Here is a 144,179-nt window from a genome sequence, read left to right as displayed (position 1 = left end):
ACTACAGACCCTGGTTCGATTCCAGGCTGTATCCAACTGGCTGTGATTTGGAGTCCCATAGGGTGGGACACAATTGGCCCAGCGTCATCTGGGTTAAGGTTTGGTCGGGGTAGGCCATCATTGTAAATAAGAATTTGTTCTTAACGGATTTGCCTAGTTAAAGAAAGATTAAATAAAATACAAAATAAATGTCAATAGATAAGATACTTTTCTGTTATTGTGGCTGCAGAGATTGTGACTGTGTTAGCGCTACCTAAATGGCTCGCTAGCAAGCAAGGGATAAGAACGTTGCCAACGAGCATGGCAACGGAACAAAAATGAACGACTAGGTCGCATCTCTAGCAACCTAAATATGAGAAAGCATGAATTTGCTTATATAAATGAAAATATCAACACAATATGTATATATTTCTACCAGTAAATATGTGCTTAGTATTGTTTACTTTGGCAACCGTGGTAAAAGCGGGATAAACTGCTTAAACTGAATAAATTTTGCTGTTATTCTGGATGTGAGGTAGTGACTTTGTAGCCATAGCTAGTTGGCTAGCTAGCAGCATGCAAGGGACAAGAACCTTGCCAGCGAGCATGGCAACGGAAAATATAGAACGAACAACTAGGTTGTGACTGTGTTAGTGTTACCTAGCTGGCTAGTTAGCAAGCAATGGATAAGAATGTTGCCAACAAGCATGGCAACGGAACATAAAGAACAAACAACTGGGTCAGGTCCATAAATATCATAAATATCTAACTAATTCTCTAGAAACCAAAAGATGAGAAAGTATGAATTCTCTTATATTATTTTTTAATTTTCACTTGTAAATGTGTGCTTTAATATTGTTATCTTTGGCAACTATAAGCAAGATAATCGCCTCCGCTCTGTAAATTACCTTGGAAAAATTAACTCCGCTGCGTCAGTCATTATTTCCAAGGTAAAATAAAGAACATCGTTGTTTATCCCTTACTTTTTTTTCTCTGTCCTGAGTTTTCCCTCTCTAGGGACTGGAAGTGGTGAATCTTTTCATATATGTCCTCCCACAAAATTACCTGCCCTATCCAGTACAGTAGCCTACACTCTCCCTTTACTAATAATAATAAATAATTTATCATTTTAAAATGTATTTATTTACTTGAATAGGTTCTCACACTGCCTCTTTTTTGGGGGGGGGGCCTTACAAAAACAAAATAATGGGCAATCTTCACTATTTTCGGTGGTGGCAAAACGCAGCCAGCAGCCATGTGGACAAATGGAAACAATTTTTAAAAATGTGTTTGTCACTAGAGCGGTTTAGAATGTGTTGTGACATTTGAATTGACCTGCGTAATCCTGTTTCAATTTTATTATTTATTAATTTTATTTTTTACCCGTTTTTCTCCCCAATTTCATGATATCCAATTGGTAGTTAGTCTTCTCTCATCGCTGAAACTCCCGTGTGGACTCGGGAGATGCGAAGGTCGAAAGCCATGTGTCCTCCAAAACACAACCAATCTGCACTGCTTCTTGACACAATGCCCACTTAACCCAGAAGAAATGTGCATCTGGCAACCGTGTCAGCGTGCACTGCACCCGGCCCGCCACAGGAGTCGGTTGTGTGTGATTGGACAAGAACATCCCTGCAGGCCAAGCCCTCCCCTAGCCCAGATGATGCTGGGCCGATTGTGCGCCGCCCCATGGGTCTCCCGGTCGCGGTCGGCTGTGACAGAGCCTGGACTCGAACCCAGAGACTCTAGTGGCACAGCTAGCATTGCGATGCAATGCCTTAGACCACTGCGCCACTCAGGAGGCCCTATCCTGTTTCAACTTCAATAAATATAAAATCGCAGACTGTCTAGCACTTGAAACTTGCAACTACACAACAACTACCCGGACGGGAAACAGTGACGCACATAACATACAGCACCACTTCTACGGGTGTGTGTGTGTGTGAGTGTGGGGGGGTTGTTGGAATATAACAAACAAAATATTACCGTGGACCATTCAGGTCATTTTTGCAATACAAAATCATCCAGATGACCGACGGAGGCATGACAAAGACATAATTTTGGAGATATGGCAACCCCAATCAAATCGCCACACCCAGTCAAAGACTGGTGGGTGAAAAAATATCCATGGATCAAAAAACACTGCATCAGCAAGTTAGAATCCCATAACAGCTTCTCTGTAAATCTCTCAAGGAAGGGCTGTACAAAAACACTGTCCTGACAGCACATAACCCATACTCCCCACCTCTGTCCTCTCAGCGGTGCTGAGTACAGACTGCGCAAGAGAGCTCGAGGACACATTCAAGAGATAACGGATAAAATGGGAAGGCGTCGACCACGATTCTGCCGCACAAATATCCTCCACTCCCACACCTCTAAAGACAGCCACAGAGGCTGCAACTCTGCGTGTGGAATGAGCCCTAACGCCAGAAGGCAAGGGGTGCCCTGCAGTTCCGTGCAATACCATCAAAGCTAGTGAGGTAAACACTGCTTAGAAAGTTGCTTTCCAAGTGCTGCAGCACTGTGGCATACAAACAGCTGAAGGTGATAATCAAATTGGTGCCGTACGCTCCACATAGCATCTGTTCCTCGATCTCCTCAATGTGAGGAGGTGAAGAGAAAGCCCACAACTCCAAAGTCTGATCTGTAGGGGCTCTTGATAATCTTAGGCTAAAAAGCCAGATTAGGACGTACCACTGCTCTGCTCAGGTCGCCATTGATGGTGAGACAGTTGGGTTGCGTTGACAGAGAGCACAAATCATTGTCACGCTTAGCGAAGGTCAGGGCAAGTAACAACGCCGTTTTAATAGACATCTTAAAAGGAATCTGATCCAAGGGCTCGAATGGCAGCTCACAGAGCGCATCGAGTACCAATGTAAAATGCCACTGTGGAACTGTGGTTCGAGTTGCCGGTCTCAGTTGCTGCATTCCCCAAAGGAAATGTTTGACGAGAAGATGGCTGAAAGCAAACACCCTACCGAAACCCTCATGACAAGCTGAAATCGCTGAGGCGTACACATTCATACGGCGAACGTTGTTTGTCAAACAGGAACTGTAAGATTGAGAGAATCGTTTCCACCTGGCAACAAGCCGGTGGACCCCTCAAGACATGAGGTCTGCTACCTCATTGAGGCAGCCTTGGATATGATAGGCTGTCAATGAGCGGAGGTGCCCGTGCGCCCACAACCATAGTCTCTCTGCCAGCAGGTGGAGCTCAGAAGACCTGACCCCTCCTTGTCGATTGATGTATGACACTGTTGTACGGTTGTCTGACCAGACTTAACACATCGCGACCCTGAAGCCTGTGAGAAAAATGTATCAGAACTAACAGCACAGTCTCTAGCTGTAGGAGATGTGGCGTGCCAACGGAGACCACATTATCCACTGCTCGAGTCTGGCATACCCCCCCCCAGTCAGTCAGAGAAGCATCTGTAGAGACTGGAATGTGAGAAGAGACTCTTCCCATCGGTACACCGGGTGTGAGAGTACACACTGGTCTCTTCAAATGGTTCATGTCCGCTCTAAGCACTCTCAATGATGTCCCTGTTATGAATTATGTCATCAGCCCACACTGTAGTCCCGTTGTGGCTGCTACACATGCGCAGGCTACAACGATGGTTTGCCCAGCTGCGCCTAGTTACCATGCACAATGTATGGAACCGCATGAGAGCAGAGAGAAGGGGCCTCTCTTCTGGAGTCCAAAAGTCGTGCCAACATTGCCGAAGTGTCTAGCTGAAGTCCCAAGTAGACAATCCGCTGAGTTGGGAAATGGCATGCTCTTTTCCCAAATCACTGTGAAACCTAGTGAGATGCATCACCAGTCTCATCTTGTGTGTGATTGCCAGGTCTACTGACTGGGCGAGAACCAACAGTTTGTCCAAATATGCCAGGACTCTGACTCCTTAGCAACCCAATAGCTCTATAGCTGCCTCCACACATTTGGCAAAGGTTAGAGGGGCCTGATAGTAACCAAATGGCTATTGCCTGGAAGGCATAGAGGAGAAACGTCCTGTGGCGTGGTGTCACCGGCCCATTAAAATACGCATCCTTCAGGTCTACACTCATGCAAAAGTTGTTTAGGTGGATACATTCCAGCAGACATTTTTTTTCATGAGCATATGAAAGGGTGGTTTGGTCATGCTCTCATTCAGGCTGCCTCAAGCTCCTTGTCTTTTTTGGAACCACGAAGTACTTTTGGTCTTGGGCCGAACGCTGGGGCAGGACAGCCCCCACAACTGAGGCGTCAATCTCCACCACGAACTGCCGGGACGAATCCGGATGGATTAGGATGGTCCCCAGTGAATTGGTGCTTGAGGTCCAAGAAAGAAGAAAGAAAGAAAGTCTGGTTTACAGCTGTAGACCACGTAAACGGGACCTTAGGAGAGGTGAACGCTGATGGGTGGGGAAGCCCGGGTGCTGTAGCCCCAGGTAGAAATTGGCGAACCCCAGGAAGTGTTGCAGCTGTCCTCTTGAGGTGGGTTGCAGCCAATCCACCACCGCTCTCACCTTTTCAATATCCATCTGTATGTTGCCTGCAGCTATGATGTACCCAAGGAGATGATGCAGCGATGGAATTCACATTTTTCCGCTTTGATGAAAAGCTGGTCCTCCAGAAGACGCTGGAGAATATGTTCTTGAGCCGAGTGGAAAAGACAAGGAAGTCATCAAGCTAGACGAATACGAACCGGTTCAACATGTCCTGGAACAGGGCCTGGAACACAGCAGGAGCATTGGTCAGTCCGAATGGCATCACCAGGTATTCGTAGTACTTCGTAGCCATGTTAAAGGCGGTCTTCCACTCATCCCCTCCTGGATCCGTACCAGATGGTGGGCGTTCCAGAGGGCAAACTTAGCCCCCTGGAGAGGCTCGAAATCCGAGGCAATTAGTGGAAGTGGGTAATGTTTTTTAACTGTGATGTCATTCAGGCCCCCTTTAGTCGATACACGGACGCAGGGTTTTTTCCTACTTCTCCACAAAGAAGAACCTTGCACCGGCAGGGGAGGAAGAAGGATGGATACCCCCTGCAGCAAGGGAGTGTTCAATATAGGTCTCCATCGCCTTGGTCTCTGGCCCTGACAGGGAATAAAGCCGCCCCCCAAGGCGGTGTAGTGCCCAGGAGAAGGTCGATGGTGAAGGAAGCGAGGTGGGACTGGCTTTGTTGAAAACCTCCCGTAGGTTTGGTAAGACAAGACGAACTGGCAAAAGACAGAACACAGGTATAAATACACAGGCGATAATGGGGCAGATGGGAGACACCTGGAGGGGGGTGGAGACAAGCACAAAGACAGGTGAAACAGATCAGGGTGTGACAAAAACATGCCAAACAAAAATGGGAGGAAGACCTGGGAGACATTATTGATGATGAATGGGTACAGATATATTTGAATGCCCAGTCATGTTCATATAAATCACAGACATAAATTACTGCACTTTAAGACCATCCATAGAACATACTATATGCCAATGAAAATGAATATCATGCACTCAGAAATGTAATTCCACTGCTGGAGGTGTAAAACAAAAAAAGGGATATATTTGCATATGTTATGATCTTGTGAAGGCTGGTTGAATTATGGCAAAGAATGTTATTTTATCTCAGGGGGTATTTCTCCCTTTTCTGTTTTTGTTTGCTTGTAAATGCTGATACTGGAAACTGTTAACAGATGAAACTGTGTAACAATTACAGCAGCTAAGAAATCCATTGCCATTAATTGGAAGGTTGGTTATCCTCACACAATGTCACACTGGATGGCAGAAATGTCAAGTTATGCATCACTAGATTTGATGTATTACAATTAAGAGTATACTATGCAACTTCCATAAGGTCTGGGTGCCTTATATTAAATATTGTATGACAAAAGGGGTTGGTATTGAACACGTTTTTTTTGTCGAGTAGTCGCAAATATATATATTTTTTCATGGCACACGAGACTCCTGAATGATTTGCGCCTGTTTCAGTGGACTGTAGCTCATAATACACAAGGCATGTCTCTCTCCAGAATGTGCTCTCTCCTGCCATTTCATGGGTATTTATTGTTTCATAACTTCATTGAGTGTAATTGTTTGCTGTGTATCAATTCCCCATTACATACAGTACCTTCAGAAAGTATTCAGACCCCTTGACTTTATCCACATTGTGTTAGGTTACTGCCCTATTCTAAAATGGATACATTAAAAATAAATTTGCAAAAATTCTAAAAAAACTGTTTGTTTTCTAATTATGGGGTACAGTGTGTAGATTGAGGATTAAATTTTTTTTATTTTTAGAATAAGGCTGTAACGTAACAAAATGTGGAAAATGTGAAGGGGTCTGAATACTTTCCCGAATGCACTGTATATCATTGTCCTTAGCTCTGATGCACCTCTTTTGTCTCTGTCTGTCGGACGACAGCCGAGTGAACAGTCCGTGGCTCGGGTGGTTGAGGTCCTTAATGATCTTCTTGGCCTTCCTTTGAACACCGCGTGCTGTATATGCGTTGGGCGGTGATGCGTTGGACTCTCTGCACCACACTCTGGAGAGACATGCGGTTGAGGGCGTAGCAACATGCACTCACAATCTATTGGTTGCTCTTTCTACAACTGTTTTAACCAATCACACCGTGTTTGTATTTGCATATTCTTTGCAATTGGTCCTCCAAGTCCTCCTTTGTCCTTCAAGTGTTGCTGATGTCATGCAGGTGAAAGAGGACCCAAAAGCGACTTAACAGAAACAGAGTTTATTTAAGTCCAAACAGGGAATAACAGAAATCCTCTAGACTTGTAGAGGGGAAATAACTGGAGAAGCGGCCACAGACTGCAGGTCGCTTCGGGTAGGCGCAGGCCGTAGTCGACAGAGACACCTGCTCACACGCGGCATCTGATGAAGGCAAAAAAACACGACAGGACAGGGCGATACACAATCACAGCAAAAACACGACAGGACAGGGCGAAACGCAATCACAGCATGGTGAATACAATACAAGGAACCGACGGGACAGGAACGGATCACAAAGGAATAAATAGGGACTCTAATCAGGGGAAAGGATCGGGAACAGGTGTGGGAAGACTAAATGATGATTAGGGGAATAGGAACAGCTGGGAGCAGGAACGGAACGATAGAGAGAAGAGAGAGCGAGAGAGTGAGAGAGGGAGGGGGAGAGAGAGGGATAGAAGGAGGGAAAGAACCAAATAAGACCAGCAGAGGGAAACGAATAGCATGGGGAGCACAGGGACAAGACATGATAATAAATGACAAACATGACAGTACCCCCCACTCACCGAGCGCCTCCTGGCGCACTCGAGGAGGAATCCTGGCGGCAACGGAGGAAATCATCGATGAGTGAACGGTCCAGCACGTCCCGAGACGGAACCCAACTCCTCTCCTCAGGACCGTAACCCTCCCAATCCACTAGGTATTGGTGACCCCGTCCCCGAGAACGCATGTCCATGATCTTATGTACCTTGTAAATAGGTGCGCTCTCGACAAGGACGGGAGGGGGGAGGGAAGACGAACGGGGGTGCGAAGAAAGGGCTTAACACAGGAGACATGGAAGACAGGATGGACGCGACGAAGATGTCGCGGAAGAAGCAGTCGCACAGCGACAGGATTGACGACCTGGGAGACACGGAACGGACCAATGAACCGCGGAGTCAACTTACGAGAAGCTGTCGTAAGAGGAAGGTTGCGAGTGGAAAGCCACACTCTCTGGCCGCAACAATACCTTGGACTCTTAATCCTGCGTTTATTGGCGGCTCTCACCGTCTGTGCCCTGTAACGGCAAAGTGCAGACCTCACCCTCCTCCAGGTGCGCTCACAACGTTGGACAAACGCTTGAGCGGAGGGAACGCTGGACTCGGCAAGCTGGGATGAGAACAGAGGAGGCTGGTAACCCAGACTACTCTGAAACGGAGATAACCCGGTAGCAGACGAAGGAAGTGAATTGTGAGCGTATTCTGCCCAGGGGAGCTGTTCTGCCCAAGACGCAGGGTTTCTGAAAGAAAGGCTGCGTAGTATGCGACCAATCGTCTGATTGGCCCTCTCTGCTTGACCGTTAGACTGGGGATGAAACCCGGAAGAGAGACTGACGGACGCACCAATCAAACGACAGAACTCCCTCCAAAACTGTGACGTGAATTGCGGGCCTCTGTCTGAAACGGCGTCTAACGGGAGGCCATGAATTCTGAATACATTCTCAATAATGATTTGTGCCGTCTCCTTAGCGGAAGGAAGTTTAGCGAGGGGAATGAAATGTGCCGCCTTAGAGAACCTATCGACAACCGTCAGAATCACAGTCTTCCCCGCAGACAAAGGCAGACCGGTAATGAAGTCTAAGGCAATGTGAGACCATGGTCGAGAAGGAATGGGGAGCGGTCTGAGACGACCGGCAGGAGGAGAGTTACCCGACTTAGTCTGCGCGCAGTCCGAACAAGCAGCCACGAAACGGCGCGTGTCACGCTCCTGAGTCGGCCACCAAAAGCGCTGGCGAATAGACGCAAGAGTGCCTCGAACACCGGGATGACCAGCTAACTTGGCAGAGTGAGCCCACTGAAGAACAGCCAGACGAGTGGAAACAGGAACGAAAAGGAGGTTACTAGGACAAGCGCGCGGCGACGCAGTGTGCGTGAGTGCTTGCTTAACCTGTCTTTCAATTCCCCAGACTGTTAACCCGACAACACGCCCATAAGGAAGAATCCCCTCGGGATCAGTAGAAGCCACAGAAGAACTAAACAGACGGGATAAGGCATCAGGCTTGGTGTTCTTGCTACCCGGACGGTAAGAAATCACAAACTCGAAACGAGCGAAAAACAACGCCCAACGAGCTTGACGGGCATTAAGTCGTTTGGCAGAACGGATGTACTCAAGGTTCTTATGGTCTGTCCAAACGACAAAAGGAACGGTCGCCCCCTCCAACCACTGTCGCCATTCGCCTAGGGCTAAGCGGATGGCGAGCAGTTCACGGTTACCCACATCATAGTTGCGCTCAGATGGCGACAGGCGATGAGAAAAATAAGCGCAAGGATGAACCTTATCGTCAGACTGGAAGCGCTGGGATAGAATGGCTCCCACGCCTACCTCTGAAGCGTCAACCTCGACAATGAATTGTCTAGTGACGTCAGGAGTAACGAGGATAGGAGCGGACGTAAAACGTTCTTTTAGAAGATCAAAAGCTCCCTGGGCGGAACCGGACCACTTAAAACACGTCTTGACAGAAGTAAGAGCTGTGAGAGGGGCAGCAACTTGACCGAAATTACGAATGAAACGCCGATAGAAATTAGCGAAACCTAAAAAGCGCTGCAACTCGACACGTGACCTTGGAACGGGCCAATCACTGACAGCTTGGACCTTAGCGGAATCCATCTGAATGCCTTCAGCGGAAATAACGGAACCGAGAAAAGTAACGGAGGAGACATGAAAAGAGCACTTCTCAGCCTTTACGTAGAGACAATTCTCTAAAAGGCGCTGTAGAACACGTCGAACGTGCTGAACATGAATCTCGAGTGACGGAGAAAAAATCAGGATATCGTCAAGATAGACAAAAACAAAAATGTTCAGCATGTCTCTCAGAACATCATTAACTAATGCCTGAAAAACAGCTGGCGCATTGGCGAGACCGAACGGCAGAACCCGGTACTCAAAATGCCCTAACGGAGTGTTAAACGCCGTTTTCCACTCGTCCCCCTCTCTGATGCGCACGAGATGGTAAGCGTTACGAAGGTCCAACTTAGTAAAGCACCTGGCTCCCTGCAGAATCTCGAAGGCTGATGACATAAGGGGAAGCGGATAACGATTCTTAACCGTTATGTCATTCAGCCCTCGATAATCCACGCAGGGGCGCAGAGTACCGTCCTTCTTCTTAACAAAAAGAACCCCGCCCCGGCCGGAGAAGAAGAAGGCACTATGGTACCGGCGTCAAGAGACACAGACAAATAATCCTCGAGAGCCTTACGTTCGGGAGCCGACAGAGAGTATAGTCTACCTCGAGGAGGAGTGGTCCCCGGAAGGAGATCAATACTACAATCATACGACCGGTGAGGAGGAAGGGAGTTGGCTCGGGACCGACTGAAGACCGTGCGCAGATCATGATATTCCTCCGGCACTCCTGTCAAATCGCCAGGTTCCTCCTGAGAAGTAGGGACAGAAGAAACGGGAGGGATGGCAGACATTAAACACTTCACATGACAAGAAACGTTCCAGGATAGGATAGAATTACTAGACCAATTAATAGAAGGATTATGACATACTAGCCAGGGATGACCCAAAACAACAGGTGTAAACGGTGAACGGAAAATCAAAAAAGAAATAGTCTCACTGTGGTTACCAGATACTGTGAGGGTTAAAGGTAGTGTCTCAAATCTGATACTGGGAAGATGACTACCATCTAAGGCGAACATGGGCGTAGGCTTATCTAACTCTCTGAAAGGAATGTCATGTTTCCGAACCCATGCTTCGTCCATGAAACAACCCTCCGCCCCAGAGTCTATCAAGGCACTACATGTAGCACCCGAACCGGTCCAGCGTAGGTGGACCGACAAAGTAGTACAGGACCTTGATGGAGAGACTTGAGTAGTTGCGCTCACCTGTAGCCCTCCGCTTACAGATGAGCTCTGGCTTTTACTGGACATGAATTAACAAAATGTCCAGCAACTCCGCAATAGAGGCACAGGCGGTTGGTGATCCTCCGTTCCCTCTCCTTATTCGAGATGCGAATCCCTCCCAGCTGCATGGGCTCAGTCTCAAAGCCAGAGGAGGGAGATGGTTGCGATGCGGAGCAGGGAAACACCGTTGATGCGAGCTCTCTTCCACGAGCCCGGTGACGAAGATCTACCCGTCGTTCTATGCGGATGGCGAGAGCAATCAAAGAGTCCACATCTGAAGGAACCTCCCGGGAGAGAATCTCATCCTTAACCACTGCGTGGAGTCCCTCCAGAAAACGAGCGAGCAGCGCCGGCTCGTTCCACTCACTAGAGGCAGCAAGAGTGCGAAACTCAATGGAATAATCCGTTATGGACCGTTCACCTTGGCATAAGGAAGCCAGGGCCCTAGAAGCCTCCCCACCAAAAACTGAACGGTCAAAAACCCGAATCATCTCCTCTTTAAAGTTCTGGAATTTGTTAGAGCAATCAGCCCTTGCCTCCCAGATAGCTGTGCCCCATTCTCGAGCCCGGCCAGCAAGGAGTGAAATGACGTAAGCAACCCGAGCTCTCTCTCTAGAGTATGTGTTGGGTTGGAGAGAGAACACAATCTCACACTGCGTGAGAAAGGAGCGGCACTCAGTGGGCTGCCCTGAGTAGCAAGGTGGGTTATTAACCCTAGGTTCTGGAGGCTCGGCAGGCCAGGAAGTAACAGGTGGCACGAGACGTAGACTCTGGAACTGTCCAGAGAGGTCGGAAACCTGAGCGGCCAGGTTCTCCACGGCATGGCGAGCAGCGGACAATCCCTGCTCGTGTCTGCCGAGCATGGCTCCTTGGATCTCGACGGCAGTGTAACGAGCGTCTGAAGTCGCTGGGTCCATTCCTTGGTCGGTTCCTTCTGTCATGCAGGTGAAAGAGGACCCAAAAGCGACTTAACAGAAACAGAGTTTATTTAAGTCCAAACAGGGAATAACAGAAATCCTCTAGACTTGTAGAGGGGAAATAACTGGAGAAGCGGCCACAGACTGCAGGTCGCCGGGTAGGCGCAGGCCGTAGTCGACAGAGACACCTGCTCACACGCGGCATCTGATGAAGGCAAAAAAACACGACAGGACAGGGCGATACACAATCACAGCAAAAACACGACAGGACAGGGCGAAACGCAATCACAGCATGGTGAATACAATACAAGGAACCGACGGGACAGGAACGGATCACAAAGGAATAAATAGGGACTCTAATCAGGGGAAAGGATCGGGAACAGGTGTGGGAAGACTAAATGATGATTAGGGGAATAGGAACAGCTGGGAGCAGGAACGGAACGATAGAGAGAAGAGAGAGCGAGAGAGTGAGAGAGGGAGGGGGAGAGAGAGGGATAGAAGGAGGGAAAGAACCAAATAAGACCAGCAGAGGGAAACGAATAGCATGGGGAGCACAGGGACAAGACATGATAATAAATGACAAACATGACAGCTGAATCTCCTTTCTACAACAGTTTGCACCTTGGTTGGCAGTTGAGGTAGTGGCAGTGATCCCTTCCCTATGAATGAGGTGCTGGACTGACAGTTGCAGAACAGGTTCAAGTCCTGGTCGGGCTACTCCCTGAATTTTCTACACTGGTTTTAGAAGTGCATCTTGGTGAGACCATTGAGTGTAATTGAAAGTGTGTCCCATCGCCAATTGGTAAGGGCATGAGGGACATGTAAGAGTGAGGTGCAGGGATGCACTTTCTGAAGGAAGGGGTCGCTTAGATATCTCATCAAGAGGGTTTGAACCTCTTGGTGTAATGGCTAATGTATTGGACTGACAGCCATGAGGACCCAGGTTTGAGGCCTGTTCGGGCTACCCACTGACCTGAATTCTCTAGTTTACAATACCTTAAATCAAAATGTATAACATGCTGTAGCAAGTCCCTTGTCCCTTTGGTCATTATTGTCTCTATACCATCAGTTAATTGTGTGCCCTGAAATCTAATGTGATTAACCTAAAATTAAAATCTCAGGGGGCCACAATCCAACAAAATTGGACTGCTGCATTTACTGACCACATTAATGGAAAACTAGAGTATTATGGAGGGTAAAACACAGGACATTCTCTATCAATAGACTTATAAGGGGTCAATAGGATATTCTCCACTGGACTGTGTGATAGGGGGTCACCATCTGTTTTGTAAATAAAAACATTCAATGATGAATTAATGAGGCTACAAGTTGCTAGTCAACTAATTATTTTCCACTATAATGGGAAATGTGGTTGTAGGGGATATGTTGAACAGCAACACAGAGTAAGGTTCATTAGGTTCTGTGCCAAAGAGGTGCTGTTGCTGTATTGATGGGAACTGGGAAGAATAGTGTCAAGATACTGTGTCATATTGATTGGTTTGGATAGGGCAAATAATGACTCACCATTGTTAACTGCCATTATAAACACTCCCAGAAGATTCAAAGAGTAGGTCATGACCTTTGAGTAAAAGCAAACTGTACCTAATTCAGGAAACACATTTCCATTTGTTACAATGCATCAAGGCTCTCCAAAATAATACAGTTGTAATTTAAATGGTGCACTATTAATTAACTCATTATTTGAAACTGTATATAAAGTAAATTTGGTAATGTGCATTTTGTGTTATAAACAATTAAATCGCTTAAAGAGATTCTCCAGTATGTTTGTATAATTTTTAGCCAGTAGTTCTGAAAATAGCGCTCACAAGCCAAAAGTGGTCCCCGAAAATTGGTACTATGTCACATACTGTGCACCTCATCATTGCTCTCTCTCACGCTGCTGTGGGTGCATGATGTGCCTCTTGCTATGTGTCACTCATATGGCTAGGGGCTGAAGCTCATTGGTTTAAATCAAATTGCTAGGGGGCTGTCCCACGTGGGGGAAAATGTCTTACCTCTTAATTGAGGTAAGACAGTAATTCAGCTTATAGATTATTCAGGTATGAACTACACATTGACACATCCAGCCCAAAGCAGGAGGTTTAAAAAATACTTTCATGTAGTAGTCACCACAGTTCCAGAGCATGTCTTTAAATGATAAATTATAATATATGCCATATTAGCATATCCAAAGCAATTTACAGTAGTGCGTGCATACATTTTGGTATGAGTGGCCCCAGCAGAAATGAAAACTATAATCCTGGTATTGTACGCAACATGCTTTACCAACTGAGCTGCAGAAAACCACAACTAGGCTATTTTTATTTTATTTAACTAGGCAAGCCAGTTAAGAACAAATTATTATTTTACAATGATGGCTTACACCAGCCAAAAAACACTGGGCCAATTGCGCACCACTCTACAGGACTCCTAATCACACCCGGTTGTGATACAGCCCAGGATTGAACCAGGGTCTGTAGTGATGCCTCTAGCACTGTGATGAATTGTCTTAGACCGCTGCTCCACTTGGGAGCCCAAGGCTAAATGAACAACTGAAAATATCAGGCTTAATATCATTAATGTCCCAATAAATTTGGTCAAGTATACAGTTTGGTTTAAAACAATTATTGTTCTGAGCTAAACTATACAATAAAAGTAAAAAGAAAACCTTTGAATTCAATATTTGGTAACAAAGCAAGTCAGTTAAGAACAAATGATTGTCGATGACAGCCTAGGAACAGTGGGTTAACTGCCTTGTTCAGGGGCAGAACAGATTTGTACCTTGTCAACTCAGGGAGTTGACCTAGCAACCTTTCAGTTACTGGCCCAAACACTCTAACCGGTAGGCTACCTGCCACCACTTTACATAAAGCAATATGATGCAGTTATAATGGATTACGAGTCTTGTTAAGAGCATTTTACCCCATTATAGGGTCTGTATCCTCATCTAATGATCTGGAGAGACAGAGATATAACATACTATAAGCCTTATTACAAGACATAGATGCTTGTATAGCCGGCATTGTGTATCTGCAGGCTGTTTTAACCTATATTCTTTACATAGTTCTATACTGTATGTGGTTGCAAATCATTGCACTTTAATGCTGCTGTTGATTATATAAAATTGTATTATGGATCTGACAATTGCTTTGAAGAGAACAAGACCAAAAAAAATGCATGATATAAACTTGAAGTGTCCCAGTCACACTGAGCCTTCCATGCTGACAGTTCAGGAGAGGCAAATATGGAATTCTGCATTGTTACATGTTTTTATTATATAATTTTCATACAATTAAACAATAGTAATTTAGTCAATGGATAGTTTAGTTTGTATGTCAAGCCCTTGACAAATCTTTCGAAAATATCCTGTTTCACAGTTTGCAACTGTGACACTCAGACAAACCACAAGAGGTCCCTGTTTGATTGAAAACGTTGTGGACTGCTCACTGCTGTACACTGGTATTACAGTTTTTCAGCCAGACAGCCATTTACAAAGTATAGACTAATGAAAGCTGTCCATGGTGCGAAATTGGGACATGTCTATGCAGCTGGTTATCAAATCAATGATCGGCTTTCTGTGGTGCAAGGGCATGTAGCCTATAGCTTTGCTTTAGCTAATGGATAAATGTTTATTGGTAGGCCTATTTAGTTGCTATCTTTTCATGTTAAACCTAACATTTCATGAAGGGTCTCGTGTGGCTCAGTTGGTAGAGCATGGCACTTGCAATGCTATGGTTACAGGTTCAATTCCCACAGGGGATCACTACAAATGAAAAATATATACACTCACTACTGTATGTTGCTCTGGATAAGCATGTCTGCTAAATGACTTAACATGAAACAACGCTATGCAAGGCTGAAATTTAGACTGCTTGCTGGAGCCAATAATGTAAATACCCGTTCAGTCATTAAAATTCAAACATTGCAGATTGTAAAATACATTTTACAAATACAAATACAACTGCCACACATAGCATGCCTGAACCTGCATGACATGAGCCGTCCTCATGCTGTCTCCCAACGTGGATAGAAAGTTGTTGTGCATAAAATCAGTCTGTTAATGCCAAATAGTGCAGTCAGTCCACCCTCAAAACACTTGCTTACTATGGAGTGTTTTATTATGCAGTGTAGCCTACTATCTATAGCTACTGTATATACAGTATTTATCTGCTATTTATAAAGATTAAATAGCCTAACAATTAAATAGCCTAACAATTAAGAAAAAAGTAGTTGGCTTGAGAATACATTTAACCAATATTTATTGTTTGACTGGCTAATAGCCTACACAAGTGGGCTGCAATCACGGTAAATTAATACAATCCAGATTGGTCCCATGTTTCACGAACAGAAATAAAAAATCCCAGAAATGTTCCATATGCACAAAAAGCGTCTCAAATTTGGTGCACAAATTTGTTTACATCCCTGTTAGTGACCATTTCTCCTTTGCCAAGATAAATCCATCCACCTGACACGTGTGGCATATCAAGAAGCTGATTAAAGAGCATGATCATTACACAGATGCATCTTGTGCTGGGGACAATAAAAGGCCACTAAAACTGTGCAGTTTTGGCAGACAAAATGTTAATTTAGAGTTATTTAGTTGTTCTACAAACGTTGGGCTATATGTTTTGATTTTTAATACATTGTAAGGCTGCATGATGCGACTAATGATTTGAAAAAAAGTAGCTTGAAAGGCATGAGCTCTGCTAAGTTTTTTGCCGCAGGCTGTACAGTTTCTCATTCACAATTTGACAAGCACTTGATAATGCCTCCAATTCCACTGTGACATCCCATTTGAGTGGCCGTAATGCACCCTAAAAAAATCCATTACTTTAAAAAAACAAATAAATCCCCTTTTTCTTCCCAATTTCGTGGTATCCAATTGTTTTTAGTAGCTACTATCTTGTCTCATCGCTACAACTCCCGTACGGGCTCGGGAGAGACGAAGGTTGAAAGTCATGCGTCCTTCGATACACAACCCAACCAAGCCGCAATGCTTCTTAACACAGCGCGCCTCCAACCCGGAAGCCAGCCGCACCAATGTGTCAGAGGTTAGCGTGCACTGCGCCTGGCCCACCACAGGAGTCGCTGGTGCCTTGATGAAACAAGGATATCCCTACCGGGCAAGCCCTCCCTAACCCGGACGACGCAAGGCCAATTGTGCGTCGCCCCACAGACCTCCCGGTCGCGGCCGGTTGCGACAGAGCCTGTGCACGAACCCAGGGTTGCTGGTGGCACAGCAGGCACTATAGTACAGCGCCCTTAACCACTGCGCCACCCGGGAGGCCTAAAAAAAAAATCCATGACTTTTGCAAACAGTGGCCATTGTGCCCTGAATGCTGCGTTGTGCCCTTCTCCCTGAGTGAACGGATGGTGGTGGAGGTTGACGCAATTGAGAGTGTCCTTATCCAATTCCGAGGTGCATATTGAAGATATTGGAAGAACTATCCACATTTACTTTGTCAGTCAACAAGATGAGTAGGCCTAATGAACAGCAAAAGCACTAGCCTATGTTAATCTACTATCCCCCATAGTACAAAAATCCACCAATTCTATTCTGTGCGAGAAAAAAAATATTCCAAACATAGGACAGTTATGGGATGCAATAGGTCCCAAATTAAAACAACCTCTAGTACAAATGTACCTCCATAGCTAGGCTACATGAGGTGGGCAACTATGAATAGAACATTTAGCCAAAAAAGGCACTGTTTCTTATGATGGGCATCATTCACAAGTGATAATGTACAATGGCACCGGAGGGAATGGCTGCCATTTTATGTGCTCCTAACCAACTGTGCTATTGCTATTTTTTTTTTGCTTTGTTTGTAACTTATTTTTTTACTTATTTTATACATAATTTTGCTGTTACTGTCTCTTATGACCAAAAAGAGCTTCTGGACATCAGAACAGCGATTACCCACCTCGAAATGGACAAATCATTTTTCTTTAACGAGTCCGAAGCAAAGGATACACTGCTTTCTGGAGAACAGGCCCAAATCCCTGTTATTTGCGTGAAAAGTCAGAAAAAGGGGGCGGAGGTCAAGCTGCCCTCTGAGAATTTGTGGGAGAGTGAGTCAACCTTCACTACCATCCATTCTATTGTCAAATGTGCAATCATTGGAACATACAATGGATGATCTACGATTTAAGACTATGCTATCAATGGGACATGAACAACTGTGATATATTATGTTTCAACGAGTTGTGGCTGAAAGACGATATACAGATAACCCAGCCAGTTCTATATTTTCTGTGCATCAGCAGAACAGAGAAGCTACGTCTGTTAAGACGAAAGGCGGGGGTGTGTGTCTAGTTGGCAAATATTAAAGAAGTCTCGAGGTATTGCTCGCCTGAGGTAAAGTACCTCATAAGCTGTAGACCACACTATCTACCAAGAGAGTTCTCATCTATATTATTCGTAGTCCTCTATTTAGCACCACGAACCGATGCTGGCAGTAAGACCGCACTCAAAAGGCTGTAAGGCCAGAAGCGAACAAGAAAATGCTCATCCAGAAGCGGCGCTCCTAGTGGCCGGGGACTTTAATGCAGGCAAACTCATTTCTACCAGCATGTCACATGTGCAAGCAGAGGAGGGGGAGAAACAAAATTAAAAATAAATAAATAAATAAACTCTATAACACCTTTACTCCACACACAGAGATGTATACAAAGCTCTCCCTCGCCCTCCATTTGGAGCGGGACACTAATCCGGACGCTTATAAGAAATCCCGCTACGCCCTCAGACGAACCATCAAACAGGCAAAGAATCAATACAGGATTAAGATTGAATCAAACTACACCTGCTCTGACGCTCGGATGTGGAAGGGCTTAAACTATTACAGACTACAAAGAGAAACCCAGACGCTAGCTGCCCAGTGACGCGAGGCAACCAGATGAGCCAAATGCCTTTTATGTTCACTTCGAGGCAAGCAACACTGAATGAGAGCACCAGTTGTTCCGGACGACTAAGTGATCACGCTCTCAGTAGCCGATGTGAGCAAGACCATTGAACAGGTCAACATTCACAAAGCAGCAGGGCCAGACAGATTATCAGGACGTGTACTCAAAGCATGAGCGGACTAACTGACAGGTGTCTTCACTAACATTTTCAACCTCTCCCTGATCAAGTCTGTAATACCTACATGTTTCAAGCAGCAAGCAGACCACCATCCCTCTACCCAAGAAAGTGAAGGTAGCCTACCTAAAAGATTACAGCCACATAGCACTCATATCGGTGGCCATGAAGTGCTTTGAAAGGCTGGTCATGGCGCACATCACCATCATCCCAGAAATCCTGGACCCACTCCAATTTGCATACCACCCCAACAGATCCACAGTCGACTCAATCGCAATAGCACTACACACGGCCGTTTCTCACCTGGGCAAAAGGAACACCTATGTGAAAATACTGTTCATTGAATATAGCCCAACATTCAACACCATAGAGCCCACAAAACTCATCACTAAGCTAAGGACCCTGGTACTAAACACTTCTCTCTGCAACTGGATGCTGGACTTCCTGATGGGCCACCCCCAGGCGGTAAGGGTAGGTAACAACACATATGCCACACTGATCCTCAACACGGGGGCCCCTCCTGTACTCCCTGTTCACCCACAACTGCATGGCCAAACACGACCATTAAGTTTGCAGACGACTCAACAGTGGTAGGCCTGATCACCGACAAAGATGAGACAGCCTATAAGGAAGAGGTCAGAGACCTGGGAGTGTGGTGCCAGGACAACAACCTCTCTCACTCAATGTGAGCAAGATAAAGGAGCTGATCGTGGACTACAGGAAAAGGCGGTCCGAACAGGCCAACATCGACAGAGCTGTAGTGGAGCGGCTTGAGAGTTTCAAGTTCCTTGGTGTCCACATCACCAACAAACTCTCATGGTCCAAACACACCAAGACAGTCGTGAAGACGGCACGACAACACCTTTTCCCCATCAGGAGAATGGAAAGATTTGGCCTGAGTCTCCAGAACCTCAAGAAGTTCTACAGCTGCACCATCGAGAGCATCCTGACCGGTTGCATCACTGTATGGTATGACAACTGCTCGGCATCAGACCGTAAAGCACTACAGAGGGTAGTGTGTACGGCCCAGTACATCACTGGGGCCAAGCTTCCTGCCATCCAGGACCTATTTACTAGGCAGTGTCAGAGGAAGGCCCCAAAAATTGTCAAAGACTCCAGTCACCCAAGTCATAGACTGCTCTTTCTGCTACCACACTGCAAGCGGTACCGGAGTGCCAAGTCTAGGACCAAAAGGCTCCTTAACAGCTTCTACCCCCAGGTTAGTCATAAGACTGCTGAACATTTAATCAAATGGCCATCCAAACTATTTATATTGACCCCCCCCCCCCCCCCATTTGTTTTTACACTGCTGCTATGCGCTGTCTATTATCTATTTATAGTCACTTTACCCATACCTACATGTACAAATTACCTTGACTAACCTGTACCCACATTGACTCGGTACCGGTACCCCTGTATATAGCCTCATTATTGTAATTTTTTTGTGTTACTTGTTATTATTTACTTTATCTAGTAAATATTTTCTTAAATCTTTCTTGAACTGCATTGTTGGTTAAGAGCTTGTAACTAAGCACTTCACGGCAAGGTCTATAGCTGTTGTATTCGGCGCATGTGGCAAATAACATTTGATCATATATAATTCACAAATGATAGGCTAATATTGTCACCCATCAGACTATTCTTGATGTAATCTTGTCTTTATATATACGTGTAAACATGTGTTTTCATTTAGAATGGACCATTATCATGCATCTGTCTTGAAACAGGGAGCAGAAAAAAATACATGTCACCTGTGCACTTGCATTGATGTCAGAGTGATTAGAGGACAATAGAGTGCTGAGTACCAGGCAGGTACCAAGTTACCATGTCTCAGCAGCATCAGAGCTTGGAGAAGCCTAATTACCGTGACTAAACGTTCACATGGAAATTGACTGCGGTCATGACTCGTGACGGCCGGCATGGCGGTAATACTGTCAGAGCAACAGGCCTATGCACAACTGAATCATTTCTGCACAAACTGTCAGAAACTGTCTCAGGGAACTTCATCTGTATGCTCGTCGTCCTCACCAGGGTCTTGACCTGACTACAGTGTGACGTCATAATCGACTTCAATAGGCAAATGTTCAACAGTGTGTTGGCGAGTGGTTTGCTGATGTCAAAGTTGTGAACAGAGTGTCATGGTGGCTATGCTATGGGCAAGCATAAACTTCGGACAACAAATATTTATTTTAAAATGATGGCAATTTGAATGCACAGAGATGCCGTGACGAGATCTTGAGGCCCATTGTCATGCCGTTTATCCGCTGCCAATCATCTCATATTTCAGCATGATAATGGCCCCACATCGCAGGGATCTGTACACAATTCCTAGAAGCTGAAAATGTCACAGTTCTTCCATGGCCTGAATACTCACCAGACATGTCACCCATTGAGCATGTTTGGGATGCTCTGGATCAATGTGTACAACACAGTGTTCCAGTTCTCGCCAATATCCATCAACTTTGCACAGCCATTGAAGAGGAGTGGGACAACATTCAACAGCATGATCGACTCTATGAGAAGGAGATGTGTCGTGCTGCATGAAGCAAATGGATGCATACCCAGTCATGTGAAATCCATAGATTAAGGCCGGATTAATTTATTTCCTTATATGAACTATAACTTAGTAAAATCTTTTAAATTGTTGCATGTATATATTTGTTCAGTGTACATGGGTCTATTACTGAATTAAAAAATATATATATATTTGATCGGGAAAAGACTGTCAATGACAAACATGGTTACCCAATAACATTATCTAGTATCCCCTCTTGAAAAGTATATAAGCTAATTTATGCAACAGAATACAATACATTTTTGGACTCACTGTTGTTGTGCTCTGCTCACTTGAACAGGAAGGTGGCACAGTGATCCTTCTTGTGGGAAAATTGTGTCAAAAGTGCTTTCAAGACAACTGGGAACTCTAAAAAAACAAGGTTGAATCATGACATCAGTGATCTTTAATATGGAGCTCTAGAAATAGTCTCTGTTTTAAACTGCTGAGCTGGATGACCGTTCAAACATATTTTCCTAGTCAAAGTTAGTTTTTTTTCTGAGTTTCGAGTTGTCTTTAACTGAAGTCTGAGAGGACAACTCAACACTAAGTCTCAAAAACAGCATGCACGCAAACATTTCACGCTTCTGCAGGGGATACCAGAAAACACACCTCTTTTAAAAGGGAAATCATAATGAGTAATAGGACACACCTGAGTGTCATAATTGTCTCTAGGATGGTCTCTGACGCATTCTGCTGACAGGTGGAACTGTCACCAAAAAACTGTTGTCTGCTAAACATGACCATCTGTTTGCATCTGCCAATTTATTGGCTGTCCAGTATCCTGTCCAGTATCCAGAGCTCATGATCCATTGTCACAGAGCTTCCTATACAGTTAATCTCTTTCCGTAACTTTTTGAGGCCGACAATTAAGGAGAATGCGTGAGGCTCAATCGAAGATGTTGCAGAACTGCTGTATTTGAAGCACCACTCCCTTTAGCCCAGTTTCCCTGATGTTGCTTCAGCAATCAAGTTGTTTTTAACCATCCCTGTGACTGTTGCTTCATGCGAAGAGATCATTTTCTAAACTAAAACTAAGAAATAACTACCTAAGAAGCTCTCGTCTGATATGTGCTTTTGAACACCTGAGTAAGCTCCACTCATTGCCCTGGCTCCGTCATAGCCTTGACCACGGCATTTGTTCACTGATATCCCCTCACTTTCAATCAGTTCATTTTTTTTTTCAAGGCCTGAGGCACTTTGATCAGTCACATTGTTGAAGCCCAAGAAACAAATACTTAGCTTCCTAGTACAGGTTTAGGAAGGACTTTTTGGAAGTTTACTGTCAAAATTATTTATGAAATAAAAAATGTACATCAAAGACAGGCGTATTGGGCCCCAAGAGCTTGTGGGCCCTGTAGCCTTGCAGGGGCTGAGGGGGTGTCTGGTATGCCAGTGCTGTGGCTGGTATGTCAGGCCATGGTTTCTCTATTGAATAGGTGATTGGTCTCCTCCTAGGAGTTGTTTATGCTTTATGTAAAATATTGGAAGGAATGTCAGGGCATGGAAACAAACCCTATTGGCACCATGCGTAAGGTGTTTGCCTTTCAAGCCAGCGAACCAGGTTCGCTTCCTAGCCCCGCCGTTCACTACAATATGCTGACAACATACACTGAGTGTACAAAACGTTAAGGACACCTTCCTAATATTGAGTTGCACCACCCTTTCGCCCTCATAACAGCCTCAATTTGTCTGGGCATGGACTCTACAATGTGTTGAAAGCTTTCAACAGGGAAGTTGAATCCAATGCTTCCCACAGTTGTGTCAAGTTGTCTGGATGTCCTTTGGGAGGTGGACTATTCTTGATACACATGGGATGCTTTTGAGCGTGAATAACCTGGCAGCGTTGCAGTTCTTGACACAAACCATTGCGCCTGGCACCTACTACCATACCCCATTCAAAGGCACTTAAATCTTATGTATTGCCCATTCACCCTCTGAATGGAACACATACACAATCCATGTCTCAATTGTCTCGAGGCTTAAAAGTCATTTTTTAACGTGTCTCATCCCCTTCATTTACACTGATTGAAGAGGATTTAACAAGTGACATCAATAAGTTATTATAGCATTCACCTGGTCATTCTATGTCATGGAAAGAGCAGGCATCCTTAATGTTTTGTGCACTCAGTGTATATTGACCTTTTTAAAAAGACAGCCAAAAGTTAGTTATATTTCCAATGTGTTAACTCTATACTTTCAACAATCTAAAAGCACAACCAAATTCCAATGGAAAAATTATTTTTGGTTTCGTCACCCAAATGTCTATCACTGTGCTTTCAACCTTTTAAATTCACAGCAAAGTTGAGGAATACAATGTAAAATGATGTTTATTTACAGTATACAACAACAGTATGCGTTACCATTGTGCTTCATCTAGTAGCAGAACCACATGACCTGGATTGCAGATGAGATTACATTAGAAGTACATAGTGCAAGTGATCAATGCCGTTCGAGATTATGCTCAGATTATTAAAGCAATTGTGAAGATCTCCACAGACCTGAGACGACCTACGCATGCTATCTTGAACATGCATGCTTTCTATGATTACAGAAAAATACATTTATAGTTAAGAGTAAGCTCAAAATGTGGCCATGAATGTGTTACTAATTTTAAGGTTGAATGTTACATTTGTTTGTAAAATAGCCTTAACTTTAGGTTTTAAGATGTATTAACCTTTTTATGTCAGATAAAAAAGGAATTGACATCTTGGGTAAGCATGAACTTTATTAGGCTACAGATGAAATAAGTTATGATGAACTTCACAGGGTGGTGAAAGTCCACAGTGATGAGGTTGATGCTCCTTCCAATAAATATGGAGGGTCATATTCTGGTGACATGATGATCGATGCTTGGCTATATAAAAAAGAATCTTGCACATTTATAATCTCGCACATAATAATCTCATAATGTAATAGGCTATACCATGCACTGTGTCTGCAAACTGTTGGCTAGAGCGCACGCGCCAATACCAGAGTGGGCACATTCGCTATACTCGTGCAACTTTTTTGGTGACAGAAAAAATCAGTAGGCCTAGAGTTGAACATATGCAACTGCCTATTCAGATAAGATGCAATTTTGGACCATAAATTTATTCATAATATTTTGTTTTTCTCATTATTATTATTGTATATCATTGCTATTAATATAATCCTATTTATTAATCAAAACCAGTTTTTTATATGCAAAACCTGTTTTGTTTAATTCTGTTTAGACATTTTCATTGGCTAAATTAAATTCGATCTGTCTTTTTAATTGTGTGCTACATATGTAGTTTAAGATTGCTAGGTCTGTTCTAAAATAAATAACGTTAGCCTATTTCTGCCATTTGTTGGGTAGGGTAGGCACCATCCTTTGTTGGTAATTGCTACAATATTGCCTGTTCAACACTTTTGTGAAGGTTTTATACCAGTTTGCAATTGTTTTATTTCTGTCACACCCTGATCTGTTTCACCTGTCTTGTGCTTGTCTCCACCCTCCTCCAGGTGTCGCCCATTTTCTACATTATCCCCTGTACATTTATACCTGTGTTTTTTTTGGTTTGTCTGTTGCCAGTTTGTCTGTTGCCAGTTTGTCTTGTCAAGCCAGTCCCCGGTTTACCATACTCCTGTTGGCTTTAGTCCCTGATTTCTAGGTCTTCTGGTTTTGACCATTCTGACTGGCTTGAGCCTGCCTGCCGTTCTGTACTTTACGGACTCTGCCCTGGATTACCGACCTCTGCCTGCCCTTGACCTGTCGTTTTCCCGCCCCCTGTTTTGTAAATAAACTTCTGTGAGTCGACCTGTCTGCATCTGAGTCTTATCCTAAGTTCTGATCATTTTGGTCTTTGGCCAAATTAAATTCCAACTGTAACGCTGTGTTTGCCACAACATATTAGCCTGCACATGTATTCTCTATAAGCAATACTTTTGATATGAACCTAATCAAGTTCAGAAACTTTTTGTGAAGGTTTGGTGTGAATGTGGCTATTAAGCTTTAGCTACTGCAATCCTATGATAGGAAGGCAGTGCTCACTGATGCTCCAACTGACTCCTACAGTTGAACTTAGTGTTAATAGCATTTCAAGCCTAGCAGAGTTACTCCTATAATCTAACAATATATTGCTTATATTTATACACTATATTGTGATTGAAAATGTATGAATTAACCTCCTGTAAGTCTATGGGCCTGGGTTCGGATGAATAAACACGTTGTGGGTGGGTCAAGGCTTGGCCCTTCATGGTCAATCAGAACAGGCCTATGTTTTATGGACATAATCAGAACCAGGTTACAGATCAGATCGCATTCACACATCTCCAGAAGTTGAATTACATGAGCGAACATGGATGTTGTAACCATAAAACCAGGGAGGTGAATCATTCTAATAAGATTGCTTGTTTTTTGTTACATTTTATTACAAACCATATATAATTTTTGGGAAAACTGCAATAACAAATACATGTAAAATGTAATGATATCATAAAACCACCAGGATAAGAAAGACAGGCATTGCTGTTGAACCAGCCTTCCTTATAGGAGGCCTCAGGGAGGGCATGGGTTTTGAACATATGAAGCACAAAACAAGCAACTGTTACAGATACATTCTAAATGAGGATCACCGGTATTCAAAAAGGTTCCAATCTCTCATCTCATGATGCGTGGACACGTAGCCCACATCATAGATTTTTTAATATATATATTTTTTACGCATCTTCAAAACGGGATCTGCGTGGCTAAAATAATGTGGGCCTGCCTACAATGCATAAATAAAAAAGGGAATATCAGCTCACTGTTTTACTCCACTCTAACTTTATATTTTAATAATGTTTTGGGGATTAATATGTACTTCCAAGCGGTCTCACGAGCCAAACCCTTTATCGACAGTCTTGACTAATTGCACTGGGCAGGACAAAACAACCTTTACCTAGAGGAAGGGAGACTATCCTTGGTTTTTAACCAAATAAAATTAAATGGGGGAAAAACATTAGTTTTTTACGTTTCTAAATTCAAAGTATACAGGCACCAAAAGCACATTCGGCTCCTGTTGTTCCATGCGCATATGGACAGTGTGCGTCAAGGCTGGATAGTCTGCGTTTCCGCTGTCAAAATTCATGCCCTAACCAACTGCGTTACCGCTAAAACCTGCTTTTGGTTAGTCTTAAATATCGCTATAAACGCTGCCTGAAATCAACACTTTGGATCGTGTTTTTAAAGACACATCTCAAATATTTCCACCCCTCCCATCTGGACGCAAGTGAGCTGATTGCCTATAAAACAGCAAATTACCTAACCTGGCGTTTGGCCTGGAAAATGCCATTGCGCCAGTTTTTACATGATGAAATTTCAATCTAACATGGGTTTGACACTAGCGCCGCATTAACTAACGCCAGCCGAAAATAGAGCCCTAAATCTGTACAGCAGATGCAGTAGCCATCTGGCATAAACAATTGCATGTCGGTGTTGTAGCATGCCACCGGCATATCACTATCGCAATCTCTCTGCGGACAGGCCTAAGCATCTCTTCCTTTATATAGGCAATATACACTGCTCAAAAAATAAAGGAGACACTAACATAACACATCCTAGGTCTGAATGAATGAAATATTCTTATTAAATATATTGTTCTTTACATAGTTGAATGTGCTGACAAAATCACACAAAAATGATCAATGGAAATCAAGTTTATCAACCCATGGAGGTCTGGATTTGGAGTCACACTCAAAACTAAAGTGGTAAACCAAACTACAGGCTGATCCAACTTTGATGTAATGTCCTTAAAACAAGCTAAAAATGTCTCAGTAGTGTGTGTGTGTGTGTGTGTGTGTGTGTGTGTGTGTGTGTGTGTGTGTGTGTGTGTGTGTGTGTGTGTGTGTGTGTGTGTGTGTGTGTGTGTGTGTGTGTGTGTGTGTGTGTGTGTGTGTGTGTGTGTGTGTGTGTGTGTGTGGCCTCCACGTGCCTGTATGACCTCCCTACAACACCTGGTCATGCTCCTGATGAGTTATTTATCCTATGAAACAGCGGGCCCAGGTGTTTCCCATGTAGCTGACGATACTCCCAAATCCACCCACCAGCATCCTAATAAGGAAACAAGAACAAAGAGAGAATATGGCAGACAGAGTGGGAGGGTCGTCACACGCATTTAGCCAATATCCCTCCTTTAATGAGGTGCTGGCTGCTCCAAATTTCTGAAATATCTTTAAATGTCCAGTAAATTAACATCTTCCCGGGCATGTTGTCTGCCAAATTTTGCTTAAAGGAAACCCTGAGGCCTCCGGAGTGGTGCATGGTCTAAGGCACTGCAACGCAGTGTTGCAGCATTACTACAGCCTGGGGTTCAATCCCAGGCTGTGTCACAACCCAGTCGTGAATCCCATGGGGGGTGCACAATTGGCCCAGCATCGCCCGGGTTAGGGGAGAATTTGGCCGGGGTGGCTTTACTTGGCTCATCGCACTCTAGTGACCCCTTGTGGGGGGCCAGGCGCCTCTATGCTGACTTCGGTAGTCAGTTGAACAGTGTTTCCTAAGTGAGTGTTAAGAAGCGTAGCTTGGCGGTCATGTTTTGGAGGACGCATGATTCGACCTTCACCTCTCCTGAGCCCGTTGGGGAGTTGCAGCGATGAGACAAGATCGCGTTTGGATATCATGAAATTGTTTTTTTGCAGCTAGCAACAGGAACGAGATCGGAGATCTGCATGGAGGAATGGACCAAAATACCAGCAACAGTGTGTGAAAACATTGTTAAGACTTACAGAAAACGTTTTCACCTCTGTCATTGCCAACAAAGGGTATTGTTATGCTGGTGAATGAGGACCCAAAAGCGATTTAACAGAAACAGAGTCTTTATACCAGTCTTAAACAAAAACGATAATCCTGGATATTATCTGAGGTAAATACAAAACAGGAAAACTGAAATCCTCTCGTCAGTAGAGAGGAACGACTGGAGACGCGACCACAGACTGCAGGTCGCTTCGGGAAGGCACAGGCCGTAGCTGACATAGACACCTGCTCACACGCAGCATCTGAAGAAGGCAAAAACACGACAGGGCGGAACAAGGACACAGAACAGCAAACATCAAACAAGGATCCGACAAGGACAGAAGCGGAAAACAGAGGGAGAAATAGGGACTCTAATCAGAGGGCAAAATAGGGGACAGGTGTGAAAGAGTAAATGAGGTAGTTAGGAGAATGAGGAACAGCTGGGAGCAGGAACGGAACGATAGAGAGAGAGAGCGAGAGAGGGAGAGAGGGAGGGGGAGAGAGAGGGATAGAAAGAGGGAAAGAACCTAATAAGACCAGCAGAGGGAAACGAATAGAAGGGAAGCACAGGGACAAGACATGATAATCAATGACAAAACATGACAGGTATATAACAAAGTATTGAGATAAACTTTTGTTATTGACCAAATACTTATTTTCCACCATAATTTGCAAATCAATTCATTAAAAATCCTACAATGTGATTTTCTGGATTTTTTTTCTCATTTTGTCTGTCATAGTTGAAGTATACCTATGATGAAAATGACAGGCCTCTCTCATCTTTTTAAGTGGGAGAACTTACACAATTGGTGGCTGACTAAATACTTTTTTGCCCCACTGTAAAATGGATGAGAGCTTCCTACTGCCTGAGCTATGTTGTACATTGAGAAGAGCATGAGGCCTAGGATCGAGCCTTGGGGTATAATAACCTGCTTGTTACTAATGCTTATGAGTTAGCTTACTTGTACACTTTAAAATGATATTAAATAGTGTTGACTATTTCAAGTTAAGTGTTTAAACTTGTTTTAATTGTTAACTTAACTATTATTTAAGATGAACCAGTGTCGATGTTGATTAATAGCAGATCATAGTCCTGCAATAAAGAAGGGAATCTCTCTAATTTGTCTGTTTCCTTGTTGTATTCTCAAATTAACATTACTTTTTGTTCAGTCATAAGCTCTCCAATAAGCTCTCCAAAGGTCTACAGCAGTGGTTCCCAACTCCAGTATGATGGCATTAGCCTTATGGGCATTTGAAATGCAGCCCTTGACATTGTGTACCTTTTATTTTATTTCACCTTTATTTAACCAGGTAGGCTAGTTGAGAACAAGTTCTCATTTGCAACTGCGACCTGGCCAAGATAAAGCAAAGCAGTGTGACACAGACAGCAACACAGAGTTACACATGGAGTAAACAATAAACAAGCCAATAACATAATAAACAAATCAATGACACAGTAGAAAAGAAAGTCTATATACAGTGTGTGCAAAAGGCATGAGGAGGTAGGCAATAATAAATAGGCCATAGGAGCAAATAGTTACAATTTAGCAGATTAACACTGGAGTGATAAATGAGAAGATGATGATGTGCAAGTAGAGATACTGGTGTGCAAAAGAGCAGAAAAGTAAATAAAATAAAAACAGTATGGGGATGAAGTAGATAGATTGGGTGGGCTATTTACAGATGGACTGTGTACAGCTGCAGCAATCGGTTAGCTGCTCAGATAGTTAATGTTTAAAGTTGGTGAGGAAAATAAAAGTCTCCAACTTCAGCGATTTTTGCAATTCGTTCCAGTCACTGGCAGCAGAGAACTGGAAGGAAAGGCGGCCAAATTAGGTGTTGGCTTTGGGGATGATCAGTGAGATATAACTGCTGGAACGTGTGCTAAGGGTGGGTGTTGTTATCGTGACCAGTGAACTGAGATAAGGCAGAGCTTTACCTAGCATAGACTTATAGATGACCTGGAGCCAGTGGGTCTGGCGACAAATATGTAGCGAGGGCCAGCCGACTAGAGCATACAGGTTGGAGTGCTGGGTGGTATAAGGTGATTTGGTAACAAAACGGATGGCACTGTGATAGACTGCATCCAGTTTGCAAGCTATTTTGTAGATGACATCGCCGAAGTCGAGGATCGGTAGGTTAGTCAGTTTTACTAGGATAAGTTTGGCGGCGTGAGTGAAGGAGGCTTTGTTGCGAAATAGAAAAAACGATTCTAGATTTGATTTTTGATTGGAGATGTTTAATATGAGTCTGGAAAGAGAGTTTACAGTCTAGCCAGACACCTAGGTATTTATAGTTGTCCACATATTCTTGGTCGGAACCGTCCAGGATGGTGATGCTAGTCGGGCGGGCGGGTTCCCCTTGCTGTATAAGAGCAGTTGGAGACCATGGAAGGAGTGTTGTATGGTTATTGTAGCTCTTTTGGAGGTTAGTTATCACAGTGTCAAAGGAAGGGCCAGAAGTATACAGAATGGTGTTGTCTGCGTAGAGTTGGATCAGGGAATCGCCCGCAGCAAGAGCGACATCATTGTCGGCCCGAGAATTGAACCCTGAGGTACCCCCATAAAGAATGCCAGAGGTCCGGACAACATGCCCTCCGATTTGACACACTGAACTCTGTCTGCAAAGTAGTTGGTGAACCAGGCGAGGCAGTCATTAGAAAAACCAAGGCTATTGAGTCTGCCGATAAGAATACGGTGTTTGACAGAGTCGAAAGCCTTGGCCAGGTCGATGAAGACGGCTGCACAGTAATGTCTTTTATCGATGGAGGTTATGATGTCGTTTAGTACCTTGAGTGTGGCTGAGGTGCACCCGTGAATGGCTCGGAAGCCAGATTGCACAGCGGAGAAGGTACGGTGGGATTCAAAATGGTCTGTGATCTGTTTATTAACTTGGCTTTCGAAGAGTTTAGATAGGCAGGGCAGGATGGATATAGGTCTGTAACAGTTTGGGTCTAGGGTGTCACCTCATTTGAAGAGGGGGATGACCGGGGCAGCTTTCCCATCTTTAGGGATCTCGGACAATACGAAAGAGAGGTTGAACAGGCTGGTAATAGGGGTTGCAACAATGGCGGTGGATAGTTTTAGAAAGAGAGGGTCCAGATTGTCTAGCCCAGCTGATTGGTACGGGTCCAGGTTTTGCAGCTCTTTCAGAACATCTGCTGTCTGGATTTGGGTGAAGGAGAAGCTGGGGAGGCTTGGGCGAGTAGCTGCGGGGGGGGCTAATCATTATTCTGGATTTTGTACATATATCGTGCTGACCTTAAATTAATAAAGCAAACCAACCCTTGAAATCTAGGTGGTGAAATGTGTGGAAGCAGGAGGTGGGATCCAAGTTCAATGCCAGATCATTTCACCTATGCAACAATAGCCTATTATTTAAGTAGATTATGTTTAAAATATCATAAACTATCAAGGCTCAGGAGAAGACCCAGATGCATACAGTTTATTACAGAAACAGGGGGGCAGGCAAAGGACAGGTGAAGGGCAGGCAGAGGTCAGTAGTCCAGAGAAACAAATTATGATGGGTTATTATATGAATATATGATAACCACTGGATTATTGTGGGACAATAATGTCTCCAGGGTATATGGATGTGATATTGTACTATTTGCGTCTTCCTTTTCATGGTCATGGCTAGAAGGGATCCAGCTTTTGTAAAAGTAACGTGATATTTGACATTTCGTAGAAGATTAGGACTATTTATGCAGCTGGTTAGGAAAATTAGGTTATGGTTAGGAAAGGGGTTAGGGTTAGCTAAAATCAAAAATTAAAAACTTGACAAAAGCTGTATCCTTTTAGCCTAGATTACATGGTTGCATTCAAAACAAGGTCATTTTTTATTGATCTGTTGTCAGTGTCAGTAGAGTAGGCCTTTGTGCTTGTGTAACAGTATAACTTTAGACCATGCCCTCACCCATACCCAGGCACGAACCAGGCACCCTCTGCACACATCAACAACAGTCACCCACGAAGCATCATTACCCATCGCTCCACGAAAGCCGCAGCTCTTGCAGAGCAAGGGGAACCACTACTTCAAGGTCTCAGAGCAAGTGACGTCACTGATTGAAACGCTATTTAGCGTGCACCACCGCTGACTAGCTAGCCGTTTCACATCCGTTACACTTGCCTGTTTTCCATGTTATTTTGGAATTAATACGTATCACATATCAGTTTGCAAACAATGTAATAAAAAATATATATAATTGAGTTAATAAAGCTGTGTACAATCATGGTCTCCTTTTTGTTTTCTTGAGTAAGGCAGCTCCAAAATCCAGGTGTTTCAGCCAAGCTCTGTGCTTTCTGAGGTGGTGGGGCAAGCCAGCAGAAAATACGGAGCATTGGGCCGTGATTGGCTCAGTGATCTGTCACTCATGGGGACACTACGTCACCACCAAGTCTATGGATAAAGCTAGAAATTCGAACATTTGTTGCATATATTTTATATAATTATAAATATGACATCAACATTTTGAAAATCTGATTCCCCCAGCTGATCATTGTCTGCAACCATCTCTGATAGTGAAGCAATGAAACAGGCAGGGAGAGTGAGCTTGACTGTGGTGGTCAGTCAACCTTCTGGCCCATATTCCTGTGACACAAAAGCATGTTGAAGTGGCAAAGTCAATATCCACATTTATAAACACAGAGTAGCTACAGTTATTGTCATTTGTGGGCCTAAACATTATTTTGAGTTAATTCTATGAGGAGGAGGGTGTTCAATTTTTTTTTACAGTACAAGGGGAGAGTCAAGTGAAAATATTTTTAACAGTGCATTTTTATCTGTCCCTAATGCAACACTTTTTGTTATCATCGATATCACGCTGAAATCAATAGAACAGGAGGCAAACTTTTGGGGTGTAAGCACTTTTTTAGCAAACACTTTTCAAAGGGCACATGGAAACTTGAATAACCTATACATGATTGGTTAGATGAGCACTTGTAGAAGGCTTATACCTATATTTTGGAATGGCGGATATTGATTTCGGGAGGCTGCCATCATGGAAGACGGAATAAACTTTTTCTGTTAACTTCAGCGAACCATGACTTGCCATAGGGTATCAACAGTGACAAAGGTTGGCTGCTATTTAAAGGTGCTACACCTAGAATTTCTCCAAATTTCTACGCTTTGTGGAAGCTAGGTGAATTGCAACAGCACTAGGCACATTCAAAACAAATCCTCCCCCGCATCACATTTTCCCTTAACAAGGCTGAGAGTCGCGCTTGAGACTTTTAATATTGATCTTTTGTTAATGAAAATATACTCCACAGCGATTTAGATGGTACAATGACTAGCAACCTGGAAATTACAGAGTGATTTCTACATTGGTGACTCGACCCGATTTCCACTAGATAACACGGTCACAAAGTCAAAACAGCTTTCCCATTTTGACAACAAATGCAGCTCTGATGGGAGAAATCAATAGGCGAATATCACAGCCAATCACAACATTTGTGGGTAATATTATGGACATTTTCTGAAATTACAATGCAGAAAAATAAATAATCCTGTGTAGCACCTTTAAGTGATAGTTTGACTGTAAAATCAGTCTATTGGTGTGTGGGCTGCAACCTTTATAGACACCATACCGAATTATCTTTGCCATTTGAGAGATACAAGTATAGCTAAATCCTGCGAACCCCAACACCTATAACAAAATCAACATCACAAAACCAAAGCTAATGATCTGTTTTAAGCTATTTATGTTGTGTCATCGTGTTGATTATTGCTTTCATACCAACATCACCAATCTGAGGCCAATGGATGTGTAATTTCCCCCCAATTCGATTTGGTCAAACGTCAGGTTGTGTAATGTAGTAGGCCTAATACTGTCCATATCAAGAAAAAGCTCCCCCATAGTGACTGTGCAACAGCCCATTCCATCGAATTCCCTACTATGTTCGTTTTTGTATTTGTACAGATTCCCAAATGAATGTCACAACTAATGTTACTATTGGGGTACATTTACACTCTTTTTCAACTAATCATCTTATCACGACGAACGGGTCCTCACATTTCGACGAACTCCCTCTGCGGTGGACTTGTCTACGAGAGTGCGTGTGCGGCTTTGGGAATCGTATTTGCTTTTTTTTCAAAGATGTGTCACTCCAGTCAGCCTCCTCACATTGACCAGAAGGCGACCACGAGGTTAGAAGAGATGATCGAAGAGGAGGATATTTTCCCTGAACAACAAAAGCCAAATTAGTATTTTATATAGGAACTACATAGAGTTTTGTGGAAAAGGCGTCCGGGAAAGTACGGAAGCGAGCTGTCAAAAATGACAACGGAAAACCAGCTGGACGAGTTCATGCACCTCGCGCTAAGAAAACGGCTATCCTACAGGTAAATGGATATCGATAATAACAATTTAAATAGACTACTACCGTTAGCCGTGTCTTTCAGTCAACTTTGGATGAGAGTGCTGTCCTAGGCTATTGCTTTTCCTCGGAGTCAGACTGCCGGAATCATGAATTCAAGTCTGAATTAATTACCATACAGTGGGAAATACTGTATTTAGCCATGTGAATGTTATATCCTGTATAACTATTAAATACGTTTTGAATGAGATTATAGACTAGTTTTATAGACTAGTTTTAGGCTAGGCTACAATATAACAATGCTTGTTGATAATTCCATGAACCATGCTTGTCAATAATGGCTGCTCCTTTGTCCAACCAACATGACCCATAAACAGATGTAGCCCAACTTGGGTAGCTAGTAGACCAGTTGATTATAACAAAATGATTTTTTAAAAATGTTCATCTATGTCAAATACATTTTTTTGAGGACAAAGCATGAAAGATTCATGGTCCTTCACTCTATCCAATTCACTTCCTGAAGAGGAGGGGTTATGAATATTTTCAGTTTCTATTCATTTTTCTCAACAGCTGGATTTTGCACTGACTAAGGCTAAATGTAATTAGAGAGAGAGAGAGAGTTCTGGTATCATCATCACTTTGATCATCCCAAAAACAGACACAAAGCGACCCGTATCATCTCCCCAGTGATATCCTGTTCTTGTTCACACATTAACCCAATTAGGAGGCATCTGTCTGTTTTTTTTCTTCAAAGCTGTCATCTGAGATACAAGCCTATATCCATCATATCCCACTTAGACAACAATACCCTTTGAAAGACCTACACAGGGCTCATTAAAAGATCCTAATGATATTAAAGCCCAATGCCCCTTTTAATAGGACTGTGACTCATATACTTGTTTTTTTGTGTGTGTTTCCAACAGTGTCTTGTGTCTTTTGAAAAAGAGTGACTGCATTTTCAGTGCTGCTGTGGCTTCTTAAATCTGATTATCAGACCTTAAAAGACGTGTGTGTGTGTGTGTGTCATTTCAAGCGCTCTGCGCTGCATTCATGATGCCATCTGTGTGCAACTTCCTGTGTTGGTGGGCTTGTGTGTTTGTGGAAGCAGGATGTCTGGCATACATGGTTCCGATCACACCTAAGCCCTATACTACGAATCAGGTTTGAGGTAACTTTGGTTATTCCGAGTTCAACTCTGGGGCAGGCTAACTCCATTTATTTTGAATTAAGTGTCTGAGCCGCGAGTTGAGGACCGAAATCAAATTCCCTCCGTCTCGCAAAGATTGCGTCATCATCCACTTAATTTGAGTAAGATGACTGATAAACATTTGATTCATCAAATATTGTTTTTGTGTGTAAAAAATATTGTAATGTTAAAATACCTACCACATTGAACATTTAGAAATGACAGAATGCATTTGAAACTTCACGCACAGTAAAACTTTTTTATGACAATACAATTATTTTATCGATACTATTTAACACCATAGCTTGCTGAATTTTAAGAATCCTTTTCTTTCAATTTGATTTTGGCACAAATGAAAATGTGGCACTGACTCGCCCATTGACGGCCGTTTCAGCATTGTCTCGATGAAGAGTTCAAACTAGCCACGTGCATCATGCACAAGCAGTTACAAGCCTGCTAGAGTCAGCGGCAGGCTGACAAGCAATATCCACCGTTGTAATATGGATAAAGCCTGAGCTGGCTAGCTTTAGAAAACCCTGAGCAGATCTTGCTTGCTTCATAGTATACCAATCTGGTGCCAACTACACATGATACTACGTGGGTTGAATGGTCTGTGGTCATGCATTTTAAAAATGTAAATTATAGATCGGCTAACTGGCCAGAAACAGGTTTCCATTTTACATGACCGCTGAAATGCAGCTCAAATGGGATGTTTATGAAAGACATGAACCTGCGTGTTGAGAAGTGTATGGGGAGGCTCAGGTTGTCATGCCAGATCTCTGAGAGGCTCTCTCACTCTGTGTGAGTGAGCGAACAGTGACCAGGAGAGAACCGGGTTCACAGATATCTGTCTCCCGAGGACCCTTCAAATGTAATCTCGTTATCTGAGGATCTAACTGAGTGTCAGGGTTATTTCATTGGTAAGAAACCTGATGTCAACCTGATGTTTGCCCCGAGAAGCACCTGATGAACCTATAACAAATAATGAAACGTTGTTTTGCTCCTGTGCCTTCAAGGCATTTGAAATGACACACAATTCATTTGAGAGTCATTTCAGGTCGTTTGGATAAAAGGTGGAATTATGTTGATCTACATGCATATCCCAAGAATTGTAATGTTACTAGTACACTGTGAGTCAGAAAACTTTCTGTAGACGCACACTAACCATATTAGGTATTCACTGTTCTTCTATGGAGGCCTATCACATATAGCTATTCAAAACTCAAAACACAGGCACACTGAGTACAGTTACATGCACACTATAATTCTATTATTTTGAATAGTCCTAATAAGATAATAGTTCGATTTGAAAGTTTGCATGCTTTGTAGGAAGAACGATTTCCCTAATAATCTTGTTTACACGGATACATCTGAAATCAGGCTACCTGATGGGGCAGAAAATCACCAATCAAAATTAAATTTCTACCACAGCAAGCGACCTTTATATTATTGGGAAGTTCAGACATATAAAGTTTGTACGTGAAAACTATTTCACTTCACTCCCGCAAAATAAGGAACCTTGTGCTGCTCCTGCTAGCAAATACACAGCTGTGACTCTGAATTAAGGGGTTTACATTAGAGGTCGACCGATTAATCGGAATGGATGATTAATTAGGGACGATTTTAAAGTTTTCATAACAATCGGAAATCTGTATTTTTGGGCGCCGATTTGCCGATTTTAAAAAATGTTCTATATATATTTTTTATACCTTTATTTAACTAGGCAAGTCAGTTACAAACACATTCTTATTTTGGCCTAGGAACGGTGGGTTAACTGCCTTGTTCAGGGGCAGAACGACAGATTTTCACCGTGTCAGCTCGGGGGATCCAATCTTGCAACCTTACAGTTAACGAGTCCAACGCAATAACGACCTGCCTCTCTCTCGTTACACTCCACAAGGAGACTGCCTGTTACACAAATGCAGTAAGCCAAGGTAAGTTGCTTGCTAGCATTAAACTTATCTTATAAAAAACAATCAATCATAATCACTAGTTAACTACACATGGTTGATGATATTACTAGATATTATCTAGCGCGTCCTGCGTTGCATATAATCTGACTGAGCATACAAGCATACAAGTATCTAAGTATCTGACTGAGCGGTGGTAGGCAGAAGCAGGCGCATAAAAATTCATTCAAACAGCACTTTCGTGTGTTTTGACAGTAGCTCTTCATTGTGCATCAAGCATTGCGCTGTTTATGACTTCAAGCTTGTCAATTCCCGAGATGAGGCTCGTGTAACCGAAGTGAAAGGCCTAGCTAGTTAGCGCGCGCTAATTGTCGTTGTGTTGCTGGTTCAAGCCCAGGGAGGAGCGAGGAGAGGGACGGAAGCTATACTGTTACACTGGCAATACTAAAGTGCCTATAAGAACATCCAATAGTCAAAGGTTAATGAAATACAAATGGTATAGAGGGAAATAGTCCTATAATTCCTATAATAACTACAACCTAAAACTTCTTATCTGGGAATATTGAAGACTCATGTTAAAAGGAACCACCAAATTGAACATGTTTCATTATTTACTTGAGTCTAAATTGATTTTATTGATGTATTATATTAGGTTAAAATAAGTGTTCATTCAGTATTGTTGTAATTGTCATTTTTACAAATACATTTATTTTAAATCGGCCGAGTAATCGGTATCGGCGGTTTGGGGGTCCTCCAATAATCGGTATCGGCGTTGAAAAATCATAATCGGTTGACCTCTAGTTTACATGTCCTAATGATTTGAAAAGACTTTGCATAAAACCAGTATCGGTGAGTGGGTAAAGTCACTGGTTAAGCCAAGTCATAAAAAAGCCATATTGCAACTTATGTGTTGTGATAATTGCTTTGTTTGCTCTATAACCTGTTAGTTCATATGCCATGTGAACGTGATATTTTTTTTAATGAACCTTTATTTAACTAGGCAAGACTAAATTCAACCACACCTTTGTTTCATCACAAAACTGGAGAGCAACCTCTTTATGGTGAAGTCTACAAAGCATATTGCATGTAACAAACAGTTAATGACCTACAGCATTTTTCGGACTACCAAACAACTATTGATTTAGTTACCACGGAGAGTTACTGCAAGTCGCAAAAAAAACAGGAGCTGCCTCCAATATTCCAGCACCATTTCAACTACAACAGTTCATGCCATCAAATCACCAATGCTTAGTCTAATACAGTGACAACTAAAAGATACCAAAAACAATTTAGTCCAATCAACGTAAGCTAAATAAGATGGGGCTGTCCACGGTTCTGATTTGTGTGTGTTTGCGCAAGTAGAAAAACATGTTGCCTCACCCTACTTGTAGAGAAACGCCAATGCCATTCTGACTCTGTCATACAGTACACGCTTTTATTTTGTTGTTGTACTAGGCTACCTGGCTAAAACGCTCGCTCGCTTGCCTAACTTCCTTTCATGGGCAACGTTAGCTAGTTAACATTAGCCTTCTACATCTGGCTACATATTGAACTTCTTCCTCTCAGTCCAGGAGCATAATGTATTTTATGGTTGGATCAGAATCGCCATTATAATCATTGGCCAGTACGGAGAATTAAGTAAAATCCCTATCTCCATCCATGGCTAATTTAGGAAAGGGACAATTTTTTGCTATCTAGCTAGCTAGGACAACAACAAAACAAGATGCAACAATTCAAGTTGTTTCTATCGATTAAGTATTTATCTGTGATAGGAGTGAAGCCAAATCCAAACTGGCTTCCGTTAACACCTTTTTTATGTTGGGTGTGTTGGGACCATTCACAGTTGAGCTCACTCAGTTTAGCTCAATGCCGATTGGCTATTCTTTTATACTTTTTTTTATCAAGGGAGGCCAAATGCTCGCTGGCTTCCCTTGCATTCAATGCAACGAGCGGTAACAATGTCATACTCTTTATGACAAGACCGCATCAGATAGATGGCCTGCACATACAGAGACAGAGGGGCGCTGATTCGCCTGCTCGGAGGCTACATTCAGCCTCTTGCGAACTGAAGGAAAATTACGAAAACACAGTGGAAAAATTGGGGGAAGCCTGGCTTCCCTTGGCATCCATGAATACACGCCACTGCAGAAAACCAGGTGTTGTAATGGTGTGTGTCTTTTGTAGCTCAGTTAGTAGAGCATGGCTCTTGTAACACTAAGGTAGTGGGTTTGATTCCTGGGAATACACCCATTTGTAAAATGTATGCGCACATGACTAAGTCGCTTTGGATAAAAGTGTCTGCTAAATGGCATGTATTTGTAAACTCAGCAAAAAAAGTAATGTCCCTTTTTCAGGACCCTGTCTTTCAAAGATAATTCGTAAAAATCCCAAAAACTTTACAGATCTTCCTTGTAAAGGGTTTAAACACTGTTTCCCATGCTTGTTCAATGAACCATAAACAATTAATGAACATGGACCAGTGGAACGGTCGTTAAGACACTAACAGCTTACAGACGGTAGGCAATTAAGATCACAGTTATGAAAACTTAAGACACTAAAGAGGTCTTTCTACTGACTCTGAAAAACACCAAAATAAAGATGCCCAGGGTCCCTGCTCACCTGCGTGAATGTGCCTTAGGCATGCTGCAAGGAGGTATGAGGACACCCGATGTAGCCATGGCAATAAATTTCAATGTCCGTACTGTGAGACACCTAAGACGGCGCTACAGGGAGACTGGACGGACAGCTGATCGTCCTCGCAGTGGCAGACCACGTGTAACAACACCTGCACAGGATCGGTACATCCGAACATCACACCTGCGGGACAGGTACAGGATGGCAACAACAACTGCCCAGGTTACAACAGGAATGCACAATCCCTCCATCAGTGCTCAGACTGTCCGCAATAGGCTGAGAGAGGCTGGACTGAGGGCTTGTAGGCCTGTTGTAAGGCAGGTCCTCACCAGACATCACCGGCAACAATGTCACCTATGGGCACAAACCCACCGTTGCTGTACCAGACAGGACTGGCAAAAAGTGCTCTTCACTGACGAGTCGCGGTTTTGTCTCACCAGGGGTGATGGTCAGATTCGCGTTTATCGTTGAAGGAATGAGCGTTACACCGAGGCCTGTACTCTGGAGCAGGATCGATTTGGAGGTGCAGCGGCCGTCATGGTCTGGGGCGGTGTGGCACAGCATTAATGGACTGATCTTGTTGTAATTTCAGGCAATCTCAATGCTGTGTGTTACGGGGAAGACATCCTCCTCCCTCATGTGGTACCCTTCCTGCAGGCTCATCCTGACATGACCCTCCAGCATGACAATGCCACCAGCCATACTGCTCGTTCTGTGCATGATTTCCTGCAAGACAGGAATGTCAGTGTTCTGCCATGGCCAGCGAAGAGCCTAGATCTTAATCCCATTGAGCACATCTGGGACCTGTTGGATGGGAGGGTGAGGGCTTGGGCCATTCCCCCTAGAAATGTCCGGGAACTTGCAGGTGCCTTGGTGGAAGAGTGGGATAGCATCTCACAGCAAGAACTGGGAAATCTGGTGCAGTCCATGAGGAGGAGATGCACTGCAGTACTTTACAGCTGGTGGCCACACCAGATTCTGACTGTTACTTTTGCCCCCCCCCCCCCTTGTTTCAGGGACACATTATTCCATTTATGTTAGTCACATGTCTGTGGAACTTGTTCAGTTTATGTCTGTTGTTGAATCTTGTTATGTTCATACAAATATTTACACATGTTAAGTTTGCTGAAAATAAGCGAGAGAGTTGACAGTGAGAGGACGTTTATTTTTTTGGTACTGTATATAAACTCAGCAGTCAAAAGTTTGGACTCACCTACTCATTCCAGTGTTTTTCTTCATTTTACCGTTTTCTACATTGTAGAATAATAGTGAAGACATCAACACTATGAAATAACATCAACACTATGAAATAACACACATGGAATCGTGGTAACCAAAAAAGTGTTAAACAAATCAAAATATATTTTATATTTGAGATTCTTCAAAGTTGCCTCCTTGATGACAGCTTTGCACACTCTTGGCATTCTTTCAACCAGCTTCATGAGGTAGTCACCTGGATTGCATTTCAATTGTGTCTTGTTAATTTAAAAGTTAATTGTGGAATTTATTTTCTTCTTAATGCGTTTGAGCCAATCAATTGTGTGACAAGGTAGGGGTGGGTGTACAGAAGATAGATGTATTTTGTAAAAGACCAAGTCCATATTATGATTAGAACAGCTCAAATAAGCAAAGAGGAACGACCGTCCATCATTACTTGAAGACATGAAGGTTAATCAATCCGGAAAATGTCAAGAACTTTAAAAGCTTCTTCAAGTGCAGTCGCAAAAACCATCAAGCGCTATGATGAAACTGGAGGAGGTGTGATGGTGTGGGGGTGCTTTGCTGATGACACTGTCTGTGATTTATTTAGAATTCAAGGCACACAGCATCCTGCAGTGATACACCATCCAATCGGGTTTGCTCTTAGTGGGACTATCATTTGTTTTTCAACAGGACAATGACCTAAAACACACATCCAGGCTTTGTAAGGGCTATTTGACAAAGGAGAGTGATGGAGTGCTACATCAGATAACCTGGCTTCCACAATCAAACGACCTCAACCCAATTGAAATGGTTGTGGATGAGTTGGGCTGCGGAGGGAAGGAAATGCAGCCAACTAGTGCTCAGCATACAGTGCCTTAAAACTGAAAACTGCTGTTCACAAATGCTCTCCATCTGAGCTCGAGCTGTTTTGCAAGGAGGAATGGGAAAACATTTCAGTCTCTCGATGTGCAAAACTGATAGAGACATACCCCAAGCGACTTACAGCTGTAATCGCAGCAAAAGGTGGCGCTACAAAGTATTAACTTAAGGGGGCTGAATAATTTTGCACGCCCAATTTTTCAGTTTTTGATTTGTTCAAAAAGTTTGAAATATACAATAAATGTCGTTCCACTTCATGATTGTGTCCCACTTGTTGTTGATTCTTCACAAAAAAATACAGTTTTATATCTTTATGTTTGAAGCCTGAAATGTGGCAAAAGGTCGCAAAGTTCAAGGGGGCCGAATACTTTCGCAAGGCACTGTATGTGGGAACTCCTTTAAGACTTTTCGAAAAGCATTCCTCATAAAGCTGGTTGAGAGAATTTCAAGAGTGTGCAAAGCTGTCATCAAGGCAAAGGGTGGCTACTTTGAAGAATATAAAATATATTTTGATTTGTTTAACACTTTTTTGGTTGCTTCATGATTCCATATGTGTTCTTTCATAGTTTTGATGTCTTCATTATTCTTCTACATTGTAGAAAATAGTAAAAATAAAGAAAAACCCTTGAATGATTAGGTGTGTCCAAACTTTTGACTGTGTAACGGGATTCGTCCTCCTCTGACGAGGAGTATGAGAGATCGGACCAATATGCAGCGTGGTACGTGTTCGTCATGTTTTAATGAACAAAATCACTGAACACGAAAATACAAAATATCAAATAGAAAGACCAAAACAAAAACCGAAAAAGTTCCGTGTGGAACACACAGACACAGAAAACAATCACCCACGAAACACTGGTGGGAAAAGGCTACCTAAGTATGATTCTCAATCAGAGACAACTAACGACACCTGCCTCTGATTGAGAACCATACCAGGCCAAACGCAAAATACAACATAGAAAAACAAACATAGACTGCCCACCCCAACTCACGCCCTGACCATACTAAAACAAAGACAAAACAAAGGAACTTAAGTCAGAACGTGACAGACTGGTGCTGTATATTAGGGCTAGGTGGTATACCATATTTGACTATATACCGGTATTGATGCTTTGACCGGTTTGGGTTTTTACTTTACATTTGATAAGTTTTTGAATGTTTTGGTTTGTTAAATGTGATATGAAGTGTGTGATGTCCATGAATATGTTGGCTACATGAAGAAACATTTAATGTAGCAAAGATTATAGGGTTCCCTAGCAAACACTGAACATCATCCTAGCCTTTTACAATAGCTCCTTCCTGTTTAAATTTTTTTTGTTATCATGGAAACAACATTTAACATTACATTTAAGTCATTTAGCAGACGCTCTTATCCAGAGCGACTTACAAATTGGTGCATTCACCTTAACAAAACAAACAACACTGTATTCAAAGTGCCCACGATTATATTCTAACTATAGAATTAGAATAAACATTATATTTCCATGATTCCAACAATTCACCCAAGTGTTTTAATCTAAATTGCAAGTCAAATCGCAGTTGCAAAATGTGGTTAAAAATAAGGCTTTTTTTTGCCCATATCATGCAGCTCTACATGGCAGGGTTGATTGATCTCAAATGAGTGCATAAATTGATGGAAATGCAGGAAATTATTTTAGGTTGAAGTTGAATTGAACAGTATAAAACAATCAGAATGGAGAAAGACCCATTGAAATCCCTTACAGTGGCAACACATCCATACTATGGTCACAAACTACTCATAAAGCAAATTTAGAATTTGTATTATTCAAATACATAAAATACCATCGTACCGTCAAACATTTGAAAAACACTGTGATAAGATATTTTGGCCATGTCGCTCAGGACTAATATATACAGTTTTATATATATTACAATTGGTGTATACTTACTTTGATTATGACCGTAGGCCAATTTAAGATAAGCAGAGTAAAGTGTTTACATGACTAATGTCATACTCAACTTACTGCCATGATCAGTTTAATATATAATTATTCATGTGCATGTAAACATACTCACTGACTGACAGAATGGAGAACGGCAGTACAGTGGTTGCTTGACTGAACACCAAGCCCCAAAAGTAATTCCTACTGCAGGCAGCTAGCTCAGTAACAACTTATCTGCATCCCAAATAGCACCCTATTCCCTATTGAGTGCACTACTTTGACCAGGGGCATCTTAATTGAATCAGGCAGCCCTGTTGCACGTCACCTGAGCAGTGGTTCGAGTGAATCAGTCAGAGGTGGTGTGTTCGTTTGTGGAGAGAGGGTGGGCACTGGGCAGGACACCTGGGCTGGCACATCAAACCATTGCCTTTAAATTACTTTAATTGATCAGAGGGACAGACAGAGAGTAGCCCGGTGTCCAGCAGAGATAATCCTCAAAGGGGGGGTTCTGATTTAGACATAAAAGGGAATGATGCATAAAAGGAAATGAGCTCATCCATGATGCTCCCTGGGTGGCAGATGCCATGCAGAGTTGTTGCATTCAAGTATCACATTTTGATTACTTACTTACCGTACGTAACCTGATAAATAACATGGTCATTACAATGACGTATTGGCTGTCGTGATTTTACCTGATGGTTGCATTGAGCTTAGATTAGCCTACCGTATATCATATTCTGGTAGATACTAGCTGACTAGCTGTGTCACTAAAATACCTGCGTTCAAATACATGCATATTTGAATTTTAAATACTTATTTTCTGTGTATGTGAGTTTTCAAATATTGTGTCAGAATCAACTTCTTCTATATGAAGTACTTGAAGGTATTTTCTAATAATTTATATAAATATTTAAAACGACTTGTTTCCAAATACATTTGAAGTACCCCTAGAATAGTGATGGGAAATTCGGCTCTTTTTAGTGACTCAGATCTTTTCAAGTCGTTCATGAATCATGATTCTCGAGTCAGTAAAAATAGTAATTAAAAAAGAACGAGTCGTTCACTAACTGCACATCACTACCCTAGAACCAAACAGACCTGGGATCGGTTTCCCAAAATCATTTTAAGACGAAGTACATCGTTATAACCTTCGTGGTTGCATCGTTAAATCTCCAAGCTGTTTCTCAAAACCATCGTTATTAACGTTCCACTTGAAAACGCTCGTAATCTAACGCATGCCTCAGCTGTGGTGTGCTTCGTTAGATACGTTTTTTTTGCCCTCCCACATCACTTTATAGACAGAAGATCTCCACTAAACATAGAGGCACAATGTATTGAAAATGTTGTTTATCCTCCCGCGAACTTTAGAACATGCATATATGCACATGTGGTTGAAGTGATGCATTGCAAAAGTCGCCTAGTAGCCTTGTGCAAATGGAGAATATATGATGACTAACCAGAACAAAAAAACAGGTAGCTAAATATAATGACAAGATGCAATCATTTGCTAGTAGTAAGAAGAGTGAACATCTATTTATTTTAATCTTTGCATTCTAAAATAATTAGAAATCTATTTCCGATCATTTATTTCATTTCCATGAACATTGCAGAATACATTCCTCAACTTTTCTGACTGACGGTTTCATTGTCGCGAAATAGCCTATAGGCCTACAAGTTAGGCTACCATTTGCCCCATCTCTCGATTAATTTGACCCTCTTCACGGTAGTAAACAAACAAACTGCCGGTATTTAAAGTATTTTTCCCTATGCCGAGTTCTGTTTTCTATTTTTTTCATTTTCCTGGTTTTGGATTTCTTTCAGTGTTTTGACTCTCAATATTACAATTATTCTTAGAGAAACAACAAAAATGCATGTTCTGAGTCCATGTCTATGCTTAAATCACATCAGCAGACCATTTGAGGTCTGGAAAAAATACTAACAAATGTAATTGCGCATCTAGCATGAGAGTAATGTGTCTGTCTGGCGATGTGTCCGTTCGGTCTACTGCTGCACCACATGTCATGGTAGAGTTTGTAAAACAATGGCCACCGAAAGAATCATGATATAGTTAGTTCAGGTAAGCCTACTTTGCAGTTAACATTCAATTGAGAACGTTTTTGGGGAAAGTCTTTCTGTTTACCCACACGACTGTTATCATTAGCATCGCTAACTGGCTACATATAAGGCGTGATAAACAGACAGACGGGGGGGGCAATATTCATGGAAAATGAATTGGCAGATATTGTGTTGCGTTTGGCTTTTTAAGCCAATAGTGGCTAACCATGGGTAGGATAATGTCAATGTGGCTTTGATTGAATAGTAGCCAGGAGTTTTTTGTTTATGACAGTTTGCGATGGAACAAATGAGAAAATGTACTTTCAGAATTGCTTGGCGAGCTAATCGTAGGTGGGCAACGAGCTAGTGGTAGCTCGCAATCTACCCCTACTCTATGTGATCCGATTCGAAGAGCATCTTAATGGTAGAATAGATGGTTCACCATTTTCATTGACGTTTGTAGGCTACATCTAGATACTGTAAATGTCACATTTCTCGAGCAGCATAGACAATATTTAATTTATAAGCGCAATACATATCATAACTATTGCACCTTTCTGGCCATGATGAGTTCGTATTCCCGAAGTAGCAATACAGCAAAATACCACGGACATCTAATTTAGTTGGACCTATTAGATAGATAGGCTATTGTAATTTCAAGTTTTTGCTCTATACATCTGAAAGGGAGCTCTGTTTTATAACATACAGTAGAATTCAACAGGTGAACAGACAGTTGATCTTTTACATTGAAGTATGTCGCTACCACTTTTTTAGAGTAGACAATGCTTCAGAATTTACGGACAGTGCAGCATATTTAGGTTTGGGAGAAAGTAACTGCAAAACATTATTGAATTCAAATAATCTGTTTACAGGTCCACAACAATTTGCAATTGTCTTTGTGTTTCAGAAACGGTCAGATACAGCAAATGTCACTGCAAAAAAAAAAAAAAAACATTCTGCTAACGCATCCAAAGACATTTGATCAAGTTCGCCTTTGATATGTCCTTTAGATATACAATCTTGGCCTAATTCCAATACTTCCAAAGTATACAGCAAATAAGGGTGTTATTGTCACCAGAAAAGGTGAATTATGGGTGTTAATCAAGCAGAGTTATAATGCTCCTTCACTTGCACACAGTTTTATGACGGGTTGGATTTATAACGGGAAACATGGTGAGTATGGCGTGTGCAGAGTTTATAAATCTCTATTTTTGTGTGTGCACTGTCTTTTATAAATCTCTATTTTTGTGTGTGCACTGTCTTTTCATAAATGGGGCACACAGATATTTAGTGTTCAATTTATCCAACGGTTATAAATGAGGCCCCTGGTCTCTAAAGAAATGGACAAAGTCTTTCAGTTACACTAGCTAACTAGCTGTGTCTCAAGTTTAGGACAAAGTCTTTAATTTTTCAACTGTCCTGAACTTGACTCAAGAACTTGACATTCCCTGCGTGTCCCGCAGGAGTCCTGTTCCCGTGTCAACCTCTAATGCACACTGCCTGCATGCTACAACCCACACACACACCGGTTGGTGGACACAGCTGTACCGCAGAACGTTCCATCTGCCCGTTCCTGTTTGGTACAGTGCTGAGTGAGGGAAGAGGGGGGCCTTTTTCTCTACTTCATTTGGGATAGCTGATGAAGTGTGCATATGTGGAGTGGTGGTTCTGCTTGCTTATGTGTGTGTGTTTTATGAAAATCTGTATCGGATTGAAAATGATGAAAATCGAAGCTGTGCTTGGTGTCTTTTGTATATTCTTCATGCCTGCACTGGAAACACATGGCACTTCATAACACACCAAGCCATAGACTAGTGTAGCTTCTCTAGTTTGCCAGAATATGTCCAATTCTTATTTTGTCATTTAAAGTGTTCACAGTGTACTTCCCCTTGTAGTTTTATTGTAACTGAGTACACCAGTTGCAATAGAACAGCATCGTTAACAGCATTCAGATGTGAACAGCATCTGACCAGCATTGTATAATACCGCTCCTTGTCAATTCCATGCAGTGTTGAGATGGTGTCCTACTCGTAATATCCGATTCTGTCTGTGTGTTTTGTTGTGTGATAACTAACTCTGCTCGGCCCCATGAGCTGACCTCTGTCAGTGATGTGTCATGACAGTCAGCCAGGCAGAGGAGGTTTGCTGGAAGGGTTCAAATTGATAAGTGACCTTAAATGTCAAACTATAAAAACAATCCCCACCCCGCCCACGCACAGAACGGGGGAAACCGCAACCCTGTTGGGTAAGACCTGTTTTTCTTTCGACTCCCTCATCATCAAAAGAAACCGTCATCAATGTGAGAACACACATCTATCCGCTGCCATGCAATACTGTGGTGTTCTCGATTGTGGGAGCCACGAGTATCGCTCTATCTCTATAGCCCCAGGGCTGGAGCGGGTAGGACTGAAATAGTGCTGCTGTTCTTGTGAAAATAGCAGACTGACTGCACAGGCTGGCAAAATGACCTGTCAGGCAACCACAGCAGCACATAGAGTACATGCCCATGTGATTGCTTGTTATGAACCCATGACTGCATGGCTAATGAGGGCCTGCTGTAACATGGCATGTTCATTAATTGCAGGTCCCTTGTAACAAGTGCACCCCATGACCAAAGCGAATAGCTATTAACCCAGTCACACATATACTATATATAGAAAACCACTGAGACTATACTATAGTATAACTTATCCTTTTTCTCTGCTTACTATATGACATGGTTTGACCATGTGATGTGAAATAAAGAGGCCTTTGGTCATGGTCACTAACAATCAATCCTTTCTCTTCCATTTTTAAGCTGTTTCTTGTTTAGTGATTGCAGTAAGTGGCACTGCAATCACTTTCACAAGACACTTGACCTGTTTTGTAATGATAGTACCGGTTTCCAGTTTCTTGACAAGTAGAAGATGATTAGTAATATTGTCCATAACAATGGGGAAGTTGAATCAGGATACGGAGAACAAATAAAAGGCTTTAAGGGTGGCTCGCTCTTGGTGACTTTGTGTAGTCTCTCGTAACAGACTGTGGACTCTTGAGTTGAGGTTTTTGTGCTCTGCGTCGAGAGACAAGGGACTGAAAGGATATAAACACAAATGAAGAAACATCAGTGCAAAAGGATCTTGCCTTGTCACAGGTAATGTGGGAGGCACCGACCTACTCTGATTAATTGCACAATTTATTTGACCAAACACACCAAAGTAAAATTGTACCCGTTGAATAATGGAATAATGTAGTTCTGTGCTGTACCCTATCGTTAGAACATTGGCTGCTGCCTTGTTGTTTTCTGTTGGCACTGGTGCAGCAGAGAAAGCATATGTCCTCTGTCTGCGTGGGCTCATGTGTGGGTGTTAGTAAAAAAAAAGAATCTAAAAAAAAAAGCAGATGATATGGATTTTTGTTGCCGGTAAAGTAAATCACTTCTCTACTGTATGGTTGCTCACTTATGGCCTTTGTTTTCCTGTATTACAAATGTATGTGTTTGTATGAGGTCCTATGCTAGTCATTTATCCTCTGAACATTTAATTTCTATGTCTGACTGGCTTTATCGCTTTTAGCTGTGTTGACGTGTCAATTCAGTCCTTAGTCGGCTTTCAAGTTTAAATATTGAGGCATGATGCGTGAGTAATTGTCATCGCACACTCAGCATCTTCCTCAATGATTGAATTACACTGTATCTTCACTAGATGGAGCCCAAACCACTCCAAATATGGTTTGCCCCAAATATCTGCTATCATCATCACCCACTTGTACATTTTTTGGCCTCTGCATCCCTCTGAACGTATGTTGTAACATGCATACAACCTCTTTACACATACCTCTGCATTCATTTTCACCTTGTGAAATACAGTAAGTTTAACAGTTTTTTGTTGTTGTATTATCTATTGATTAGGCTTGATATGAACTATAACCTGGGTCATGTTTATTAAGGCATTAAACGGAATAAAACAGAAATGAAACCTCCATACGTTTTCAATGAAATACGCTTTAGTTTTATTTTTCTGTTGCAAAATGTTTTTAAACATTTTGTTACGGTGTGCCCTAATGAAAACCAGCATGGCCTAAAAACTGACTAGACTGTACACCCATGCAAAGTGTTCTTCATTTCCCCATGGCTTATTTTTGGGTGTTTCACTTATCCAAATGAGGAGGGATGAGGGGATTACTGATTTTGGGAAATGTGTCCTTCTAAATGTAGATTTAATGATTTGTCCATGGGGGTGCTCATTTGTATAGACTGCATTTTGTACAGTAGGGGGATGTAGCTATTCCCAAAACTGGTGTCTGTTCCATTGTGATTTCCAACAGAAAATGCCATAGGCATGTTTGACTGCTGTTACTTAGTAGTAGGCCCATTTGTTATTGTTTCCTTGAGGTTTTGATATTTGACTTCTGGATAATAGGAACTTAGATAACACGTCACAGAGTACCAAATCAAAAGCATCTACCATGTTCTCTGCATTATGAAAACGCAATGCACAGAATGCGTAGATGATTTTGATTTGATACTCTGTGATGTGTTATCTAAGGTTACAGGTCACTGAGAGAGGACTGGCATCAATGATCTTGTATTTTCATAGAGCTTTAATAGCTAGGAGAAGGACTGAGTCCCTCCATAACCTGAGCAGTGCAAATCACCGGAAAGTGTTATCTAACAGATCCACTACTGTGGCGTGGTGTGCTCATGTAACATACATTTGAGTGAGCAGTGAGGTATAATTAGCAATACAACCGAGTTACAGTATACACACTAAGTTTGTTTTGATTAATTTGGACCTTTCCCGACGTCATTGATAAAAAATATATTGCCTCGGTTACCTCAGGTACAACCCAGGTGTGTCCGAAATGGCACCCTATTCTCTACATAAGGCTCTGGTCAAAGTAGTCCAATATGTAGGGAATCGGGTGCCATTTCAGACCCACAGTGTCGGGTTTAAAAAAAACATTTTTTCTACTGTGTCCTCCTGTGCCCCCGGAGCTCTGCAACTCTTATCTCCATTTGAAAACATCTGCTTGGGGCATCCCTCCAGTCTGGGCCTGTGTAACTGTCATGGCACAACCTATAATCCTTGATACGCAACACAAACTGAAACTGGGGCACCACATCACCATCATTCCTGGAGGTATCATCATAACCCAATTCTGTTACGCAATCATGACCCGAGTTGTAAATTTTGTGGAGTGAGATGGTCGACCCATCCTGGAAACAGCCCCGGATTATTACAGTATCGCGCTGATCCGCCAGGCGCCCACTGCACCTCTTTTTTTAATTGGCTGTCAAAAAATAACTTTGGCTATCCTTCAGAGCGGTGCACCGAGCTGAACTCCAGCTCATAACGGGAGCCCAGGGGAGGTGGCAGCCACGCGCATGTGGTGAAGATCTCTGCGTGGGACTCACTGCTGCGGCCGTGTGAACTCTCAGCTTCTGCAGCGGCACTCTCTATCGCTAAAAGTGGGGTGTTGTGTGTGGAAAAAAAGCGCTGGATAGATGGATGGATGGCGTGGGCATTTTTTCACCCATCTTTATGTAAAGCGTATGTGGGAGGGAAGCCGGAGCGGAGTACACTGCAAAGAGAGAGAGAGTGGGGAACTGGAAATGTGATCGAAGTGAGAGGCAGGACTTTGGTCAGGCAGTTATACATACCGCCTGGTTTTAAATAGAGGGATGTGTTCAAATAAAAAATGAGGTGCTTTTGTTTAATTTCATGCCCTTGTATAGTGAAGCAATGGGTCCTGCAACGTCCTTATTATCATAATAAGCAGACGTGTGGTTCTGTGGTTAAACATGATGTGTTATAAATTAGGTTGAGCTCATGTATGCTTTCAGCTTTCGACATGTTTTAGGCTATATTTGGATATTTGGACACATTTAGCACATTTTCGTTCCCTTCCACACACTCAATTTAGGCATTTTTCATTAACGACCAATAGGTGGCAACGCACTCACATAATACTCTCGGCCAATGGGAGAGAAAGTAAGAGGGAGGGGAGGGACAGAGAGAGAAAGCAAGGGAGAGCCACAGAGATGAGTGGGAGATAAAAGTATGTGCAAGAGAGTGAAAGGAAGCGAGATGACACTGAAGCAAGAGAGGGAACGTATGCGAACAAGAAGCCACAGGTAGGCCTTGTTCTTGCTTGTTGCTTCATCTGGGTATGACACTTCCTGGATTGTTTGAAATAGTCCCATAGAAGGTGAGCCAGCCAGTGTGTGTTGTGTGGTGGTGAGAGTAGTAGTAGTAGTGCCAGGAGAGAGAGAGGGAGAGAGCGCAGCCTGACCAGGAAACACGAACAGCAGAGCGGGGAGAGAGGCTTCCTCTGACGGTGGCATTGGAGGAAGAGAGTGAGGAAGCCAGTTGGGAGAGAAGACCAGACCAGCCTGTGGAGGAACAGGAGAGACATTTCAGTTCGAATGATACTGCTGCCTGCAGCTCAACAGAGCTGTGTGTGGTGAGCAACTACCACACAAGGAGTGCACACACCAAGTTTGTCTCTAGAGTTTCCCTCTTCTGCGCTCTTGTGTCAAACTTGACACGTGAGAAAGGAAACAGGGATACGGAAGACTAATTGTCGATTTCCTGTTTTGTTTTTTCTCTAATATCCTCCTTTTCTTTTGAATGGAGGAAGGAACGGCCAGAGTGTAGTTGCTGCTTATTGCTGCTGGGGACTTTTTTGTTGTTCTTATGGCCTCTTGCTGCCTGGCCTGGGGCTGTGTGGACTCTGTGACTCCTCTGAAAGGAGAGGAGAAGCTCTGTGTGTGAGAGAGAACTGAGAAACAACCGTTTAAGAACATCGGCCATGGAGCAGCCCGAAGAGGAGCAGGAAGGAGCGGGGGCTTCCCCCGACCCTGACGAGACTCTGCAGGATGGAGACGAACCCTACACCTCTGCCTCGCCGGCCTCTTCGTCCTCCTCCTCTTCCTCCAGCCCGGTCCTGCCCTCCGCCGCCGCCGCCATCCGCTGCCCCCACACCACCAAGAACTTCACACTGCGCATGTTTGGCAGGAAGTGAGTATGCATACTGTAGCCACTGGCATACCACACACCCCCGCAGCCCCCGCAAGTTGGGGGAGGTCCCGCGGGCTCTAGGGCCCCCCCCAAAATACAATAATAAATGTGTAGAATAGCAGGAACTTTGCTTTAAAAATGCAAAAATTCTCTCAACCTCATTGCAAAATGTGTAGAATAGCACAAGATTAGCAAAAAAAAACTGCAACATTTTCTCTCTGCCCCATGACAATATGTGTAGAATAGCATGATATTAGCTATAAAACGTTACACTAGCTGCAGCAGAGTGGTTGTGGAAATGTTGTAGGAGTGTTCCCACAACCACTTAGTGGAGACAGATAAGTTAAAACATAACGTTGCCAAACTGTGGCAGATGGAAACGTTATGGAAATGTCGCTAAAAACGTTCTGCGCTGAAGGCTACAGTCAGTGCCCCCCCCCCCCACGAAAGGTCTGAGCATGGGACATCCAGGGGGCCCCAGAGCCAGTGTGCCTTATTTATTCTCAGGCATATGACACAATGACAGCCTGGTCCCAGATCTGTTTGTGCTGTCTTTTTAACTCCTATGGCCATTTCCAAGACTCCACAAACAGATCTGGGAGCAGGCTAACACAACGATGCTACGGTATTGGAATGACTGTGAGAGTTGAACCACAGAATGAGAGTCATGATGGAAATTTGGGAGCTACAGTTCTCTCTGAACTTGATCAGCACTGCCGAAGCCCATCACTGGGCCAGATAATCACTTCAGGTCTTCAGTTGAACAAAAACAAACTGTTTTAGCGTCAGACGATCAGTGCTGTTCTGCAGTCACAGGTGCTTTCCAAGTGTTTTCCCACTTGTTTCTTTTTCAGCTTCAGATTACTGTTTGGAGAGCTTCCTGTTTATGTTTTACTGGTGACTGTTTCATCCCCTTGAACTATCCAGTCAGGTGCGTCACTGGAGTCTTAACAGGTGCAACGTCGTGTTTTATATCACTCGGCCTTTCGAGTGATGCAGCGGTCTAAGGCACTGTATAGCAGTGCTAGAGGCATCACTACAGAGCCTGGTTCGTTCCCAGCCTGTGTCACACCCGGCCGTGATTGGGAGTCCCGTATGGCAGCGCACAATTGGCCCAGAGTCGTCCGGGTTAGGGGAGGGTTTGGCCGCGGGGGTAGGCCGTCATTGTAAAAAATGATTTGTTCTTAACTGATTTGCCTAGTTAAAAATGTTTTATTGGCATTATAGTACTGTTTTGACGTAGGCTACTTCAACTGCAGCGGTGTAATTGATCTGTGCATGTGCCAGCACCAACAGTGCAAACCTCCCAACTGAGTTTGGAAAAACTGAAAGTATGCATTTTAGAAATAGTTTCACGTACAAACTTTATATGCCCGAATCGACGTTGTATGTCTTATGTCTTGGCATTCTAGGAACAGTTTGTGAGTTCTGTCTATCATTGGTCATTAATTGTATGCGACGAAACCATCTCATGAGCCTTGCTGTAGTCGGGGCAAATTGTCTAAAGTTAAGTATATTAATGGTCAAAATCAAGTTAACAAGAGGTAAGCTCTGTCTTTATTGTTAACAAAAGGGATACCAAACTTGTGGTTTAGTGTTCAGTACAACAGTTCATTTTCCTCTGTCGTGGGAAAGGCTAGTGACCCTGAGTGCCATCTGCTTGGTTCAACAACTATTAATGTATTTCCTCTTCATGATACATGCAGCAGTAATTGCAACATGACTTGACCTTGTGTACTTTAAGCATTCATTATGCTTTCAACGACAGAGCCGAGATATGCTTAAACTGTCGTGAATTAAAAGGTAACAAGTGCACTTTCAAATTGAATCACGCCGTTACATTAATCTCACGACGCGATCTCCCATGGCCCTCTAAATATAGCGGGTTTTAATGGATTGGCAGAGCAATTAATGAAAAACTGTCATTTTTAGGCCCAGCTGGGAGCTTCATCACTACCAAGGGGAACTAAAGCCCCGGACAGACTGTAGGATTTTTGCCGTCTTATACCCTGATTTTGCTGTCCCAGACAAAATGTCCACATCGTGGGCAAATTCTTAGGTCCTAAACGATTGTCGGACGTCTTGGCTCGTTCAACGTGACAGGGTCTGGGTCTACCGATTTAAGTACCACTGTGTGCGGTCGTAGGCTCCGACAAAGTTCTGTCAATGTCAGACAATTTTTGCAGTTCCCGGTGACTGACCAATAGACACAATGGCCTGAACTGATTTTAATATTATAGTTTTATTTCAAGATGTTCATGCTTAGCAAGAAGAACGCTTTCTCTAATCATCTTGTTTACATGACACATCTGAAATCAGGCTACCTGATGGGTTTTTGATAAATGCACAAAATCGTCAATCAATATAAACGTTCTACCACAGGGACCATGTTCTTTTTGGGAAGCCTATTTGATTCAGAGTTTGGACATATACAGTTTGTATGTAAAACAATTTCTAAAAACTCAGTCGGGAGGCTTGCGCCGCTGCTGCTGGCCCTTGTGCAGATGAAATACACCGCTGCAGTTGACGTAGCCTACGTCGGCTGACGTAGCCTCGCAAACCAATCGCAGAATGTGACAACAGAACTGAAACAAATCGTACAATTTCACCAGGTTGACATCAATATTTGTATTTGGTATCATCTCACAGTGTGACATGTAACAATGGTAACATCTCACAGTGTGACATGTAACAATGGTAACATCTCACAGTGTGACATGTAACAATGGTAACATCTCACAGTGTGACATGTAACAATGGTAACATCTCACAGTGTGACATGTAACAATGGTAACATCACACAGTGTGACATGTAACAATGGTAACATCTCACAGTGTGACGTGTGAAAGAGTGAATCCGACATACAGTGTGGGAAGGCCTTAAGGGGAATTCAACGTGCCAATTTCTCGTGTGCTGAGGATTTGGTTAGTCCCAATCAGGAGTAGGGCCACACAGCAGCTCTCTTACCCACTTTAAACTAGTTCAGAAATAAACCCTAAAGGGGACAAAAAAACGTCAAAAGCCCCAGGGCCTTTGCTTTTGTAAACTGAGCACTCAAACTGGCACTACGTCCCCTTCTTTGATCTGTAAGTGTAGTATTAAAAGGGGAAGACCAACAATTATTTTATAATGTACATAATCCATTGACTAAAGGGGATAGAATGAGTGTGTGAAGGAGGAGGATCATTTTCAACTTGATGTTTTAACTTACTGTATGTTTATGTTTCAATGCTTGTGTTTCCCTTTTTGTCTGTCCAGCTAGATTAGATGGCTGGGATGCTGATTTAGAATCAGTTTAGCCTTTTAGAGTATAATAAATAAAGGCTGGGCCTGATCCTTGGGGGAGGCAGGTAGCCTAGTGCTTAGAGTGTTGGACTAGTAACCGAAAGGTTGCAAGATTGAATCCCTGAGCTGTGAAGAACAGTAATCTCAAAGAAGTGATAGTTTACTCAGAAATCGATGTATTTGTATGTGTGTGCACGTGTGTTCTCATAGTATTTTCGGGGACAGATAGATGACCTCTGAACTGGCCCACTTAATCAGACAAATTTGAATCAAATAAGTGGAAATGGTGCACCAGTATGATAGTGTATTATTCTAGTTCACTGGCAAGGTGCCCAAAATTATTGCTGAGGCCACTGTTGTAATGTGGGGCGGGAGGTAGCCTAGTAGTTAGAGCGTTGGACTAGTAACCGAAAGGTTGAAAGATCGCAATCCCGAGCTGACAAAGTACATCTGACATCTGTCGTTCTGCCCCTGAACAAGGCAATTAACCCACTGTTCCTAGGCCGTCATTGAAAAAAAGGAACTTGTTCTTAACGGACTTGCCTAGTTAAATTAAATAAAGGTTAAAAAAAATCGAAAATCATAGATCATCACTCCTACTCTGAGATGGATTGTGAATATGGGACTTGTTGTTAAAAATAAAATGAAATGTTATTGGTCACGTACACAAATTTTATTAGAGAAATGTTTATGTTCCTAGCTCCAACAGTGTAGTAAAACCTAACAATACAAAACAAATCCCCCAAAAGTATTATTATTTGTTTGTCCGCATCCGTGTTGCGGCCATCCTTCTTTTTTAGTATTCATGGGTTATGTCACTCAAACACCTGAGTGCCGCATTTGAAGAGGAATCGTGCTATCGTACACTGAGGAAAACCAATGGGTCAGGAACCATTTCTACTACAGTAGCTTCCTCACCACTAACTCCTCAACTGAAATGCACATAGGCTACAAGCAAAGAGGGATCACAACATGCTCAGTCATGTTCAGGGCAATGCAAACAAGACAGACAAGTCAAGTGTATAAACAGTCATTTCTATTTTAGTGAAATCTTTGCATAGAGGATTTGATGTTCTTTTGAGAAGTCAGTAATTGACCATAAGAGCCAAACATCATTCTACTGTGTTGTTGTGGTCAATGTTACCACTCATATTTCTGCGCTCCGTGGAAGGGTTTTTCCGAGTGGACGTGTTATTGGTGACCAGAGATTTGTATTACAATTGTCCATAACCAAATCCCACTTAACAAACACTCTTATGATGTGGAGGAAAGGGCACTTGTATTAATTCAGACTTGAACATAGTTTGCCTCACTGTTTGGGGTGTAGCCTGTGACAATGAATGTCAGACTTGTGTAGGGTATGTGATGAATGCATATCTGACACTTTTTGAAAATAAAGGATAAATATCGGCATGTACAGTTGCGGCCAAATATATTGGTACCCTTGTACTTTTCTTAAACAATTGCCAATATCATCTAAAATAAGTTGACGTTTCGGACCTTGTTATTGGATTTTCGACATTGCAGAAGTTTAAAATTTTCATTTAGAAAATAAAGACAAATAGCATGGACGAAATGATTGCCACCCCGGAGCTATCCCTTGGTTGCACAGCCTTTGACCAATATATACTATATAAACAAAAGTATGTGAATACCCCTTTAAATTTGTGGATTCAGCTATTTCAGCCACACCAGTTGCTGACAGGTGTATAAAATTGAGCACACAGCCATGCAATCTCCATAGAGAAACGTTGGCAGTAGAATGACCTTACTGAAGAGCTCAGTGACTTTCAACGTAGCACTGTAATAGGCATTACTACAGCCCCGGATTCGATCCCAGGCTGTGTCAAAGCCGGCCGTGACCGGGAAACCCATGTGGCGGAAAACAATTGGCCCAGGGTCGTCTGGGTTACGGGAGGGTTTGGCCGGGATTTCCTTGTCCCATCACGCTCTAGCGACTCCTTGTGGCGGGCTGGGCGCCTGCAAGCTGACCTCAGTCGCCAGCTGGATGGTGTTTCCTCCGACACATTGGTGCAGCTGGCTTCCGGGTTAAGCGAGCAGTGTGTCAAGAAGCAGTGCGGCTTGGCAGGGTCGTGAGGCTCTCGAACTTCGCCTCTCCCAAGTCCGTAGGGGAGTTGCAACGATGGAACAAGACTGTAATTTCCAATTGGCTATCAAAAAAAATATATATATTAAAGAAATGGTTTGTCGTAATCGGTGTGGACTGGCCTACGCAGAGCCCTGACCTCAACCCCATCAAACGCCTTTGGGATGAATTGGAATGCCGACTGCGAGCCAGGCCTAATTGCTCAAAATCGGTGCCGGACCTCACTAATGCTCTTGTGGCTGAATGGAAGCAAGTCCCCACAGCAATGTTCCAACATCTAGTGGAAAGTCTTCCCAGAAGAGTGGAGGCTGTTATAGCAGGAAAGGGGGACCAATTCCATATTAATATATTAATATCCATTATTTTGGAACGAGATGTTCGACGAGCAGGTATTCACATACTTTTGATAATGTAGTGTAACTTCCATCAATGAGCTTGCTGAACCATTCGACTGGAAATCTGGCCCACTCTTCAGCAGCAAACGTCTCTAATCCTTCCATGCCATTTGTCTATATTTTCTAAATAAAAACTCAACTTTTTTTCTGCAATGTTGAAAATTCAATAGCAATGTTTGGTGACTTAATTTAGAAGAAATACGAAATTATTTAAGAGAAGTGGAAGGGTGCCAATATATTTGGCCACAACCTCGAGGTGTTAAAAGCAATATTATACATTTAGGAAACTGTACAGGAACCCTTGTGACTTAGTTTTCAATGTTGTCCTTCCTTTACCTATGCTTTATGTGAATGGCATAGTTTGTTTATCACACTTTGTCAATGAGATCAAGCCATGAACATAGGACATTAATTATCATCTCATATGTTTTGAGGAAATAAAATGATAGCTGAAAACTTCCTGGTAAATATAGTTCATCCATAGTGTTATTCCTTGGTCAGGTCCTTCACCTTCAAAATGCAAAAGGGTTCACCTGGAAAGGGTTTCTTTATATACAGTGCCATCGGAAAGTATTCAGACCCCTTGACTTTTTCCACATTTTGTGAGGTTGCAGCCTTATTCTAAAATTGATTAAATCGTTTTCCCTTATCAATCTACACACAATACCCCATAACAACGAAGCAAAAACACGTTTTTAGACATGTTTGCTAATTTATAAAAACAAAAAACTGAAATAGTACATTTACTTACTACATACAGTACCAGTCAAAAGTATGAAATAACACATATGGAATCATGTAGTAACCAAAAAGTATTCAATATGTATTTTATATTTGAAATTCTTCAAAGTAGCCACCCTTTGCCTTGATGACAGCTTTGCACACTCTTGGCAATCTCTCAACCAACTTCACCTTGAATGCTTTCTCAACAGTGTTGAAGGAGTTCCCACATATGCTGAGCACTTGTTGGCTGATTTTCCGCCACCCGTTACTCAAGGACATTCAGAGACTTGTCCCAAAGCCACTCTTGCATTGTCTTGGCTGTGTGCTTAGGGTCGTTGTCCTTGATGAGGTAACTCCGGGTGTTCCTTTCCTTGTGGCGGTCCTCATGAGAGCCAGTTTCATCATAGCGCTTGATGGGTTTTTGCAACTGCACTTGAAGAAATGTTAAAAGTTCTTGAAATTTTCCAGATTGACTGACCTTCATGTTTTAAAGTAATGATTGACTGTCATTTATCTTTGCTTATTTGAGCTGTTCGTGCCTTAATATGGACTTGGTCTAGAAAATAGTAAAAATAAAGAAAAAGTAAGTGTGTCCAAACTTTTGACTTGTACTGTAAGTATTCAAACCCATTACTCAGTACTTTGTTGAAGCACCGTTGGCAGTAATTACAACCTCAAGTCTTCCTGGGTATGATGCTTCAAGCTTGGCACACCTGTATTTGGTGAATTTCTCCCATTCTTCTCTGCAGATCCTCTCAACTTCTGTCAGGTTGGATCAGGAGCGTTGCTGCAGTGCTATTTTCAGGTCTCTCCAGAGATGTTCGATCGGGTTTAAGTCCATGCTCTGGCTGGGCCGCTCAAGGACATTCAGAGACTTGTCCCGAAGCCACTCCTGCATTGTCTTGGCTGTGTGCTTAGGGTCGTTGTCCTGTGTGGAAGGTGAACCTTCACCCCAGTCTCAGGTCCTGAGTGCTCTGGAGCAGGTTTTCATCAATGATCTCTCTGTACTTTGTTCAGTTCATCTTCTGCCTCAATCCTGACTAGTCCCTGCCGCTGCGAAACATCCCACAGGATGATTGTTCCACCAACATGCTTCCCCGTAGGGATGGTGCCAGGTTTCCTCTAGACATGATGCTTGGTATTCAGGCCAACGAGTTCAATCTTGGTTTCATCAGACCAGAGAATCTTGTTTCCCATGGTCAGAGAGTGTTTAGGTGCCTTTTGGCAAACTCCAAGCGGGCTGTCATGTGCCTTTTACTTAGGAGTGGCTCCTGTCTGGCCACTCTACCATAAAGGCCTGATTGGTGGAGTGCTGCAGAGATGGTTGTCCTTCTGGAATGTTCTCCCATCTCCACACAGGAACTCGGGAGCTCTGTCAGATTGACCATCGTGTTCTTGGTCACCTCCCTGACCAAGGACCTTCTCCGCCGATTGCTCAGTTCTGCCGGGCGGCCAGCTCTAGGATGAGTCTTGGTGGTTCTAAACTTTTTCCATATAAGAATGATGGAGGCCACTGTGTTCACGGGGACCTTCAATGCTGCAGACATTTTTTGGTACCCTTCCCCAGATCTATGTCTCGACACAATCCTGCCTCGGTGCTCTAAGGACAATTCCTTCGACCTCATGGCTTGGTTTTGGCTCTGACATGCTGTCAACTGTGGGACCTTATATAGACACGTGTGTGCCTTTCCAAATCATGTCCAATCAATTGAATTTACCCCAGGTGGACTCCAATCAAGTTGTAGAAACATCTCAAGGATGATCAATGTAAACTGGATGCACTTGAGCTCAATTTCGAGTCTCATAGCAAAGGGTCTGAATACTTATGTAAATACGTATTAATTTTTTATCTTTAAATTTGCAAACTTTTCGAAAAACCTGTTTTTCGCTTTTTCATTATAGGGTTTTGTGTGTAGATTGCTGAGGATTTTTTGATTTGATCTATTTTAGAAGAAAGCTGTAACGTAACAAAATGTGGAAAAAGTAATGGGGTTTCAATAGTTTCCGAAGGCACTGTACTTGTGCAAGCTACTCTTGAATATCTGGTTTCTCAGTGGACTGACATCATAAAGCTGAATACAGACCCGTAAATGGTGTGTGTGTTTGACACAGTGTGTGTGTGTAAAACTTTGTGTGTGAGTGCGTTTACTCGTGTGTTTGCGCGCAGGCATGCATGCGCGTGTGGGATCATGTATATGCATGTGTGTAGTTATTATTTTAAAAAAAATGTAAGTAGCCTTTTGTGAACTCACACTTCACTTTTTTTCTCCCCTACTAGCAGACTTTGCTGATAGCCTCTTTATTGTGGAAAAATGTACTTACCATGACTAAGATACTGTATGTGATTGTCCTACCTACCCATCTTAAGACTAATGCACTAACTGTAAGTCGCTCTGGATAAGATTGTCTGCTAAATTACTAAAATGTCAAATGTCAAGTAAAATGCACCCACGCATGTGTGTTTATGCGTTTTACTGGTATGTTGATGTCTTGTTCAGGATTTACAATCTGTGCACAGATCATTTGCTTTTATTTTAGTGTGATACAAATGCAGTGATAGAAACACAGATGGATGGCTGCCTCTGTAGCAGTTCTCTGCTCATCAACAACTGTCATGTTCAGTCAGTCACACCAAACAACCAAACACATTTTACCAGTCCCCCCTGACTGATGAATCACCATTGCGTGTGTGTGTGTGTGTGTGTTATGAGCCAGTCAGTTTGTCTGTTTGTTCAATGTTGTTATGAGAAACTTATATTTTCCTTCTCTTTGAATTTGGAATTAAACTGAATTGTCCTCAGGTGCTGGTGACCCACAGACAACACATGTCAGGCCATGTATAGTTGTACACTTCCGTCACAACTATTTTACCTTTATTAACTAGGCAAGTCAGTTAAGAACAAATTCTTATTTTCAATGACGGCCGAGGAACAGTGGGTTAACTGCCTTGTTCAGGGGCAGAACAACAGATTTGTACCTTCAGCTCAGGGATTTGAACTTGCAACCTTTCGATTACTAGTCCAACGCTCTAACCACTAGGCTACGCTTCCGCCCCAGCGGCTCTTAGTTCTTGAAAACAGGGGCCCCCCCTGTTAAGTCCAGGTTGTCCCTCCCTGTTTCAGTCCATTTTCTTCTGTTTGGTGCCTAATGAACACCACCCAGAACACCTGACATCCATTGTACCACAGCTCCGCCCCATTGAAACCAAAATACACAAATAACCTTCTCTACCTGTGGGTCGCTGGTTCCCTGTTGAAGGTGAGGTGGCACTTGTAGGGTGGGTTTAATGTCTGCGCGCAGTTAGCCACTGAGTTGGGCGTAATCTGATAATGCCATCCAGACCAGCGCTCTCTTTTTCTCTCCATTTCTGCCACCTGGGCTCCTGTGTAACAGCACGGCCACTAGGTGTGTGTTTGTGTGTGTGTGTGAGAGAAAGTGACAGAGCACGGCCACTAGGTGTGTGTATGTGTGTGATGTGTGTGTACGGCCAGCTGGTCATTTTCTCTCCCATGCTGCTTCAGCACATGCGCTGCCAGCACCTCTGATGATGAGGCACAGGATAGAGTAACTGTGGTGACACGGAGAGATGTGAACTCTTACTGGTTTTCGATAATGAGCTGAGGCTGAAGCAAAATGTTCTCTTTTTAAATTGGTTGTTGCAATTAAAATGCATTTACATTTAGACTCCCAATCCATTTTGATGCATCTGTCTAATGGGGCTTGACTAAAAAGACCGTCCCTATCCCAGCTTAACTGGGATCCCTTGGGCCAGACTAGGGATGAATATTTTCTTGAAAATCGACCAAGTTTCAAGACGGGGGAACACTTCATATTTATCTTGAGAGTCGCGGGAAATACCGCAAAAATCAGAAGTGCCCATTTAAAGCTTTTAAAACCAAGATATGGTCAAGATGCCAGGGTTCTCCCCAAATAACAGCAGTGCTGCTCCACCTTGTCGGCTTGGCTGCACCGCCTTGTAAAGGTTTCAGAGCAAATTAAACTGATATGTACTAATGATAGAGTAACTATCTTTGATGACCAGCGCATCTCGGCAAAGAGGTGAGGACTCACAGAGCGCACTCCGAGTATAGTTGTTGAAACGTTCTTACTTTGTAACGGCAGTCAAACAAAAGTGAAATGACCAAAGTTGCTAAGCATGCTAGATAACCTCCTTCAACGAATGACATAATATCTCCTATATTTGGCAAAATGGAGTTGATGATTATATGGATAGCAGATCAGCCCATGGACAACGGGGAGATGAAGAGTAGAAATAGTTCAAATATCAAGGTATTTTAACGGGGACCAACTCAACTTGAGAAAATATCCATATCTACTCTCATACCATTTGTTGAACACACATTCTCTACCGAAGCTCTCATATTGGCAGTAAGTATGAGGGGGACATGTTAGAACGGTATTTTGACATGCAGGCGAAAGAGGCGTTCTTTGGTAATGCAACCTATGGATTACAGAATCAAAAGTTTGGAATTTTCATGTGAGACAGGAGTCAGGATTTTTAAATTTCAGTGGGATTAGGACTGGATAGGAAAATAGAATATGCTCTAGGACAGTAGAATATTCCATTTTCCCTCATGCCTCTCGGAATTGTTAAGATACTTCAAGTCTGTGACAGAGATGCCTATATCACAATTGTGACTGTCTGAAGATTCACAATTACAGCTTAAAGAGGGAGACATTATTTTATAGGCTAGAGAACTAATGTAGGGGTTTCTTGTAGGGTTTATTAATTGCATTCAAGTCACGTAGCGTATTTACTTCACAGAAGTTCATAAATTCAAAGCGTGCGCAGTCCGTCAGTGTGAATTATGCGCACGCTTTGAATTGATGAACTTTTGTGAAGTAAATACGCTAGGCTAAAGGCTTCCATGTGACAGCCTGTTTGGATAATTTCATTTAATGCGAATCTAATGCTGCACATGTTGCGTAGGGCATTAGTGCCGACATTGGGGGAAAATGTTGTCATTTGATCTTTTGGGGAAATGTGAAGAGTGATCCCAATTACTCCTAAGGCCAGACAAACTGTTATGGATGAGGTCAAATGAAACCTGATTGGAGTGTGATGAGACTCGCTGCTAGCGTGCACACACACACACAGAGCCACACAGACACGTGCATACACTGCGCGCATCACAGTGACGCAGTCAGGACCCAGGGATTACACAGACCCATTTCCTGGGCTATCTTTGTCGCCACTTTGTCCTGTTTCTATTTATACTATGGGGTCATTGTCACAGAGGAAGGCCCAGGAGTGTACTCGTGTGCTTGGGGACCAGGCCAGCACCAGCGCAGGAGGGCAGGAGGGCAGCTCTCCTGTGTCCTGGAGAGGAGATGGGAGAGGAGAGGAGCTACAGTAGGGTTAGGACACACACAAGTTAGAGGGGAAAGGGTCAGCATGGAGAAGAGATGGAAAGAGAGAGCAAGGAGCTAGAGAGAGTGAGGAGCTAGAGAGAGCGGGAGAAGAAGACTTAGGAGGGCAGCTTTGTTGTGACCTGAATGAGGAGGAGATAGGACATTAAGGGCACCTGGGTTAGGACACACACAGTTGGAGGGGAAAGGGGCAGCAAAAGAGCAAATATGGAGAGAGAGAGCAAAGGAGCAGTCGAGAGCATAGCCGAAGAGTGGAATGAGAAGAAGACTGAAAGGAGGAGGGACAGGGAGGGAGGTGTAAAGGAGAGTCATGAATCCATTTGGGTCTAAAAATCGAAAAGAGGAGGTAGAGTATAGCTTTTAAGACATCTTCCCAGAAACATGTTCAGATGTTTGAAACATTAATGTATCATTCTTAAGGTCCCCTAAAGGGAAATGTTTTTAGAATAAAGAAACATACTGAAGTCTAATTTTGTAAGTGTATTTGAACAGGGAGGTACGGGATCTACTGGTACTTCTATGACCCACTAGGTGGTAGCATTGCTGCATCCAAACAATTTAGCTACTGTCTTGGATAGACGGAGTATGATTTTCAGTTTTACGATGAAAACTTGACTGTAGTACAAAGAAAGGTATCTACCGGATATCATAGATATAATCTATGCATTTGGCCAATATTTGATATTTGGGCACATTTGTTGTAATGATTTGGCCTCGTTTTTTGCCTTTGCCTGACAAGAAATGCTGGCGGGCATAACAGAAGCAAAACGTGAGTTGGCTTGGGGTTGTGGTTTGATGTGGGTGTTTCTTGGGTGTGTCCAAGACACACCTATCTGTTAGAAGCTTTCCCACAGCTCTTTCCTGCTACTCAATCACACAAAACAAATCTCCTGCATTACATTGCTGAATTTATGTAAAAAATATCTACATTGTAGAATAATAGTGAAGACATCAAAACTATGAAATAACACATATGGAATCATGTAGTAACCAAAAAAGTGTTAAACAAATCAAAATATATTTTATATTCTTCAAAGTAGCCACCCTTTGCCTTGATGACAGCTTTGCACACTCTTGAAATTCTCTCAACCAGCTTTATGAGGAATGCTTTTCCAACAATCTTGAAGGAGTTCCCACATATGCTGAGCACTAGTTGGCTGCATTTCCTTCACTCAGCAGTCCAACTCATCTCAAACCATCTCAATTGGGTTGAGGTCGGTTGATTGTGGAAGCCAGGTCATCTGATGTAGCACTCCATCACTCTCCTTGGTCAAATAGCCTTTACACAGCCTGGAGGTGTGTTGGGTCATTGTCTTGTTGAAAAACAAATGATAGTCCCACTAAGCGCACACCAGATGGGATGTTATATCGCTGTAGAATGCTGTGGTAGCCATGCTGGTTTGAATTCTAAATAAATCACAGACAGTGTCACCAGCAAAGCACCATCGCACCACCTCTTCCATGCTTCACGGTAGGAACCACACATGCAGCTATCGTCCGTTCACCTACTCTACGTCTCAAAGACACGGCGGTTGGAACCAAAACTCTCAAATTTGGACTCATCAGACCAAAGGACAGATTTCCACCAGTCTAATGTCCATTGCTGGTGTTTCTTTGCCCAAGCAAGTCTCTTCTTCTTCTTGGTGTCCTTTAGTAATGGTTTCTTTGCAGCAATTCGACCATGAAGGCCTGATTCACTCAGTCTCCTCTGAACAGTTGATGTTGATATGTATCTGTTACTTGAACTCTGTGAAGTGTTTATTTGGGCTGCAATCTGAGGTGCAGTTAAATCTAATGAACTTATCCTCTGCAGCAGAGGTAACTCTGGGTCTTCCATTCTTGTGGCGGTCCTCATGAGAGCCAGTTTCATCATAGCGCTTGATGGTTTTTGCGACTGCACTTGAAGAAACTTTGAAAAAGTTATTGAAATGTTCCAGATTGACAGACCTTCATGTCTTAAAGCAGGGGTGGGCAATTCCAGTCCTCGAGGGCCTGATTGGTGACACAGTTTTGCCCCAGCTAACACACCTGACTCCAATAATCACCTTATCCTGATCACCAGTTTAGAACGCAATTTGATTAATCAGCTAGGGATGGAGAAAAAGTTTGACACCAATCAGGTCCTCCACGAGTTGCCCACCCCTGTCTTAATAAAGTAATGATGGACTGGCGTTTCTCTTTGCTTATTTGAGCTGTTCTTGCCATAATTGGGACTTGGTCTTTTACCAAATAGGGCTGTCTTCTGTATACCACCCCTACCTTGTCACAACACAACTGATTGACTCAAACACATTGAGACGGAAAGAAATTCCACAAATTACCTTTTAACAAGGCATACCTGTTAATTGAAACACTTTCCAGGGGACTACCTTATGAAGCTGGTTGAGAGAATGCCAAAAGTGTGCAAAGCTGTCATCAAGGTAAAGGGTGGCAACTTTTGAAGAATCTTAAATATAAAATATATTTTGATTTTGTTTAACACTTTTTTTGGTTACTGCATGATTCCGTATGTGTTTTTTCATAGTTGTTATGTCTTCACTATTACTCTACAATGTAGAAAATAGTAAAAAATTAAGAAAAACCCTGGAATGAGTAGGTGTTTCCAATGGTTTGACTGGTACTGTATATTCTAAACTAAGTTTATAAAATTGTAGTAACCAGTCCATGTAGACAACCCTTTACATAGTTCCATAGAAGCAGTGTTCTGCTAATATAACAATGTGCACCTTTTATCTTTCATTGTCATTCCTAGCTGATACAGATACTGTGCTTATCAGAATTTTGTCTGGTGGTAATGGAGCTATCTTGGGAAACGTCTGTGGTCATACCTTCCTGTGTGGTTTCCCGTATACAACAGGAATTCCCTGATCCTGTTGTAGAATACACAGGGTTTCTCCCTCCCCCATATCGGGTATTACCAGTCAATTCAATAATTAAAAGAGACAATACAAGTAAAAGTTGTCTATTAAAACTGTTATGCCATGTGCTAGGTCACTTTCTCTTCAGAGACATCAGTGTCACTCCTGTCTGTTGGTCAGGACTCCATCACATCATCTCACATGTCTCCAAGGGGCCGATTCCGACCTGAGTTAAGCGTGCGTAAATGGAACGTAATTCCCTTTTCATGCACTTCTCTATGTGTATTCTGACCTTGAACTTAAGCATGAGAATAGCATGCTATTCACCCGCTATTTGTTCGGGGTGGAGATCTAAGAAATGAATTCCCTCATCAATTCACGCAAGGAAACCATGAAAAAGGTCCAGCGAACCTGTCGGTACCAAGTTCAAAAAGCATTATTTAGAAATGAAAGCGTTTTCCATGCACTGTAATTTATTAATTGATAGGAACTAGGTTAATGAGTAACCCGTTTAGAGAAGGGTATTGTAATTACACAGCAATTGTTTTAGATTATTTTTTCTTTATGATCCCTGGAGACAAATGTGAAACCAGTCATATGGAAGCAAACTGAAAATCATATCAACATGACATGTATGGTGGCCCCTTTTCCACAGTGAAGTAGGCTATAAATAGCTGTGCCGTTTTTCCTGAATCTCATAATTTGAATGAAGGTATTTGGAGACCCAAGCTACAGGCTTCTATAGGGCTGAACCAACCGAGTTGATGTATGAGTTTTAGAATGTTTGAATTATATGCCCAGGTTTTTCTCCATGTTATTTTACAATTGGGATCATGTTAAATATTAGCCACTATTGGGAGCCACCATCAGTAATACCCACATACATTTATAACTGTCACTTTAGTTTTAATATTCTTCCATTTCTTCCATTTGCATCATTCCATTCTGTTTACCTTTCTTGCCTCTGTCACGTCCGTGAAGTTGTTTCTGACTAATGTTAGTGGATCATATTAGGCTAACGTTGTGCAATTGAATGAAAACTCCATGAGAAATGATGTTGGCCAGCAAGTGGGAGGGTTTTCAGGAGTTGAATTATAAGAATTCTGTGCGCACAAGGGAACCAGGCCTGCAAAGCCCTTTACACACCTGCATAAGGTAAGTCTGAATACCAACTACTGAAAAGTGCGTAGCAAATCCCTGCGTAGGATGGGCATGGCAGCGTTGATCAACTCCCGGCCCTTCATCTAAGATACTAATTGGTCACAAAGAAAAGCACATACCGAGCACTGATTACATTATCAAAGGTGGTTATGATTAGCATGGCGGAACCAACCGGATCACTGTGTTCACCTTTCTATTTCACTTCAGGTATGTGTGAAGTGAAATAGAATGGTCAACACAGTGATCAGACTGTTACCACCAGGCTAGGTTCTGAAGGGAAATTGGGATAGAACTTGAAACTGTTTTTGACCTTTGGCCAGGTCAGATGTCACCAACCTGATTCAATTGTCTTCCCTGTTCCATTTATTTGAATGCTCACAGCGAGGCCATCTCTGCGTGATGCTGAGGGTCCCCTTGCTTGTCTTCTCTATGTTGCATGTTCAGCTGCAAACTGGACATGTCTCGAACAACTGCAGCAAGCAATCCTCATAAACCAATGTACTTCCTGATCTTATTAGGTGGTGTTGACTCGGAGGGCCTGTGACAGGGTGATACAATAGACAGCCAAGTGGTAAATTGCATTTTGTTATAAAGAAAGGACAAAGCTTTTTGATAATGCACTTCACAACCAAAAGGACAATACACAGTAAACGTGTATGAGTTACGACCTAACTAAGTTGTAATGAGGTAGCTAGCTAGCTAGTTATCTAGCTAGCGAACTACGCTAATGTTAGCAAAAAACGTAAGCTAGCCTGCCTCACTAGCTAACGTTAGCTACCCTGCCTCGCTTTATCAAAAGATAACTACCTCCCAGGACTACCTGTAGGAATTGTCCTTCAGCATAATGGCCCTAAAATAACCTGCAGGATCCCTTTCTTATCCTTCAGAGAGAATTAACTGTAGAACAATCCACATTCTTTCAAATGAATGATCAGAAAGCACAACATTGTACTGGCAATTTTATTAATTCAATGCAGCAACAGCGGACGTGTTTGATTGTCCATGTCACCAGCACTGCGTAAAAGATGATTCCTAGGAGGAAGAAAATATGAGATTTTGAATTAAAATGGTAAAAGCATATTTTGTAACAAGAGTGAGAGTAATGGTGACATCACATGAACAACTTACAGTATGTGTATTGGTGTGAAGGAGGGAAACACATTTCTGCAACGGTAAACTTGGGGATAGTTGGTTTTTAAAATGGATGAAACACCAACAACATCTGTGATTCGCATGTGTGTTAGGCTCCGTTTTAAAGGGAGAAAATAGAGCCTGAAACTGCGGGGTGTTACCTGCACCTGCATGGCTGTCCAGTGCTGCCTTCTGTGGTTGTCGGTCTCACTGTTGTTTATAGGCTCGTTTTAACTGGAGAATAGAGAGATGAGGGGCAGAGTTCACAATATAACTGTATAACATCTGTGTGTGTGCGTGTGTGTGTGTTACATGAAAAACAGCGATCAAGTAGTGCAAATTATGTACTGTAGTAGTAAAGGATGGCCAGATAGTTTTGGATGGCCAGACAGTTACAGTAGCAACAATGACAAGAAGCTGCCATGAGGGGAATCGTAGGTGGTTTGGTTCACCTAGTTTTATCTTGTTCATGATCCCTTGTCTTGTTTTGTCTAATGTCACGTGTATGCTAATATGGCAAACATTTGCTAGCTAGCTAACCAACAACTGTAACGATGTATTTGAGAGACAAGTGTTCATTGTGCAAATGTATTTGTTTTCAATAAAATTGGAAATGAAATATAGTTTACATGTTGTTATAGTTTACATGTTGTTAACAGTCTAAGCCAACACGTTCTATTATGTTTAGTGTCTAGCCATAGGATGGGTTCCAGTCTCTCCTTAATCATAAGCAACCAACATTCAAATATGTCATGAATTTGGGTGAACTATCCCTTTAAAATCAGCCTAGAGACAGTCCTCCAAGATGTTTGGCCGCCCACCACTGATCTGTTTCCCAAATACTGGGGGTTTGAATATGTTCATCTGACGAATTACCCCACATTCAAGATAAATCTAATGAATAACAATCTTCAGGTGGTTGAGGCTGATTTGCAAAACCTTGTCATCGTCTTACTCTACATAGGCAAGGTATTTTGCATGTATGCCTACTGTTTCTGCCTAGCCGCTTGTGCACAATACTAAAATGACAAAACAGGATATTGGCACGGGTAATTTCTATCCGTTCTCTCCCCAATTTTGATTTTGTCTCATTTCTGCAACTACCCAACGGGCTTGGGAGGCAAAAGTCGAGTCATGCGTCCTCCGAAACATGACCCGCCAAACCGCTCTCCTTAACACCCGCCTGATTAACCCGGAAGCCAGCCGCACCAATGTGTCGGAGGAAACACTGTTCAACTGACAACCGAGGTCAGCCTGCAAGCGTCTGGTAGAACGCGATGAGCCAAGTAATGCCCCCCCCGGCCAAACCCTCCACTAACCTGGACGACGCTGGGCCATTGTACGCCGCCCAATGGGACTCCCGATCACGGGCGGTTGTGATACAGCCAGGATCGAATCCGTGTCTGTAGTGAAGCCTCCAGCACTGCCTTAGACCGCTGCGCCACTCGGAAGGCCCGGGCAAGGGTAATTTCAATATAGCCTAATCTCATTTGATGTTTTAGCCTGTATTTAGCCTGTATTCAACACAAATTGCATAGCTCTCATTGAACTTTGTACATATGTTATCAGATACAAGTTGGTGTGTCAGATCTAAAATTCTCTAATTACACCAGAAAAATTGGTAAGTGTGTGTTCTTGCTGAGATAAGCACACTAATTAGTATATAGCTTTGCCCTTTGAGGGGATGGGAATTATTCTAATGATTATCAGCTATTGTGAAAGACCAAATGAATTAATCGGATAATAAAATCTCCTGAAGACCAGATGACCTAAATCTGACCTGCCCTACACCCAGCCCAAATGATCATACAATGTATTGTCCCACCACTAGAATTAGTTACACATTCATTATTTTGAGGCGGGACTTACAGCGTGTCAAGTGTCACAAATAGAACCAAGTTCTATTTTAATGCCTGGCTACACAGACGCTCATTGACGTGCGTGAGCAGTGTGGTTGCAATGATTGAATAACATGTATGTGTACATTTATTTTGCAACGCTTGCACACTCGACATGTAATCGTGAGGAGCATTTATTTTACAAACGCACATCAAATCACCTGGGTCCCGTTCCCTTACTAAACCAATCACAAGCTTCAATCTGCCGTGGTTCACAGTGCAATGGCAGAAATATTATGGATCACCCGGGTGAAGCTGCCGCGGTTACATTGCTTGTGATTTAGAATTGCAGGTGCATATGCTTTGACAATAAAATGATTTGGAGGCACTGTTGAAAAGTTAATGCACTGAATATACACTGAATATATTTATAGGAATGCTCACAGCGAGGGAACTGAGGGTTCCCTTGCTTGTCTTCTCTATGTTGCATGTTCAGCTGCAAACTGGACATGTCTCGAACAACTGTAGCAGGCAATCCTCTTAAACCAATGTACTTCCTCATCTTATTAGGTGGTGTTGACTCGGAGGGCCTGTGACAGGGTGATACAATAGACAGCCAAGTGGTAAATTGCATTTTGTTATAAAGAAAGGACAAAGCCTTCTGATAATGCACTTCAAAATGAAAGTACACAATACATTTGTATTAGCTACAACCTAACTAAGTTGTAATGAGGTAGCTAGCTAGTTATCTGGATTAATTCTTTATAATATAATACATTTATAAATAAGCACAGGATTAATTAGAAATAAAAGCAGTACTTTTTTCAATGCGTGAGAAATATGAGTTTTAGCATGTGAACAGGGACAAATGCGTGTCCCATGCCCAATGCATGAGAGTTGGCAGTACTAAATAGTATTTATTTTTTTGTCAAAACTAGCTTGCTTGCAGCCAGTGGTAGAGAACATGCTAGCTAATTTACTAATGAAAAATATTCTGCAAACAAAAACAAATTGCTAGCTAGATACAAAATGATTTACACTCACTTCCAAACACACTTTATCTTCTGAGGCTTTTTCTTTTCTTTTTTCCCCCCTCCTTCAGTAGCCCAAGAAATCGTGCTGGAATTGTCCTGTTTGTGCAGGATTTTGATTTATTTCTGGAGGATAATTCATACTCTGTCAGTTCTATAGGATTCCTGCAGGACCCCCTGCACAATTCCTTCACAAAGGGTCAAATTCCATACAGGTGTGTTTGTCTTTGTGCCATGGCAGTGTCTGTTTTACATTTACATTTACATTTAAGTCATTTAGCAGACGCTCTTATCCAGAGCGACTTACAAATTGGTGCATTCACCTTATGACATCCAGTGGAACAACCACTTTACAATAGTGCATCTAAATATTTTAAGGGGGGAGGGGGTGAGAAGGATTACTTTATCCTATCCTAGGTATTCCTTAAAGAGGTGGGGTTTCAGGTGTCTCCGGAAGGTGGTGATTGACTCCGCTGTCCTGGCGTCGTGAGGGAGTTTGTTCCACCATTGGGGAGCCAGAGCAGCGAACAGTTTTGACTGAGCTGAGCGGGAACTGTACTTCCTCAGTGGTAGGGAGGCGAGCAGGCCAGAGGTGGATGAACGCAGTGCCCTTATTTGGGTGTAGGGCCTGATCAGAGCCTGGAGGTACTGAGGTGCCGTTCCCCTCACAGCTCCGTAGGCAAGCACCATGGTCTTGTAGCGGATGCGAGCTTCAACTGGAAGCCAGTGGAGAGAGCGGAGGAGCGGGGTGACGTGAGAGAACTTGGGAAGGTTGAACACTAGACGGGCTGCGGCGTTCTGGATGAGTTGTAGGGGTTTAATGGCACAGGCAGGGAGCCCAGCCAACAACGAGTTGCAGTAATCCAGACGGGAGATGACAAGTGCCTGGATTAGGACCTGCGCCGCTTCCTGTGTGAGGCAGGGTCGTACTCTGCGGATGTTGTAGAGCATGAACCTACAGGAATGGGCCACCGCCTTGATGTTAGTTGAGAACGACAGTTTGTTGTCCAGGATCACGCCAAGGTTCTTAGCGCTCTGGGAGGAGGACACAATGGAGTTGTCAACCGTGATGGCGAGATCATGGAACGGGCAGTCCTTCCCCGGGAGGAAGAGCAGCTCCGTCTTGCCGAAGTTCAGCTTGAGGTGGTGATCCGTCATCCACACTGATATGTCTGCCAGACATGCAGAGATGCGATTCGCCACCTGGTCATCAGAAGGGGGAAAGGAGAAGATTAATTGTGTGTCGTCTGCATAGCAATGATAGGAGAGACCATGTGAGGTTATGACAGAGCCAAGTGACTTGGTGTATAGCGAGAATAGGAGAGGGCCTAGAACAGAGCCCTGGGGGACACCAGTGGTGAGAGCGCGTGGTGAGGAGACAGATTCTCGCCACGCCACCTGGTAGGAGCGACCTGTCAGGTAGGACGCAATCCAAGCGTGGGCTGCGCCGGAGATGCCCAACTCGGAGAGGGTGGAGAGGAGGATCTGATGGTTCACAGTATCGAAGGCAGCCGATAGGTCTAGAAGGATGAGAGCAGAGGAGAGAGAGTTAGCTTTAGCGGTGCGGAGCGCCTCCGTGATACAGAGAAGAGCAGTCTCAGTTGAATGACTAGTCTTGAAACCTGACTGATTTGGATCAAGAAGGTCATTCTGAGAGAGATAGCGGGAGAGCTGACCAAGGACGGCACGTTCAAGAGTTTTGGAGAGAAAAGAAAGAAGGGATACTGGTCTGTAGTTGTTGACATCGGAGGGATCGAGTGTAGGTTTTTTCAGAAGGGGTGCAACTCTCGCTCTCTTGAAGACGGAAGGGACGTAGCCAGCGGTCAGGGATAAGTTGATGAGCGAGGTGAGGTAAGGGAGAAGGTCTCCGGAAATGGTCTGGAGAAGAGAGGAGGGGATAGGGTCGAGCGGGCAGGTTGTTGGGCGGCCGGCCGTCACAAGACGCGAGATTTCATCTGGAGAGAGAGGGGAGAAAGAGGTCAGAGCACAGGGTAGGGCAGTGTGAGCAGAACCAGCGGTGTTGTTTGACTTAGCAAACGAGGATCGGATGTCGTCGATCTTCTTTTCAAAATGGTTGACGAAGTCATCTGCAGAGAGGGAGGAGGGGGGGGGGGAGGATTCAGGAGGGAGGAGAATGTGGCAAAGAGCTTCCTAGGGTTAGAGGCAGATGCTTGGAATTTAGAGTGGTAGAAAGTGGCTTTAGCAGCAGAGACAGAGGAGGAAAATGTAGAGAGGAGGGAGTGAAAGGATGCCAGGTCCGCAGGGAGGCGAGTTTTCCTCCATTTCCGCTCGGCCTTCCGGAGCCCTGTTCTGTGAGCTCGCATTGAGTCGTCAAGCCACGGAGCGGGAGGGGAGGACCGAGCCGGCCTGGAAGATAGGGGACATAGAGAGTCAAAGGATGCAGAAAGGGAGGAGAGGAGGGTTGAGGAGGCAGAATCAGGAGATAGGTTGGAGAAGGTTTGAGCAGAGGGAAGAGATGATAGGATGGAAGAGGAGAGAGTAGCGGGGGAGAGAGAGCGAAGGTTGGGACGGCGCGATACCATCCAAGTAGGGGCAGTGTGGGAAGTGTTGGATGAGAGCGAGAGGGAAAAGGATACAAGGTAGTGGTCGGAGACTTGGAGGGGAGTTGCAATGAGGTTAGTGGAAGAACAGCATCTAGTAAAGATGAGGTCGAGCGTATTGCCTGCCTTGTGAGTAGGGGGGAAGGTGAGAGGGTGAGGTCAAAAGAGGAGAGGAGTGGAAAGAAGGAGGCAGAGAGGAATGAGTCAAAGGTAGACGTGGGGAGGTTAAAGTCGCCCAGAACTGTGAGAGGTGAGCCGTCCTCAGGAAAGGAGCTTATCAAGGCATCAAGCTCATTGATGAACTCTCCGAGGGGACCTGGAGGGCGATAAATGATGATGTTAAGCTTGAAAGGGCTGGTAACTGTGACAGCATGAAATTCAAAGGAGGCGATAGACAGATGGGTAAGGGGAGAAAGAGAGAATGACCACATGGGAGAGATAAGGATCCCTATGCCACCACCCCGCTGACCAGAAGCTCTCGGGGTGTGCGAGAACACGTGGGCGGACGAAGAGAGAGCAGTAGGAGTAGCAGTGTTATCTGTGGTGATCCATGTTTCTGTCAGTGCCAAGAAGTCGAGGGACTGGAGGGAGGCATAGGCTGAGATGAACTCTGCCTTGTTGGCTGCAGATCGGCAGTTCCAGAGGCTACCGGAGACCTGGAACTCCACGTGGGTCGTGCGCGCTGGGACCACCAGATTAGGGTGGCAGCGGCCACGCGGTGTGGAGCGTTTGTATGGTCTGTGCAGAGAGGAGAGAACAGGGATAGACAGACACATAGTTGACAGGCTACAGAAGAGGCTACGCTAATGCAAGGAGATTGGAATGACAAGTGGACTACACGTCTCGAATGTTCAGAAAGTTAAGCTTACGTAGCAAGAATCTTATTGACTAAAATTATTAAAAATGATACAGTACTGCTGAAGTAGGCTAGCTGGCAGTGGCTGCGTTGTTGACTTTGTAGGCTAGCTGACAGTGGCTGCGTTGTTGACACTACACTAATCAAGTCGTTCCGTTGAGTGTAGTAGTTTCTACAGTGCTGCTATTCGGGGCTAGCTGGCTAGCTAGCAGTGTTGATTACGTTACGTTGCGTTAAAAGAACGACAATAGCTGGCTAGCTAACCTAGAAAATCGCTCTAGACTACACAATTATCTTTGATACACAGACGGCTATGTAGCCAGCTATGTAGCTAGCTACGATCAAACAAATCAAACCGTTGTGCTGTAATGAAATGAAATGAAAAATGTGATACTACCTGTGGAGCGAAGCGGAATGCGACCGGGTTGTTGAGTGCGGAAGTTCTATTCAGTAGATGTTGGCTAGCTGTTGGCTAGCTAGCAGTGTCTCCTACGTTAAGGACGACAAATAGCTGGCTAGCTAACCTCGGTAAATTAAGATAATCACTCTAAGACTACACGCTCTAAACTACACAATTATCTTGGATACGAAGACAGCAAAGACAACTATGTAGCTAGCTAACACTACACTAATCAAGTCGTTCAGTTGAGTGTAATAGTTTCTACAGTGCTGCTATTCGGTAGACGGTGGACGTTTGCTAGCTGGCTAGCTGCTGGGCAGATAGCAGTGTAGACTACGTTAGGACGACGAAATACGAAGTTGCAATAGAAGTGCTGACTGTTTCACTTTGTTGTCCTCTTTCTTTTCCTTTTTCTTCTGTCCTTCTTTTGTCCTTATTTTGTCTTCCTTTCTTCTGTTAACTAGATATTTTTTGTTGTTATTCTTTGTAAGCTAGCTAGCTTCTTCCAGGAGAGTCCCTAGCAACTGCTTAGCAACAAGTAAACAATTCTGCTAGCAATTCACCTAGCTAAGATAACTGTACAATTTTATGAAAAAAAAAAAAAAGTTAATTTTTCAAAAGCCTGTCTTGTTTAGTTTGTTCCTTGTTTTGTCTTCTATTGAGTCTTGCAGTTTTCTCTTGATTTTTTCGATGTACTTCACTCTAAAAAAACATTTAAATCTCAATAAATACAGGAGCTCATTTTTCAGCAGCTGCTCAATTTAGAACTCCGGAATTTCTATATATGTATTTCTAAATACCAATTTTCAAGAGAGAAACAAAATCCAAGAGATTGCCAGATCAATGTTGTCACGGAGAGTGCTCTTTAGCCAAAAGGGGTCCCCTAAATGGACAGAGATATTGCCCAGAAATGACCTCATTGGACAAAAAGGTGAATTCCACCTCACACCCACTATCAAAAGCATATAGCCTATTGTTAGCCTACAACTATGGATTGTGCGGTATAAGAAATGAATTTGAGTTGTATCATATGTGTGTGTATGAACCATGCAGGAAACACTGCAGGTTTAACAATACAATGGACTTAAAGGAAGTGTGTCATAAATGTAAAAGTCACTCTTTATTTAAAGCACCTTGCTTTGAGGTGGTGGGTCTGCTGGTTACCATGTCTACGTTCCATATTGCACTCTGGTCAAAAGTAGTGCACTATAGGGAATAGGGTACCATTTTGGACGCATAACCTATGACTCCATGGTAACAACCAAGACAACCCATAGCACTCCATTATTCTCCAAACCTAGTAATTAGATACATTTGTAAATTATACCTTTGTACTTGCTAATTGGATACAGTGTAACAATGGTGGCAGAGGATGAACTTAATTAAGTACTGTATTTGGAATTGTCTGAAAATTGTTTGATTTCTGTCAGAATACACACTTTCGTTATATATTTGCCGAATTAAAATTCAAACTCCTTCCTAGTTTTAAGCTAACTGATCCATAATGCAACAGCATGAGGGCCTTGAAGTGGTAATGATATGCATTATGGGAGCGGGTTGGAGTGGTTACTACCAGAGCTTGTTATCTAGAAAGGGGTGGAGTGAAGTGAGCCAACACAAACAAGAGTGTAGAATAAACATCCAGCTGCTGTTCTCAGTGCTGTCACAAACAGACACAGTTTATATAGCGTTATTATAGAATTATACCCACAGCTGCTTTCAGTTCAGTTACAGTCAGAAGGGTATTGGTGGTAAATCCATGTTGATAGCCATGAATGTGTATAAACAGTGTAAGCATACTTGATCTAAAGTCAATATTATTGTATGATGTGGAACTGGAAAGAGGTAAAGTGACTAGATGGCTAGGTGGCTAGAAAACCATTTGCATTAACAGTACTTTACCCTTTACCAGAGAAGTAAAGTGATAGTTCACTCTAAAATCAAAGTATGCAAGGTGTGTGTGTGCGCACACGTTTGCATGTGCATGTCCGTGTTTGTGTGTGTGTGTGTATTTGTGCATGTATCTTCATTCTCGTAGCCTGGTGTGCGTGTGTGAGTTAGAGTTTGTGTAGCTCATAAGCTTACAGAGTTAGTTCATCCTGTTATCTCGGAGTTATTTTAAAACGGCAGCTTACTGTGTCTCTCCCTCTCTCTCTGATTCCCTTTCTCCCTTGCTTCTCCCACACTAACAAGGCTCTAGCAGGGGCCAATAGATCACACCCTTCACTCTTAGATCAGTCCTCCTGCTTAGGTTTTCCTCCTCTCTCTATCCCTCCCCTTCCCCTCTTTTTCCCTCCCATCCCTCATTTTCCTTCTTTCTTCCTGATTTAATGTGTTTTTATTGCTGACAACAGAGAAGCTTGATTGATTGAGCACCTCCATCTCAGGTTGTATACTGCTACTTATTCCTAACCCTTGGAAGTGAAGTCGGTGTAGAGTTGTCAGTGATTTTGTAGTTGTATTTCAAATGTAGGACTGTGATTTTTGGTTTCTTATCAATTGGTTGGATTAAAGGTTTGATTCAAGCTTAGCTCATACAGTATATTGCATTTGCATTTGACTTGAGTTTTAGTTGTCTGTGTAAATACTGTACAATATTTTATTTGAAAAAATATAATTCACAGTCAGTATTGTGAGTGATGCACAGACCCGTGTGCCCGTGTTCTCTCGTTATTATTTTATTTGCTTCTTCAAAGCTCTCAAGATTACGACCTACTACCAAAAAAACACGTTATCGTAATAGATATCGTGGCAGCAAATCTAGTTGTTATTTAGGGAAGGCCAAAGTGGCTTTCTTTGTAAGTGAAGACTTTTCAGTGGACATTTTCAAACATCTAGTGGGAATAATAAATAGGAAGCTAATGGAAATAATATTTTATGAGAATCATTTATTAACAGGGTGTTAATCATAAATGATTAAATGGCTGAGAATCTGGTTCTCTCCCCCTCAGTTGACCTCACTGGTAGTTGACCACAGCATCAGCCAAGGCTGCTTAAAATGGGACTACTGGTGGGGCTGCCCTACAGATGTAATGCACACCCCGATTATAGACCAGCTAGTTATTAATGTAACATGGTGGTGGTTTAACTGTACCTGAAACTGACTGGCTGCCTGACTCATTTTAAACAGGTATCCATTTCAATGTAGTTTTCCCCCCGAAGATAGAAGCAGTGGAACTCTCAACTGCACTCAATTGAAGCCTTGAGTGTGACAATACGTTTTTTGGGTTTGTGTGGGAAACATCTCGCTAAATTGCTGAAGACAAAATGTGATGTCTGACTGAAATTAAAAGGGGTGATTTGAAATGACAGCCAACCCTGTATTCAAGAGCATGATGTGTCTCAAACGATGGCGTGCACAACGCAAATATTATCAGATCATTTAAAATAGGGTCTAATTACAACATATGCGAATAAGAAAAAAAATCTGAGTTTACACGCTGTCGAGTGAAAGCAGCTGCAGGTGTTGCCACTAGGCACCAAATGAGGTCGAAGAGAAAGTGCTAAAATAGTGAAGCGCCTATCAGGCAGAAGCAGTACAGGTCAGAGAAGCCTCATGATAATCTGTTGTGAACATCGTCACGACGCCTCTGTGGTGATAATCAGGACTAGCAGCAGGTTTACCCGGCTTAATTTCCTAGAGTGCTGCTCACCTCACGGCTCACCGCAAAGGCTAGCTGTTGTCATGGTGTTATCATTGATTGAATGTAAATGTGCCAGACAGTGTAGAAGTGGTCTATCCATGTCAATAGCCATGAATGCATGAAGTTGAACACTGGATACATTTTCTGATATTATATTAAATGGTAAAGTAATGAGAGATGGTGTCTTAAATACCATTTGCTGTGAAGAACAGTAATCTCAAAGAAGTAGAATGTAATGACTGTAAGTCGCTTTGGATAAAAGCGTCTGCTAAATGGCATATATTATATTATATATTAAGTGATAGTTTACTCAAAAATCTATGTGTTTGTATGTGTGTTCTCATAGCATTTTTGGGGACAGATAGATGACCTCTGAACTGGCCCACTTACTCAGACAAATTTGAATCAAATGAGTGGAAATGGTGCACCAGCATGATAGTGTATTGTTCTAGTTCACTGGCAAGGTGCCCAAAATTACTGCTGCGGCCACTGTTGTAATGTGGGGCGGCAGGTAGCCTAGTGGTTAGAGCGTTGGACTAGTTGAAAGATTGAATCCCTGAGCTGACAAGGTAAAAGTCTGTCGTTCTGCCCCTGAACAAGGCAGTTAACCCACTGTTCCTAGGCCGGCATTGTAAATAAGAATTTGTACTTTAACTGACTTGCCTAGTTAAATAAAGGTAAATATGTAAATAAAAAATGTTCCCCCTGGAAATGGTTACTCAGTTCATTAAATTGCTTTTGTTGTACAGATTCACCAGATATTGAAGGCCCACTCCTTAATAATAATAATTTTCAACAAGTTCAACACCACACTGCAAAAAGTTAAATCTAAAAGAAAGACAAAATATTTTATATTGTGTGATAATTCTCTTTAAAAAAAAATATATATAATTTTTTACCAAGTTAAATTATCTAACGTCATTAGCAGATAATTTAGCTTATTTTAACCTAAAAAAGGCATAATTACAAATAATCTATTTTATTTCAAGATATTTTTCAAGCTAATTTACCTTAAATTGTCTTATGCTGAATTATCTTGAAAAATATTGTGAAATAAGATCAGTTACTTGTATTAACCATTTTTAGGTTAGAATAAGCTAAATTATCTACAAATGACATTACATAATTTAGCATGGTAAAACGAACACAAAAATGTTAAGAGAATTATCACTCTATATAGATTTTTAAAAATCTTGATGCAAGATATTTAGGCATGTGTCACGCCCTGGCCTTAGTATTCTGTGTTTTCGGTATTATTTTGGTTAGGCAGGGGTGTGACATGGGGATTTATGTGGTTTGTTTTGTCTGGGGTTGTTTGTAGTTATGCGATTGTGGTTAGAGTAGTACTCTAGGTAAGTCTATGGTTGCCTAGAGTGGTTCTCAATCAGAGGCAGGGGTTTATCGTTGTCTCTGATTGGGAACCATATTTAGGCAGCCATATTCTTCAGGTCTTTTGTGGGTGTTTGTTCCTGTCTTTGTGTTTGTTTGCACCAGATAGGCTGGTTAGGTTTTCACGGTTATTGTTTTGTATTGTTCTTGTTCATCTTTATTAAAGATGTATACAAATAACCACGCTGCATCTTGGTCCGATCCCTGCTACACCTCATCTTCAGAGGAAGAGGAGAAAGAGAACCGTAACAGCATGCTTAGATTTCACTTTTTGCAGTGCATTTCTGTTGTGATGGGGTTAGACAGTTAAATTAAGCTCACGAGGCATTAATAAGTAATATTATACTTCTTTATCTTCAAACATTTTATTAGTATGCCTCAGAAAAATGGCTTTTAAAGAGCAACTCAATTGAAAAACCAACTCCTTATGTGGCATTGATATGAGTCAGGGACATTTATTCTAGTGTCAAAATTGACTACGAAGTCTAAGTAAGATAACTGTGGTCATAAAGTCAGTTTTGTTCGAAACAGAGATATGCGAGATGATTAGGGAAAAACAGTATGTCATGGAATTGAGGGTATGCCACAGTTTTCCTTGGGTTTGGATTATTTCAATCCTGTCCACAGCTGGCAGCATCCATATAATGATCAATTCAGAGCGCAGATTCATGTGACCCCATTGTAATGCCGGTGGTAAATTGCCAGTGGTAAATTGACTTTGATATCCCTATGGACCTAGTCAGGTCCAAAATGATTGTGTCCCTTGATAAAAAATGAGCAAAAAATACAGTGTAATACAAATACTGAGCTACAGTATATTGTCTTCAAAAAAGTAGGTAATTGGTGTTGTTTAACCCTTCACACATGTGGGAATTGGCCTACAGTGCATTTGGAAAGTATTCACACCCCATGAATTTATCCACATTTTGATATGTTAGTCTTATTCTAAAATAGATTAAACAATTTTTTCCCCTCGTCAATCTACGTACACTACCCCATAATGACAAAGCAAAAACAGGTTTGTAAAATTCTATATAATTTAAAAAAAATCACATTTACATAAGCATTTAGACCCTTTACTCAGTACTTTGTTGAAGCACCTTTGGCAGTGATTACAGCCTCGAGTCTTCTTGGGTATAATAATATAATAATAATATATGCCATTTAGCAGACGCTTTTATCCAAAGCGACTTACAGTCATGTGTGCATACATTCTACGATAACAACATTAGACCATTAGACCATAACAACATTAGACCATAACAACATTAGACCATTAGACCATAACAGCATTAGACCATTAGATCATAACAACATTAGATCATAACAACATTAGATCATAACAACATTAGATCATAACAACATTAGACCATTAGACCATAACAACATTAGACCATAACAACATTAGACCATTAGACCATAACAACATTAGACCATAACAACATTAGACCATAACAACATTAGACCATAACAACATTAGACCATAACAACATTAGACCATAACAACATTAGACCATAACAACATTAGACCATAACAACATTAGACCATAACAACATTAGACCATTAGACCATAACACCATTAGACCATTAGACCATAACAACATTAGACCATTAGATCATAACAACATTAGACCATAACAACATTAGACCATTAGACCATAACAACATTAGAACATAACAACATTAGACCATAACAACATTAGACCATAACAACATTAGACCATTAGACCATAACAACATTAGACCATTAGACCATAACAACATTAGACCATTAGATCATAACAACATTAGACCATAACAACATTAGACCATTAGACCATAACAACATTACATTTTACATTTAAGTCATTTAGCAGACGCTCTTATCCAGAGCGACTTACAAATTGGTGCATTCACCTTATGACATCCAGTGGAACAGCCACTTTACAATAGTGCATCTACATATTTTAAGGGGGGTGAGAAGGATTACTTTATCCTATCCTAGGTATTCCTTAAAGAGGTGGGGTTTCAGGTGTCTCCGGAAGGTGGTGATTGATTCCGCTGTCCTGGCGTCGTGAGGGAGTTTGTTCCACCATTGGGGAGCCAGAGCAGCGAACAGTTTTGACTGGGCTGAGCGGGAGCTGTACTTCCTCAGTGGTAGGGAGGCGAGCAGGCCAGAGGTGGATGAACGCAGTGCCCTTATTTGGGTGTAGGGCCTGATCAGAGCCTGGAGGTACTGAGGTGCCGTTCCCCTCACAGCTCCGTAGGCAAGCACCATGGTCTTGTAGCGGATGCGAGCTTCAACTGGAAGCCAGTGGAGAGAGTGGAGGAGCGGGGTGACGTGAGAGAACTTGGGAAGGTTGAACACCAGACGGGCTGCGGCGTTCTGGATGAGTTGTAGGGGTTTAATGGCACAGGCAGGGAGCCCAGCCAACAGCGAGTTGCAGTAATCCAGACGGGAGATGACAAGTGCCTGGATTAGGACCTGTGCCGCTTCCTGTGTGAGGCAGGGTCGTACTCTGCGGATGTTGTAGAGCATGAACCTACAGGAACGGGCCACCGCCTTGATGTTAGTTGAGAACGACAGGGTGTTGTCCAGGATCACGCCAAGGTTCTTAGCGCACTGGGAGGAGGACACAATGGAGTTGTCAACCGTGATGGCGAGATCATGGAACGGGCAGTCCTTCCCCGGGAGGAAGAGCAGCTCCGTCTTGCCGAAGTTCAGCTTGAGGTGGTGATCCGTCATCCACACTGATATGTCTGCCATATAAACATTAGACCATTAGACCATAACAACATTAGACCATTAGATCATAACAACATTAGACCATAACAACATTAGACCATAACAACATTAGAACATAACAACATTAGACCATTAGAACATTAGACCATTAGACCATAACAACATTAGACCATTAGACCATAACAACATTAGATCATAACAACATTAGAACATAACAACATTAGACCATAACAACATTAGACCATTAGACCATAACAACATTAGACCATTAGACCATAACAACATTAGACCATTAGATCATAACAACATTAGACCATAACAACATTAGACCATTAGACCATAACAACATTAGACCATTAGACCATAACAACATTAGACCATTAGATCATAACAACATTAGATAAGTATAAAACTATAGGTATAAAACTTGGCACACCTGTATTTGGAGAGTTTCTTTGGTTTCTCTGCAGATCCTCTCAAGCTGTCAAGTTGGATGGGGAGCATTGCTGCACAACAATTTTCAGGTCTCTCCAGAGATGTTCGATCAGGTTCAAGTCCGGGCTCTGGTTGGGCCACTCAAGGACATTTGGAGACATGTCCCGAAGCCACTCCTGCATTGTCTTGGCTGTGTGCTTAGGGTTGTTGTTCTGTTGGAAGGTGAACCTTCGCCCCAGTCTGAGGTCCTGAGTGCTCTGGAGCAGGTTTTCATCAAGGATCTCTCTGTTCTTTGCTCCTTTCATTTTTTCCCTCGATACTGACTAGTCTCCCAGTCCCTGCCGCTAAAAAACATTCCCACAGCATGATGCTGCCACCACCGTGCTTCACCGTAGGGATGCTGCCAGGTTTTCTCCAGACGTGATGCTTGTCATTCAGGCCAAAGAGTTCAATCTTGGTTTCATCAGACCAGAGAATCTTGTTTCTCATGTTCTTGGAGTCTGCCTTTTGGCAAACTCCAAGCGGGCTGTCATGTGCCTTTTACTGAGGAGTGGCTTCCGTCCGGCCACTCTACCATAAAGGACTGATTGGTGGAGTGCTGCATAGATGGTTGTCCTTCTGGAAGGTTCTCCCATCTCCACAGAGGAACTCTATAGCTCTGTTAGCGTGACCAAGGCCCTTCTGGCCCGTTGCTCAGTTTGGCTGGGCGGCCATCTCTAGGAAGACTCTTGGTCGTTCCAAACTTCTTCCATTGAATAATTTTTAAATTATGGAGGATACTGTAAGAGGGTTCGGCGCATACGTCGGGAAGAAATCCACTACCACCCCGCGATACCTAGCAATTGAGATCCAGAACGGGGCCCCAGTCCAAAAGGAGCCAAATATCTTCAACTTATCAAGTAAGACCCTGACATCAGCTCAACTTAGTGTTCTCAATAAGGGGTTGTCATTTTTACCCACTGCATACATTACTGACTTTGACGTCGAGATAGATCTATTCAAGTTTTTCCGTAATCTGAGATTGCGTGAGTTCTTTGATAAGAGTGAAATTTACATGACTCCACTCCAAATGTTATCCTCAGTGAGATGTATACATAGGTATACCGCGTTAATCAATTGACTTACCTGTCCTACCGTGAGTCAAGGTGGAGATGGAGCCATTAACCCAGCTGAGGTACCTGGTAACTCTGAGAGAACCACGTTTAGAGCAAAAGGTTAATGTGTACCTCCCCCCAAAAACGCAATGCGTTCATAGAAACCTTCTGCAGGATTGTTGAAAATGATGTAGGTAACCTACTGAAAGACAAACAGAAACACAAATCTTATGATAACCTGAGTAGAAACGAGATAATGTCTCTAAAGGACCTAAAGTCAGATCCTTTGATTATCATTAAAAAAAATGTGACAGAGGAGGAATTTGTATAAAAAAGAAATGTGACTATGTGAATGAATGTCGCCGACAACTATGTAAATGTGATTTCTATCGCAAATTGAATTATGACCCTAGCCTAGAATTCCAGCATAATATTTCATCCACAGTGGAAAGCTGTTTGGAATCAGGACAAATCTTCAAAAAATAATGCAAATTTCTATGTGTGAAATGTCCTAAGTCACCAACTTTCTACACAGTCACTAAATTACACAAACAAATGTCTCCTCCCTCAGCTAGACCTATTGTAGCAGCAATCGACTCTGTGGCATCCAACATTTCTACATTTGTGGATCACCACATTAAACCGATGGTTGAGAATCTTCCATCTTATGTCAGACACTAGCCACATGACCTCATTGATAGAGGGCTAAGGAAGGATACCAGAGGGCACCCTGCTGGCCACTTTTGATGTGGAGAGCTTGTACACTAACATCCTACACTGGAGGCTTGCAGGCTCTGCAACACTTCCTTCAGCAGAGAGACTCTAACCTTGCTCCATCCAATGATTCCATCTTACAACTTACTGAACTGGTATTATCCATTAGCTACTTGATCTTTGAGTTAGACTTTTTCCTTCAAATTTGGGGTGTAGGCATGGGCTTCCTGGTATGGAAACTATGCAAACCTGTATGTGAAGAAGAAGGTGAATGTTTCAGAGTGGCCGAGTTACAGTTTTGACTTAAATCTACTTGAAAATATATGCTAAGACTTTAAAGTGGTTTTCAAGCAGTGATGAATAACCAATTTGACAGAGCTTGAAAACTTTTATTAAGAATAATGGGCGGCAGCGTAGCCTAGTGGTTAGAGCATTGGACTAGTAACCGGAAGGTTGAGAGTTCAAACCCCCGAGCTGACAAGGTACAAATCTGTCGTTCTGCCCCTGAACAGGCAGTTAACCCACCCCAGGCCGTCATTGAAAATAAGAATGTGTTCTTAACTGACTTGCCTGGTTAAATACATAATAATGGACAAATATTTTACAGTCAAGGTGTGCAAAGCTCTTAGAGACTTACCCAGAAAGATTCACAGCTGTAATCCCTGCCAAAGGTGAATCAAGCATGTATTTACTCAGGGGTGTGAATACTTACAGTACCAGTCAAAAGTTTGGACACACCTACTCATTCCAGGGTTTTTCTTTATTTGTACTATTGTCTACATTGTAGAATAAAAGTGAAGACATCAAAACTATTAAATAACACACATGGAATCATGTAGTAACCAAAAAAGTGTTAAATAGATCAAAATATTTTATATTTCAGATTCTTCAAAGTAGCCTGCCTTGATGACAGCTTTGCACACTCTTGGTATTTTCTCAACCAGCTTCATGAAGTAGTCACCTGGAATGCATTTCAATTAACAGGTGTGCCATGTTAAAACTTAGATTGTGGAATGCAAATAGTCTTATTAGCCATTTGATTAGCTGTTTATGAGTCTTATGGTGTTAAGCTGTTTAAGAAGTCTTTTGGACCTAGACTTGGTGCTCTGGCACCGCTTGCCGTGCGGTAGCAGCGAGAACATTCTATGACTAGGGTGGCTGGAGTCTTTGACAATTTTTAAGGCCTTCCTCTGACACCACCTGGTATAGAGGTCCTGGATGGCAAGAAGCTTGGCCCCAGTGATATACTGGGCCGTGCGCACTACCCTCTGTAGTGCATTGCGGTCAGAGGCCAAGCAGGTACTGTACCAGGCAGTGATGCAACCATGCTCTCGATGGTGCAACTGTAGAACTTTTGCAGGATCTGAGGACCCATGCCAAATGTTTTCAGTCTCCTGATGAGGGATAGGTTGTTGTCCTGGCACCACATGGCCAGGTCTCTGATCTCCTCCCTATAGGCTGTCTCATCGTTGTCGGTGATCAGGCCTACCACTCTTGTGTCGTCGGCAAACTTAATAATGGTGTTGGAGTTGTACCTGGCCATGCAGTCATGAGTGAACAGGGAGTACAGGAGGGAACTGAGCACGCACCCCTGAGGGGCCCCCTTGTTGAGGATCAGCGTGGTAGATGTATTGTTACCTACCCTTACCATCTGGGGGCGGACCGTACTGAAGTCCAGGATCCAGTTGCAGAGGGAGGTGTTTAGTCCCAGGGTCCTTAGCTTAGTGATGAGCTTTGAGGGCACTGTGGTGTTGAGCTGTAGTCAAATAATAGCAGTCTCACATAGGTGTTCCTTGTGTCCAGGTGGGAAAGGGCAGTGTGGAGTGCAATAGAGATTGCATCATCTGTATATCTGTTGGGGCAGAATGCAAATTGGAGTGGGTCTAGCCATGACCAGTCTTTCAAAGCACTTCATGGCTACAGACGTGAGTGCTACGGGTCGGTAGTCATTTAGGCAGGTAACCTTTGTGTCCATGGGTTCAGGGACTACGGTGGTCTGCTTGAAACATGTTGGTATTACAGACTCAGTCAGGGACAGGTTGAAAATGTCAGTGTGATCAGCGCATGCTCGGAGTACACGTCTTGGTAATCCATCTGGCCCTGCGGCCTTGTGAATGTTGACTTGTTTAAAGGTTTTACATCGGCTACGGATAGCGTGATCACACAGTCGTCTGGAACAGCTGGTGCTCTCATGCATGCTTCAGTGTTGCTTGCCTCGAAGCGAGCATAGAAGTAATTTAGCTCATCTGTTCGCTCGTGTCACTGGGCAGCTCGCGGCTGTGCTACCCTTTGTAGTCTGTAATGGTTTGCAAGCTCTGCCACATCCGACGAGCTTCTGAGCCGGTTCAATCTTCGTCGATTCAATCTTCGTCCTGTGTTGACGCTCTGCCTTTTTGATGGTTCGTTGGAGGACATAGTGGGATTTCTAATAAGCATCCAGGTTAGAGTCCCGCTCCTTGAAAGTGGCAGCTCTGCACTTTAGCTCAGTGCCGATGTTACCTATAATCCATGGCTTCTGGTTGGGGTATGTACGTACAGTCACTGTGGGTACGACGTCATCAAAACAGTTATTGATGAAGCCAGTGACTGATGTGGTGTACTCCTCAATGCCATCGGAAGAATCCCGGAACATATTCCAGTCTGTGCTAGCAAAACAGTCCTGTAGCTTAGCATCTGCTTCATCTGAACACTACTTTATTGACCGAGTCACTGGTGCTTCCTGCTTTAGTTTTTACAGGAGGATAGAATTATGGTCAGATTTGCCAAATGGCGGGCGAGCGAGAGCTTTGTACGTGTCTCTGTGTGTGGAGTAAAGGTGATGTAGTTTGATTTCCTCTGATTTGCACATTTAACATGGTAGAAATGGTAGAAATTTGCCAAAACGGATTTAATTTTCCCTGCGTTAATGTCCCCAGCCACTAGGAGCGCCACCTCTGGATGAGCATTTTCCTGTTTGCTTATGGCCTTATACAGGTAATTGACTGCGGTTTTAGTGCCAGCATCAGATTGTGGTTGTAAATTAACAGTTCCGAAAAATATTGATGAAAACTCTCTTGGTAAATAGTGTGGTCTACAGCTTGTCATGAGATACTCTTCCTCTGGCAAGCAAAACCTTGAGACTTCCTTAGATTTCGTGCGCTGGCTGTTTACAAATATACACAGACCGCCACCCCTTGTCTTACCGGAGGCGGCTGTTCTATCTTGCCTATGCAGCTTAAACTCCGCCAGCTGTATGTTGTTCATGTCGTCATTCAGCCACGACTCCGTGAAACATAAGATATTACAGTTTTTAATGTCCTGTTGGTAGGGTATTCGTGATTGTAGCTCGTAGCTCGTCTATTTTGTTATCCAATGATTGTACGTTGGCTAATAAGACTGAGGCAGATTACCCAAGGCACCCTGACCTACGTCCCCGGTATCTCCGTCTCCTTCTCATGCGAATCACATGGATTTTGGCCTTGTCGTATGTTTTAAGTAAATCCTTCGCATCCGACTCGTTAAAGAATAAATCTTCATCCAGTACGAGGTGAGTAATCACTGTCCTGATATCTAGAAGCTTTTTTCGGTCATAATAGACAATGGCAGAAACATTATCTCCAAAATAAGTTACAAATAACACAAAAAAACACACACAATAGCACAAGTGGTTAGGAGACCGTAAGACGGCAGCCATCCACTCCGGCTCCATTATAATTCTTGTGTCAAAATTGACTACAAAGTTTAAATAGAATCATTTTGGTCATAGTCAGTCTCGTCCAAAACTGAGTTTTGTAAGTGAGTTGTACTTGAGGGTCAGGTTTTGATTTCGACAATGCTCACTTTCCCACTAACACGGGATACACAGATTCAGTGATTGCACTCTATCCAATTCTATCGTAGAGCACACAGACAGTGAGACAGACCTGCCCTGCAATGCAATCTATTTTGAGGAAGTGTCTCATGGGGGACAAACATCAGTAACTACCACATCGAATCACACCCCAAATACAATTTATTTTGGTATTTTCTCCCCAATTTCAATCTTGCCTCATTGCTGCAACTCCCCAACAGGCTCGGGAAGAGAAGGATGAGTCACTCGCCAAACGGCGCTTCTTAACACCCGCCCGCTTAACCCGGAAGCCAGCCGCACCAATGTGTTGGAGGAAACACTGTTAACCTGACAACCCGAGGTCAGCCTGCAAGCACCCGGCCCGCCACAAGGAGGCACTAGAGCGCGATGAGCCAAGTAAAGCACCCCCCCAACCCAGACGACGCTGGGCCAATTGTGTGCCGCCTTATGGGATTGAAACCGGGTCTGTAGTGACGTCTATAGCATTGTGATGCAGTGCCTTAGACCGTTGCGCCACTCGGGAGGTCCCGAAATCTTGTTTTTCTTCATGAGCACCCGAGAAACACATGTGTAATCGGTGCATTCAGTTGTTCTTTCATCTTGACAACCTATGTGTGGGACACAGAGATGAGGTAGTCATTGAAAAATCCTATTAAACACTACTATTGCACAGAGTGAGTCCATGCAACTTATTATGTGACTTGTTAAGCACGTTTTTACTATTGAACTTATTAAGACTTGCCATAACAAAGGGGAATACTTAATGACTCAAGACAAAAGCTCTGACGAAGGCCGCGAGGCCGATATGTAAGCTTATTAAATATCAGTGATACTATCAAGAGCAGTGTGCGGTTTCCTTTTTCCTTCATCCTGTTCAATTGTTGCCATGCACCTGCAAATTAGATTGCTCAGATGTGCGAGTGCCTTTTGAATTTTGTATTAATAATAATAAAAAAACACAACGTTGACATTATGGGGTTTTGTGTAGACCAGTGACAATTTTTTATTTTTTCAATTTTAAATTCAAGCTGTATTTCAACAAAATGTGGAAAAAGTCAAGGGGGGTGAATACTTTTCTGAAGGCACTGTATCACTCATATGAGAGCTTTTTGTGTTTCCCCTAGATAACATTTCCTTAGGTGGGGTTCTTATAGTGACGGCCGGTAGACTTTTTTTTATGACAAGTGATTTTTGAATATGCTTAATAGTTTTTTATTGTTTTTTTAAACCATTCCTTCTCTTTCTCCCTGGAGGAGTGTCCTCATGGGCACTAATGCCAAAAACTGACACTAGCTCCAGTATCAACGCGCTAAAGCCATATTCTTCCATCTGGGAGGTAATAGAGCTAAGCATAGCTTAGTGAAAGTAGGGCAAAAATCGCAATTCCACTTCTACTGCACTTGAGTAACACGTCCGTGAAGTTACACAGTAGTCAGTTAGGCAACGCAAACCCAGTAGCCGACCTTTCCGGTAATACAGTAGACCAATACACACGATGCATCAGGGTCTCTATTCTGATTCGACTTCCTCTCCATTTGCAGCTGATTTATTCTTTTCATATCTTTTTTTCTCCCTCTCTCCATCCTCCCACCCCATACCATGTCCTCTTCTCTCCTCTCCTCTATCCTCATTGCCAGTCCATTCACCTTCACTGGGCACAGTGGAAATGGCTTTGACCCCGTCCTCTCCCCCTTTTTTTCACATTATTCACAGCTCTTGTTGATGCCTCATCCTCATTCTACCCCATTCTGCCCTCGTCCTTTGTGCAGGGGAAACATATTTCATTTAATGTGTGTACTTTTTTAATGGGAGCGGCGATGAGGTGGATCAAAGTGAAGGTTTAGCATTTGATTTGGACTGATATGGACATGAGGATGAATGTAGGATGACCCATATTGGTTATCTACCATGCCTTCAGAAGGTATTCATACCTCTTGACTTATTCCACATGTTGTTGTGTTACAGCCCTTTTCCATCTGTTCGACAAAAATATGTAGTACCAGTCAAAAGTTTGAACACAATTCAAGGGTTTTTCTTTATCTTGACTATTTTCTACATTGTAGAATAATAGTGAAGACATCTAAAATATGAAACAACACATATGGAATCACGTAGTAGCCAAAAAAGTGTTAAACAAATCAAAATATATTTGACATTCTTCAAAGTAGCCACACTCTTGGCATTTCCTCAACCAGCTTAATGAAGTAGTCACCTGGAATGCATTTCAATTAACAGGTGCGTCTTGTTAAAAGTTCATTTGTGGAATTTCTTTCCCTCTTAATGTGTTTGAGCCAATCAGTTGGGTTGTAACAAGGTAGGGGTGGTATACAGAAGATAGCCCTATTTTTGGTAAAAGACCAAGTCCATGGCAAGAACAGTAAGCAAAGAGAAACGACAGTTCATCATTACTTTAAGACATGAAGGTCAGTCAATCCGGTACATTTCAAGAACTTTGAAAGTTTCTTCAAGTGCAGTCGCAACAACCATCAAGCACTATGATGAAACTGGACAAGTCTCAATGTCCTTGAGTGGCCCACCCAGAGACCTGACTCTTTCTAAAAATCAATTGCTGTACCTTTTCCTTGTGGAAATAATTAAGCCAACAGTGTAAAATGCTGCTCGATACTGTATAATAGTAAAGATTGATTGTCACCTTTCGTTAAGCTAGCTACTTTGCATAGCTCGGTCACCGTGGAACACACAAGAGTCTAGGCAAGATCGCTGCGCCCTGTGAGATATGAAACGTGGTGCACCTCGCGATACCTAGTTCACTCTCAGGAGAGTACTGCAATCTCCCGATCTTGTGGGGAAGGTGCGGTCCCCGAATCTGAAGGCTAAAACCGGGAGGGTTCCGGTGGACAGACAAGTCACACAGACAACTAAAACAAACCCTCAGTGCCGCAATCCTGGTAGACCAAACCAAGTAATCGCCCAGGTTGGTACACTGTCACAAGTAATAAAAACATGGACGAAACCCAAACGAGATGGCACAAGCCTAACCGAGTGGGAGGACAGCAGAACACACTGATGGGGAGGCTAGCTAGCTGCTCCAAGCTATTGAATACTTGTGGGTATACTTCTGCACTTATACACTCTAACATAGACCTCTTACCAAGCAAATCCTCTCTGGAATGAGCAGAGAAAAGGAAGAGGTGGAAGTAGTGTGGCGGCAGCTATTTAAGGGGGTCAGCTGCAGCACTACCCGGGTACACGGGACTAATCTGAAATTCTTACTTGGAATGTATCCTGCTGCACAGAAGGATCCCATATTGGAGTGATCCAATATAATGCTACATAACAAGCTGTTATGTCACTCCCGTCTAACAGTCCACCTGCCTCCCATTATACATCTAGAGAAAGCCACAGGAGACAAACATAACACTCACTCCATATTCAACACTGAGCAAAGTATCACCAAATCAATAGGCCTACAACCCACCTTCTACGTACGTACCTCACACATCCATATTTCAGTGTGCGTGTGCACATACACTACGATACGAAAATCCACATTTATAGAGTTCTTAATTTAAATGGCATGTGGCTGGCATTTGAGTATATCAGAAAAGGCAGTCAAAAGTCAATGTGATGATATACGCTGATGATCGTTAGCAAGATCCTTACACCTTGACCAAAACGTCTCTGTGCGCTCAATCGCATGCGCCATCACGCGCATGTTGATTTTGTCTGTCCCCACCAGATGCATTCATGACACGCATGTTAAAATACCAAAGACAACTGTGAACCTACTATATTAATTTGGGGACAGGTGGAAACACACATGAAACATTCATGGACGTTTAGTTAGCTTGCTGTTGCTAGCTAATTTGTCCTGGGAGATAAACATTGGGTTGTTATTTTACCTGAAATGCATATGGTCCTTTTTTTAAAAAGATCTTTGTAGAATTTTGTTCCATTTTCCGTCATACAAAGTATTGTGTTCTCTACTCTGAAAATTAATCCACAGATAAAAGAGCAAACTTTAGTTAGTTTTCTTTGATAAATCACTCCTCGTTCATCTTTCAATCACCCACATGCGTTAGTATACTCATGAAAACCAATGAGTATATGGGAGAGGTGGGACTTGCAGCCCGTAAAGCGTCTAAATTAGAACCAAATTAATATTTTAGGGCCTGGCAACACCGACACCCATTTGGATGCAATTAGTGAATTAACGTGAGTACCCAACATGGCCGGTCTAGTCAGCATGTTAGTGTACAGCTAACAAGTGAGCAGCAGGTAGCTACAGTGGGAGAGTCTTTGGCCAGAATTGGCCTGAACATGGAGAGAGAGAGAGGCTGTTGGGTCACATCTACCAGAAAAAGTATGAAAAGGTATTAGAAATACATCAAAACACAATAATGTTGAAGTAAAGACCCCTGCCAACTAATATCAACACATATCTAGTTTGGGATATTTTTTTGGTTTCTGTAAGTTTAGGAAACTTTTGCTGTATGCTTTGAAATTCTGTTCCCAAAACCCCACATATCTTTAAGATATTTTCTAATTTCTCTCCTTCATTTAGAGGGAGGATAGTGAAAGTTCACAGAAGTAACAAGTTAAGTTAGACCTATCATTTATTTATAGTGTTTTTACTAATATCAATATTGTTTATGAATTATTAAGAGATTAAAACTCAAAATTCTGTTAACAAATTGGTAACAGAATTTCTGATGGGAAACCATAGTAGTGACAATCCACAGTTGGGTCACCACCCACTGTCCTCCCTTCCACTCACATACTGTTTTGTTCAGCTGATAACTGTTTTCTTTCTGTCATTTGGTGGTTAAAGCAAGAGTGTGGACAAACTGTCTCTCTCGCTTTTGCTCTCTCTCACTCTCTCTCCAATTAATGGCACCAAAATTTCACATAACTGAAATTTGGACCAGCCTTGATTTCAACTTCCACAGACTTCTGGACCGGCCTTCATTTGGCCCAAACATAGACATCCATGATTGGTATAGATTTGGTCATAGATGTCTATGTTTCACAAGTTTGGACAGCACAGTACAGTACATTACAGTAGAGTACAGTAAAGATAAGTAGAGGATATTTCTGTACAGTACGGTCCTGTACTATACTGTAAAGTAGAATAGAGTGGAGTAGTCTTCAGTACAGTACACAGTAGAGCACACAAGTTGCGTACACTATATAGTACTGTACTGAACTATACTGTGTTGTGCTGTACTGAACTATACTTTACTGTACTGAACTCTGCTCTACTATGCTGTACTTTACTGTACTCATTTCTACTGTACTGGACTTTGATGTTCAAACTTGTGAAACATAGATGTCTCTGATAAGTTCAGATTTGGTCCGGGTCCGGAAAAACCAAATTTGGTCTTTTTTGGTGGTGGAGCTCATTAAAATAATATCCAGTGTGTAGAATAATACCCAAATATACAAAGGAGAATGTTGCATATTAATACCTTTGTGCACGTATTTAGGATACACCACATCTCAAGGTCATCAGACTGTTAAACAGCCATCGCTAACATTGAGTGGCTGCTGCCAACATGCTGACTCATCTCTAGCCACTTTAACAATGAAAAATTGATGTAATAAATGTATCACTAGCCACTTTAAACAATGCCACTTTATATGATGTTTACATACCCTACATTACTCATCTCATATGTATATACTGTACTCTATACCATCTACTGCATCTTGCCTATGCCTTTTGGCCATCGCTCATTCATATGTTTTTATGTACATATTCTTATTCATTCCTTTACACTTGTGTGTATAAGTTAGTTGTTGTGAAATTGTTAGATTACTTGTTAGATATTACCACGTGGTCGGAACTAGAAGCACAAGCATTTCGCTACACTCGCATTAACATCTGCTAACCATGTGTATGTGACAAATAAAATTTGATTAGATTTTTGAAAAGAATGACAATGATCCATGATTATGCATTTCTGTGTAGTACAGATCAGGGACCCATGATGAAATCGTTACTGCAATTATGTTACCGGGTGTAAATTCATTTCAATTACTGGAGTTCAATAACCAAGAGAGATTTTTTCAAACCCTTATCGTGGAATTGCCCAAAATGTGTCAACTTTAAGCACCTCTACCTCTTGTATGTTTTATCATTACAAAAAGTCACCTTGTGACAACTTCCACCATGGACTAACATGTATGAAAGGTTTCATTCAAATCAAAAGGGGTGCAGTCATGGAATGAACCCAGTTAGACCCAGATATATCCAGTTCAGTTGAGACGACCTGTCCATATGTATTTCTTTCTACGATTACTTATAATCCCAACACTTATCAAATAATATAGTATGACTGCGTAATGGACACTGAAAGGTCTTCATATATCTATGATCTATTTCAGAAACAGGCAAGTATAACTTAACTTCCTCCAGTTCATATAACTATGCCCTTCTTATTGCTTTTTTCTCACTGGTATTATATACCCATGCACACAGTATTGCTTTCTTAAGATAGCAGTAGGTGGTGGTGTCTAATTCTGTAACCCAAGCTTATGGACTCATTTCTGCACCAACAGCCACAAAGGAGTATTTAAAAAAGGGCAGTATCTCCCTCAGGCTACCATGGATACCTTTTTCCGCCGCCACTTTAAGAGGAAGGAGACGGGCTCGCGGGACGAGGAAGAGGTGGAGCTGGACTATTGCTGCAGTAACCGCCGCCCCAGTGTTGCCGTGCCGACCAGTAAGGCTCGCCGGCGCTCTAGAGTTGGCCTCCCCTCAGCCGTTCTGGCCCAACGGCGCCGCTCCAGCGTGCAGCTACAGGAGCTCCCGCTGGCGGGGGGTTGCTGCACGGGGGGCGGCCGGCTGGCCAAGGTGGCCGGCTATGCCAAATCATCCTACTCCAAGTCATCCTCCAGCAGCCATGTCCGGAGACGCTCAAGTACCACAACTCTCAGCATGAACCCGCGCTTCGCTGTGCGCCACCGCAAGCTGCGCACCATCGACACGCACCTGCTGGGGCCCTCGATGCTGCTGGCCAGCCTTATCCAGATGACTGAGGAGGAGGAGGGCGGGGGAAGGGGGAACCTATTCCTGCCAGCTGGGGAGCAGCAGGTGGAGATGAGGGGCAGTGGAGGTGGCAGCAGGGACCTGTCCCGCTCCAGCACCCTACACTCAGACGGCGACAGCAACAACGACGACCACAGCCTTTCCGAGGACAGCCAGCTCTTCGACCCCGACGAGGAGCTCCAGCGCCAGGCTGAAGTAGTGGAGGAGGTTGACGTTTCCGACAGGGAAATAGAGGACACTTCCTGGTGGCTTACCCAACATTCCCCGTCGCCGCTGGGGGTGGTGGCCGAGAGAGTCTCCTCATCTCGGCCCCTCATACGCGCCCCCCGCTGCCTGCGGAGAAACTCGTCCCGTCTCTCGCCGGGAGAGGCCACGCCATACGGCCGCTACCGTGGGCGCTCCAGACAGATAAGGCAGCGGCGAATCGCTACCATCTCCAAAGCAGGCAGCCCCTGGCCAGGGAGGGGGCATCCACTGCCCAACCGCCGGAGCTCAACCGTCTACCTCAGCCACCCCGTCTTCTGCAGGAGCCACTCAGCAGGTTCACTCAGCTCTGCTCTGGGGGCCTACTACGACCCCCGGCTGGAGACATGGAGTGGGTTCCTTCTGTATGTAGTCCATTACCTCCATCAGACAGGGTCCCATCTTTGTTAGAGTTCTTCCATCGTAACTCCTGAGTGAATCTGTGGTAGCAAGCTGCTTTGTCTTGTTTTGTGATAGTACTATCTCAATGTCCTTTTAATTTGAGGAGGAACATTGTGTTTTTTTGTGATCGGTTGTTGAGAAATGTGTGTTGGTCGTTGTGAGTGACAATGCTCATAACTCCTGTGGTGATATTTTCTAAGGCAAACATTTGTGACATAGGTTAGGCCTATCCAAAAGCTCCCAGAGACCACCTATTTTGTTTAAATACCAACAAATAGTCTCAAGTTCTTATGCTATAATGAACCTACCCCATATCAGATGTACTCCTCATACAGTGGGGAGAACAAGTATTTGATACACTGCTGATTTTAGCAGCTGATTTTAGCAGGTTTTCCTACTTACAAAGCATGTAGAGGTCTGTCATTTTTATCATAGGTACACTTAACCTGTGAGAGATGGAATCTAAAACAAAAATCCAGAAAATCACATTGTATGATTTTTAAGTAATTGATTAGCATTTTGTTGCATGACATAAGTATTTGATCACCTACAAACCAGTAAGAATTCTGGCTCTCACATACCTGTTAGTTTTTCATTAAGATTCCCTCCTGTTCTCCACTCATTACCTGTATTAACTGCACCTGTTTGAACTCGTTACCTGTATAAAAGACAACTGTCCACACACTCAATCAAACAGACTCCAACCTCTACACAATGGCCAAGACCAGAGAGGGTGTAAGGACATCAGGGATAAAATTGTAGACCTGCACAAGGCCGGGATGGGCTACAGGACAATAGGCAAGCAGCCTGGTGAGAAGGCAACAACTGTTGGCGCAATTATTAGAAAATGGAAGAAGTTCAAGATGACGGTCAATCAGCCTCGGTCTGGGGCTCCATGCAAGATCTCACCTTGTGGGGCATCAATGATCATGAGGAAGGTGAGGGATCAGCCCAGAACTACACGGCAGGACCTGGTCAATGACCTGAAGAGAGCTGGGACCACAGTCTCAAAGAAAACCATTAGTAACACACTACGCCGTCATGGATTAAAATCCTGCAGGGTCCCCCTGCTCAAGCCAGTGCATGTCCAGGCCCATCTGAAGTTTGCCAATGACCATCTGGATGATCCAGAGGAGGAATGGGAGAAGGTCATGTAGTCTGATGAGACAAAAATATAAGTTTTTGGTCTAAACTCCACTCGCGTGTTTGGAGGAAGAAGAAGGATGAGTACAACGCCAAGAACACCATCTTAACTGTGAAGCATGGAGGTGGCCATGTATCGTGAGATCTTGGCCAACAACCTCCTTCCCTCAGTAAGAGCATTGAAGATGGGTCGTGGTTGGGTCTTCCAGCATGACAACGACCCGAAACACACAGCCAGGGCAACTAAGGAGTGGCTCCGTATAAAGCATCTCAAGGTCCTGGAGTGGCCTAGCCAGTCTCCAGCCCTGAACACAATAGAAAATATTTGGAGGGAACTGAAAGTCCATATTGCCCAGCGACAGCCCCAAAACCTGAAGGATCTGGAGAAGGTCTGTATGGAGGAGTTGGCCAAAATCCCTGCTGCAGTGTGTGCAAACCTGGTCAAGAACTACAGGAAACGTATGATCTCTGTAACTGCAAACAAAAGTTTCCATACCAAATATTAAGTTCTGCTTTTCTGATGTATCAAATACTTATGTCATGCAACAAAATGCAAATGAATTACTTAAAAATCATACAATGTGATTTTCTGGATTTTGTTTTAGATTCCGTCTCTCACAGTTGAAGTGTACCTATGATAAAAAATGACAGACCTCTTCATGCTTTGTAAGTAGGAAAACTTGCAAAATCGGCAGTGTATCAAATACTTGTTCTCCCCACTGTATGTCCTGTAATTCTCATTCCCCAGTCCATAATGACAACCTCCATAGAGCTACCTCAATAGTGACACCGCTAACAAAGTAGCGCTAGTTGGTTGGAGCTGAGTAACACTGATACAGCATTGATCTCCTAGTTAGCATTGCTAGTCTCTCTACCAGTCTTATAGGCGGAAGGGCCTGAGACAAAGGTCTCGATAGTGACGAACGGACTGACTATCACTAGTGTCGGTCAAAAATGTTTGTATAATGGCTGAGGAGGAAGATCTAGTGTGTTTTCTGCTCTTGAAAACCTACATGCACACTTGGGCACACATGGGCACACACACACAGAGTATAATGCCTATAAATGTGTTTCAGTGGTTTGATCAAATGTATATGTTGATCAATACTTCATTGGATATCTGAAGGGTCAATTGATGAAGTCCATTCAATGTACAGGATGGTGAAATAGTTTCACCTCGTTAACTGAATGCATTTCTCGGCTGCTTGCAATTTTTTTTAAAATTTGTTTTAAAAGCACAGCCTTGGGTGTTGTACTGTACTGCAGAACCTTTTAAAAGGCCAGATTATTTATTGTTTTGTTTCAGGAAAGCTATCGCTAAGTCAGGCCTCCAACACTTGGCAGCCCAGCCCAGCGCCTCAGCCCCAGGCAAGACTGACCCACTTCGAGAGAACTGCAACACTGTCGACTGGAGTGTGAGTATAGCCTCCGGTGTATAACGGTTTAGAAAGGTCCCATTCAAGGCCGCTACAGCAGAGATTACAGAAATAGCACAATTGGGCCTTTTCTTGTTACGTTGTCCTCATGGAACCTCAACAACCAGATTTTGAACAACAGAAATGCTATGGTGAAGATTTGCTTAGTTGCGTGTGTTCACACAGGTTTTAGACATATCTATTTGAGGAGACAAAAAGAGGTGAAATGAGACATAAGAGGTGAAATGGGGGTCGCTGCCCAACCAAATATACAGTAGCATTTTCATCTGAGATAAAAACTGAAAACTGGTGATATTTGTCCAACCTAAATTACCTCCATACTATATTCTCTGTCCTCCCAGGATAATGCCCAGTTTGGGGACCATATCTGGTTTGAGACCAGTGTCTCAGGAGACGTCTGTTACGTTGGAGAGCAGTACTGCGTTACAAAGACAATGGTGAGCCTTCACTGCAACTGAACTGCACTAGGACGAAATAATGTGTTTGAGCACCCTCTGTTATTCACAGAAAGACTAATCTGCATGGTACCGTTTATAAAAGTGTATTTTAGATGATTGAGACTGTTACAGTAGTACGTTATTGCAGCATTCTTTTGGGTACATTTTCAATAGAATATGTTGTCTCATGATTTATTAGTGTAGTGTGCAAAATCAGCCACACTTTTAAATATTGTAGCACATATTGCTGACTTATAGTTATTCTTTTTTGCAACACTACTCCTCATACAGTTTAAACTAGAAACACCGTTAAAAAATTTAAATGTGCAGACTGGTCTGGAATAGTGTGCTTGTATACAGCTATTTGATACTATTTATAGTTTTTACATTTTTATTAAACTTCATCCGCTTTCATGGGATTTCTTCAACGTTCTAAAGCTTCCATTGTGAGATCACAACTTCCAACATTCCATTCACTGTGAATGCAACAATGCAACTTTTGACACAAAAACAACTCCTTTGACCACTTTCCCGAAACAAGTTAGACAAAAGGTTAGAGAATATTAAATCTTTCTCTACTTCTCTGCTATTCAAATCTTAAATCAGTAAAAAAAATGTAACCACATCAACATTTTCTCAAACTTTTTATAAACAGATATTTTTACCATTTTCCCAACAAGTTAGGCAAAAAGTTAGAGAGGTATGACATCTTGGTCTACTTCTGTTATTCAAATCTGAAACCATAACAAAAGTCTCTTCTACCATTCAATAGTTTAGAGTAGTGGTTCTCAATCCTGGTACTGGGGACCCAAAGGGGTGCACAGTTTTGTTTTTGCCCCAACAGTACACACCTGATTCAAATCAAAGCCTTTTGATGAGTTTATAATTTGAATCAGCTGTGTAGTGCTAGGGCAAAAACAATATTGTGCACCCCTTTGGATCCCCAGGACCAGGATTGAGAACCAGTGGTTTAGTGTGACAATAGCTAGCTAATGTCAGCTAACAGCTCTATTGTCTTGTTATCGAGCAGCACAAATGGAGCCATTGCTATGGATACCTATACATTTCAATGACAAATAAGGGCCATAGACTGGTAAAATATGTCTGATATTACAACTACTTTTTGAACTATAGCCATACAAAAATGTGCATAAATTAATATGGGTTTGAATGAGAACCATAGCAATACAGAGGTAGCTATTCAAAATGGTCCTGCTCCTTGTCCAATTAAACTACACTGGACAAAAATATAAACAACATGTAAATGTTTAATGAGCTGAAAAACATACTTTTAAAGAGCTGAAGCAAGTCACACAATTTTTCTTCATGAGAATTACCATCTGGTTTATCATTAGCATTGGCCAAATAAAGCTAAATATTATCTCTGTGATTCTACCACAGCAAAAGTCAGTGGCGAGGAAGAAATGTGCTGGCTGCAAAATAGCAGTCCACACCATGTGTATCGAGCAGCTAGAAAAGGTGACTATAAACTTAATAAATTATTAGATTATACTTATACAACATAACCAGGAATATTTATGTTTTTGACCAACGATTTTGTATTTTCTCTCCACAGATCAACTTTAGATGTAAGCCATCGTTTAGGGAACCCGGATCTCGAAATGTTCGAGAGGTCAGTATCTTTCTGGTCCCTGCACCACTTATTCTTTGTTTCTCTCCAAGTTATTTGTTCTTTGACTGTATTTCTGTCTCACTAACTGATTCAGTCTACTTTAGTCCATTTCAATTTCAGTGCATCACGATTTGTTATGTGATTCAACAATGTTTCCTAAATTCCAGCCCAACATTGTCCGTCACCATTGGGTCCACAGGAGGCGCCAGACTGGGAAGTGTCGACAGTGTGGGAAGGTCAGTGAGAACCATTCACCAACCATATATTCACAAACAGTGCCTTCAGAAATTATGCACACCCCTTGACTTTTCCCACATTTTGTTATGTTACAGTTTGAATTTAAAATATATTAAAATGAGATTTTCTGTCACTGGCCTACACACAGTACCCCATTTGTTTTTACAAATCAATTAAAAATGAAAAGCTGAAAAGTCTTAATAAGTATTCATCTCCTTTGTTATGGCAAACCTAAATAAGTTCAGAAAAAAAATGTGCTTAACAAGTCACATAATAAGTTGCATGGGCTCTCTCTGGGTGCAATAATACTGTTTACCATTATTATTTTATGACTACCCCATCTCTGTACCCTACACTACAGTCCAACACTCTAACCACTAGGCTACCCTGCTGCTCCTCTCAATGAAGGGCACTTATTGGTAGATGGGTAAAAAAAAGCAGACATTGAATATCCTTTTGAGCATGGTGAAGTTATTAATTACACTTTGGATGGTGTATCAATACATCCAGTCACTACAGAGATACAGGCGTCCTTCCTAACTCAGTTGCCGGAGAGGAAGGAAACCGCTCAGGGATTTCACCAATGGTGACGTTAAAACAGTTACAGAGTGTAATGGATGTTATAGGCAAAAACTGAGGATGTATCTACAACAGTGTATTACTCTACAATACTAACCTAAATGACAGGGTGAAAAGAAGGAAGCCTGTACAGAATAAAACTATTCCAAAACATGCTTCCTGTTTGCAATAAGGAACTAAAGTAAAACTGCAATTTAAAAAAAACTTTAATCCAGAATACAAAGTGTTATGTTTAGGGCAAATCCAACACAACACGTCAATGAGTACCACTCTTCATATTTTCAAGCACGGTGGTGGCTGCATCATGTTATGGGTATGCTTGTCAATGGCAAGGACTAAGGAGTTTTTTTAGGATAAAAATAAATGGAATATTGTGAAACAGAGAAACCTGGATATGTCTGCTTTCCAACAGACACAGGGAGAAAAATGTATCAATAAGCAGGACTATAACATAAAACGCAAGGACAAATATACACTGAAGTTGCTTACCATGGCAACATAGAAAGTTCCAGAGTGGCCTAGTTACAGTTTTGACTTAAACCTGATTGAAAATCTATGGCAATACTGGAAAATGGCTGTCTTGCAATGATCAACAACCAACTTGACGGAGCTTGAAGAATTTAAAGAAACGTGCACATATTATACAATCCAGATGTGCAAGGCTCTTAGATACTTACCCAGAATGGCTCACATCTGTAATCGCTGCCAAAGGTGATTCTAACAAATATTGACTCAGTGGTGTGAATACTTATCTAAATTAGATATTTATATATTTAATGTACAATAAATATGCACAAATTTCGAAAAACATGTTTTTACTTTGTTATTGTGAGGAGATGGGTGAGAGAGAAAAAAAAATATTTAATCTGTTTTGAATTCAGGCTGTAACACAAAATGTGGAGAAGTCAAAATGTATTGGGACAGTGACACATTTTTTGTTTTTTTGGCTCTGTACTCCAGCACTTTAGATTGAAATGATACTATGAGGTTAAAGTGCAGACTGTCAGCTTTAATTTGAGGGTATTTTCATCCATATCGGGTGAACCGAAATTACAGCACTTTTTGTACATAGTCCCTTCATTTTAGGGGACCAAAACATGTTTCAAAACATCTCCTTCCATGTCACTGATGCGTCGTGAAACAGTGTTTGATGAAGGCATTCTGTTGACTCTTTTGGGCATTTTCCCCCAGCATTGTCCCAGCCATATCCGCAGCAGCACGGAGACTTAAGACCTCCACAATAGTACGGGGCTTGCCTGTCCTAGCCACTCGGTAGCTCACCATATAAGACGCTTCTAGCCCCTTCTTATTAATGGTATCTGTTGCTTTTATACATGTCTTACTACTCGAAAGTCGTCTTTATTCTCGCTCCAAAAATTCCTGTGGCTTATTTTTCTAATTATAACGTGTCGTTTCTAAATGTCTGCGCAAGAATAAAGGATTCCTGTGGGAGAGTAACGGTTTATGTGATTGGATGTTAATTATTTGACTAGACTACCTATATTTGACATTGTGTTGTTATTTCGCTGAATACTAGAGGGATAAATTACATTTTTGGCTGTGAAACGAGTAAAAGCGTCTGCTAAATGGCATATATTATTATTATTATTACTCAGGTGAGAAAAAAACCTCACCCAAATGTATAGCCCAGTTGGAAAATAGAAATGTACTGTTTAAAAATGTGAAAGATTTTTATTATTTTTAATAAATATATGTTTTAAATTAATTTTTTAAAATGTGAATCACATTTCTATTTGACGTACCCGCAACGGCATTGGGAGTACCCCTGATTAAGGACTATCCATAATCATGTAGAGTCACAAGCTTGATGTAATCATTGTGTGCTAGGAATGTGGTACCAAATACTAAACCTTTTAAGTACTTTAATACACATATAAGTGCATTTGTTCCAATACCTTTGGTCCCCTATAAATTTGGGGACTATGTACAAAAAGTACTGTAACTTCTAAATGGTTCACCTCATATGGATGAAAATACCCTAAAATTAAAGCTGACAGTCTACACTTTAACCTCATAGTCATAATAATTTCAAATCCACATTTCTGGAGCCAAAACAACAAAACATTTGTCACTGTCCCAATACTTTTGGAGCCCACAATTCAGCACAGGTGTCAAATTCAACCGAGTGGCTGCGGGTTTTTGCTCCACCCTTGTACTTGATTAAAGGAATTAAGGTCACTAATTAGTAAGGAACTCCGCACACCCGGTAGTCTCGGGTTTAATTGAATGTAAAAAACAAAAGCCTGCAGACACTTGGCCCTCCGTGGAAGGAGTTTGACACCCCTGCTCTACATAGACTCAAGTACTGCAAACCATTAAGAGCTGTCAATGCAAATTTGTAAAATGTTACTTATTCCTCTACAGGGTTTTCAACAGAAGTTCTCATTCCATAGTAAAGAGATTGTTGCAATCAGCTGTTCTTGGTGCAAACAGGCAGTAAGTACCCGTAGTCCATAGGCTGTATCAACTGTTAAATGGTCCCTATTCACACCCAACCCTTTTCCCTTGGCACTAACTCTCCGATGTTTGCACATCTGAAGGGTCTGGATAGGTATACGCAGTTTAGTGGTCGAGCTTCCACTTGGTTTCTTCCACCACCTTACAGTTCTGCAAACATAGAAAGGTTAAGGCCAAGGGGAAAGTTTGAGATGGATATTTCAGTTTGGAGCAGAGAGTGGAGTTGTGTATCCTGACTTTGGTAACTTTGGTACGGTTATTGATTGTTGTACTCTCCTCTGTCCAGTATCACAACAAGGTGACTTGCTTCATGCTGCAGCAGATCGAGGAGCCTTGCTCGCTGGGAGCTCACGCCTCCGTCATAGTGCCGCCCACCTGGATCATCCGGGTCCGCAAACCACAGGTACTGCAATGATACACACACACACACACACACACACACACACACACACACACACACACACACACACACACACACACACACACACACACACACACACACACACACACACACACACACACACACACACACACACACACACACACACACACACACACACACACACACACACACACACACACACACAGTTATGTTGATTCAATGGATGTATTTGTTTTTGTCTCCTCAGACATCGTTAAAATCAAGTAAAAAGAAGAAACGCACATCTCTGAAAGGAAAGCCGAGTAAGAAGGTAGTAGAGGTAAGGAAAATCGTATTAACATATAAATATTGTGATTATGATAATGTCCTCTTAAGTTATCTAATTTGATGATGAGAACATTGAGATAACAGAGGCAGCGATCTTTGTGTCTCGACTGTTTTCTCTGCTCCAGGATGGTCGATGGAAGCCCTTCATAGTAAAGCCTGTTCCCTCGCAACTCATGAAACCTCTGCTGGTGTTCGTCAACCCCAAAAGTGGAGGCAACCAGGTGAGTTTGTTCAATGTCCACAGCTCCCTTGAAATCACTGTGTATGGGGATTTGTCCACACAACTCAAACATACAGTGCATTCATAAAGTATTCAGACCCCTTGGCTTTTTCCACATTTTGTTAAGTTACAGCCTTATTCTAAAATTGATTAAATAAAACATTCCTCATCAATCTACACACAATCACCATAATGAAAATGTGAAGGTTTTTATACATTTTTGCAAATCTATAAAAAAAATATATATAATTCACACAAGTTTTCAGACGCTTTTGCTATGAGACTCGAAATTGAGCTCAGGTGCATCCTGTCTACATTGATCATCCTTGAGATGTTTCTACAACTTGATTGGAGTCCACCTGTGATAAATGCAATTGGACATGATTTGGAAAGGCACACACCTGTCTATATAAGGTCCCACAGTTGACAGTGCGTGTCAGACCAAGCCATGAGGTCGAAGGAATTGTTCGTAGAGCTCCGAGACAGGATTGTGTCGGCACAAATCTGAAGAAGGGTACCAAAAGAACACAGTGGCCTCCATCATTCTTAAATGGAAGAAGTTTGGAACCACCAAGATTCTTCCTAGAGCTGGGCAAACTGAGCAATTGGGGGAGAAGGGCCTTGGTCAGGGATTAACTTCCGGCGCCGACTGAGATGGCCGCCTCGCTTCGCGTTCCTAGGAAACTATGCAGTTTTTTGTTTTTTTACGTGTTATTTCTTACATTAGTACCCCAGGTCATCTTAGGTTTCATTACATACAGTCGAGAAGAACTACTGAATATAAGATCAGCGTCAACTCACCATCAGTACGACCAAGAATATGTTTTCCGCGACGCGGATCCTGTGTTCTGCCTTACAAACAGGACAACGGAATGGATCGCATGCAGCGACCCAAGGAAACGACTCCGAAAAAGAGGGAAACGCGGCGGTGTTCTGGTCAGACTCTGAAAAAGGGCACATCGCGCACCACTTCCCAGTATTCTTCTTGCCAATGTCCAGTCTCTCGACAACAAGGTTGATGAAATCCGAGCAAGGGTGGCATTCCAGAGGGATATCAGAGACTGCAACGTTCTCTGCTTTACGGAGACATGGCTTACTGGGAAAACGCTATCCAGGGCGGTACAGCCAACGGGTTTCTCCACGCATCGCGCCGACAGAAACAAACATCTCTCTGGTAAGAAGAGTGGAGGGGGCGTATGCCTCATGACTAACGGGACATGGTGTGATGAAGGAAACATACAGGAACTCAAATCCTTCTGTTCACCTGATTTAGAATTCCTCACAATCAAATGTAGACCGCATTATCTTCCAAGAGAATTCTCTTCGATTATAATCACAGCCGTATATATCCCCCCCCAAGCAGACACATCGATGGCTCTGAACGAACTTTATTTAACTCTTTGCAAACTGGAAAACATTTATCCGGAGGCTGCATTCATTGTAGCTGGGGATTTTAACAAAGCCAATCTGAAAACAAGACTCCCTAAATTTTATCAGCATATCGATTGCGCAACCAGGGGTGGTAAAACCTTGGATCACTGTTACTCTAACTTCCGCGACGCATATAAGGCCCTGCCCCGCCCCCCCTTTCGGAAAAGCTGACCACGACTCCATTTTGCAGAAATTAAAACAAGAGGCTCCCACGCTGAGGTCTGTCCAACGCTGGTCAGACCAAGCTGACTCTACACTCCAAGACTGCTTCCATCACGTGGACTGGGACATGTTTCGTATTGCGTCAGATGGGAATATTGACGAATACGCTGATTCGGTGTGCGAGTTCATTAGAACGTGCGTCGAAGATGTCGTTCCCATAGCAACGATAAAAACATTCCCTAACCAGAAACCGTGGATTGATGGCAGCATTCGCGTGAAACTGAAAGCGCGAACCACTGCTTTTAATCAGGGCAAGGTGTCTGGCAACATGACTGAATACAAACAGTGCAGCTATTCCCTCCGTAAGGCTATCAAACAAGCTAAGCGTCAGTACAGAGACAAAGTGGAATCTCAATTCAATGGCTCAGACACAAGAGGCATGTGGCAGGGTCTACAGTCAATCACGGACTACAAGATGAAATCCAGCCCAGTCACGGACCAGGATGTCTTGCTCCCAGGCAGACTAAATAACTTTTTTTTGCCTGCTTTGAGGACAATACAGTGCCACTGACACGGCCTGCAAAGGAAACATGCAGTCTCTCCTTCACTGCAGCCGAGGTGATTAAGACATTTAAACGTGTTAACCCTCGCAAGGCTGCAGGCCCAGACGGCATCCCCAGCCGCGCCCTCCGAGCATGCGCAGACCAGCTGGCCGGTGTGTTTACGGACATATTCAATCAATCCCTATACCAGTCTGCTGTTCCCACATGCTTCAAGAGGGCCACCATTGTTCCTGTTCCCAAGAAAGCTAAGGTAACTGAGCTAAACGACTACCGCCCCGTAGCACTCACTTCCGTCATCATGAAGTGCTTTGAGAGACTAGTCAAGGACCATATCACCTCCACCCTACCTGACACCCTAGACCCACTCCAATTTGCTTACCGCCCAAATAGGTCCACAGACGATGCAATCTCAACCACACTGCACACTGCCCTAACCCACCTGGACAAGAGGAATACCTATGTGAGAATGCTGTTCATCGACTACAGCTCGGCATTCAACACCATAGTACCCTCCAAGCTCGTCATCAAGCTCGAGACCCTGGGTCTCGACCCCGCCCTGTGCAACTGGGTACTGGACTTCCTGACGGGCCGCCCCCAGGTGGTGAGGGTAGGCAACAACATCTCCTCCCCGCTGATCCTCAACACGGGGCCCCACAAGGGTGCGTTCTGAGCCCTCTCCTGTACTCCCTGTTCACCCACGACTGCGTGGCCACGCACGCCTCCAACTCAATCATCAAGTTTGCGGACGACACAACAGTGGTAGGCTTGATTACCAACAACGACGAGACGGCCTACAGGGAGGAGGTGAGGGCCCTTGGAGTGTGGTGTCAGGAAAATAACCTCACACTCAACGTCAACAAAACTAAGGAGATGATTGTGGACTTCAGGAAACAGCAGAGGGAACACCCCCTATCCACATCGATGGAACAGTAGTGGAGAGGGTAGCTAGTTTTAAGTTCCTCGGCATACACATCACAGACAAACTGAATTGGTCCACTCACACTGACAGCGTCGTGAAGAAGGCGCAGCAGCGCCTATTCAACCTCAGGAGGCTGAAGAAATTCGGCTTGTCACCAAAAGCACTCACAAACTTCTACAGATGCACAATCGAGAGCATCCTGGCGGGCTGTATCACCGCCTGGTACGGCAACTGCTCCGCCCTCAACCGTAAGGCTCTCCAGAGGGTAGTGAGGACTGCACAACGCATCACCGGGGGCAAACTACCTGCCCTCCAGGACACCTACACCACCCGTTGTTACAGGAAGGCCATAAAGATCATCAAGGACATCAACCACCCGAACCACTGCCTGTTCACCCCGCTATCATCCAGAAGGCGAGGTCAGTACAGGTGCATCAAAGCTGGGACCGAGAGACTGAAAAACAGCTTCTATCTCAAGGCCATCAGACTGTTAAATAGCCACCACTAACATTGAGTGGCTGCTGCCAACACACTGTCATTGACACTGACCCAACTCCAGCCATTTTAATAATGGGAATTGATGGGAAATGATGTAAATATATCACTAGCCACTTTAAACAATGCTACCTTATATAATGTTACTTACCCTACATTATTCATCTCATATACATATGTATATACTGTACTCTACAACATCGACTGCATCCTTATGTAACACATGTATCACTAGCCACTTTAACTATGCCACTTTGTTTACTTTGTCTACACACTCATCTCATATGTATATACTGTACTCGATACCATCTACTGTATGCTGCTCTGTACCATCACTCATTCATATATCCTTATGTACATATTCCTTATCCCCTTACACTGTGTATAAGACTGTAGTTTTGGAATTGTTAGTTAGATTACTTGTTGGTTATCACTGCATTGTCGGAACTAGAAGCACAAGCATTTCGCTACACTCGCATTAACATCTGCTAACCATGTGTATGTGACAAATAAAATTTGATTTGATTTGAGGTGACCAAGAACCCGATGGTCAATCTAGCAGAGCTCCAGAGTTCCTCTGAGGAGATGGGAGAACCTTTCAAAAGGACAACAGTCTCTGCAGCATTCCACCATTCAGGCCTTTATGGTAGAGTGGCCGGACGGAAGCCACACTCCTCAGTAAAAGGCACATGACAGCCCGCATGGAGTTTGCCAAAATGCACCTGAAGGACTCAGACCATGAGAAACAAGATGCTCTGGTCTGATGAAACCAAAATTGAACTCTTTGGCCTGAATGCCAAGCGTCACATCTGGAGGAAACCTGACACCATCCCTACGGTGAAGCATGGTGGTGGCAGCATCATACAGTGGGGAGGTTTTTCAGCAGCAGGGACTGGGAGACCATTCAGGATTAAGGGAAAGATGAACGGTGCAAAGTACAGAGAGATCATTGATGAAAACCTGCTCCACAGCTCTCTGGACCTCAGACTGTGGTGAAGGCTCACCTTCCATCAGGACAACGACCCTAAGCACACAGCCAAGACAACTCAGGAGTGGCTTCGGGACAAGTCTCTGACTGTCCTTGAGTCGCCTAGCCAAAGCCCAGACTCGAACCCGATCTAACATTTCTGGAGAGATCTGAAAATAGCTGTGCAGCGACTCTGTCCAACCTGACAGAGCTTGAGAGGATCTGCAGAGATGAATGGGAGAAACTCCCCAAATACAGGTGTGCCAAGCTTGTAGAGCCATACCCAAGAAGACTTGAGGCTGTAATTACTGCCAAAGGTGCTTCAACAAAGTACTGAGTAAAGGGTCTGAATACTTATGTAAATGTGCTATTTCAGTTTTTATTTTTGATAAATTAGCAAAAATGTTAACTGTTTTTGCTTTGTTGTTTTGGGGTATTGTGTGTCGATTGATGATAAAAAAATACCTATTTAATCAAATTTTGAACAAGGCTGTAACGTAACAAAATGTGTAAAAAGTCAAGGGGTACTTTCCGAATGCACTGTACATTGATGTCAATGAGAGATTTACGCTGAAGTTAGTTACACTTTCTACATCCCTTAGTGTAGAAATTAATTACTGATGATGTTCATGCGTTGTGGGACCCCCGACCCAACAGCTTAACCTTTACAGTAAAGTATTTTATGTTAGAGAGCGACATATGTGTTACTACTCTAACAGGGATACCTCATCACGTGAATTCCAAATATGGCTGTCGCGGTGACCGTATTACCGTCACACCGGCAGTCACGATTCATAACGTAGTTAAATCCCTGTGAACATTGGTCACGGTAATTCCATCCAAAACTTTGCATATGAATGGCGCTGATGGATAGTCTACCAAATGTGTTTACGGCCTTCGCTAATGGCCTGGTACTTGGCCCTCTATTGTCCCTCCAATCACTTTCTGAACACGTGATTGGTTTTGAATAATCTGAAGGATGAGGACAATGTTTTTTTTATTTTTAACATCAACATGCAGCCCTTATGTTTTGTTTTCTATGACATTCCTAGATTTATAGGCCTAATCTATTTTATTGTGATGGTATAGGCTGTATTACATTTATTTACAGTGCCTTGCGAAAGTATTCGGCCCCCTTGAACTTTGCGACCTTTTGCCACATTTCAGGCTTCAAACATAAAGATATAAAACTGTATTTTTTTGTGAAGAATCAACAACAAGTGGGACACAATCATGAAGTAGAACGACATTTATTGGATATTTCAAACTTTTTTAACAAATCAAAAACTGAAAAATTGGGCGTGCAAAATTATTCAGCCCCCTTAAGTTAATACTTTGTAGCGCCACCTTTTGCTGCGATTACAGCTGTAAGTCGCTTGGGGTATGTCTCTATCAGTTTTGCACATCGAGAGACTGAAATATTTTCCCATTCCTCCTTGCAAAACAGCTCGAGCTCAGTGAGGTTGGATGGAGAGCATTTGTGAACAGCAGTTTTCAGTTCTTTCCACAGATTCTCGATTGGATTCAGGTCTGGACTTTGACTTGGCCATTCTAACACCTGGATATGTTTATTTTTGAACCATTCCATTGTAGATTTTGCTTTATGTTTTGGATCATTGTCTTGTTGGAAGACAAATCTCCGTCCCAGTCTCAGGTCTTTTGCTGACTCCGTCAGGTTTTCTTCCAGAATGGTCCTGTATTTGGCTCCATCCATCTTCCCATCAATTTTAACCATCTTCCCTGTCCCTGCTGAAGAAAAGCAGGCCCAAACCATGATGCTGCCACCACTATGTTTAAAAGTGGGGATGATGTGTTCAGGGTGATGCGCTGTGTTGCTTTTACGCCAAACATAATGCTTTGCATTGTTGCCAAAAAGTTCAATTTTGGTTTCATCTGACCAGAGCATCTTCTTCCACATGTTTGGTGTGTCTCCCAGGTGGCTTGTGGCAAACTTTAAACAACACTTTTTATGGATATCTTTAAGAAATGGCTTTCTTCTTGCCACTCTTCCATAAAGGCCAGATTTGTGCAATATACAACTGATTGTTGTCCTATGGACAGAGTCTCCCACCTCAGCTGTAGATCTCTGCAGTTCATCCAGAGTGATCATGGGCCTTTTGGCTGCATCTCTGATCAGTCTTCTCCTTGTATGAGCTGAAAGTTTAGAGGGACGGCCAGGTCTTGGTAGATTTGCAGTGGTCTGATACTCCTTCCATTTCAATATTATCTCATGCACAGTGCTCCTTGGGATGTTTAAAGCTTGGGAAATCTTTTTGTATCCAAATCCGGCTTTAAACGTCTTCACAACAGTATCTCGGACCTGCCTGGTGTGTTCCTTGTTCTTCATGATGCTCTTTGCGCTTTTAACGGACCTCTGAGACTATCACAGTGCAGGTGCATTTATACGGAGACTTGATCACACACAGGTGGATTGTATTTATCATCATTAGTCATTTAGGTCAACATTGGATCATTCAGAGATCCTCACTGAACTTCTGGAGAGAGTTTGCTGCACTGAAAGTAAAGGGGCTGAATAATTTTGCACGCCCAATTTTTCAGTTTTTGATTTGTTAAAAAAGTTTGAAATATCCAATAAATGTCGTTCTACTTCATGATTGTGTCCCACTTGTTGTTGATTCTTCACAAAAAATACAGTTTTATATCTTTATGTTTGAAGCCTGAAATGTGGCAAAAGATCGCAAAGTTCAAGGGGGCCGAATACTTTCGCAAGGCACTGTATTTGACTTTTTTAAATGTAGATGTTCCAGTGGCAGCTTGTATGCGTGGAAGCCCAGCGATGCTAAACATGTTTATGTTAATTAATGGTCAACTACCATGAGACCGGCAGTCATTTTTAATGACAATGTCCGGCTGACAAAATTCAATGACCGCCACAGCCGTAGTTCCAAATCACCCCTGCTACACTCATGTCTATTGTTTTGCAGGGAGCCAAGATCATCCAGTCGTTCATGTGGTACCTCAACCCCCGACAGGTGTTTGACCTCACCCAGGGAGGGCCCAAGGAGGGGTAAGAAACACGCAATGACTGCATTCACAAACGTTAACGGTTTGGTCATGTTTAGAATGATATAACAACGTAAGCAGTTGTTGTGTTTTTAATTAGTCTGCCGGTTGTGTTTTTATCCCTCAAGGTTAGAAATGTATTCCAAAGTGCCCAACCTGCGGATTTTGGCGTGTGGAGGGGATGGAACAGTGAGTACTAGACATCAGCGCTTCATATTAGTAATATTATAATTAATATAATAATCATTTTTGAAAATCCTGAAACGTAATGCATATAAGGACTGTAAGTAGAGGGAATAGTTCACTGTCTGCCTCTGACTGTGGCGTGTGCCATTCAGAAAGTGAATTCTTGTTCTAATTACCTGGTTTGCCAGGTGGGTTGGATCCTGTCTGTCCTGGACCAGCTCCAGTTGAACCCTGCGCCTGCCGTGGCTGTCCTGCCCTTGGGGACGGGGAACGACCTGGCCAGGACTCTCAACTGGGGAGGGGTGAGTGGCTGGCTGTGTGGAACCACTCCATGAACTAGGGATTTATCCTAGATGATAAACTGTGTAGTTTGGTATATGGCCAATATACCACGGCTAAGGGCTGTATTCAGGCACTCTTCGTTGCGTCGTGGTTAAGAACAGCCATTAGCCGTGGTATATTGGTCGTATACCACACCCCCTTGGGTCTTATTGCTTAAAAATATAATGGGCTATTGAATCGCTGTTAGGCTATAGGCTGTCTTGGGTAGGCTCTTGTGTCATCAGAGAGGCAAAATGAGGAATGAGACACAGTAGCAAGAAAAGACACCATCAGCAATTAGATTAACACAATACAAGTTGTATTGTTTCAATATTGTTTAAATGATTTCAGTTAGATATTGAGGTTGTATGTTTTTGTGAAATTCCTCTCACGTCTTTTCCCGCAGGGTTACACAGATGAGCCAGTGTCTAAGATCCTGTCTCATGTGGAGGATGGGAACGTGGTGCAGTTGGATCGCTGGAACCTCCTGGTGGAGCCCAACCCAGAGGCCGTTCAGGAGGAGAAGGACGAGCACCAGACAGACAAGGTTAACTCAGTTTAGAGTGTCTCACACCAGTCGTCAAAAGCTTATAGGCTAATTTTACTATTAGTATTTGCATTGTTTTATGTCTCTGCATAGAGATAAGGACATTACATTGACATTTACATTTAAGTCATTTAGCAGACGCTCTTATCCAGAGCGACTTACAAATTGGTGCATTCACCTTATGACATCCAGTGGAACAACCACTTTACAATAGTGCATCTAAATATTTTAAGGGGGGAGGGGGTGAGAAGGATTACTTTATCCTATCCTAGGTGTTCCTTAAAGAGGTGGGGTTTCAGGTGTCTCCGGAAGGTGGTGATTGACTCCGCTGTCCTGGCGTCGTGAGGGAGTTTGTTCCACCATTGGGGAGCCAGAGCAGCGAACAGTTTTGACTGAGCTGAGCGGGAACTGTACTTCCTCAGTGGTAGGGAGGTGAGCAGGCCAGAGGTGGATGAACGCAGTGCCCTTATTTGGGTGTAGGGCCTGATCAGAGCCTGGAGGTACTGAGGTGCCGTTCCCCTCACAGCTCCGTAGGCAAGCACCATGGTCTTGTAGCGGATGCGAGCTTCAACTGGAAGCCAGTGGAGAGAGCGGAGGAGCGGGGTGACGTGAGAGAACTTGGGAAGGTTGAACACTAGACGGGCTGCGGCGTTCTGGATGAGTTGTAGGGGTTTAATGGCACAGGCAGGGAGCCCAGCCAACAGCGAGTTGCAGTAATCCAGACGGGAGATGACAAGTGCCTGGATTAGGACCTGCGCCGCTTCCTGTGTGAGGCAGGGTCGTACTCTGCGGATGTTGTAGAGCATGAACCTACAGGAACGGGCCACCGCCTTGATGTTAGTTGAGAACGACAGTTTGTTGTCCAGGATCACGCCAAGGTTCTTAGCGCTCTGGGAGGAGGACACAATGGAGTTGTCAACCGTGATGGCGAGATCATGGAACGGGCAGTCCTTCCCCGGGAGGAAGAGCAGCTCCGTCTTGCCGAAGTTCAGCTTGAGGTGGTGATCCGTCATCCACACTGATATGTCTGCCAGACATGCAGAGATGCGATTCGCCACCTGGTCATCAGAAGGGGGAAAGGAGAAGATTAATTGTGTGTCGTCTGCATAGCAATGATAGGAGAGACCATGTGAGGTTATGACAGAGCCAAGTGACTTGGTGTATAGCGAGAATAGGAGAGGGCCTAGAACAGAGCCCTGGGGGACACCAGTGGTGAGAGCGCGTGGTGAGGAGACAGATTCTCGCCACGCCACCTGGTAGGAGCGACCTGTCAGGTAGGACGCAATCCAAGCGTGGGCCGCGCCGGAGATGCCCAACTCGGAGAGGGTGGAGAGGAGGATCTGATGGTTCACAGTATCGAAGGCAGCCGATAGGTCTAGAAGGATGAGAGCAGAGGAGAGAGAGTTAGCTTTAGCGGTGCGGAGCGCCTCCGTGATACAGAGAAGAGCAGTCTCAGTTGAATGACTAGTCTTGAAACCTGACTGATTTGGATCAAGAAGGTCATTCTGAGAGAGATAGCGGGAGAGCTGACCAAGGACGGCACGTTCAAGAGTTTTGGAGAGAAAAGAAAGAAGGGATACTGGTCTGTAGTTGTTGACATCGGAGGGATCGAGTGTAGGTTTTTTCAGAAGGGGTGCAACTCTCGCTCTCTTGAAGACGGAAGGGACGTAGCCAGCGGTCAGGGATAAGTTGATGAGCGAGGTGAGGTAAGGGGAGAAGGTCTCCAGAAATGGTCTGGAGAAGAGAGGAGGGGATAGGGTCGAGCGGGCAGGTTGTTGGGCGGCCGGCCGTCACAAGACGCGAGATTTCATCTGGAGAGAGAGGGGAGAAAGAGGTCAGAGCACAGGGTAGGGCAGTGTGAGCAGAACCAGCGGTGTTGTTTGACTTAGCAAACGAGGATCGGATGTCGTCGATCTTCTTTTCAAAATGGTTGACGAAGTCATCTGCAGAGAGGGAGGGGGGGGAGGGGGAGGAGGATTCAGGAGGGAGGAGAATGTGGCAAAGAGCTTCCTAGGGTTAGAGGCAGATGCTTGGAATTTAGAGTGGTAGAAAGTGGCTTTAGCAGCAGAGACAGAGGAGGAAAATGTAGAGAGGAGGGAGTGAAAGGATGCCAGGTCCGCAGGGAGGCGAGTTTTCCTCCATTTCCGCTCGGCCTTCCGGAGCCCTGTTCTGTGAGCTCGCATTGAGTCGTCAAGCCACGGAGCGGGAGGGGAGGACCGAGCCGGCCTGGAAGATAGGGGACATAGAGAGTCAAAGGATGCAGAAAGGGAGGAGAGGAGGGTTGAGGAGGCAGAATCAGGAGATAGGTTGGAGAAGGTTTGAGCAGAGGGAAGAGATGATAGGATGGAAGAGGAGAGAGTCGCGGGGGAGAGAGAGCGAAGGTTGGGACGGCGCGATACCATCCGAGTAGGGGCAGTGTGGGAAGTGTTGGATGAGAGCGAGAGGGAAAAGGATACAAGGTAGTGGTCGGAGACTTGGAGGGGAGTTGCAATGAGGTTAGTGGAAGAACAGCATCTAGTAAAGATGAGGTCGAGCGTATTGCCTGCCTTGTGAGTAGGGGGGGAAGGTGAGAGGGTGAGGTCAAAAGAGGAGAGGAGTGGAAAGAAGGAGGCAGAGAGGAATGAGTCAAAGGTAGACGTGGGGAGGTTAAAGCATAACATTTTAAAATAAAATGTGATTGAAGGATGTCGTTTGTAATTGCTTAATATATTTTTGACGGTATATGCTATGATCAGTCTCTTAAATTGGTTGTAATTAGGCCAATCTCAAACCTCCCCTTCATTCAAAGATATTTGATAACGCCATAGCCCAGTGGCTGACGCCATTTTAAAAATTCACACAGTATGTTTGAAACCTACCAATACGGTTTTAGACCATTTCACAGCACTGAGACTGCACTTGTCAAGGTAGTAAATTACCTAATGTTTTCCTCTTACCATGGTCACGGCTCTATTCTTGTTCTTTTAGATTTAAGTGCTGCCTTCGATACAATTGATCATGCTATTCTCACTAAGAGGCTAGAATACTTGGTTGGTCTACGAGGACAGGTTCTCAACTGGTTCAAATCATACCTCTCTGAGTGGTATCAATTCATTAAGCTGGGAGATAATTCATCTGAATGTTACAAGGTTGAATGTGGCGTTCCCCAAGGTTCTGTGCTTGGACCCCTTTTATTTTACTTGTACATGCTACACCTTGGTAATGTCATCTGCAAGCACAACATCCACTTTCGTTGCAACGCCGATGATACCCAATTATTATAATATTTTAACCCAGACGATGTATGAGACTTGCATCACAGATGTTAAACACTGGATGACAACTTGTTGCTTTTAAACTCTGATAAGACAGAAATTATGCTACTTGGCCACAATACATTTACAAACAATGTGTCAGACCTCACTGTCAACATTGATGGTTGCCTCATTACACCAAACATGGTTCTTAAAAACCTTGGTGTTACCTTTGACCCCGGCCATCCTTTTTACAACAACATAAAAAGCGCGTCCAAAACAGCACACTTCAATCTCAGGAACGTTTCCATAATTAGACACTTCATCCATGCATTTGTTTCATCTAGCCTAGACTACTGTAATGCCCTCCTCTCCAGCTGCTCAGACTGTAATATTAGAAGTCTTCAACTTGTACAGAACACTGCAGCTCAGATTTGAACTAACACCAGAAGTCAGGATAACATTACTCCAGTTTTATCTGCACTACACTGGCTGCCTGTAAACTATCGGTCTGATTTTAAGATCCTACTCTTAACTTTTAAGGCACTGCATGGCCTTGCCCCCTTTTATCTGACGGACATGCTCGTTCAATACAACCCAGTGAGGGCGCTCCGCTCCCAAGGAACCGGTCTGCTTATGGTTCCTAGATGCAGAACCAAGGGGGGGGACGGAGTGTTCTCTAGTAAAACACCTCAGTTGTGGAACAGCTTGCCCTGTCGGGTAAGAGGGGCAGACACCATAGAGGTTTTTAAATCACTTTTAAAAACCCACCTTTTAGCCATGCTTTAGCCATACCTGTACGTTTTTACACATCCTCTTTCTATTATTGTTTTCATTTGAAGTGTGTTGTAATTTAAAATGCACTTTAAATGAAGTTTGATTTGATTATGGGATTTGTGTAACATGAATGAAACATTTTCTTGGATAAACAGTGCTACCAGTATGCTGATCTACTGTATGTACATCAGCCCTGTAATTATTTTCACATTGACAATTTTGTTGTTGTTTTGGCTCTGTCCTCCAGCACTTTGGATTTGGTAATGATACAATGACTATGGGGTTAAAGTGCAGACTGTCCGCTTTAATTTTATTATATTTTCATCCATATCGGGTGAACCGTTTAGAAATTTGAGCACTTTTTGTACATAGTCCCCCCATTTCAGTGGACCAAAAGTATTGGAGTAAAGAGCCAAAGAAACTAAACATTTGTCACTGTTCCAATAATTACGGAGGACACTGTATTGTCTCTGCTTTGTTTGTTAGCTCCCAATTGATGTCTTCAACAACTACTTCAGCCTCGGCTTCGACGCTCACGTCACACTGGGGTTCCACGAGTCCAGAGGTTTGTGCATCTTTCGCTAGCTGAAATGACTTTAGCTAGCTGAAATTAGTCACTATAATAAATGTTACTGCAGCAACAGTCTAAAGCAGTCTCTCTCTCTCCTTAGAGGCCAACCCAGAGAAATTCAACAGCCGTTTGCGGAATAAGATGTTCTATGCAGGGGTGAGTGCTTTGACAAAATATATAACTTTGCTCCTCTCCCACTATGGAGTTGTTTGTTCTGTGTCTGATCTGCTTTACTATATATCTGGGGCATGTTCATTTGGGCAAAATGTTTCAAAACGGTTTTAAACGGAACGCCAGTGTTCTTATTGGACAAGTTCAGATAGTACATCCCCATTTCACTTTGTTTCAAACTGTTTTTCCACTGAACTCAAACCTGATTCTTTATTGCAGACGGCCTTCTCTGACTTTCTGAGTGGCAGCTCCAAAGACCTTGCCAAACACATTAAAGTTGTGGTGAGTGCACTTCTAGACCTGAATGGACTAAGATCCAGAGCACAACGAGAAAGAATGTGGATGTGTCCCAAGACTGAGTGTCTATGTACTATATTAGATGAGTTTCTAGAATGAACATTTTCATGGTGAAGATGGTAGATTTGTAGGCATGTTTCTAGGATACCAATGTCCATTCTAGAGATATATGTGTAACTCTATGGTCTGTACTCTGTTTTTCTGAAACCCCTCTTTGTCAGTGTGACGGCACAGACCTCACCTCCAAAGTCCAGGACCTGAAGTTGCAATGTCTTGTGTTCCTCAACATTCCCAGGTAAGCGTTTAGAATATTTTGAAACTGGATGCACCTGCATTCAACGTCTTCAGACCCCTTGACTTTTTCCACATTTTGTGACATTACATCCTTATTTTAAAATTGATTAAATAAAAAAATGTCATCATCAGTCTACACACAATACCCCATAATGACGACGCGAAAGGTTTTTAGACATTTTTGCAAATGTATAAAAAAATAAAATAAAATAAAAACATATTTACATAAGTAATCAGACCCTTTGCTATGAGACTTGAAATTGAGCTCAGGTGCATCCTGTTTCCATTGATCATCTTTGAGATGTTTCTACAACTTGATTGGAGTCCACCTGTGGTAAAGTCAGTTGATTGGATATGATTTGGAAAGGCTCACACCTCTCTATATAAGGTCCCACAGTTGACAGTGCATGTCAAATCAAAAACCAAGCAATGAGGTCAAAGGAATTGTCCTTAGAACTCTGAGACAGGATTGTGTCGAGGCACAGGGTAACAAAACATTTCTGCGGCGTTGAAGTTCCCCCAAGAACACAATGGCCTCCATCATTCTTAAATGGGAGAAGTTTGGAACCACCAAGACCCTTCCTAGAGCTGTCCGCCCAGTCAAACTGAGCAATTGGGGGAGAAGGGCCTTGGTCAGGGAGGTGACCAAGAACCTGGTGGTCACTCTGACAGAGCTCCTGAGTTCCTCTGTGGAGATGGGAGAACCTTTGAGAAGGACAACCATCTCTGTAGCACTCCAACAATCAGGCCTTTACGGTAGAGTGGCCAGACGGAAGCCACTCCTAGGAAAAGGCACATGACATTTGCCGAAAGGCACCTCAAGGTCTCTCAGGCCATGAGAAACAAGATCCTCTGGTCTGATGAAACCGAGATGGAACTCTTTGGCCTGAATGCCAAGCGTCACGTCTGGAGGAAACCTGGTACCATCCCTACGGTGAAGGATGGTGGTGGCAGCATCATGCAGTGGGGAGGTTTTTCAGCATCAGGGACTGGGAGACGGGTCAGGATCGAGGGAAAGGTGAACGGAGCAAAGTACAGAGAGATTCGTGATGAAAACCTGCTCCAAAATGTCCTTGAGTGGCCCAGCCAGAGCCCGGACTTGAACCTGATTTGAACATCTCTGGAGAGACCCTGAAAATAGTGCAGTGACTCTCCACATCCAGCCTGACAGAGCTTGAGAGGATCTGCAGAGAAGAAGGGAAGAAACTCCCCAAATACAGGTGTGTCAAGCTTGTAGCGTCATACCCAAGAAGACTCTAGGCTGTAATCGCCTGCCAAAGGTGCTTCAAAGTACTGAGTAAAGGGTCTGAACACTTGTGTAAATGTGAAATTTCAGTTTTGTTTTTTTAATACATTTGCAAAAATGTCTAAACCTGTCTTTGCTTTGTGTAAATGGGGTATTGTGTGTAGATTGATGAGGGGGGAAAAAACAATTGAATCAATTTTAGAGTAAGGCTTTAATATAACAAAATGTGGAAGAATCAAGGGGTCTGAATACTTTCCGAATGCAATGTTTACACTTCCATTAATAGACATTGAGTCAATTCAATGGACACACAGAACGATACAAATGGACTAGATGGCATTATGATGCAGCAGTGTAAGACATAACATGAGCATGTGCTGTATGACACCCTTATAATGTGATATATTCATCTCATCATGAGAGTGACTCGTAGTCTGTTTTGCATGGGACTTGCTATGGGTTAAAGAAGGATCCCCATAATTCCATCCAGGTCAGCGGGAGGGGTCAACCAATGAATTACGCTCCTGAGCTAACATTCTATAACCGCTGCAGGTGGCAGCAACCAACCTTAGCTTTTACCTGTTCAGACTATACACACTCCAGTACAGTAGGTGGTGGTATTCACCTTTTCAATTTATTTACACATCTATGCCTATACACTCACAGAGGTAGAATAATAAGTAATAAATTGACTACTTTAAATTGAAGATGTCTATCAATAGCTCTGCCCATGCTGTCACAGAAGAGGTCATTGCAAAGCTAGGAGTTGACCTCTCTAGTGCATTTCTATGGCCTGACAAAATACCAGCCATTTTGAGTCTGTAGAACGTTTCTTTAATATAGAGACATACCATATTAGAAGTCTTATTAAAATACATAATAATAGCTCAGACATGTTTGCAACAAGTTATAAATAATTATTAATTATACCTGTTATCAAGTGTTGTATTTTGATTGTCTGCTATAGTTACTGTGCTGGCACCAAGCCGTGGGGTCACCCCAGTGAGCACCTTGATTTTGAGCCGCAAAGACACGACGACGGCTGTATCGAGGTCATCGGATTCACCATGACCTCTCTGGTGAGCTCTCAACCATACCTGTTGTCCTCTGACTTCTCATGGAATATATGAATTACCATTTGTAAAGCCTAACATGCACATTGTAGGCTTTGTGTCTGTAGTGACGCCTCAAACACTGAGATGCAGTGCCTTAGACCCCCACGGCACTAAGGGGGAATGTTGTTTTCATTACAACATCATTGTTTATCTTTCATCAGCATCTCTCAATTTCCATATGGGGGGGGGGTCAATAAAATGGATTCAATTCAGTTCAATTTTCTCACTCTCTCTTCCTCTCCATCCCTCCAGGCCACTCTGCAGGTGGGCGGTCACGGCGAGAGGTTGAACCAGTGTAAGGAAGTGACCCTGACCACCTACAAGTCCATCCCCATGCAGGTAGATGGCGAGCCCTGTAAGCTGGCCCCTTCCGTCATCTACATCAACCTGAGGAACCAGGCCAACATGGTGCAGAAGACCAAGAGGAGGATCTCCATGCCCCAGCTCAATGAGTTAGTAACCATAAACCTTGTGATACCGGACCTCAACACTGTGTTCCCGTTCTAGATCAGAAACCCAGAATGACTGTAGTCGAGGCTAGAGTTAAGGCTCTCTCCCAGCCATTAATAATCTATGCCAGTGTTTCTTAATCCTGGTCTTAGTGACCCATAAGGGTGCACCTTTTGGTTTTTGTCCTAGCATTAACACCTGATGCCACTAATCAAAGGTTTGATGAGTTGACTAGTGGACTCATGTGTTTATTGCTAGGGCAAATACTAAAATGTGCACTCCTTTGGGTCCCCAGGACCAGCATTAAGAAACACCTATACAATATGTACAAGCATAATGTTTCTGTCTGTGTCTTCTCAGTCAGCAGCCGGTTCCTGAGAAGCTGCAGATCAGAGTGAGCAGGATCAGCATGCACGCCTATGAGGCCCTGCATTACGACAAGGACAAGCTCAAAGAGGCCTGTGAGTGTAAACATACATATTCTATACACTGCACCTCTGTCATTCCCTTACTAAGGAGACTACTATGGCAGGGATATATCAGATCTATACATGCAGGCTTTTGCTCCAGCCCATTAGCAAAGGGCATCAACGCTGGGGCCGAGAGACTGAAAAACAGCTTCTATCTCAAGGCCATCAGACTGTTAAATAGCCATCACTAGCACCTAAGCTTCTTGATGACTGAGGGGGCAGTATTGAGTAGCTTGGATTAATAAGGTGCCCAGAGTAAACTGTCTGCTACTCAGCCATAAAAGCTAAAATATGCATATAATTAATGAATATTTATAATGCTATTTCTATAAATAATCATTTGTGGTGCTTTCACTGTAAAGCCTTTTTGAAATCAGACCTGTGGATGGCTTAAGGAGAATTTCATCTTTAAAATGGAGTAAAATACTTGTATGCTTGAGGAATTTTAATTATGAGATTTTTGTTGTTTTGAATTTGGCGCCCTGCACTTTCACTGGCTGTTGGAGTCAACATTAGAGTCAACATTAGTCAGAAATAGCATTATAAATATTCATTAATTCTATGCATATTTGAGCTTTTATGGCTGAGTAGCAGGCAGTTTACTCTGGACACCTTATTCATCCAAGCTACTCAATACTGCCCCGCAGTCACCAAGAAGTTAAACAGCGTAGAAAATTCCAGAAAAGTATGACAATTATTATGTGGCTTTAGAAGCTTCTGAGGCAAATTGACATTATTTGAGTCAATTGGAGGTGTACCTGTGGATGTATTTCAAGGCCTACCTTCAAACTCAGTTCTTATTTGCTTGACATCATGGGAAAATCAAAAGAAATGAGCCAAGACCTCATAAAAAAATTGTAGACCTCCAGAAGTCTGATTCATCCTTGGGAGCAATTTCAAAACGTCTGAAGTTACCACGTTCATCTGTACAAACAATAGTATGCAAGTATAAACACCATGGGACCACGCAGCCGTCATACCGCTCAGGAAGGAGATGCGTTCTGTCTCCTGGAGATGAACGTACTTTGTTGTGAAAGGCGCAAAACAATCCCAGAACAACAGCAAAGTACCTTGTGAAGATGCTGGAGGAAACGGGTACAAAAGTATCTATATCCACAGTAAAATGAGTCCTATATTGACATAACCTGAAAGGCCGCTCAGCAAGGAAGAAGCTACTGCTCCAAAACCGCCATAAAAAAAGTCAGATTGGGGTTTGCAACTGCATATTTGGAGGAATGTCCTCTGGTCTGATGAAACAACAATAGAACTGTTTGGCCATAATGACCATCGTTATGTTTGGAGGAAAAAGGGGGAGGCTTGCAAGCCGAAGAACACCATCCCAACATGTGAAGCACGGGGGAGGCAGCATCATGTTGTGGGGGTGCTTTGCTGCAGGATGGACTGGTGTGCTTCACAAAATAGATAACATCAAGAGAAGGACATTTTTGTGACTATTGAAGCAACATCTCAAGACATCAGTCAGGAAGTTAAAGCTTGGTCTTCCAAGTGGACAATGACCCCAAGCATGCTTCCAAAGTTGCGGTAAAATGGCTTAAGGACAAAGTCGAGGTATTGGAGTGGCCGTCACAAAGCCCTGACCTCAATCCTATAGAAAATTTGTGTGCAGAACTGAAAAAGCGTGAGCGAGCAAGGAGGCCTACAAACCTGACTCAGTTACATCAGCTCTGTCAGGAGGAATGGGCCAAAATTCACCCAACTTATTGTGGGAAGCTTGTGGAAGGCTACCCAACACATTTGACCCAAGTTAAACAATTTAAAGGAAATGCTACCAAGTACTAATTGAGTGTATGTAAACTTCTGACCCACTGGGAATGTGATGAAATAAATTAAAGCTGAAGTAAATAATCTCTCTACTATTATTCTGGCATTTCACATTCTTAAAATAAAGTGATCCTAACTGACCTAAGTCAGGACATTTTTACTAGGATTAAACGTCAGGAATTGTGAAAACGGAGTTTAAATGTATTTGGCTAAGGTGTTTGTAAACTTCCGACTTCAACTCTATATAATGTATTATTTTGTATTCTACTGTGTTTTAGTTTATGCCGCTCTCAACATTGCTCGTCCAAAGATTTATATATTCTTAATTCCATTCCTTTACTTTAGATTTGTGTGTATTGTTGTGAAATTGTTTGATATTACTGCACTGTTGGAGCTAGAAACACAAGCAATTCGCTACAACAGCAATAACATCTGCTAAACATGTGTATGTGATCAATAAAATTTTATTTGATTTGGAAACTACTGTAACAGAATGTCTTTTCCCTGCCTCAGCTATTCCACTGGGCATCATCACGGTCCCAGGAGACAGCGATCTGGAGAACTGCCGTTCACACATTGAGAGTCTACAGGATAGTCTGGAAGAGGTATATAGAAGACGTACAGTTGTGGGAACTAAAAGCGATTTTAAAACCTTGTTGTACACACATTGCTACAATTGTTCTGCCAGTACGGTGACGCAACCTAACTTTTTGGTGCCCGCAACTGTAGGGAGGAGTGAGAGTACGGATTGGCCAAGTCCATTTACAGTGCCCTCCACTCATATTGGCAACCTTGGTAAATATGTGCAAAACAGGCTGTAAAAAATATAGTTATTGTTTATCATCTTGGTCTTTCATTCAAAATAGTCACGAAAATCGAACTTTTAATTAAAGTAAAATAATTGCAAGGAAAAATGATGTATGTCACCTCATATTTATACCCCAGTGAAACAAGAAGTCATGGCTTACCACTTTTTTAAAAACATTTTGATTGAAAGACCAAGAGGATAAACAGCAAAGACATTTTTCTTACAGGCCATTTTGCTCATTTTTCACCAAGGGTGACAATATTAGTGGAGGGTGGAAATGTGTGTGGGCAAAAGAATGAGTGAGTGTCAAAATAAGTAAAAGTGAGAGAAAAGGAACTGGGGTGAAAGTGAGAGAGTGTGAGAGTGTCATTAAATATTTGAGCATATGATAGACTTCATGTTGTCTGCTGTGCCCCCTAGTGGAGCTCAGATGTACTTCAGGGAACAAAATGACAAGCCTCAAATGCTCCTCTGGAAGAACTTAAGTACTTGGGTTTATAAAGATGTTACTTGCTGTAGGAAATGAGATGACATAATTATGTTGTTATATTATTCTCTAAAAGGAAAGTGATGCTGTGAAATCAGCGAGGCTGTCGTCACAAAAGCTTTCCCCCAAATGGTGCTTCCTTGACTGTAAGTAATTGCTACCCGAACAAAGAGTATTTTATTGGCCACTTTAACCATCCTTTACCCGTTCTCTTTTATCAGGGAACTCTTTCTCATTTTGAAAACAATTGAAATGCAGCATTAGATTTCTGTCCAGGAATGCAATGCCAGTATATATCTTTTTCTACTTACCCATAGTCAGATGAACTTGTGCATACCCCTTTTTTTGCAACATATAGATTATGATAGGTGTATGTTTTCTTTTCAGGCACAACTGCTGATCGATTCTATAGGATAGACCGTGCTCAGGTATGTACTTGCGGTGTTTCCCCTATATTCATTTAGCATCTGGGGCTCACCAATGCTGAATGCTAAAGCTTCAAGAAATATTATGCAATTTTTTTGTGCATGAATTAGGCAATCAGGCCCTTTTTCTACTTACCCATAGTCAGATGAACTCGTGCATACCCCTTTTTTGTCTCGCACGCTGTCAGAAAGAAGTTGCTAACTAGCATCAGTGCAATCAATGACTAGAGGTCTATGGAGTCTAGCATGCTGTTCCCATATACTTCGGTAGCTTTGCCACTACTGCTTGAAAACCAATCCAAGGGGCCCCTGGCCCTGGCAATTCGACAATCGAAAGAAATTACACCAATATGTCTCAATTCTATGGATCACGTAATCTCATTATACACCGACAATATCTGACTTTATCTAAAAAGTGTAATTCAATCCCTCCCAAATGCTTTGAAGATCATAGATAAATACGGCTCCATCTCAAGTTCTGAAATAAATCGAACCAAATCTGCCCTACTGCCTTTTTTTTCAACACCCTGAAAAGGGGATTCCATAAGTAGAGATGGAGTCAATTGTAGAAATGTTTCCTTCCTTTGACAGAAACGTTGACAGAACGCTCGTTTCAATCCGACCTCGGTAGATGTAGTAATATCCCAGTTGCGTTAACTGGCAGAATATCTATTGTTAAAATTAAAATATCGCCACGGCTGAATTTCTGTAGTTCAGTGGTTCCCATGGCTCTATTGGGATAAAATTCATAGTGCGGTTTCAAAATGTATATGGCAAGAAACGATCCTGGATAAAATTAACAAACTTACAAAGAGGGAAAGCCGTAGGACTAGCCGTAGCAAACTTTAAATTGTGTTTCCAGGCACTAGCATTTCATCCCATCCTAAATTGGTTGAGACATGATTCTTCTGCCCCCCCCCCTGGCTGAGTATAGAGATAAATATGGTGTCTCCTATTTCCCTGGTGTCTCCTATGTCCCTTAAAAAAATGTAAACTACGCTTTGGTCCTATTATTGCTCATACAATTTCTATTTGGTGGAAAATTGAAAAATAATGTAACTGGTAATCAAAATAACATGCCCATACTCCAATATTTTTCATCACCCCAATAATCCAAATGTGTAATCCATACCCTTGTCGATATCATGGACAGTTGTTTGAGAACAATCCAAGATTTGAAAGACACATAAAAAAAAAATATATCTACAACTTAGGCTGCTGGCCGATGGAGTCGTTTGGGAAACCCATCTACCAAACCATCCAATGATGGGATTTCTGAATAAATGATCTGGGCTCCCAATGGGACTGATCTCTGTAATATATTAACAACTTTTGGAGCGCTCATATTCTGAGCTAACCATTCAACAAAAAGTATTTGTCTACAGATCTAATTGAATCTGAACTACCCTTTAACTGGAAGAGAAATACAAAAAATATGACTTTGGCATCCCTTAATCCGAACAATCAACTTCCACATTTTAAGTTTGTTCACAGACTCTACTTAACAAGGAAACGTTTTACAGTGAAATTCCCAACTCTTCACTGTGCCCCCGAAAGCAATTAGTCACAGTCCCCCATTGGACGTGAGAGCGCCCTGCAGTTAAATGCTTCTGGGGCAAAGTTACTAAATTCATTTCGAATTGCATGAATGTAAATATTCAATGCTTTGCATATATTATGTCACTTAACGATGATAGCTTCTTGAATTTCTCAATCAATCAGAGATGGAGGGGTGGAGGCCTACTTCTTTTGTGTCGTTTAATTGTCCTGTTTATACTAATAATAAATACATTAACAAGCCAAGGGGAAACACTGACTTGTGAATATGCCATATAGTTTTTTTCTGACCACATGACTTGACTAGGATAAACTCCTGGACATTATGGTAAAGCTTATAAGTATGCAAGGCCACCATCTATATCACCCATTGTCCAGGGTTGTAGGCATGTTGTTATGACACACTGTCATGACACTTTTTTTAAATAAACAAGCTATAAACTGTTATAATAACCTGTTATAACCTCAAGGAGCACCTCAACTATGTGACGGAGATCTCCCAGGATGACCTCTACATCCTGGACCCGGAGCTGGTCATCAAGGAGACGGTGGGCACCTCGCCGGGCATGCCCGACCTGGTAGACTCGTACGGGGAGTGCAAAACTCCAGAATCTCGCCAGTTTACCTTCCCATCCTCCTCCTCCTCTCCCACCTCCTCCCCAGGACCCAGGTGAGAATATAAACACTTTTAAGATTAAGCCTAATCTCCATTAAAAGTGCATTTTAGTCTAGAACTCAGTTTAATCTGGGAAACTGTCCCTTTATAGTTTAGAGACTGAACAATGTAATATTTTTATTGGATACACTCTAGCTTGGTTTCTTTGCACCATATTTATTTGAAAGATAGGCACACACACACACACGTGCGCGCACACACAAACCTCCCTCTTTCATTGCTGCCTGACTCACTCACTATTGCACACATCAAAGCTCCCGTTCCCTGTTAAGTCAATACTGTGAGGGTGGTGTGGTGTCTGGTGATGAACAATAGCTCATTATCCATATCTGGTCCTGTACATAATGTTGTGTCATCTTCCCTGAGGGAGCCAACTACATGGCTGGGTCTCAGACAGGCTGACGACCAATTTTACACACACACACACACACACACACACACACACACACACACACACACACACACACACACACACACACACACACACACACACACACACACACACACACACACACACACACACACACACACACACACATAAACTTTTGAGCGGAACAGTGACAATTCTATTCGTAGATATTGGCAAGAATGTAAAACATAAAAGTCATGTTATTACTGTACTGAGTGGTCCTTCTCCCAGTCACTAACCTGTACCTCTTCTCCCTCCCCTCCTGCAGTATCAGGGAGTCCCAGAGGAAGAGGGTGTCCAGTGACAGCTCGGTGACAGAGGCCCTAGCTCACAGCAGCGACTCCCAGGCCTCCTCCAAGACCGGCCAGTGCAGGTCAGACCCTGACTTAAGCCTGAATCCTATACATCTTTGTGGACATTTTCAATTGTAGTATGGTTTTACCAATTCATCAGTCCATTTAATGTTGGCCTATAGTTGCACCAATGTTATTTATCAGACCAATTATCAGACATTTGTTGAACTGTGGTGTATTTTGGATGACTGTTCAAACAGTATCTACATTCTAATGGTGTGGCATTCTGGTCATGAGCGATAACCAAACTACCTTGAAACAATGTTGGTAGAACATCAGATCTCAAAATGTTGACAATTGGGTAGTTAATATAACTATAACTAATTAACAGCATACATGAGGGTTTGTTTTAATTATAGTGGATTTGTGTTTTCATCTTCATGGTCAGCCATCAGCATAGCAGTATGGCTTGCTATGTAACAACATTGTCTAACGTCAGATAGCCCGACAATTCCGCCTGCAATGATGTGACAAAGCCTAGTGTCACAAAGCCGTGTCATTTCTCTCAGGTTCAGCATGGGTTGGGTCATAAGAGAAATGATTTGGACACATGTTCCATTCAAGTATTCAAAAGCTTCCAAGGAACTTGATTCAGCATTGTTCCCTGAGACATCTTTTAGCTCACTCCAAACCTGTGATCATATACAGTACACGTGTATATGATTTAATTGATTTGATTATTTGTCATTTTAAATACTTAATTCTGTGTATTTGAGTATTTTCAAATGGTGTGGCCCAAATCAACTACTTCTTTTGGAAGTATTTGAAAGTATCTTCATATACTTTTCTATAAATAGCTTACTTTCCAAATACTTTATTTCAAATAGCAAACAGAGCAGGTTCAAATGCATGGGAGAATTAGAATATTTGTATAAATACTCTGCATTTCAGTATTTTCAAATACATGCCAATAGCTTCCAAATTTACAGTATTTACAATGCTCAACTACTTGTGTTTTCAAATTTTTCTAAATCTAAATACCTACTACAAATGTCTTTAAAAGTAATTGACATACATAGGCCTACTCTAAATAGTATTTGAACCCAGGTCTGGCTCACTTTCCCAATTATCGTTGTGATTTAATAAAAAAATACAAACACACTTTGTACAAACACACTTAATATGTATGATATGTCATCCACGTTTCATCCTGTCTTTGTCTTTGAAGGAGAGGCACTAAAATGTTGAATGTTCATTGGCCCCATACAACTATTGCTGATTTCAGACCCATGCTTAGGTATGCTGTCTGTTTCTGTATGTGGCACGCTTACACTCATGCTTACTTGCCATGCTTTTACTTGTTATGATCATCATCTCAGTGCAATGTCATTTAGCTTTGTTGTAAAATGTGCCTCTTGCCCTTCTCACAGTTCTGGAAGTGCTCTGTCGTGTGATGCTGAAAAAGGTAAAACATCCCCTGTTGATTTGTTCTCGATATTCTGCACGGATAGGTACAACCGTACTTGCATACCAGTATGGATTTTTACAATGCAGTCCATAAAGGTCATTTAATACAGTGCTAAATAAATTAAAAGCAAATTGGACTGCTTCACTATCAGTTTTGCCCTAGTTTGTTTGTAAAACAATCAGAATGGAGAAAGCCATTCTGAAAATTCATTTGTAGCCATCCTAGGTTCATGTACTACTCCAAACATATTTAGAACTTTCATTATTCAGAATTGTACAAAAGAGGATATTTTTATGATATTTTGGCCATGTCGCCCAGCCCTCATTTGAACCATATTGTATTTACTCGCCTAAGATTCACTGTTCAAAAATATAATGAAAAGCCTCGTAAGTCAATTGTGAAGAGTATAGATGCCGTACTCTGTTTTTACAGTAACCGAGTTAATTGAGTGTGTGAAGACAGAAGATCTCGAAAGGGTAAGTCCACAACATGTCTAGTTACACAGCATTCACTCCTACCATGCATCCTCCTCTAACAGTGTTTTTACATTTACTTTTGACCCCTCTCTTTGACCCCTCACAAAATGTAAGATAGTAGACAAATGTGGGTGTACAATTCGAAGCGCTGTATTGGTAAAGCACGGTAAAGCAAGTTGAAGCAAGGTATAGTTGAGGCACTGTAGTTGAAGTACTTTCAAATTAAAACACAGCCAAGTGTAATGACTATAAAGTCGAAGCACTGTCAAGATGAAGCACTGTAAATGAATCTTTTCTTGTTCACAGCTCACAGAGCTCCACAAACAGGGGGCAGATATTTTCACGCAGGATACTTTGGGCTGCACCTTACTCCATTACGCGGTGGAGGTGGGCTGCAAGGAGATTGTTAAGTACATCATAGACAACGGTAAGAGACTGACCCGTCAAACACTGCAGTTGACTCCCATCACTTTAGGTATTAAGTACTGATATGACACTGTTTCGTTCTTACGTTCTCGATACATGGAAGCACTCTGCGGTATCGCATATAAACCCAATGAACATATTAACATTTTCCATCACTGTTGTGGACCGAACATAAATAAACATTTGAACATATCCAACATGGGTGATAGATGTACTGTATGTGAAATAGATGGGGAGCTTGTGTTCGTATAGGTACTGGACGCAATATCTGAATCCTGTCTTGTGTTTTAACACACAGCACCTACCACTCTCCTGGATGTCACAGAAAAAGAGACGTGAGTCATGTTGTCAACTTCCTTTTGCATTAAATACCTTGGCACAGAGGTCAACTCTCTACTGATTACTATTAAAGCTAAGCTCTGCCCTCAAATAATTCAAATTCAAATCGCCTCATCTATATGAATTAGTCAGTTCCTGGAAAAAGTCTGTCAACTGGGTCCAACCTAGAGCTCCCAGCTACAACACAACCTGATTGACAAATGTTGTGTGTGTGTGTGTGTCTATGTGTGACACAGAGGGGAGACGGCTCTCCATAAAGCTGCGTTCACGCGTCAGAGGACCATCTGCCACTACCTGGTGGAGGCCGGGGCTTCCCTCATGAAGACTGACCTTCAGGTAAATTACCTTAATGAATCAGGATGATGGTTATCATATTTGCTAGCTCTAGTTCAGGAAAGGCTGATGATGGAGGCCTTTTTTGTTTGACCTTTGGGTAAAGGGCTCAATGAATCAGGCTGATGGTTATCATAACAAGGCTGATGGTTATCAAAATGACACGTTCTAGTCCAGTAAAGGCCTATTTTAGGGGGAAATTGCTGTGTATTCTTTGTAATGGGGATTTCATGTTATTCTCTGTCAGTGAGAATTGTACCCCTGCAGGATTCCTGGCAGGTCTTATACATCCACAATGGTGTTAGTACACTACACGGTCACCATGGTGAACTGACTCGTGGCAAGAAAAAGCCTGTCATCATTATGAGAATATTTTTCTGTTTTACTTGCCAATACAAAAAGAAGATTGTATGTTTCAGTGTGTTTTTTCATTGTCATCAGAATCAACATGCACAGTTTCACACACACATCTCTATACCCCACCTTTCTCTCTCTCTCTCTCTCGCTCAACCCCCCCTCACCACCCCTTTTCTCTCTTTCACCCTTTCCCCCTTCCTCTCTCTCCACCCCTTCACCCCCCTCTCTCTTTCCACCCCTCTTACTCCCATCTCCCCTTTACAGGGTGAGACGCCGAAGCGGCGTGCGGAGAAGGTCAATGACCAGGAGCTGGCGGAGTACTTGGAAAACCGCCAGCACTACCAGATGATCCAGCGAGAGGACCAGGAGACTGCCGTTTGATGGTCCCACTATTTACCGCAACCTGCACCACGCTCTCTCTTTCTCCCTCTCCGTTTGCCATACCTAACAGTAGGAAGTTCTGTACTGGGTTCAAGGGGGGGTGGGGTGGTGCTAGGTGTCTTCCCTCTCTAACAGACCAGGCTAATTACACCATTGAAATAGGATTACTATTTCTATGGGCTACACTCCCAGTATGGGTCGACGTCTAGAGAGCCAGTGGAGGCAGGTCTTCCTTTCATCCGCTTGCTAGTGATGCTTCAGTTTGACTAGAGTGCATGAATGAACACCGCTTTTCTTCTATTGCGAATGGGTCCAAGTCCGCTACGACACAGCAAGCGATTGTAAATGAAATGGCAAATGAAAAAACGACAGCTTTTTGGGGTATTTTCAGGGCTGGAGTAACTGTATCTGAATGTGGCTTTATGAATCTCGTATCTTTCTCCATATGCAATGGCTAGGTATCTATAGGAATGTGTAGCGTTTGAGTGAGTCATTGAAATGGATGGAGGTTGTTTTTAACCAGGGATACTGTTTATGTAAGTGTGGGCTTGAGATATGATAGATGCTTTGTATGAAGGCTCATTACTTTCCTTTTTGAATTCTCGTGACCTCTGGATGTGCTTGTTTACTCGAATGGCAGTATGTTTGCTCTGCTATTGGATATGTAACTTTTAACTTATGTCGATCACTGATAAACCGCTATATTTAAGAAAGGCTGTACTATTTATAGAGAGAGCTGTTTGCGTTTTTGCTTATGATCAAATATTATAAAAGCAGGCATCCTAAATAACTCATTATTAAAAGCAGGTTTTGCACTGCCACTGTTATTACAAAAACAATGCTTTGTATTTCTCTATGTGGCTTGAAATTCCTCTTGGTGCATTACATATAACAGTTCTTAGATATTTATATACCACAGCTTTTAGATATTTTTATGCACTGTGTCCATGTTTGTTACATACAATGTACATTTGATGTATTTTTCCAAATGTGTACTTTGCAATGTATAGTTTTTCTGTGTATAGGTGAAACGTTCTTATTTACCACATGCTACACAAGTGCAGTAAGAATTCAACACAAAACAGTTAACAGATTCCCCAAAATGATCACAAATCACAAATAAACTTCTGTATCCCATTCTTTAATGCCACATCATTACTACTTTAGTCAGCTCGTTGTATATTTCATATATTAGCCAGTTTATGAACACTTATGGAATGTGAGGAGAAAGTTCAGTTCACTTGATTAGCCTTAATCAGTCATTTGTCTCGCGTTCCGTTGTCTCAATGAAACTTAATGAAACACTATTTATTGTATGTGCAACCTGACTGCTGAGTCAAGTATCTTACACCAGTTTATTTCTCTTTACAACTTTTACAAGTATTATCAGAAACATGGCTTGATTATTGTGAAATATAGATTGCTTGTATCAATACTTAGAAATCTTTGCAAGAACTGCCTATTATTGGTTTGCTTTTAAGGGGTTATGAGAAGTATATGTGTGTGTTATCAATGCTTTGTTTTGAGTTGCTGTGCAATTCAGCGTTAGAGAATTGGCATCAAGCAATTAAGAATGACTACTGCTGAACTGTCCATTGTAACTACAGATATTTCAAAAGATAATTTTTGTACTTATGAACAGCGATCAGAGTAATGGACAGACCTGTATGAAATGTATAAAAAAAAACATATTAGTTGTACTGTATATTTGCTCATCAAGCCTGTTTGTTTGGAGAAAAATAAAACGTTAAACATTGACTATTGCAGTTTATGACCCTGTCACTACTTTACTTTAAAACATACAGTACATTTAGGGTTACTTGATATGTTTGAGTTATGTAAAGCATGAGGGTCTGTTTTCAATAGTCTTTTCTTTTCTGTGGTTAAGAATGAAGAGCATCCTGGTGTTTCAGAATAGGAGTTTTCCCTTTTTGATCATAAATAATAGTATTACATGGACAGGGATGGGACATCATAATATAATAATAATAATAATCTTAGATTAGCATCCCTTTATCTAATACTATTTGTGGATAAAAGCCCTGTGATTGATTGGGGACATCCATGGGATCGGCAGATTGTTTTATTGGCTGTTTCGTTGCTTGATGGCTTGTCTTTTCTTAGGTTGGAAAATGGAGGATAACTTTGTAGGACTCCTCAGGGGAAGACTTCCTTCCACAAATTGGCCTTCATGTGACTTTTCCAATGGCAACTGTCCAAAATGCTCCCCCACGTATGACTGATCCATTTCAGCATGAGGAGGGAACCAACAACCTAGGGTGGTGGTGGCATTATGTCTTCCCTGAGAAGCAACAGCCAACAAAGCTACGAGAGAAAAATATATAATTCTGCTTTTCACAGCTTTAATACATAGTACCAGTCACTTGGACACCTACTCATTGAAGGATTTTTGTTTATTTTTTACTATTTTCTACATTGTAGAATAATAGTGAAGACAAACTATTAAATAACACATATAATGTAGTAACAAAAAAGAGTTAAACAAATCAAAATATATTTTATATTTGAGATGCTTCAAAGTAGCCACCCTTTGCCTTGACAGCTTTGCACACTCTTGGCATTCTCTCAACCAGCTTCATGAGGTAGTCACCTGGAATGCATTTCAATTAACAGGTGTGCCTTGTTAAAAGTTAATTTGTGGAATTAATTTCCTTCTTATTGCGTTTGAGCCAGTCAGTTGTGTTGTGACAAGGTAGGGGTGGTATACAGAACTTTGAAAGTTTCTTTAAGTGCAATTGCAAAAACCATCAATGATGAAACTGGCTCTCATGAGGACCCGCCACAGGAAAGGAAGCTGGAAAGTAAAGCTCTGCCACAGGAAAGGAAACTCTGCTGCAGAGGATAAGTTCATTAGAGTTAACTGCACCTCAGATTTCAGTCCAAATAAATGCTTCACAGAGTTCAAGTAACCGACACATCCCGATATCAACTGTTCAGAGGAGATCAGGCCTTGGTGGTCGAATTTCTGCAAAGAAATCACTACTAAAGGACACCAATAATAAGAAGAGACTTGCTTTCAGCCAAGAAACACGAGCAATGGACATTAGACCGGTGGAAATCTGGTTCCAACTGCTGTGTCTTTGTGAGACACAGAGTAAGTGAACGGATGATCTCCACATGTGTGGTTCCCACCGTGAAGCATGTTGGAGGAGGAGTGATGGTGTGGGGGTGCTTTTCTGGTGACACTGTCTGTGATTTATTTATGATTCAAGGCACACTTAACCAGCACGGCTACCACAGTATTCTGCAGCGATACACCATCCCATCTGGTTTGCTCTTAGTGGGACTATCATTTGTTTTTCAACAGGACAATGACCCAAAACACACCTCCAGGCTGTATAAGCGCTATTTGACCAAGAAGGAGAGTGATGGAGTGCTGCATCAGATGACCTGGCCTCCACAATCGCCCAACCTCACAACCCGATTGAGATGGTTTTGGATGAGTTGGACCACAGAGTGAAGGAAAAGCAGCCAACAAGTGCTCAGCATATGTGGGAACTCCTTCAAGACTGTTGGAAAAGCATTCTTCAAGAAGCTTGTTGAGAGAATGACAAGAGTGTGCAAAGCTGTCATCAAGGCAAAGGGTGGCTACTTTGAAGAATCTAAAAGTAAATTTGAACACTTTTGGTTACTACATGATTCCATATGTGTTATTTCATATTTTTGATTTCTTCACTATTATTCTACAATGTAAAAAATAGTAAAAAAATAAAGAAAAACCATTGAATGAGTAGGTGTGTCCAAACTTTTGACTGGTACTGTATATATTTATGAATTATATCCTTTTACTTTTAGATTTGTGTTTATTATTGTCAATTGTTAGATACTACTGCACTGTTGGAGATAGGAAGACAAGCAATTCGCTACACCCGCAATAACATCAGCTAAATATGTGTATGTAATGAATAAACTTAGATTTGATTTATGGAGTCCTTGCAAATTATTATCTGTCTTGTTAAGCACATTTATTTTTAATCCTGAATTTATTTAGGCTTACCATAGCTTACTTATTAACTCAAGACATTTCAACTTTTCATTTTTAATTCATTTGTAAAAATTTATTAAAGCATAATTCCACTTTGAAATTTTTTGGTATTGTGTGTAGGCCAGTGACATAAAATCTAAATTTAATCCCATTTTAAATTCAGGCTGTAACACAACAAAATGTTGAAAAAGTCAAGGGGTGTGAATACTTTCTGAAGGCACCTTTTTCCCAGTGACCAAACCCTACACCTTACATGAAACCTACAATATCTGGTACTATTTACGCAACTGACTTGTTTCTTGATCAAATATTCAATTGATCCAATATTCAATTGATCAAATTGCTAGCACCGGCCTGCTAACTGTCTGAATCACCGTGTCCCCAGTCAGCCCAACTACTCACTGGACCTATACAATCACTTGGCTACGCATGCCTCTCCCTAATATCAATATGCCTTGTCTATTACTGTCCTGGTTAGTGATTACTGTCTTATTTCACTGTAGAGCCTCTAGCCCTGCTCAATATGCCTTAAACCAACCATGTTGTTCCACCTCCTACATATGCGATGACATCACCTGGTTTAAACATCTCTAGAGACTATATCTCTCTCTTCATTACTCAATGCCTAGGTTTACCTCCAATGTACTCACATCCTACCTTACCTTTGTCTGTACATTATGCCTTGAATCTATGCTATCGTGCCCAGAAACCTACTCCTTTTACTATATGTTCTGAACGTGCTAGACGGCCAGTTCTTATACTCTTTAGCCGTACCCTTATCCTACTTCTCCTCTGTTCCTCTGGTGATGTAGAGGTTAATCCATGACTTAGCTCCACTCCTACTCCCCAGGTGCTCACATTTGTTGACTTCTGTCACCGTAAAAGCCTTGGTTTCATGCATGTTAACATTAGAAGCCTACTCCATTAGTTTGCTTTATTCACTACTTTAGCACATTCTGTCAACCCTGATATCTTAGCCATGTCTGAATCCTGGCTTAGGAAAACCACCAAAACCCCAGAAATGTTCATCCCTAACTATAACATTTTCAGCCAAGATAGAACTGCCAAAGGGGGCGGTGTTCAATCTACTGCAGAGATAGAACTCTGCAGGCTATCTTACTATCCAGGTCTGTACCAAAACTATTCAAGCTTCTACTTCTAAAAATGCACCTTTCCAGAAACAAGTCTCTCACCGTTGCAGCTTGCTATAGACCACACTCTGCCCCCAGCTGTGCCCTGGACACCAAAACAGAGATGCTTGTTCTAGGTCCCAAGAAACAAAGAGATCTTCTGTTGAATCTGACGATTAATCTTGATGGTTTTCAGTCATCTCAAATAAAACTGTGAAGGACCTCAGTGTTACTCTGAACCCTGATCTCTCTTTTGACGAACATATCAAGACTGTTTCAAGGACAGCTTTGCAAAAATCAGAAACTTTCTGTCCAAAAATGATGCAGGAAAATTAATCCATGCGTTTGTTACTTCTAGGTTAGACTACTGCAATGCTCTACTTTCCGGCTATCCGGATAAAGCAATAAATAAACTTCAGTTAGTGCTAAATACGGCTGCTAGAATCCTGACTAGAACCAAAAAAATTGATCATATTACTCCAGTGCTAGCTTCCCTACACTGCCTTCCTGTTAAGGCAAGGGCTGATTTCAAGGTTTTACTGCTAACCTACAAAGCATTACATGGGCTTGCTCCTACCTATCTCTCTGATTTGGTCCTGCTGTACATACCTACACTTACACTACGGTCACAAGACGCAGGCCTCCTAATTGTCCCTAGAATTTCTAAGCAAACAGCTGGAGGCAGGGCTTTCTCCTCTAGAGCTCCATTTTTATGGAATGGTCTGCATACCCATGTCAGAGACGCAGACTCGGTCTCAATCTTTAAGGCTTTACTGAAGACTCATCTCTTCAGTGGATCATATGATTGAGTGTAATCTGGCCCAGGAGTGTGAAGGTGAACGGAAAGGCTCTGGAGCAACGAACCGCTCTTGCTGTCTCTGCCTGGCCGGTTCTCCTCTTTCCACTGGGATTCTCTGCCTCAAGGGGTTGAGTCACTGGCTTACTGGTGCTCTTTCATGCCGTCCCGAGGAGGGGTGCGTCACTTGAGTGGGTTGAGTCCCTGATGTGATCTTCCTGTCTGGGTTGGCGCCCCCCCCTCCCCTTGGGTTGTGCCGTGGCGGAGATCTTTGTGGGCTATACTCGGCCTTGTCTCAGGATGGTAAGTTGGTGGTTGAAGATATCCCTCTAGTGGTGTGGGGGTTTGCTTTGGCAAAGTGGGTGGGGTTATATCCTTCCTATTTGGCCCTGTCCGGGGGTATCATCGGATGGGGCCACAGTGTCTCCAGACCCCTCCTGTCTCAGCCTCCAGTATTTATGCTGCTGTAGTTTATGTGTCGGGGGGCTAGGGTCAGTTTGTTATATCTGGAGTACTTCTCCTGTCTTATCCGGTGTCCTGTGTGAATTTAAGTATACTCTCTCTAATTCTCTCTTTCTCTCTTTCTTTCTCTCTTCTCTCGGAGGACCTGAGCCCTAGGACCATGCCTCAGGACTACCTGACTACCTGTGCTGCTGCTCCAGTTTAAACTGTTCTGCCTGCGGCTTTGGAATCCTGACCTGGTCACCGGACGTGCTACCTGTCCCAGATCTGCTGTTTTCAACTCTCTAGAGAAAGCAGAAGTGGTAGAGATACTCTTAATGACCAGCTATGAAAAGCCAACTGACATTTACTCCTGAGGTGCTGCCTTATTGCACCCTCGACAACTACTGTGATTATTATTATTTGACCATGCTGGTCATTTATGAACATTTGAACATCTTGGCCATGTTCTGTTATAATCTCCACCCGGCACTGCCAGAAGACGACTGGCCACCCCTCATAGCCTGGATCCTCTCTAGGTTTCTTCCTAGGTTTTAGCCTTTCTAGGGAGTTTTTCCTAGCCACCGTGCTTCTACACCTGCATTGCTTGCTGTTTGGGGTTTTAGGCTGGGTTTCTGTACAGCACTGTGAGATATATCAGCTGATGTACAAGGGCTATATAAATCCATTTGATTTGATATGTGAATTGATTTCTCCCCATCTATCTTCTGAGCTCGTGCTGCTAGGTGACCTAAACTGGGATTTGCTTAACACCCCGGCCATACTACAATCTAAGCTTGATGCCCTCAAACTCACACAAATTATCAATGAACCTACCAGGTACAACCCCAAATCCGTAAACACGGGCACCCTCATAGATATCATCATAACTAACTCGCCCTCCAAATACACCTCTGCTGTTTTCAACCAGGATCTCAGTGATCACTGCCTCATTGCCTGCATCCTTAATGGGTCTGCAGTCAAACAACCACCCCTCATCACTGTCAAACGCTCCCTAAACACTTCTGCGAACAGGCCTTTCTAATTGACCTGTCCGGGGTATCCAGGAATGACATTGGTCTCATCCCGTCAGTAGAGGATGCCTGGTTATTCTTTAAAAGTGCCTTCCTCACCATCTTAAATAAACAGGCTCCATTCAAAAAAAATTGAACTAGGAATAGATATAGCCCTTGGTTCACTCCAGACCTGTCAGCCCTTGACCAGCACAAAAACATCCTGTGGTGTTCGGCATTAGCATCGAATAGACCTCGTGATATGCAACTTTTTAGGGAAGTTAGGAACCAATATACACAGCCAGTTAGGAAAGCTGCTAGCTTTTTCAAACATAAATTTGCATCCTGTAGTACAAACTCAAAAAGTTCTGGGACACTGTAAAGTCCATGGAGAATAGGAGCACCTCCTTCCAGCTGCCCACTGCACTGAGGCTAGGAAACACTGTCAACACGATAAATCCACAATAATTGAGAATTTCAATAAGCATTTTTCTACGGCTGGCCGTGCTTTCCACCTGGCGACCACTACCCGGTCAACAGCCCTGCGCTCCCCACAGCAACTCGCCCAAACCTCCCCCACTTCTCCTTCACCCAAATCCAGACAGCTGATGTTCTGAAAGAGCTGCAAAATCTGAACCCCTACAAATCAGCCGGGGTAGACAATCTGGACCCTCTCTTTCTAAAATGATCTACCGAAATTATTGCAACCCCTATTGCTAGCCTGTTCAACCTCTCTTTCGTATCGTCTGAGATTCCCATAGATTGGAAAGCTGCCGCGGTCATCCCCCTCTTCAAAGGGGTAGACACTCTGGACCCAAACTGCTACAGATCTATATCTATTCTACCCTGCCTTTCTAAAGTCTTTGAAAGCCAAGTTAACAAACAGATTACCGACCATTTCAAATCTCACCGTACCTTCTCTGCTATGCAATCTGGTTTCAGAGCTGGTCATGGGTGCACCTCAGCCACACTCAAGGTCCTAAACAATATCATAACCACCATCAATAAGACATTACTGTGCAGCTGTATTCATCGACCTGGCCAAAGCTTTCGACTCTGTCAATCACAACATTCTTATTGGCAGACTCAACAGCCTTGATTTCTCAAATGATTGCCTCGCCTGGTTCACCAACTACTTCTCCGATAGAGTTCAGTATGTCAAATTGTAGGGCCTGTTGTCCGGACCTCTGGCAGTCTCTATGGGGGTGCCACAGGGTTCAACTCTCGGGCTGACTCTCTTCTCTGTATACATCAATGATGTTGCTCTCGCTGCTGATGCTTCTTTGATCCACCTCTACGCAGACAACACCATTCTGTATATCTCTGGCCCTTCGTTGGTCACTGTGTTAACTAACCTCCAGATGAGCTTCAATGCCATACAACTCTCAACTCCTATGCGTCCCTATTGAGCAGTGAATGGGCTATCAACCAGATTACTCTTTCTCCGTATTCCCGAAGGTGTCTATAGCATTGTGACGTAATTTTACACATTTATGATGAAGAATACCCGTAAGCGGCTACATTGCGCAAGTGGTCACCAGATGCTCCCAGAGAGATTCTCGCGTAAAATACAGAGGTAGCCATTACTCCAATCGGTCCTACTGAAAAACGAATTGTCCCGATGGATATATTATCGAATAGATATTTGAAAAACACATTGAGGATTGATTATAAACAACGTTTGCCTTGTTTCTGTCGATATTATGGAGCTCATTTGGAATATTTTTTGCCGTTTTCGTGACTGCAATTGCCGGGCGATTCCTCAGCCAAACGTGAAGAACAAACGGAGCTATTTCGCCTACAAAAATAATATTTTTGGAAAAAAGGAACATTTGCTATCTAATTGGGAGTCTCGTGAGAGAAAACATCCGAAGCTCATCAAAGGTAAACGATTTCATTTGATTGCTTTTTTGATTTCCGTGACCAAGTTACCTGCTGCTAGCTGGACAAAATGCTATGCAAGGCTATTGATAAACTTACACAAATGCTTGTCTAGCTTTGGCTGTAAAGCATATTTTCAAAATCTGAGATGACAGGGAGATTAACAAAAGGCTAAGCTGTGTCTCAATATATTTAATTTGTGATTTTCATGAATAGGAATATTTTCTCGGAATATTTATGTCCTTTGCGATATGCTAATTAGTGTCAGGCGATGATTACGCTCCCCTCATGCGGGATGGGGAATCATTAGAGGTTTTAAGAGATAGATGGGAGGAGTTGAATGGAGCTGAAGGGTGGGACTAATAACAACAAGATAATAAATGTAAAATATACTGTGTCTGTAAAATGTATATACTCTAGGTTCAGGACCTT

General features: G+C 42.7%; 1 protein-coding gene across 6 annotated transcripts; it reads left to right on the top strand.

Moving 5' to 3' along the window:
* Positions 1 to 33,869: 33,869 nt before the first annotated feature.
* Positions 33,870 to 136,246, top strand: dgkzb (diacylglycerol kinase, zeta b). 6 transcript variants are annotated; one of them, XM_046356618.1, is made up of 34 exons: positions 78,906 to 79,051; positions 97,018 to 98,115; positions 100,602 to 100,710; positions 101,073 to 101,168; positions 102,570 to 102,647; positions 102,745 to 102,801; positions 102,969 to 103,037; positions 106,003 to 106,074; positions 106,382 to 106,498; positions 106,725 to 106,796; positions 106,930 to 107,025; positions 114,507 to 114,589; positions 114,714 to 114,774; positions 114,960 to 115,073; positions 115,499 to 115,639; positions 120,136 to 120,214; positions 120,321 to 120,376; positions 120,611 to 120,673; positions 120,910 to 120,983; positions 123,196 to 123,307; positions 123,596 to 123,795; positions 124,154 to 124,254; positions 126,559 to 126,650; positions 127,417 to 127,486; positions 127,728 to 127,768; positions 129,793 to 129,992; positions 130,676 to 130,780; positions 131,929 to 131,997; positions 132,131 to 132,165; positions 132,601 to 132,644; positions 132,951 to 133,071; positions 133,369 to 133,405; positions 133,646 to 133,745; positions 134,364 to 136,246. In XM_046356618.1, the coding sequence occupies exons 2-34, from the start codon at positions 97,064 to 97,066 to the stop codon at positions 134,478 to 134,480; spliced, it is 3,933 nt and encodes a 1,310-aa protein (XP_046212574.1). In that variant the 5' UTR covers positions 78,906 to 79,051; positions 97,018 to 97,063; the 3' UTR covers positions 134,481 to 136,246. The 6 variants fall into 6 exon arrangements, with proteins under 6 accessions (XP_046212609.1, XP_046212620.1, XP_046212599.1 ...); XM_046356653.1 differs by lacking the exons at positions 78,906 to 79,051; positions 97,018 to 98,115 and adding an exon at positions 33,870 to 34,179; XM_046356664.1 differs by lacking the exons at positions 78,906 to 79,051; positions 97,018 to 98,115 and adding an exon at positions 48,891 to 49,058.
* Positions 136,247 to 144,179: the final 7,933 nt, after the last annotated feature.

The sequence above is a fragment of the Oncorhynchus gorbuscha genome, linkage group LG01 (genome assembly GCF_021184085.1).
Source record: "Oncorhynchus gorbuscha isolate QuinsamMale2020 ecotype Even-year linkage group LG01, OgorEven_v1.0, whole genome shotgun sequence".
Taxonomy (NCBI): Eukaryota; Metazoa; Chordata; class Actinopteri; order Salmoniformes; family Salmonidae; genus Oncorhynchus; species Oncorhynchus gorbuscha.
The sequence above is the reverse complement of the archived record's forward strand: the minus strand, read 5'-3'. Positions and strand labels throughout refer to the sequence as shown.

Excerpts from the sequence above, each read along its gene's own strand:
- dgkzb (XM_046356618.1), top strand. The coding sequence starts at position 97,064 with ATGGATACCTTTTTCCGCCGCCACTTTAAGAGGAAGGAGACGGGCTCG. Across the intron at positions 106,499-106,724 it reads TCCGGGTCCGCAAACCACAG|ACATCGTTAAAATCAAGTAA; the intron begins GTACTGCAATGA and ends TTGTCTCCTCAG. Across the intron at positions 120,674-120,909 it reads CCAAACACATTAAAGTTGTG|TGTGACGGCACAGACCTCAC; the intron begins GTGAGTGCACTT and ends CCTCTTTGTCAG.